Source organism: Vicugna pacos, chromosome 24, assembly GCF_048564905.1.
Source record: "Vicugna pacos chromosome 24, VicPac4, whole genome shotgun sequence".
Lineage (NCBI taxonomy): Eukaryota > Metazoa > Chordata > Mammalia > Artiodactyla > Camelidae > Vicugna > Vicugna pacos.
In genome coordinates, this window is record NC_133010.1 from 9061471 (window position 1) to 9205649 (window position 144179).

Sequence of the window (144179 nt, forward strand, 5' to 3'; positions counted from 1 at the left end):
CACCTGGTGAGCTGTTTCTTCTTTCTCAGACAAGAAAGGCTCTCTAAGCTTCAGAGAACTTAGAAATCAGGCCTGTCGTTTTCACTTCACACCTGCTCCAGGCCTGATCCAACCATTCTTCTTCAGGGACTCTTTTTGATTCCAAATGACATCATCGCTTATTTTTCCCAGCAATAAATTTCGTCAGCCCTGATTTACCTGTTCCCCACGTTCAGAGTTCAGATCACTATAAGCTCATTTAGCACTGGGCAAGTCGTTGGCGTTGAGAATCGGACAACAGTATTTAAATACGTGTGCAAATCCATTGCTTTATGCATTTTCAGGGGTTGCTTATGGAGAGACGGTCATAGAGATTCACCCTTACCCTTTCAAAGTGATTCGCGGCTCTGGGTCATTAGGTGATCACAAAACATGCTGTTTCAGCCACTTGGGCAGGAAGGCATGGGCCGTCAGCATCAGAGAGTGGCTAATGACACCGTCCAGGCGTTGGAGAGGCTCCGAATCAGGAAAGTGCTCCTCATTCAACTCCCATCATTATAGCAAACAAACAAACAAACAAACAAACTCATCCAATCATCCACAATTTAGGGACTTGTGATACATCACAGTACCAAAGAGAAGCAGAAAGCCCTTATTTAAGAAAAATAAAAGGGTATGTATGGGTATAAGTGTAACAGAAAAGAACAAATCTAACTCCGTATTAGATCTGTTCCTTTGGCTTTAACCCTGTGCTCTGTTTCCCAGGCTTCGTCTTGCTGGCTCTGCACCTTCTGTAAAACAATGTTGCCTGTAGCCTGAAATAGACAGGAGAGCCTGTTCTCAAGGATCTGACCTGTCAGGGTATTAACACTTTTGCATTCATATAAAGATAAAAAGTTGCAGAATAGAAAACATCATTTGTTTTGTTGGAAGTTTACAAGGACACCATGACCTGACCCACATGGACAGCTGCAAGAACAAAGGATTCCAACACCAAGAAGTTGGCAACAAGCACGCCCCCTCCCCTTTTTAGTATAAAATGAACCTGAATTCTAACTGAGGGGAAGATGGTTCTCCAGGACATTAGTCCGCCATCTTTTCAGTCTGCCACCTTTCGAATAAAGTCATTATTCCTTCCCCCAACAACTCATCTCCCAACTTATTGACCTGTCGAGGGGTGAGCAGAATGAGTTTGGGCTTGGAAACATATATCCACTTATTTATATGTGTATATGTATGATTTGTATATATTTCAAAATAGCCACCAATTTCTTCTAAGCATCATGGAATTTAGAAGAACCAAAATTTTGAAATAAGAAACACAAAGTGTATCAGCAAAGATGCCCTCTTATTGGAGCTGCACAGAGAACATTACAACAGTGGCAGCCTGGACCGAGTAGTATTAATGGTTTTCATGCTGCAGTGATTCCAAAACCTGTCCTTACATCAAATTCTAATTGAGCACTTTATTTTTCAGTTTAGTCAAATACCGTAATAGTGCTCCAAGCTCGTAGACCTTTTTACCTTCTGATCTGAATATATGCAGCAGCATGAACTGACTGACAACAAAATTCTTTCCATTTAGAAGTGAAGGTTTCCAATTTATTTTCTTCTGTAGTTGTAAGTAAACATTTTGAGAGGGTGTGAAGGAGTTTATATACTGTCTTGACTCAGAACGTGGCTTTCTATTATTCAGGGATTTCTTTAGGATGTGTATAATGTTATGTACAACTCTGGACAATTTTCATATCTTTATATTTCTGTTAATAATCTATTCTGTAGATTTTTTTTAAATGCTCGAAAGTCATCACTCTGTCCTAGCCAATATTTCCCTAGTTTCGACTTCACTATCTTGTACCATATTTTTATTTTCTGTCTTCTTTGTTAAAGCAGCAGCTTCAGTACTGGGTATTTTGCTTTTTAACTTTCCTGCAACTCTTTGAAAAGGGGTCGAACTTACTATCATGAGAAAATACACGTAGACTCTTTATTTTGTAATAGCACACAGATATTTATCTATTACTATCTAGAAGAGTTCCCCCATGCTTCTTTCACTGAGTTAGTCAATAAAACAAATGTCTTATCACTATCATTATTCAATAAAACACCAGCTAGTTTTGCAAAATACATCAGATGTTTGAACAAAATTTTATTAAAATGTTACGGAATGTTCGTTCTCCCCCGAGTCTGTTTTTCTGTCAAAACCTCCTGAGGTGTTTATCCCAGTTTACAATTTCTTTTCTCTGCACATTTGTCCATCCATCTTTAACGACTGTAGGACATAGCACTTCACTGAGTTTCTTTGCCCAGATCCCTTTATCGATTCATATTTTGTATCTGAAAGAGTATGACCTACAGAATGTCTGCTGGAAAATGATAAGAAAGCTTGCAGAGTTGTATAAGTATCTGTTTAGTGTATGTTTCAGTTATTGATAATGATGTCCTAAAACCTATGGTGCTCCAAGACTAGATGACTTTTCCTTTTCATCTTCAGGTAAGGTATTTTCCACATGTAAAAATAATGAGAGACCCTACAGCAGCCAGTTGGGTAATAATCTGAACACCAAAGAGTTTTGATTAGGTAGAATTTTGGACTGCTGCACATACAAAAGCAGCTCTAGAAAGAGGCTTTTGGATTTATGAACAGTAGAGTTAGTTACTTGGATACTTTCCACAGGAGTTTGCACATCCCTGAAAAAAAAACATAAAGTTGAATAGTATTGTTTAAATTATAAATACAGAGGGGCTCAAGACAGCATTCAAACAGTAGAGAACAGGAAATCCCCATTGACACTTTGATCATTTGAAGTGACGGGTGTTAGGAGTACCTTCTATGGTTTTTCGGGCACATTTATTCACTTCCGTTTTTCTAAAAGGAGTAGTTCATATTATTCATACTGTTAAGAAAATTGTCTTTTCAATTTTCAGAATCGTCAGAATATAATTGAAAATCCTTCACTGTCCCACATGGAGCTCTCTTCCTTTTGTTAAGTGGCCCTGAACAATTCCCCGCTCGTAATGGGCTATAAGGTAGCCTTCCTTTCCTGTGCTGATGGACAAATAGGTTGGTTCCAAATGTACTTTTTCAAAGAATGCAGAGTCAAACACTTTGGCTTATTTATTATATTTATATGATATAGACATCTGAAGTTAGACTATGATCAATTTTTAGATGCATTTAAGATTTTTATAAACACTACCAATGATTTTTGAAAAAGGCTTGACAATTTACTACCCTGCCAATAATGTAAAAGTTGTGTATTTGATAAAGTTAAATCTTATTGTTCCTTTACTTTTTAGCAGTCTAATAGATTTAAAGAATTATCTTATTTTTGCTTTGTGAGTATATTAGCCATATATTTAATGCACATTTGTATTTATATTTTTGAAATGCCAGCTTCGTATTATTTGTTGTCATTCTTTGAAATTTTTCTTTCTGTAATTTATCCATATTAGCTCTTTGCATATGAGGGATATTCATCATTTGCTTATTAAAATGATTGCATGCATTTTCTCCAAGTCTGTCGATTGTTGTTGAACTTTGTTTTTACTATTGCCATTCTGAAGTTTCTATCTGGGTTTGTCAAGCTTTTTCTTTATGACTTCTGCAAAAAAAAATTAGAAATAGAGGTTACCCTTGTAATTGTTTAAAATATACATTTTAATAGAATTACAAAAACTTTTTTTCTCTCTCACAATAACTTGAAGTCTTCAAGGATGTGTTTTTATTCAGTAAAAATTGAAAATATTTTGCAGTTGCAACTTCTCTTGACCCAGCAACAGCAACAACTCCTCAATTTTGTGGATGGGAGGTGGAGAGGAGGAGAGAAATATTATTTAGTGACTGGCTTGACTGTAAGCATTAGGCTACAAGATGAACCCATTTAGTGTCAGCGTCCCCTCAGGGTGAACTGTACACAACACTGCATCCCTGTGGGCAACTGAGTTTCTTAAATTAGTAGGAATTCAATTATAGTTTACAAAGTTTGTGAAAAAAAAATGTGAACGTAGCTCAAGTGTTTTCTATTCTTAAAAAAATTCAGATAAATGTAAATGTGACAGGGGGTTCAGGCTTATAGACACAATGAGCTTACAATCAAGAAGTGTGCATTTTGACATCAACTTGTGAATCTCCAATTCACATGAGGCTTTGCTCACAAAGGGCCATGAAGAGGTGGGACCCAATTTCTCTTCCAGTTCTAAATAGTTGAGACTTATCCTTATTCATTTGAGGCCTCAACTATTCAGTAAGTAGGTCAATGCTCCCCTTGTTTTTAATCTCTGTAAGAATAAGCTGTTTCTCCTGCCAGAGCCTTTCCAATCCCAATTCCTTAAGGCTGAGTCCGAAGGACAAGAATATATCAAAAGTCAAGAACAGAAAGCTCACTAGCAAAGGAAGTACTGAAACACTCGCTCATTTTTGTACCAAAAAAAAAAAAAAAGTGCTCCCTGAAGGCCAGAATGTACTTGATTTTGTATTAAAGAACTGTATGCAACTAAAATACTCTTAGCAAGCATTTTGGGGGAGCTACTGTTTTTGCTGTGTTAGATCCATGGAATTTAAGTAATTATAATGAGTTGATCTCTCAAGATAGTTACACTCATAATACAACAACTTTCAGTGAGTAAAGGCTAGGTAGTAAATGTGTAATATTTCCTGCATTACAAAATTTAAGAAAATGCAAAAAAAATAAAGTGCAAGAAATAAAAAAGATCTTATTTATTTATTTACTCATGGACATACTTATTGGTGGTTGGGAGTTCTCTGGCTGGGGGTAGGGGTGTCATGTCCTTGCAAAAAATTAAAAAGAAGTACATTGATTTTTTTTCCCCTCAATACAAACATTTCTAGTATGATCACAGGTAATGCTTGCTAACTAAATATCTTGCACTGTGCGTTAATTTTAACTCCTGTATTGTATCTATTTTGCCATATATTTGTTTTTTTATAGGTAAGGCTTCAGTTCTTCTTTGAAGCAAATGTAGAAAGCAAGGGAAGACACCCACAAGCTCTTCCTTTGAACTTTCCAGGTGTCAGAGGCAGGTGAACTGCAGGGTTATATGTATTTGTTGTAACTCTGGTCAGCCATCTTTATTTTAGGGCAAAGGAAATCCACTTAGAACCTTCTAGATGGAAACTTTGCCCTTTCGCTGCTGCCTTTCCGCTTAGAAAACAAGTTAAAAGGTACCATTGGCCAGGTTAATTGACTTACAAGCGTGTTTTTTTAATAAGTGTCATAAAGTACGTCAGGTGGCTGAAAGTTGCTTTCAGTGCGTTTTTCACAAAACTGTTGTCAACCAGATTAAAGTTTACTGTTCGCATGTGCATTCAGTTTCCAGGTGGTAATGAAAGACACTGAATGGACTTGCCATGCGTAAAGAGAAGGGTTGTGTTCTTTGCTCTTTCTCAAAGTGCCTTTCCTTCCGGCGTCTCCTCTGAACTGTGTTGCCACCAGACCTTGTCCAGCTTTGGACTTTTCCCTGTAGATCAGCTCTTGCAGGCTTCTCTGTGTCTACACTGAGACTTTCTGGAAGAAGGAGAGTGTACCGATCTGGAGAGTCCTATCTCACAGTGTCTAATAATGTTAAAGTTGAGTATTTTGAATAAAATGACTTCTAAATGAAGTCCCTTTCCCCTCCAAGGGCTTAGATCATTTCAGAATGAAAAAATTTCTTTCGGCTTCAGTTGGCAGCTCTTCAGCATTCATGTAAAGCCAACACCGACCCTTGTCACCAAGTCCTAACCTCACCTCTCTAGCTCCATCATCCCCTGCGTGACTGCTTCACAAAAGGACCCAGAACAAGATTTTGGTGAACAGATTCCAATCATTTGACTTGCCAAGCACCCTGCTATTTTCCAAATTTCAGGAACATGGGAAGGAGAGAAACATGTTGTAAAGAGAAATCCCTAAGTGGTGACGGACAGAACAACTTTGCCATTTACCTGATCAGGTAATGACTGGAATTCGCAATCTTCCAACATCATTAGTGTGATTCTACATACCCACTTCAGGCTGACGCTTTTGTGGTCCCCTCAGGGCTCACTTTGACATAAAATACTTCTACAAACAATAACCAGCAAAACTGTCTGAGGAGCAGGGTGTTGGGGAGGGACAGCCTTTGGGCGTTTGGGATTCTTGGATAAGTGGTGAGAGATGAGGGTGGATAAATTTCACATCCAAGTGTGTGCACATGTGTGTGTTTGCAAGTGCGTGCGAAGCAGGGGAGAATTTGGTGAGTGGTGTCAGTGGGACAGGTCCCTGAACAGCATTCCTTCCATAAACTCTTCAACTGGCAACAACTGGGAGAGCAAATTCATCATGGAAACAGCGCCAACCGTGGGACCAAAAGATCCAGTTGTTTTTCAGGGGGTCCCGTGGGAGACCTTGGTGTCCTTGGTGATGCTCCCTTCCTGAGATGCACCCTCCTGACCCATGCAATGAGCATTATAAAATAGCCATCTTGGCAGCAGGTGTAAATCTAGGGGGAGGGGGTTCAAAATGAAAATGATGTAGCATGTTTGTAAGCACACAATGAGCTAGAAAGGGCTTTCTGCAGATAAGTTTATTCTCATATTCAGAAGCATCAGCAGCAAACCACAGGGGAAGAGCCAACATGCACAGATGTGCGTGAACACACACGAGGACACGTCTCCAGAGAGGATGCAGTTCGAGCCCGCTGTCCCTTCCCCCTGAGCTGCGATGTTGGTCCAACAATTCCACTGACCACCATGAGGTCTCCTCTCTCATCTCCCTGGCCCCATGAGGTCCCCGGGGCGGTGCCCTTCAGGGTCCCCACATCTGGCTCGCCTCCCCCTCTAACCCCTCGCAACTCCATGGAAAACAAGGCACCCCACTTGTTGTTCTTTTCAGAACACAATCAACATCGCCAATTGGAAACTGCATGAATAATTTAACCTCCCGGCAGGGACTGGACAGGATCGGAAGATACAGCAGCTTCTCAAAATTAATAAAGGCTTTTATAGAGCCATAAAAAGCCATAATTCAATCATTTTAAAAAGGGCAGTGAACACAATGCTTATTAAAGGCTGGGGGCCACTGCGACGTACACAGGGAGGCCACGGACGCTCACTCAGCAGCCGTGGCCCCCGTGCACGCCCACCCCTCTGCTTGACAGGCAGGTAACCGGACCCAAGCATTTAATGGGCAATATTTACTGATGACTCTTCCCTGACTGACTCAGTCAAGGGAGAGGACTAATAAAGAGGATGATTGAAACAAGGCAGGGATGCTTTTTCTCCTAACAGGAAGCGATTTTGCCTGGAGTGGGAGGGTCACCAATTTCTAGACACAAATGATGCTGTTTCTTTAGCTAAGCGCTTTGGAGGTGAATTTTTCCGGCCACCCTGCTCCTCTCTCAGTAACTTAAACGGGGCGATTATCACACTTGCCTTCTCTAAGACTGTTCCTCGCTCAGCAGGGATGGCACTGGGTATTTGCTGGGGATGAAATGTCCCACAGTTTCAAGATACTAAGGTCTGGTAGGCACTGTGCCCAGCGGTGCAGCATGCCCAGGTGCTCACGGGGATGCACATCTATGGCTCAGGTTCCCAGGGGTAAGGCTGGGTTAGTCACACTGCACTCAGAGCGCAGAACTCAAGAACAAGGTTGCACATCCTGTGCAATGCACAGAGGTGGTACCTTCCTACGGATCCTCCACGTGGAGAAAGAGGGTTTTCTTCCTGAAGTTTGTACAGTAGCACCATGGGTGCTAGCAAGCGCCCTGGTCTGGTCATTTGCGAGCTCTACTTGACTCCTGTTCCTCAGGTCTTGGCATTCTCCTGGATTAAGTGTTTTTTGTCTCCAGCCCACGATGACAAGGCTGCCTTTTTGAGGGGCGGAGATCTAGGGCGGGGGGAAGGGGCACGTTAGAATATGTCTCTTCTGCCAAAGGGAATAAAAGTCGCAGATCTCAAGGATCTCAGGGGGTCTGGTCCAATCACGCTTCTCTCTGCCCCATTTCTGATTTAGCTATTTACTGGGACAAGTGTCCCAGGGCTGCCGAAGCGGATGCATTTTTAGCAAACAAAACATAAATAAATAAATAGCCTTGCAGCCAGGATGGGCTCTCAGTGGCTTGTCTGACCCACATAGCTTCTGTGTGCTCTGCTCCCCTACCCGCCTTCCCAGAGCAGGAGGGGTTGTGTCTCTGGGCACCACGGGTACTAAACGATCTTCCCGTTTGCCTAACCTCAAGTGACAAAGTGCTGGTCCTCATATATCACAGTCCTTCCCAGCAAGGATTAGGTCACACTGGGCTGAGGTTTTACTAATGAGATCATGCATAATCGATAAGGGTCGGGTGACATCTTGTCAACTCCATCATTGTCACCGGGGGGCTGAGGTAAGGCAACGAGGAGGGGAGACCCATCGGCTATCCGGGGTCTGAACAGATGGCAGCAATGGATGGAGCTGCTGCCCCTCAAAACAGGCCCAAGTCTGATCAGCAGAGGATATGGTCATTTGGTCATTTGCTCACTCGTCCCTTCCTTTGTCCATTCCGCAGATGGCAATTTGTGAGGTCCTGTTGGTACTGGCACAGAAATGGGCCCCATGTTTTAAAGTTTCCACTGAAGCATCGCCTTTCTACTAGGGATGGCAAGAGAGAGGAAAAGAGAGCAAGAAAGAGCAAGGAGGAGAGACCAAAACAGAGATAAGAAAGGGAAGGGAAGTCACATGGATAGCCTGACAATGTTAATTTACAGGCAAAGAATTAATCTAGGGCAGCAGGCAGTAGGAAGACTCGAAACTCAAGTTTGAGACGTCAGAAATGAACAGGGACGTCTCTGTCGTTTACTAGGCACGTGCTCTGTTCAGGGATCTTATCAGATCTAGTCCAAGATTTTTTGTGGTTCTGAACAAAGGGATAAAGTCCAGCTTGCTCACATTGATGACTTAGTTTATTTGTCACTTGATCCACAAAGCTTGTAATGGACAGTAAGACCATTTCTTAATACAAAATTTAAATCCAATTCTCAGTAACTACATAGAATTCCCAGACTATTTTATTGGGTCATGGAGATATTATATCCATGTGTGTGTGTGTATATATATATATATATGTGTGTGTATTATATATATATATAATGTATTTCCAATCAGTAATTTGGAATACAAAATAAAGTCACATTTTTAGTAAGCCTTAAATAATAACAACAAATCCCAATTTTCCTTATTAGAAAAACATCCATTTTTTTTTCCCTCCCCAAACCAGCTCCATTTGCATTCTTTTATTCAAGTGACTCATTCTACCCAAATTGCAAGGATCTTACGTGGAGGATTCCAACGCGGGAGAGACAAGACCAGTGATGTTCCTCTTCTCAATATTAGTATCTGACTTTTGTAGGCTTGCATTCCTAGTAGTACAACTCATTCAGCTTGTGGCAGGATTAAGTTACTTGGAGCTGCAGGACTGCGGTGCACATTTTCATGCTGGCCGTTGGTCAGGGCTCACTCTGAGCTCTCAGGCACATGGCTCTCTTACAGTGTGGCAGCTGCTTCTCCAAATTCAGCAGGAAAATCACTCTCCAGGCTGCCACAGCAGAGTCCCACAAAAGGAAACGTAAGCACAGAGGTAACTGCCCCAACACCGTTGTCAGGTAACTAAAGCCGATGAAGTGACTGCGAGGACTGACTAGTGTCTCAAGTATTCACAGATCCCTCCTGCAGTCAGAGGGGGAGAATTCTACACAGCATGTTGCAGCAGGGGTCTGGACTCTCAGAGGATATTGAAAAATTCTTCTTATCATATACACACCTTATTATGCATACATCATAAAGGGACAAATCAATAAATTTTTAAAAACTAAACATATATATATATATATATACACATACATACACACTCCTACTCAGATCAAAAAAAGAGAATATTAGCAGCACTCCAGAAGTGTATCTCTGTTCCCTTTTGCTCTCTACCTTTAGCACCACCCTGGAAAGGAATTGCCACTAACCTCTAAAAAATGAATCAGCTTTGCACTCCTCTTTGTCTGTCGACACATGTACATGTGTGCATAAATTGAATCATACAGTATGGATTTTTTTGTCTTTGGCTTCTTTTCTTCAAAATAAGCTCATCACTGTATAGTATTCCATTGTGTGACTATTTCCAGTCTGCTCTTGATAGACATTTGAGAGTCCAGCTTGGAGTCATTACAAATACTGTTGCTGTGAACATTTTAGAACATTTATGTTGGCAAAACTGTAAGTACAAGTTCCAAGTTGGATTTCCCTGGGGTCAATCTCAATTCCCCTCCTTGTGATCGGAGGCCAAGTTACTTATCTTCTAGGTCACCTTTTCTAAATTAAAAAAAAACAAAACAAGATATACCTCCTTGTCTTAATGTTGTGTGTGTGTGAGGGGGGAGGTGGGTCTAATCAACTCAGTGAATATGCACTCATATAGTAGTCAACACAGTCGATAAATGCATGTCATTATACAGCTGAGTTCTAGTAGCACAAAGAAGAGGGAGTGGAAAGAAGAAGATTAGAAAAAAGAATAAGCTGAAAATAGATATGGGATGTTGGGTAAGTGTTATGGAGAGAGATAAAGCAAGAAATAAGGGTCTGGAGTGTTGGGAGTAAGATGACATTAAATTAGTTTGTCAGGGATTGAGCAAATGCCTAAAAGAGAGAAGAAAGTTTGTAACGATCTGGGAGAAGAACGTTCCAGGCAGAGGTGCTGAGACATGTCTGGGGTGTTTGAGAAACACAGAGAAGATGAGCATAGGAGACAGGAGGAGATCAGAAAGATAAGGGAAGTGAAAAGTGTTCAATTTGGAGACTGAATTGAGTTGTGAGTCACTGGAAGAGTCTTCCTTTGAGTGAGAAGAGAAACCACTGGAGGGTTTGGATAAAAAGAATTATGTTTTAATAGCATCAGCAGAAACTCTCATAAGAATTCACAGCATGGGGCATGAAAAATGAATGGAAGGAGAAAGATGGGGATAAAAAACAAGGAATAGGCATATTCATTCATTAATATGTGTGGTTATGTTGTGTGTGTACGTGTGTGAGTGAACTGACCTTATGAACGTGAACCATAGCAGTTAATAATGGAAAGGCTTTTCAAAGGAGGTAGGGTTTTGAGTTTGTATCTTGAATTGTAATCTGGATACAGAGACAGACAAGGCAAGACAATGGATTCCTGTCAAACATGAAACCTTAATGTCCTCCTCTTTCTCTTCCATTTGAACTAAAGCACACTATAGCCAAGAGATTTAGTCATCCCATGTTCCCATGCTGCAGTTCCTCCAGAACTGACCAAGTTTCTACCAAAGTAGAAGACACTTAGTTAATAAGCAGAATCTACTTGTACTACCATTGAAACCAGAGAGAACGTCATTCACTTCATTGTCAACTTCATCATCACACTATTTTCAATGTGTGAAGACATCAAGAAGTGTGATCTATGAAAGAATTGTGCTTTTTATGTGATTTTGTTCCATTCATTTCTGCCAGCATTAGCTATCCTTGTTGTATTTCTAGCCACCCAGTTAACATGTCTTTTGAACTTTTCAAGTACTTGAGAGACCACGTTAGTATTTGCACTCCACCGCCTCCTCTAGTCTTTGTCTGATTTTGAATCTGGGATTCTTTGAGAATGACTACGATTAGCATTCAGTCCTCACATCTTCCAATTAAATACCATATTTTTTGGTTTTTCAAAGTGGTAGCTTTTTATGACTATTATTGACAACATTCTATGTGATTCAATTTATTGTGTATTTTACATTCTTAAAACTAGAGTTTTTAAGAAGTACATTAACTTCTTGAGTTGCTGTTTCCCCAAATACACGCTGAGGAAAATTTCTTATCTGAATATATTATGATCATTCAACCCTAGACATTTGCTGGTTCTTTTCGTATTTGTAAGACTTGGCTCCATCCCCATTTAGGTCCAGGATAACTCTGCCTTCCTTGGTTGCTAAGAGCCAGATACAAAGGAAGCTAGTCTCTCATAACACATGTGTACCATACCTCAGTGGTTCCAGATTTGGTGCCCTGTCGTTATAAAGGAAATTAGCATTTCTTTTTAAATTAATGTTCTCTCCTTTGATTAGTTCACCATGGCTGGAGAGAAAGTGAAAAAAAAGCTTTCATCTCGTCTACATCTTGGGCACATGACCTCATGCCAGTGGTGTGAGATCACTTATCATTTCCACATCTATCATTTATTTTAATCCAGGCCATCTTTTGGAGGGGATAGAACTGCATACATTGGCTTTTTTAGACATCGTGCCCTTTCTCGTCCATTTGATTTAATCAATCAGCATCCACGTGTGCGCTGTCTGTATCTTCCCTGTAGTTTCACAGCCTGTCAGTCACTTGTCATAAGCAAACTGGCCATCAGCCTCAAAAGGCCTGGCTGATGAGTGGCTCCTCTGACAGTGTCTGGGTTTCCTTAAGGGCCTTCACTCCTCGGAAGTCTTAAAATATCTGTCCTGACCCCTCCAGGCCTGTCCTGCAGCCTCGCATAGATCCTGCTTCCTAGAAGCGCACGAGTCACGGATGTGGCACGCTGCAGTGAGGAGCAGAGTGCGATGCTGTACGCGAGCTGGTATCTATGTAACAATTTACCCGACAAAGTCAGAGGTAAGACTTTTATAGCAAATAGACTACACCACACCTGAACGGCAATTAGATTACTAAAGAATCATAGTAGTAATTTTGTGGACTTAATACACAACGGATTCAAAAATGAATTAACGATTTACATTCATAATCTTAGTGATATTATTGTGGTGAACCATTCGTCTAAGTCAGTCAGCCGAAATCTGCTGGGTTCTAGAATGGCTATGTCACACACGGAGCATTCAGCATAAAGAGCCATGTTTTGAGAGGGACACGGGAAACCTAGGCTGACTCTTCCAACAAGAGGGCCTGAAAACCACATCATATGAAAAATGATTGAGGCAGAAGTGCTTGGATAGAGAATGAGAAGCCAAGGAAGCGTTCTTCAGAATCCATAAGACTGTCATTGGGAAGAGAGGAAAAATGTATTTTAATTTATTTCAAAGGAAGAACCCATTCATTCATTCACTCATTCATCTGAAATTCATGATCACTTAATATGTCCCAAGCAATCATCTAAGCACGTGGATTATATCGGGGGGAGAAAAAAGAAAGAAAGAAAAAGGAAAAAGGAAAAAGAAAAGAAGGAAGGAAATTTCTGCCCTGGTGGCACTCATGAGGAAAACATCTAATGACAATAAACATAATAAATACGTAAATTATGTAGAATTTAAGCAAATGGCAAGTGCAGAAAAAGATAAAAAGGAAGGGAAGGAGGACACAGGATTCTTGGAGGAATGGGGTGTGTGGCACAATTTTAAAGAGTCTTCCAGGTGGGTCTTATTGAGAAGATGAAGTGTGAAAAAGTCCACAGGAGGTAAGGAGTGAGACACGCGGACACCTGGTGGGCAGAAGTCCAGGCAGAGGGAATAGACAGTGCAATGTGATGAAGCAGGGCTGTGCCTGTTGTGTTTGGGAACAGAGGAGGAGTGGTGTGCCTGGAGCAGACTCAGCAAGGGGAAGAGCAGAAAGAGAGGCTGGGAATGGGGTCAATGACATTGGACCTTCTAAGCCAATGCACAGACTTCCATTCAAGGGACTGGAGGGTTCACCACAGGATTCTGAGAAGAAGGGCGCCAAAGTCTGACCTATTTCATTTGGATCATTTTTGATGTTGAGTTGAGACTCACTCTAGCGGAAAAGAGATACCAGTTTGGAAGCTTTGGCAGTGATTGGGAGAAGGATGGTGAAACTCACACCAGATGGTCCCTGTGGCCATAACGGATTGGATGTGGTGTGTAAGACTGAGGAGAGCAAAGACGACTATCAGTGGTAAGGGGACGACTGCAAGCAACAAGTTTAAGGACAAGTTTGGAGGAAAACTCAGAGGTCTCGTAGCCTACTACTAAAACAAGGGTTTTTTTTGGGGGGGGGCAAAATGCTATACCATATTCTAAGTATAAGAATAACAATAAAACATATATTGTTTCCTCAAGGAGACCCTATCTATCAGAACAGAAAAATGAATCAATAATTTTAACGCAATGTGACAGTGGAATGAAGAAACATGTTGCCTAGCACCAAAGGAGGTCATACTACTGTGTATTCATTCTAGGAGCTTGGGTGTATTCAATTTTCTCATTTGTAAAATAGAAAAAAAAATGTTATCTTATACACTTGCTGTGAGATCTAAATGATATGAAGGATGTACAGGATCCAGCACTCACCCTCCCCCTGCTGCCTGTCCTCAGATGCACTGTTTTCTCTGTGCCTCCCAACCCCTTCCCTCTCCCACACCTAAGCCTTATCCACCTGCTTACAGTGTCATCATGTAGACTCTCTTTCTACCTCCTTGCGACACGTGGAACCTGGTTACTTCTCATACACCACTTCTTTGAGTCGTTTCGAGTTGACACTGCTCTTTGCCTCATTTTCTCAAACAGTGGAGGTTCCATCAGCTTATATCCTCTGAAGTGAGATGAAATAGAAATCACAAAACTCAAGAACCTGCTTTGGGCTCGCTCCCATCCTCAGTGTTCTGTGCTGATGGCCAGTAACCTTCAGAAGACTTGCATCAGTATCTCCAACACATGACTCTACACCCCTAGGTGGAGTGGCCCTCGATGGGATCAAATGTACCTCCCTTCATTTTACTCCCATGGGGCTTTGCACTTAGCAGGTGGTCACTACACATTTGCTGAACACAACGATATTGACATTGAGACTTTGGGTTCACCTTGGGTGGTATGAGAATTGACATTAGGGACTCTTCTTGACTCCTTAGCTGCATTATTTGACTTCACTGGCTTTAAAGGGCACCATTTCCAGTCTCTTTCTACTTCACACATCAAATTTTACTGGTCCAGCATAAACATTCTGGAATTTAAAATTCTCTGAACGCATGTAACATCTGTCCTCAAGTTTAAAAAGAATTAAACAACATCAAACTAGGATGAGTGTTTCTGTCAGTCATGAACCTCCTGAGACTGCCTGGTTACATGATAGACCCCATCAGACAACAGTTCTGCTCTTAGGACTCCACGAAAGGGAAGGAGCAAGGGAGAGCTGTCTAGGGCCCAGGGTCCATCCGACTGGTTAGGAAAACTTGCTCCTGACTGTGAGTAGAATGAATTCACAGACTGTCACAACTCACAAAAGCAGCAGAATGGAAGCAATAAACAAGGGTGGTGTGCGATGCCAAGACTGAATTTTTCTGATATTAAGTATCCCCTTTCACAATGAAGCTTTCCTTACCCACTCTTCTCTCTGGACTCAAGCACCCTATTCCACTCTTTTTAAACTTCAGCATTTTGGGTACTGCTTTCCTACACGCCTCTCCCTGCGTGTGTTGTAAGACTCATCTGCTTTGAGTAAGGAGAGGGATTTGTGGAGGTGAGCAGTGTATTTACTGCTCGGACACCTCCTTGTCCTGACAGCCCGTTAGTCTCCTTTGGAATTACCGTTCTGCTTTTCCGTGGACGCTCAGCACGTCTGTCCATCCAAAGACTGCCTTTTTGCTATAAAAGCTGGATTCTTACTGGTCCCTTTAAGTTTTAAAATTTTTTAATTTAATTTTTTTTCTTTTTCTTAATTGAAATATAGTAGAGTCAGTTTACAATGTGTCAATTTCTGGTATACAGCATAATGTTTCAGTCATAAATATGCATACAGGGTTTTTATTGAAGTATAGCTGAATTCTGTGTTAGTTTCTGGTATACAGCATAGTGATTCAGTCATATATATATATGCATATTCTTTTTCATTATAGGTTATTACAAGGTAATGAACATAGTTCCCTGCCCTATACCACAGAAACTTGCCTTTTAAAATCTGTTTTATATATAGTATTTCGTACCTGCCAATCTCAGACTCTTAATTTATCCCTGCCCCTCCCCTCTTCCCCTCTGGTCGCCGTAAGTTTGTTTTCTATGTCTGTGAGTCTGTCTTCTGTTTTGTAAATAAGTTCATTTGTCTCATTTTTTTTTTAGATTTCACACATAAGTGATATCATATGATATTTATCTTTCTCTGCCTGACTTTCTTCCCATAGTATGACAATCTCATGAACTTAAATTGTAAATATCATGCCACAAAAATAGAGGTCATGCTTGTGATGTGTTCAATCCAACAGAAGAATCTGGATGCAAACGGAGAGTATTTCCTGCCACCAGGCTTCCAGATTCCCATCTGTTCTAAGGACATGTTACACTCTCTCTAAAGTCCTGAGTCTCATAGCCTTTCAGAGAATTCCAGCGCCTTCCTCGAGACTAACAGCAAGTTTTCCTTTTGTGTAAGTTGGCTGAGTTTCTTGCTTTCTTACTCTTCCTGTTTGCTTGCAACTGAAGGACTCTAGCTGATACAGAGCAGTAAGTTGCCTTTTTAATTATGACCTCCACGGGCATTGGGCCTAGGCGGGGCATCGTGTAAATGTTTATTTAATGAGTGAATGAATAAAAGTTATTTTAGTATCAGGGGAAAGATGAGACAACATAAATGAGCGTTCAGACTGAGCTGAAATGGACACTGCCCTGTCCTTGTTTCCTTTGAAAACATTTCTGTCCCCGTCACTCCTTTCCTGCCCTGGTTTCTGGTTTTCAGTTGCAATTTGCTTTAAAGATAATGCTGCCATGTTTCTTTGAACTATCCGGCAATTTATGGCCAGATTTAAGTTTGGCATAACAGGCTTAATGTTCAGCACTCCATCTGTATTCTGTGCTTGGCAAAAACCCAAGGAAACTTGGGATTTTATGCTCCTGAATTTTATAAACCAGTAAACACAAAGGTACTGAAATTGTATATTTTAGCATGAAACATTTTATCTTGTGCATAAGAAATATCAAATTGGACTGTGCTGTAGGCAGCGAAGGGATTTGGGCTGCTTCCTCCCTTTAGAAATGTTCTTAAGAACCAGTGTCTGTGGAAAGTGATGATAAAACAAAAACAGCCATTTACTTTGTTCAGTGGTCCCAGACTGTCAAGCTACTTTCACCTGGATCCTCTGGTGTTATCCTTCCAGTGGCCCTCGGTGGTCGGGGTTTGCATCGTAGAGAGGTACCAGAGAGCCCTACAGGAGCTAAAATGATTCTGAAGGTCAGACAGCTGGTTAATGCAAAACCATAACCAGAATTTAAGATTCCTTTGTGCTGACATAAGATGCTCTCATACATTATCTAATGGACTTTTGTTTTGTCGTGTACATTTTTTTTTACCTAAAAGTTGCCAGTTATGTTATAGTCTCTGGGAAACATACTATAAACAAAAATGATGGAGTCCCTGCTTAGTCTCAACGTGGGGACATCTAAGCATGGGATTGCGTGATTCCTAATGTGTGAGCATGTGTTCAGCCCTTTGTAATCCTCAACCAAGCTCGTCCTGGATCTGGATAACATGGCCTTGATTTTGACGCTGACGTTGACCCTGATCATGAAAATCACGCTAGAGGCCAGTCGCTCATTGTGTGCATTTCTTCATTGAACATTATCTTTAATCCTCTGAAAGAATATTCTCTCATCTCCAGGCCTCTAACCATGGGTGGACTCCCTGAAGCTTTGCTTCAGTGACGTTATTAATCATATCACCCCTTTCCATCAACACTCCTACCCACTCAAGCTCATACCACAGCATACCATCCTTCGATGGTCCCAGAGGCAGCCTTGCCTTTGCATCACCCTCTCTGACACCTGATTCTAACAGCCCAACGTGGGGTCAAGAGACAACCTCAAGTGGAGAAATATTGAATCAGTAGCAAGATGTGATAAATATGCAAATCTCTCCTTTCGGAAGCCTTATTCCAGGCCATCTAATAATGCCTCCATATTTCTTCACGTTATTATTCTCTCTGCCGCAGAGGGGAGAGGCTGCTTCCACAGCAGTGCTGTCTGCCTTTCCACTGTTTCCATTTACTATATGGCTGCCTAGGGAACCCTGCGGAAAGTAATGCTTGTGTGAGCCATTTAGTTGACTACATGTCAAAAAGTAATTTGAATCAAAGAGTCACTAACTTAATTGATGGTGATGGCTCCATCCAAAAACAACCAAAGAAATTGATGTTGTGCAAATTGCACATATATTGCTCTTGAATTTGTGAGCATATTCTTGTTTGCCTTGACAGGATTCAAATTATCTTTCGGACAGCTCGACACATTACTTAAGATGTGCCTGTATGTGAATTTTAGCTGCTAAAGGGGGCAATAACGACATTTCTGTGAAATTAATTCCCAGGACTTCAACTTCATCTTGCTCTTTCTTTTACTCATTCCCTGCACAGAGCCCTTCTATTTCTCTACCACTGTGTTTTAACCTCTAAGTCATTCCAGTCACCATGGAATATGGACCTATTGTCTTTGAAGATCCCAAAGAGACCAAAGGTCTTAAGGAGCAAATGATGATGCGTCAATGAAGGAATTTTAAATTCTCTGGACACATTCCTTTCAATGCCCCTGGGCTCTATTTTTGAAACGTCATTGGGTGTCTTCTGTGGGGTAGAGATCCTGAGAAATATAGAACAAGTTAATTTCTAAGTCAGCCTGAACCAGAGGGAGTCAGAATTTAGACCCTGGGCTGAGGAAGCCAGCCCAACATCTTAAGGAATGTGTCGAGCTGTCCCCAGGGTGGTGGTGGTGTGGGTCAGCATAAGAAACAGTCAGACTGTAACACGTGGAGTTGTCTGAAACACGAGGATGTAAGACTCGCAAAAATAACTCTCATCAGCGGTGTTGTCCTAGATGTTCCCAGTAGGTGATGCTTCCAGCAGACAGTACAGTAAAGTGAAGGGATCTCTGGCTGAAGGGGAGGAAACACTGCCATCATGTATAGTTCTGACACTAAGGAGATGTCTGACATGAGCCACAGACTCCTAATCTTCAAATAATGAGGTAGTTAGAGAAGATTAGTGCCTTTCTAGCATTAAAGGGTGGGATTATTCTAAGATCGGGCAGCACCCCACCTGCCTGGCCTCCGCCTCTGCTCATGGTGACCATCCCATGGAGCTCTAGATGTCCACGGACATAGTCTGAAAATCAAAAGACTATGTGGTGGTTGAAGATATCTGTGACGGTTAATTTTATGTGTCAACTTAGTTGGGCTATGGGATGCCCAGATATCTGATAAGAAATTGTTTCTGGATGTGTCTGTGGAGTGGTTCTAGAAAAGATTTGCATTTGATCCCATAGACTGAGTAAAGAGATCTGCCTTCATCAGTGTGGATGTGCACCATCCAATTTGTGGGGAGCCCGAAAGGAACAAAAGGGGAGGGGAAGGGCAAATTTTCTGCCTCTTCTTGAGCTGGGATGTCCATTTTTTTCTGACCCTGAGACACTGGAGCTCCTGACTTTTGCCCTTTAGACTCAGGATGAATTTTGCCAGTGGATTTCCTGGTTCTCCAGCTTGCAGATTGTGAGATTCCTAGGCTTCCATAACCCTGGGAGCCAGTTCCTATACTCTCTCTCTCTCTCACTTACTCTCTCTTTCCCTCCCTCCCTGGAATGTCCCAGCTGCCTTCCCACAGTTCTATAACCTCTTTCCCTCCTCAGTTCAGTTTTGACCTCATCAACCCCCACTGGCCCATCCCAGGAAGAGCTCTCAACCCTTTTCTACTCTTCTGTTTCCCCTACCTTTCCATTCTGTTTTGTTTGTTTCTGTGCATGTATGTGTGTGTGTATGTGTGTGTGTGTGTGTGTGTTCTGGTACACACCAAAGACTGGAGGCCTACCCCAGGGTTCACTATGTAAACTTTTTATGTAATAAATTCTACCTCAAAGTTCGAGTTCTTGGATTAAGCAATTTGGCCTCCACACTAATTTTCCTACCAGAGACTTTGCAGCATGGACTTTAGACTCAAATTTAATTAAGCTGGACAATATTATTTGTTGACCCAGATTACGCACCTTGCTTACTCTCATCCCATGAAGTGCAGCACACCTTTCATAGCCAAGAATTAGATAACTGTCTGACAATTTTGTTTTCATTTGATCACTTACTAGGGCCACAACTTTCCCAGCGAAGCTCCCATCATGTGTCTGGGTTTCAAAGATGTGGACAGTGAGTCCAAACTAGCTTCACCCACCCTAAACCTCATGTCAATTCTAAGAGCTCCTTGAATTATCAAGTCCTTAACAGTTGTACTTCCTTCAGTGTTGGGTCCCTCCATCCTAGCCTATGATCTGCTTGGTGCTCCTGGCCACCTGTCTACAATCCGTTTTTTGATACTGTGATTATGTATCATGATATTATGAATAGCCTTTCAAATAATTCCTCACCAAAGTCATCATACCCCAACACCCAGTGGGACTGCCTGTTCTTTACCTGATATCCAGGGTGGACGTGTACACAGCTCTCTGAGGTCAGGGACATAAGCCAGCTAGAATTGAGTCATGATAAAATCATCTTATTAAAAAGATAAAGTGACTTTATCATTTCAGCATTTCTTTGATTCATTTGGTCATTTAAACAAGGGCTTCTCAAGTTTTAATGTGTCTATGAATCATCTGGGATCTTGTTAAAATGCAGATTCCTATTCAGTGAGCCTGGGGTGAGGCCAGAGAGTCTAACAAGTTCCCAAATGATGTCAGTGCTGTTGGTCCACAAGTTTTATATGCTGCCATTTATTTCAATTTTCCTTGGCTGGGCCTCTTGAATTGTTTTATTCTCAGTTTATAAGTCCCTCTGATTACCCGGATATTATAATTGTGAAGTAATCCAAAATAAATGGCATTTTTCTTTTATATAAAATTGTTTAGATGTGTGTATTTTTTAATCAAGTTTTTGTTTGTTCCCATTCAATTCTGCCTATATAGGGATTATATACAAAATGAAACATTTGTCCATCTCATTGCATAATATGACACACTTCATGTAATATACTAAAGAACATATTTAAAAGCAGTTTCTTTAGCAAAGTTGTTTTCTTTTATATCAAATAGCATTTAAATGTATAAAAAACAATTAATGAATAAAGCTCCTTGTATACAGATGAAACACCCCATGGATGTGAACATTTGAATCAACTCTGCATCATTTAATTTTGTTCCACACACAGACCTGCCCCTGACTGCTTCAGTCACGCAGCCCTGCCTGTTCTCCGGTGTAAAGCAGTGAAGTCAGAGCCCCCAGGAGCCTTGTTCCCACCAGGGTGCTGGGGTGCTGCTGCTGGCTGACACCCAGCTGCCTGCTCTGACCAGAGGGGCGTGAGACCTCATCATTGCCTCAGTATTCAGATTCCCCCTTGTTTCTGCCCCATTCCCTGAAACCACATTCCTCATCCCACCCACCTACCCACTTCATTCAGCCCCTCACGCTGCTGCGCACCTTTTCAGAGTAGAATGAGAGCAGGTTAGAGTTAGAGGAAGACGATTAAAAAGCAAAGCGGCTTAAAGAGAAATGAGTAAGTGTCCAGTAGGTACCAAGCCACACGCTTTGGTGACTTCGCCCTGTGCAGCCTCACAGCTACACAGACAAACTGAGAGACTCTGCCTCTGAAAACGTGCCTTTCATTTCCAAGGAAATTTAGATGGAGAAAAAAAAAATGAAACCCATTGTGCTTTTTCTCTCTCAAGTGACATCTCCCAAGCATGATCTGCTGTTTTGCTGGTTTGGCTGGCAGTGAAAAATGCCAAGCGCAGATCTAGTCTGTGCACTTTTGAGGCATCAGACCTTTTGCTGGGCTGGAACAACACCACCACGAAGCAAAACTCGTCTTTTCTGCCTCTGTCAGCAGGCAAGGGCTGCGAAAACAGGAAAGGTTTGCATAAGAAAGCTCCCAAATGTTAATCCATTTTTATACCTATACTTGACCCCAAATTTTGTATAGCTTCTGAAATACTGAGATAACTCTTTGCTTACTTGCTCCACATTCCTTTACAAAATGAAAGTCGCGTAAGAGCAGGGAATTAGCTGAATTCATAGTGTAAGTGACACCACCCTTCCTTCCCCAGGCCACTTCCTCCAGGGCAGGAAGATGGTACAGAATGGGGGCCCAGGTGTCTGGAGGAAAGAGACCAGGTTATTGTGTCATGTGACCTGGCGGAGGCCTTTGGGGTCAAAGGCTTATCACTGGTGAACTTAACTCTAAGGCTCCTTCTATTGTGACAATTCATTTCTTCTAGGAATAAATTCTTGATATTGCCTTCTAGCTGAGGCCAGAATAAAAATACATAAACAAATACCAAAATAGACATTCCTCAGAAATCCTTCTCTAATTTTAATCAATCAAACCTGAGTCCTTGTTTATCACTGCTTACTGGAAATGAGGAAATATTTATTTCTCAGCCTCCTGAAAGTCTTTCTAAACTTCTGCACTAAAGGAAAAAGTCCACTTATAACAGAGCCTCTAATTCATAAATTGATCTTAGAATGGTTAAGGAGTGTAAATTACAAAATTTTAAACCGCTTCTTATTTTATGACAACAATAGATAGATAAAAATCGAAATCCAATCCCCCAAATATCTTAGTACTTGGTGGTTTTTCAGTAGCATTAATTCTTAACCAAGACCAGTGGAGTTTTAAGGGGAGGGCAGGCATGTTCTCATGGCAATATCAGAACCTTTGGTGTTAGGGATTGGGTACAAAAATCTTTCAAAATGCATCTCCTCTGAAACTGTGAAACATGCCCTCCACTCCAGCGTGATGATACAGAGAAACACAAGTAATGTTCCCGGGGAGAGTACAATAAGCATGCTTGAGGAGTAGAGGCTGGAAAAAAGAAGTATGAAAGAGGGGAAGACCTCAGAGTACACTTATTAAAAAACAAGAAAGTAGATCTATCTGACACAGTCACATGTCTTAAAGGTTGCAAATAACCACAAGAGCAAAAGAGAAAACTGTCAGAGATTTTCATTCTTCAAATTATCTTTGTCAGGGTTCTGTAGAGCGTGCTCTTTAATATCACAGATTATATTTGGTCATAGGTGAGGAAGTTGTCAAGACCTGAAGTGAATCGGACTCCAATTTCATTTAACCGAGGACACGAGGCGTAGAGAGATTGGGAGCTCTCCGTGGTCCTGAGTCAGGAGGCCGCGTCTCACCTCTGATGGCCTGGGGGAGCCTGTGCAGCACTGTGGCCGAGGGAACTTCTTTAGTCTGCACATGGGCAGATGTATGCACTGGATATGTTTGCTCCTGTAAGGTTATGTGCAGTGGCCTTTGGATGGAATGAAATAGAGACAGAGGGACAAGGAAAGAGAGAGACAGGGAGAGAGAGGGAATCAAAAGTGGAAAAGGAATAAAATCTAAAATTAAAACCTAAAATATCAGGAAATGGACAGAAGATTAAGCACAAGCTTGCTCAACAAATCTCCAATACTAGGTCTCAGAGGAACCTGTTGAAATCTGAGAAAGGTAGATTTTTGTTGTTGTTTTGTTTGTTTGTTTTGTTTTTGGTAAATCAAGGGAAGATCTACGTTAGAAACTCAGTGGACACTAAACTCCTACCCTGGGCAGATGGAGGCAAAGGGAAATACACTCAGTTTTTAGAAAGATTTAGACAAATTCAGTCACGTTGGCCACTCTCTGTGTTGATAACGGAAGATACTTCTTCAGAGTTTTTGGCCCTAATCAGTTTATGCTGATGTCTGGGAGGGCAGCATTGCAAAAGCCGACTGCAGCCATTAGCAAACAAGCTCTGGGCTAGACTGAACATGAGAATGACTCTGGAAGGCTTTGTCTTATATTGGTAAATATTCTATCAGAATTGACAAGCACCTCTTACATTTCCAAAACAAATTTATGAAACAGGCAAAACAGATCAGCATGAAACATGTGTCCCTGAACTCTACAGCATTCCCAAGCTCTTGAGGGTTAAAAATCCATTTTTAAATCCTCCGACCACCTTCACTCTGGACCTTGGGAATCACACCACATGTAAGATGTCCTTTTCAGGCAGATGTAAGGCTGGGCAGAGCTATTTATTCATCGGAGTTGAGTTGAGATCACTCACATAACGTAATGATTCAGAGGCAGGTGAGGAAATGGAAGCTTCGTGTTTTCTTCTGGGAGGCAAGCACGGGACCAGCTCTTCCCTTTAAATTCAATTATGCCTAGCTTACTGGGTTCAGTTCTTTCCATAGTATTTTGGAAGATAAACTGAAGGATTAAAGACCCTTCAAAATTGAATGGTAAAGACTGTGAAAGGAGTTGGAACTATATTAACCCAAGGATAAGAAAAAGTAAAAGCAAAGGAGCTAAAACCAAATATAAGTTGAACTTTACCAGGAACATTCTCGGCAACCTACACGGGCATATTACTGAGCACTATTTAGCTCATTCTTTCATTCTTCCACGAGATACACTTACGGAGAACCCTGAAATTTCAAGCCCTGGCTTAGATGCTTCCTGTAGAAACTTGTTATCTTGGGATTAGTAGGGAACAAACATGCAAGCAAATTGTATTTACACAATGCAAGGCAAACAGCATCTATACAATGAATAATTGGGGCTTGATCACCTCTCAGGTTTCATCTGATGGTAAAAGTTATGAGTCTAAAATATTGATAGTTTTCCCAAGCAAAGCAATCTTGATAAGAATTGGGAAAGGGGGAGTACAATTCGTGACCTATACTTTAAATTTAACTAGATACGGGTAAGCAATAAAATAATTCATAAACTCTTCTGCCAATATTATAATATATTCACTCAGGCACTGTGGTATCTGTTATGATATTCTGGGCTTCTATAATCCCCCATCTGGGCTAGGCTATACTAGAAAGAGATCACAATATGAACCATTTCGAGCATGAAGACAGTTGTGAGACTTCAACACCTGCTCCACATGTTCAAATTCCAGGTTTCTGAGCAAAACGACTCTCAGACTGTCTCCTTCCAGACATCTCAGCATATAGCTACATTTGTTTCTATGATTTATAGATGCCTCCTCCTCTGGCCAGGATTTCTTTGAACCCATACATTCTCTTGTTTGCATGTACAAGAGGCACATTTTTTTTCAATGGTACCAAGCATTTTTTTGTTCAAAAGGAAATTTAAAAATGTTTAATAATGATATGTGTCATGAATAGGTATGCATATTATAGTTCATCAGCTGATTGGTGTTGAATATGCAGAAGTCTTATGAGCCTAAATGAAAACTTGGAAGCCAAAATGGTGAACCCTGATTCAGTGATTAGTTGGGTCTCGAGATGTGTGGCACGTACTCCTTAGAGTGTAGAACTGGAGTGTGGGTGTTATGGCTGTTCTTATGATATTGTTACTTGGGGCCCAGAAATTCCTATATCCTGCTGTTTCCATCTTCAATCAGGTTTCCTAAGACAGCAGCTGAACATACAGGAATCAGTAGAAGAAAGGGAATAGCGATACCATGCTGGGCACTGGTCTCTGTGGATGAAGACTGGTTTGGAACTCAAGGTTTAGATTTAAGAACTAAAGTGAATCTTCTCCACACCTCCCCTCCCCAAAAAACTGTGGCTAAATTAATTTGAGATTAGTACACTCAAGCATACTAGCTAAAAAGACTCTGTTGTCTCTATGCACTAACTGCTAATTGTTTGCCAAACTTTGTCCCCCACTTCTCCCATAGTTATTCAGTTCCTATTTACCACCCAGATAAAGACCATAACTTGCACACTTGCAGCTATGGATAATCATGGACTAAGGAGATGAAAGCAGACTTGTTTGCTGCAGCTTCTAAGAACTTAGCTGAAGAAAGGGCTGGCCATACCCATTGCTCCTTCTGTGTTCTCTGCCTCTACACTACTGAATGAAATGAGGGCATGATCCTGGAAGATCAAGCTGCCATCTTGACCATGAGGCTTCACCATAGGGATGCCAAACAGCAAACTGACAGAACTTGAACTTGGATCCTTAAGGACGTAGTGGAACAGAGATACCATGAGAGTCTTGGACTGCATACATATTAAATTTTATATGAGAGAAAAAAAGTATATATTTTATTTATCTTGTTTTAACTCACTCTTACTTTAAGTCTTTGTTACTCACTTTAATCACTGACCTTGATCCTCACTGACAAATCCACCTAAACCCCTGTGATTAGGGGGAAAAAAAAGTAGCAAGACCTCAAGAAGGGCTCTGAATCAGCAGCCCAATTTCTCAGTTTTCCATTTGATATCAAAGAAGAGAGACACAGAGACAGAGAAAGAACCAAGTCCCTGCCTGTTAAGGCAGAATGACTCCCTCTTACAAGTAACTGTCACTTAATCTTATCAGAAACTCCCTTTCTTCTGGGACAGAGCAGAGCGTGGCATGGTGAGAACTTGCTTAAATATCTCTCCGATAGAGTATATCCTCACTATTTGCATTGGTTCAATAAGCTACTCTCCCTTTTTTTTTTTTTAAAGACTCTCTGTCTGTGTTATGGTGACTGAGCCCGGCATCTGCTTCCCTGTCTGTAGGGAACTCTGATGAGTGACAGATGGTGGTTTCTATATGTGATCTTTAATGTCAGACATATTAACTAAAGACTCTGGGGAGGGATCAGTGATGCTCTTCATGATATATGCTGATAAAGTTTCTCATTGGAGCATGGAGGCTGCCACGATGAGTCAAGTCAAGGTTAATACAGCCTAGAGTTCCACTTCCAATTTTCATCTATGTGTATTTGTGAAAGAAGGTATCAAGGTCTTCTCTAATATAACCCCATAGATAGACTAAGACAACCCTCTTAGGATGTTTTCAGGACATTTATAAAAGTGTGTGTGTTTGTGTTTTAAATATATGTTTTTGTTTCGGCAATACATATATATATTGCCAAAACAAATTCAGGAAACAGGCAAAACAAACCAGCTAGGAAACATGTGTCCCTGAACTCTATGGCATTCCCCAAGCTCTTGAGGGTTAAAAATATATATATATATATATAAAACCTATCCCATGTTTTCTGTTAAGTAGAATTTCCTTATTCGTGTTCCTAAATTTGACCTAATTCTCTTTTCTTCCCTAACTTTCATCATCGCTTTCTTTCCTTCTCTCCTTCCTTCCTTCTTTCCTTCTATCCTTCCTTCCTTTTTTATCTTTACCTTTCCTTGTCATGTTTCTCTACATTTTTCTTCCCTCCATTACTTCCTACTTTTTTCTTCCCTCTTTCCTCCCTCTTGTCTTTCCTTCTTTCTTCTTTATCCTTTTCATTTCTTTTTTCACCATTCTTTCCTTCCTCTTTTTGTTTCCTTCCGCCTTCCTCCTCATTTTAAATTATTTTCTTCCTTTGTTTCTTCTCTTCTTTCTTAACTATTCCTGTTTCTTCCTCCCACTCACCCTCTCTTTCTTCTTTTTCTTTTTTTCTTCCTTCCTAATATTTGTTTTACTACTCTTCCTTTTATTTCTTTTCATTCTCCTTTCTGTACATTATTTTCCTCTTTTTTCCTTCACATCTTTCTTCTTTTCATTATCTTCCTTTCTTCATTCCTAACTTCTTTACTTTTTATTTCCTGTTAGCCACTCTATTCCTCTTTCCTCCTACATAATTTTCTTCTCTATCATCTTTCTTTTTATATTTCTTTGATTTCTACAAGCATTTAATAAGCACATATTGACATCATTTAGGTAACAGAAAGCTGCATAAAACACAATTTCTGCTTTAAGAAGACTCTAGAATATAAACATTTAATTCAGAGCAGTAACATCTGTATTAAAAGTATGTGCAAAATGGTATAGAACAAAAAAAGAGGGAAATATGTTATTAGTTAGAATGATGTTAAGTTATACTTTAGCCTTCATATGTATGACAGTAGATATGAGTCATGAGTAGGTGTTTGTCAGATGGAATATGAAATAGAATCACAAAGGCAAACAGTTATACTAGAGGAATAGGTATTTGGAGAATTCTGAAAATTCTTTCCAAGATGTTAAGATATCAAATACGAATGAGAAGTTACAGATCAAAACATAAACTTTTACAAATATAAACTTTTACAGTTAAATGGCTCATAAATGTTTGTCTGGGTTTGGACACTGAGAAAAAATTTTTTTCTTTGGCTTTTTCAAAAAAAAATTCAGAGTTACAGGTATTTGTAAGGAGAGAACTAAAAAGTTTTTTTTTTCCTGAACCATTAAAAAAATGAGTTGCCAAACAGATGCTACCTCAGCCTTGGATGTGTTACTATTTATTTCCTACAGCAAGGAAATTCTCCCATATAGCCCAAACACAGCAATTAAAATCAGAGAATTAACATTAATGCAATGCCACTATCTCACACTCAGACCTCATTCAGCTTTCATCAATCGACATAATAATGCCCTTTATAAGAAAAAGATCCAGTTAAGAATCATACATTGCATTAGTTTTCATGTCTCTTCATCTTTTTGTATCTTGAACAGTCCCTACATCTAGATTTGGCATTCGTGAATTCAACAATCACGAAGACTATAGGGCAGGTATTTTGTAGAGCAGTCCTCAAAATATTCTTTGTCGTGATCAGATCAGGTCATCCATCATTGAGGGGACTATTACAGAGCAATGCTGTGTTCTCACCACAACCTACTAGATAGAGCACACCATTTCAGTTTGCACCATTATGGTGATATTCACACTGACTCCTTAAAGTGTCTGCCAAGCTTCTCCACTATTAATATATTAATCCCCCTTTGTAAAACAAAATGATTTTGAGGGGAGGTTATTTGAAACTGTGTTAAATCTTCATCCCAAAGCAAACTTTCTATTGATGAATTAATTAATTTATACTGCTGTAGATTCATATCTACCTGTGTAAGAGTTAATCTCTTATTATCACTTATTTTGAGACTCCAATAACCCCAGATTGCCCAATGGCAGCTTCTTGAATAAAGAGTTGGGCAGGGCAGCAGGGAGAGGTGAGCAACAGTGTGGTAGTTAGAGAAAATAGCATAAGAAAAGGCACAGAATGAGATTAGAGCCTGAGTGGCAGGTAATTCACTACACCTTGTGCTTTGACTTGTGTCCAGACGGACTGCTTTGCACCTTGGTCCTTCTAGATTTTGGGCCCTACCTTGCCTGATGGAGTAGACAGGTGCCATACCCACTGACCAGCCTTCTATCCTATTTGACTAAATATTGAGAGAAATCTGCCAGAATGTCCATTACGGTGCTCTGCTGACCTATTCGGACAGCCCATCCCCACTAACAGACCCGGCAGATGCTGACTACAGAATACCCTAGTTATTTAACCTCTGGACCACGTTTATTTCAGATCTTGGTCTTTTCCCTGTCTACCCCATAATGCTAGAGTTCACTCTCTGGCATGATCCAAATTCTGGCAGTCACATGGCATATTTCATAAAACCCAAAACGATGTTTCAGATTTCAGGTTCTGAAGAGGGCTCCTTATAAATGTTTACTTGTTGATTAGCATAATTCACATTGACTAGATAATCTTCGGAGCAAAGACCCAGGGTTTAAAAAAATGAAGGAGATTGAGAAAAATATAGCTGGAATTTAAGTAAATGCTAAGTGGTTTTAAAAAGGACGGTAGAGATATCTGATTAGAGTTAAAGAAGACGTTAAAATGTTTGTGTCCCTATGTTTTCGCCATTCTGGTCAAACCTAGATGGACTGCCTTATTTAATGTAATGAATTCTCTCTCTTTGGAAACTCTTTGAGGCCAAATGATGCTTGGTTTATCCTTAACACACAGCGCTAAACTGAGTCCAAATAAGGATATTTGTTGACTTTTTCTGGTACCTAAGATTCATCACCATAACCTTGGTTAAATGTATCACTTGAGGACAATTCTGTGATACACGTTACAACTTAAAATGTTCTTCCTCCTCTAGTTCACTACGGCAGTAACCCTTTGCAACTTCAGTAATTCTTCCTAAATCGTGCTGTTTCTCAGAAGCATTTCCTTACTAACACTTCTCAGCTTGGGCAACCCTTACATTAGGCCCCCAGTACTTATCTTAAGAGCCCCAAATAAGGCATCTTATTTCCATGTTGTATTTAATAACTTGTATTCTCCTATCAAATATGTATCAATCCTGTGTGTTTGTCAAAAAGGCTGATATCATGTCTGTTTTAAAACTGAGGAAACCGAGGCTCAGGGAAGGTCAGTGGTTTTCCCAAAGTCTCCCAGTAAGTTCTAATCAGAGCATGGTTTAGACTTTTGATTCTAGAACATAGATCTCTGCGCTCCCAATTCAGTTCTCTGGAAATTTGTCTCTTCCTTCCGTAGTTGTATTGACAGTTTTTTTTCCTTTAATAAGGACACATTTTCATCTAAATCTTTCTCCATTTTATTGTCTAACATATAGCTCTACAAATAAAGTACCTGGGATATATGTGAACTGAATACATCAGCATAATAATAAAAATTAGGTAATTCAAGTGAAAGTTTAAAACTATAATAACCAAAAGAAAAAAATTCAGTATTTTCAGTCATGTCCTTTCTCCACTCTTTTCTTATCTTCTGCTGCAGAATACAAATGATAATATTCTTTTCTGTCAGTATGGAGACCACCAAGACACTCCTACATTATTCAATCTAACTGCAGTGGCTTCCAAAGGGAAAATAAATACCTTAACTGAAGCTTCACTGGTCTGCATCGCATGCACAAGCATGAAGGATTTCTTTGCTGTCAAGCTTTCAGTTGGGAGCAAAATCCCCCTGCTGAGCCCTGTTGCTCACTGCAACACTTAAGACGCGATTTGGCACATGAGCTCTGAGGTGACTCTGAGCTGGTACCTCTTCTATGCACCGAAAGCCCCGGCAGGCACAGGAAATAAGATTCTTGACTATCACTTGGAAACAGACATGGCAGGTCGTGAGCTGGCCACCTGTCAGCAAATCCAAAGATAAAATCGTTTCCCTGCCCCCAGTGCACCATGTGTTTGCAGTGACGTTTCTGGGAACAGGTCTCACTGAATCATGAGATGTAGGAGCGTGGGGGTGGGGAGTGAAATGCAAACATTTTATTGCGACCCTGTTAAATGAACAAAATTATGCTGAGGGTTGAAGTTTAAAAAAAAAAAGTTATGAAGCAGTGTCCCCAAGGAAGGCGCTTACAATCTAGTTGGGGCACCATATTTCAGAATTTGAAAGATACATGGCAGGGGAAGATAAGGCTTGAAATGTGCCATCTCAGCAGAGCAAATATAAATCCCACAGGAGTTCTAAGGGAAAGGGATCACAAAGTGCTGGAAATTGGAAGCAGAGAAGATCTAATGGAGAAGACCGACGAGTTAGAGATGAAATTGAAAGTTTAGGATTTTAAGCAAGAATGGGAATGGCACATTTAAACACAATGAGCAGACTTGTAGTATCGCGCTAAAAGCGATGTGTGGGCAAATCACGTGGTTCATGTTGTAGTTTGGGTTAAATGTTTACAGGGCATATAAAAACTATCCTAAAAATGTTAGACTACATCCCGTAGGCAATAAGGAGTCCTTGATGTTTATGGGAAATGGTATGAGAAGTAAAAAAATTGGGGCTTTGTGAAGGTCAGCTTCAGAGCGAATAGTTTGAAAAGGGGAAGGAATTGAGTAAGGAAAAATTTTTTAGCAAATTATCAAGACACACAGATATGAATAATGAAGTGTTGGGCATAGTTTAGAGCACTGGAAAGGGATAAGGGAACACAGATGTCATTAAAAAAGAACCTACAGATACTGTTGGACATTACTTGCAGCTGAAAGCATTTATGATTTGATGCACTCTCGGTGTTGGCAAAATTTCAAAGTGAGGGAAGCTTCCTTCCAGAGCTTCCCACTTTGCTTCTGGTTCATTCACTCAACAAACATTTATCGTGTGTCCATACCCTATGCCAATCCCAGTATGGGGCGCCATTCTCATCATTTTTGGCAATGCAATGGCTCGCTTGACCAAGCTTCAAAATTATACCCATTTTTCTATCATGAAGTCCTTTATGATCAATGCCTCTTGCCTGCTAGATAAGAAATTAATGGAGACGTTTTAGTTTGGTACAAATTTCTCTTCTCAGGTAAAGCCTCTCCACTCTGGTTAAAAATACACTCCATAGGTCCATACCAAGAGTTAATAAGGAAAGAAGACTTGCTCCTTGTGGTTGGCTGGCAGGGTGAAGGGAGAAAGATGTTTCTATTTATCTTCTCTGTTTATTTGTGGCCATGTGCTAGAGGCAAAGACGTCTGGTCACCCCACTGTAAACTTTCCAGAATAGTTATAATACCAAACAGTGCAAAATGTCCACAGCTCCCACTGGACCCCTGCCTCCCAAGTCCTGTAGGGCCCCTTTGTGTGACTCTGTAACAATGCAGCGCCATAACACTGCACAGAATATACTATCACTCCCTTTTCATTACTTGCATGACTTAAAAACGAGAAGGTACAATGCATTGTCATTTCATTTTGTTTTCTTTTACAGATTGTTCATTTTGATTCAAGTTTATTACAAAAATTCTAGGCGAGCAATAGCTCAGAGAAAAGAAAGTTGCTCTCACAAAAGAAAGACCCAGATGAATTGATAGGAGAGATACCTGGGACACACAATACCCAGAACAGACTCAAGAGGGGCAGAGATGACTGATAAAGCAAGGTCTCATTCTTGATGGTGTTGACATGACATTTTGTGCCTTGCACTGCTGAGAGGACAAGAACACGCCAGCCACCTGCAACACGAACAGCAGCCGAAGATGCCTCTGCGTTCCAGAATCTGCCTTACAGTGTCGTCCAGTAAGCAAACCCGCTCCTTTTCTTACAGTAAAAGCCCTAAATAGTCTTTTTTTTTCTCCTGTAGGGCTTTCAAGTGCTAGCCACCTTTGCATATATATTCTTTGTAGAATTCCCAGACTGGAGGGACAGATTCGTGAACAGGAGGAGACCACTCTGCAAGCAAGCTAGAGGCAGTGAGTCCAGATGACTCATCTTCCAGAATGCTCGGGGTCAAACTGGAGCTCGGAAAGGGGTGTTTACAAACCACTGGAGGAAGAGAGAACTCTTGGAATATTATAGCAGGAATAAATAATTCATAAGGCATAAGCTGGAATAAAATGGAAATTATTACTTTTTAAACCAAGCTTTTGCTTTAATTTGAAGTCCTGCTGGCACATTGCATGTTGCTTTATAGGATTCGAGGAGAGGGTAAGAGCAAAAATGAGGGAGAGAGAGAGAAAGTGGGAAGGAAGACCTAGAGGTTTGTCCATCAACTATTTTATTGGAAGAAATGCCGCATTTGTATAAACATACATGCGTCTCTCTCTTCTCTGTGAGGGACTGTACTGGAAAGAACACTGATCAGGTGTACGGCCTGAATCACATACTCCAGCCTCAAAGCAGAGGTTGTGTCTAGGAGATTAAACAGCTCACCTAAACACATCCTATCTGGTTTGCTGTGCCCTGAACACGCCCACACTTTTACTCCTCAATGTACCGTGGTCTCCATGCCACAGGAACATTGCACACGCGATTTCTTCTGCCCCAGGGATGCCAGCTAAAATATAAAACACCAGGTCAAATTTGAATTTCACACAAACAGCATTCTTTTGCCCCATGCAATATTCAGATTCAATTGGGCATCGTATATTTTTTAATTAAATATTGTATTTTGAGATAATTTTAGATATATTGGAAAGTATACGAAATAAAACAGCAAGATCTCTTGTAAGCTCAGTTTCCTCCAATAATAACATCTTTCAAAATTATAATAACACAGCCGAGATATTGACAACACAGTCAGGATACAGAACATTTCTGTCACCACTAGGATCTGTTATGTTGCCCTTTTTTGTAGCCACACTCCCACTCCTCCCACCCAACCCCCTTCCTAACTCTAAGCAACCAATCATCCATTCTCTACTTCTATAATTTTGTGATTTCTTCGGCGCTATATAAATTGAATCATACAGCACGTAGTCTTTTGTAATCGGCTTTCTTCGCACAGCAAAATCCTCTGGAGATTTACCTAGGTTGTTGTGTGTATGTGTGCTGTGTGTTGTGTGGCATTTTGTCGCTGAATAGTATCCCATGATATGAACATATCGCCGTTTAATTGTTCATGCCTCGAAGGGCATCTGGGTTGCCCCCAGTTTGGGGCCGTTACAAACAGGGATACTACAAACATTTGGGTGTGAGTGTTTACACGTGCGTGTCTTCATTTCTCCGGGATAAACAACTGGGAACGTAATTATCATTGCTGAATCTCAGTAGAGGTGTTTATCAGCTTTTTAAGAAACTTCCAAATTGTTTTAAAGAGTGGCTGGACCATTTTATATCTGCCACTCTCTGTCATTTGGTGGTGTCACTATTTTTTTTTTTTTAATTTTTGCCACTCACACTGTGGTTTTAACTTTCCACGTCCCTAGTAGCTAATGTTGCGGAAATTGTCCTGCGCTTATGTGTCATCTTCATGTCCTCTTTGCTAAAACATCTGTTCCTTTGCCCATTTTCTGATTAGATTGTTTATTTACTGCTGAGTTTTGAGGCTTCTTTATATATTCTACATAGTAGTTCTTTGTCAGAGATTTAGTTTGCACCTATTTTTTTTTCCCCCCACTCAACAGCTTGTCTTTTCATCCTCTTAACAGGATCATTCACAGAACAAAGGGTTTAATTTGGATGCAGTCAAATGGATCAGCGTTTCTTTTTGTGGATCATGTTTTTAATGTCAAGTCTGGGAACTCTTTGTCTAGCTCTAGATACGGAAGACCTTTTCCTAATTTTTTTTTTCTAAAAGTTTTAAGGTTCTACGATTTACATTTACATCTGTGATCTGTTTTAGGATAATTTTTGTATAAAGTGTAAGACTAGGTCAAGGTTTAGCAATTTTGCCTTTGGGTGCCTAATTTCTCCAGCACCATTTACTAAAATGACTGTTTTTCCTTTATTTAATTGCTGTGAGATACACACACACACACACACAACAACGTAGATAAATATATGTATTGCACTTGACATGTATCTAGATCTTGAATTTGACATATATATTAGTTGGATATATATGTTTGTGTTTATTTCTGTGTTCCCTCCTCTGTTCCATTGATCTACGTGCTCAGCCTTTCACCAATACCACGCAATACTGATGGCTGTGTAACTGAGTACATTGATTTATCCTACTTCAATTCCTTTTTTCTCAAAAATTTTAGCTACTCTAGTTTCTTTGCCTTTCCAAAGAAATTTTAGAATAATGCTGTGTACATCAACAAAAATAAACCTTGCTATAATTTTATAAAAATTTTGTTAAACCTGTATATCAATTTAAAAAGAATTGCAATGTGTACTATGTTGGGGCATTCAATCCATAAATACAGTATATCTCTCTCTTTGCTTAAGTCTTTGACTCATTTCATTAACATTGTACCATTCTCAGCATACAAGTCCTGTATGTATTTTGTGAGACAGATGCTTGAAAAATGCATCTTTTGAGTAATTGTAATTAAAATCAAATATGGTGGCTGTGTGATTGTTGCCAGTATACACAAGTTTAATTGATTTCAGTGTGTTTATGTTATATTTTGTGACCTTGCTGAACCCACTTAGTAGATCAAGAATTATTTTCTTCTTTTTCTTTCATTTTCTGGGGTTTTTTTGTTGTATTATTGGCATTTTCTCCATAAATGATCGTGTTCTCTGCAAACATGGACAGCTTTATTTCTTCTTTCTTTTCTTTAATTTATGTATTTGTATATTTGCCTCATGGCATTGCCCAGAACTTCCAGAATTATGTTGAATAACAGTGGTGGGAAGACATATCCTTGGCTCTTGTTCCTGATCTTAGGGAGGAAATAGACTTTTACTGTAAGTATAACTTTAGCTACAGCTATTTTGTAGATATTCTTTATCACGTTATGAAAGTCCCCCTCTATTCCTACTTCATGTGAGTCTTTATCATAAACTGTATGTTGAATTCTTCCAAATGCTTTTCATGTATTAATTGATATGATCATAACTATTTCTTCATCAGTCCTGCCAGTATGGTGGATTAAACTTATTTAATTTGAACATTGAACCTGCCTTGTATTTAAGGAATAAACTTCACTTGGTCACGGTAGATAATTATTTTATATGCTGTTGGATTTAACTGGCTATTTTTTGAGGATTTCTGCACTGGTGTTCATGAGAGATATTGGTCTGTTTTTCTCTGGGTTGTGAGGTCTTATCCAGCCTCACTTCTTCTCTCTACATTTTAGTCTTCTTATATTTATTTTATATATAATAACCAGGGGTTTTGGTTGTCTATTTCATCTTTCCAGAAGCAGAAATATGTCCTGTATTCTTATTTGACAAATCTGACTACCCTACTCTTCCTGAAATATTTTCTACTTCTCTCCCACTCTCACCTGGATTTCATAAGTATCACATACTCTTCCTATTAGTCCCCGGTTTAATTACTTCCTCATGTAAAGCATACTGAGCATTGACGAAGTAGAACACTTTCATTGTATGATGCATTTTTGAAGCACTAAATTCACATATAGTATGTGTAATCTGTTAAGTTCTGTTTTTTGCACTTAACTGTAAGTCCTATGAAGGTAGGGAATACGATTGCTTTTTTCCCACCATTATACCTGTAAGATTGTTCCCGGTGCTTAGCATAGAGCCAGCAATGAGTGAAGACTGTTGAATGAACACTTAAATGTTCATAATATGAAATATTGCAGGAGAGATTCAAAATAGTAATGAGAGCACAGATGACTGGGAACTTCAGAAAGTGATACAGTTGGATTAAAAAATTTTCATAAAACATGGTAGAACAGAGAAAGTTCTTGCTCAGCAGTTGGTATAGCAATTCCTGCCAGGGAGCAATGTTAAATCGTATAAGGTCATTCCACTTTTAATATTTCAATATTTATTCCCTAAAATTTTCACATCTATGCCTGACACCTGGATTCATAAAATGTTATGAGTTCAGTGGGTGGAGAAATCCGTGGTTGAATTGATTCTTATCCTCTCAGTTTTCCAGTTAGCAAGAGAGAGAGAGAGACAAACATCGATATTTCCAGGTGAACAGCAGACGTATACTGAGACAGGAAAAGTAAGAAAAGGGGACGTTACCACCCTATTCAGAGGAAGGAAAGAGAAGTCATCGCAAACCACCGCATTTGCTTAAGAGCCACTGGCCGAGCAAGGCACTGCTTGGCTGCAGCTCTCTGTGGACTCAGCACAGCTACACCTCCTAACACAAGGTCAGATAAATTAACCAAAGTTAATTTCTTAAAATTACTTTGTCATCAAACTTTTATGTCTCCTCTCCTGTCATGGGTAAACCTTCAGAGTCATTCTACCCATCTCTCCATACGTAAGTTGAAGGAGAAGATGGGCATAATACTGCTTTCATTTTTGTAGATGACACCTTCGCTCTTCTTCAAAACACTGAGAGGAGATGGTAGAGGCAGGAAGTTAATATCACAGCACAAGCCCACACTTTAAAATAATAGAAATTGTTGGAATCAACAGCACTGATCATTTCATAAACAGAATAATTCAATTTTGCTTTACTTTTATTTTCTCTAGGAATTTTTTTTTAATTTCTACTTACACATCTATTTAACTCTTTCATTAGGTTTAAGTAATACAAATGCAGGTTGTTAAACACTGTTAATAGTTTTATTCTTGCTACAGTACGCCAACCACTTTCCCTGTTCAACCATTTATGTACTTTCTTTCTAAGATGAAACTAAAGTTCTAGAATATTTGAGGAATTTGAATTCCGCCCCCCAGAACACTCACGCCAACTTCTTCCTCAGTCCTGCTCCTGTCATGTTCCCCGCAACCTTAGCAGGATCGGGAGCTGTTAAGCATGAGAGCTGGGAAGGATGTGATTTGTCAAGCCCAAACTCTTCAACAATGTGACGGATTTGAAGTTTCAAAGCAAAACTAAGCCTTTCAGGTTTGGAGTTTGGTTAATAATACGAAGGATTTAAGTAAGATTTTTCTTCCAGGCAGTTCAAAGAGTTTCAGTCCTTAGCCTGCATTTTTCCTGAAGTAAATGAAAGGGGAAAGAAGGCACAGAAATTATCAGCCTCATTCACAAGGCAGAAAATGTGGTGCCATTTTCCCAAAGGCAGTGAGTTTGAGGAATGATGTCAACCACACTTAACCCATGGGCCGGTGTGGTTCAGGATTCATATCAAGATGATTCCAATTACTAAAAGCTGGGATGGAGAGTTCAGAGAGCTGAATGAGTCTGATTATTATTAATATATTAACAATCTCTTTCTTGTGTGCAGACTACAGTTAAGGAAGAGACAGAAAAGATTAAGGCTCAGGTACTTCTCTAAGCACGACCTATCTGTATAATTCAAAGTTCTGAGAAGAAGAGACTCAGGAATTCAGATAAGGATTTTCAGAGAAGGGATTTATAGTTGTCAGATAAAAATATTCAGTGGACTCTCTTTACAAGAAGAAGGGTTGAGTTGAGCTTAAAAAGAGAAAGGTAATTTAATGAATGTGAAGGATTGGAAATTGCATTTGAATGTCTGTTTGTTCTTTAGGTTTAAAGGATCTGAGTTAAAGGAATTCCAGATGCACATCACAGAGCATCTTTCTTTGGATAGGACTAGGTCAATTACGGTGAAAACAGAGGTTTGACCTTAGCTCTTCCACCCAGTCTTATTTGGGTGAATCTGTAGGGTATTTGTTGATGACTGTCACAGTTTGAGTCTGTCTATGACGGTGTTTTGGAAGCAAGATACAAATCAGGATGTATTCTGTAATGCAGAACATAGGCATATTATGTCCAACTTGAAGAAAACACACTTCATGGAGGAAGGGAAGTGGGAGCACGGGGGACAGAAAGGAAGTAGAAGATGATTGAGGGCTTACAGGCAAGTTGGCTCCCAGACCAGAAAAATGAAATGGCTCCAATGACATACTTGCCGTCTGCTTTCCAGATTTTTTTACTTTGATGGAAGACAGTTGTGCAGACTTGCTCTGTAACATTTACAGATCTTTTATCACCTGGCCCAAATTTACATGTTCAATAAATCTCCCCAAATATATCTCCTCTTTTATTATCTTATTTCATAATTCCTCCCTATTTTCTACATTGATCCATTTCTACATCTCCTTTAACATGTAGTTCAAATTTAGACTCCCAAGTAAATATTTCCATAGCCGACCCAAACCCATACAGTTCCTCTCCATTATTTATTTCTATGAACAACTAAACATGTATACTTTATCATCAATCCTAACATGTTTTCTAGGCAAATATATTCACAGACAACATCATTCACGTATCTGGTATTTGCCACCAAGACTTCTCTTACAATAAATCCTCATGCTTAAAAATCCTAGACTCAATTCACTGAGACTCCTTTCTAGAAAGACACATCTGAGATAGCTTATCCTTCGAATAGTCTTCTCGAGCTCATCACTAATCTTTGATACTTTCCCTCAAACTGAAATTCTTCCCTTCTTCATCACAGAATTAAATTCCCTTCCCTTTTTTGCCTGCACATAATTTAAACACGTAAGTAATGTAAGGTCTCTAATGTGTTCCCTGAAGATATATTTCTGCATCATAATGTTCTACTTAGATCATAAACTACTCAAGGTCAGTGCGAGTGCCTATTTAACTCTCTTCATTTTCTTCCTACAGCAGCATGTACAAGGAGATCCTGAATAATTGTCCTCGTGAAAAAGTAGCTGAAGGTGTTTTTCTCCTTAGCATTGGAAAGAAAATCAAGGTTAAGTCAAGAAGTTATTAAAAAACCATGTGAGTTTAGAGAAAACACTATACCGTACATAGGTGAGTGTATTTCTTTACATCTTGACTCAAGATGAGCTTTCTTAAAAAAAAAAGTTAATGAAGGCTACTAACTACTAAGGGGTCAGACTTATGACATAATGTTAAGAAAGAAGTAAATTTTAATTAAAAATTAGGATTTGAGGTATAGATGTGGTCCTTGGCTTGGAATTTTGTAGGACAGGAAAAACTCAGATGCTAAGTTCACAGGTAAGGTGACTGGGGACCAAGCATGGCAGCATTGACACCTCACCTTCACAATCAGATGTTTAGAGGCACAGAGTCCCCATAATGCATGTCCTTTTCAGAATAAGTGCACTGTTAGCCTTGACAGACCAAAGTCCAGCCGTCCTCGTGTATTCTCCTAGCAGTGGGCTACGTGTACCCCGAAAGCGAGAGTTCAGTTGGATTTTGACCCTGAGACTGACTCATCAGCTGTGCAGTGTCCCCCCCCCACCCCGACTCCAAGTCAGATTATTCCAAACTGTGTCACTGGAGACCCTCCTGAAATAATTCAACCAGTAGTTACCTTAGTTCCTTACTCCCCAGGCACAGATGGTACCCAAGATCAGATGCTGTGTTTCTCCATGTTGCTTTCCTTTGGAATATTCAAAGACATGCCCAAACACAGCAATCGCATATCCGTGATTTCAAACGAAAGATCTGAAACCAGATGAAACATGAGTATGCTTTCACTTGAGGAGCTTCTAGTCGAAGATTACATGGATTAGCCTGAGTTCTCGAGGTGAGTTTATTCTAGATTATCATTTTGTGTTTTCTGGGTCTCATTCACAGAAGTAACCTTCCTGGGACTTGAGGACTGAAGCAGAGAAGAGGAAACACACACACACACACACACACACAGATAAAATCTTGATATGGGTCTTGCTGACTTTCTCGGAGGATTTTTATTCTTTTTTTCATAAATCTGATCAAGTCGAATATGTTCAGGGATTCCCAATGAAAACTGGAATATGCAGAATATGGTCTTGAAGGCTACAATTCCTTCTTTAACCTAAATGACTGTCACTCTCTGCTCCAAAAACTCTTAGCCACAGGGTCTCTATTTCACTTCTGGAAGATGCCGCATTCATTTCCATCCCACAGCATTTACCCCTGATGATCTTCTGCCTAGAACACAGTCTGCTTGGCTCCTACTCAGTTCATGAGTCTCTGCACATAGGTCCCTTTTTCACCTATGCTTTGCTTTTGCTACCGTCTTAATCCTATATAGATACTCCCTCGTTATACATGCAAAAACTCCCCAGTTCATAGCAACAGACCAGAATAATTTGGGGAAACTCTAGGTTAATATTTATAGGAATACAGATGTGTGAACTTTTTTTGATCTATCATTTCTTTGCTTCTATGACACATATTTCTGCTTTTTTCTTTTTACATTGTGGCTTTGAAAAACAATCAGGGTGCTTCTTACAATTCATATCAACACAAACATTCCAGCTGGTGGATCAGGAGCAAGTTCAGATAATTCAGCATTGCCTAGGGATTTACCAGCTTAGCTTTGCTTATTTGTATCCACCCATCTATTGCAAGGCTGACCAAGTCACCGACACCAGTAGCTACTTATAGTTAAATGCCTAAATTTCTTTTGTCTTCAGAAGATGTATAGTGGATGTAGCTTTGAAATAAGAATTTATTATGTTAGTATGTAATAGAACAGAGCACAATGTCTCACATACCAGGCAAAACATTTCAGAGGGTAGAAACTGCCAAATCTTAGGAATATATCATATTTCCATTAGGCCAGAGGGGTTGGCATGCATGATCAATACTTCATGAAGGGCCTTCACTTAGACAGCAAATGACATGTATCATGACATTTTGGTTCAGATTTCAGATATTTCTTTTTTATTTCCATTGGTAGGTACTTCAATTATTAGGGAAAAAATAACTGTACACTTAAACAAAAAGGAAATGAAACCAAAGCACTGGTGTTCTCTGTGTCTCAAAATTATGTCCATCATAAAGCTGTCAAACATGAATCTTGTGGGTTATGAGAAGCTGCGTGTCCCTGTGATTCTGCCCATAAATGTCAACTTCTCAAGACACTTTAGTCTTTGGATGTCAAGAGGCTACAGCCAAGACTGAGACTGTCACATGGAACTCATATGCCATTTTATGCATAAACTTGTGCTAGAGCTTCTTCAAAAGAGTGGGAAAATATATTTAAAATTTAAATGTGTGTAACTTTTATGCAGCCCACCAAAAAATAATCAATTTGTAATGTTGATGAAATATAGTAAGATTGTGTGTGTGTGTGTTTGGTGTTTGTAGGACTCCCTGTTATGTTATATGCAACTGTCAGAAATTGTAGGCGTTCAGCCTTACAGCTGAGGTCTTAGCTGGTTATAGTCATGAAGCAGGTTGGAGATATCAGCAACGTAAGAAAGTAGCGTATGCATCAGGGCTAAGTCTGGATAATGTCAACAGAGTTCCAACTAAGTAGCAGAAGCCTTGAAGTTAAGACTTGGCACAAGAATTATAAGCAGTGTTTGTTTGTTTGGGTTTTCCTAAGTTTCCAGGATTTTCTGCACTGCATTATTCCCCCAGAGCTGAGCGAGAGTCTAAATATGTGCGTGTGTGTGCATGTGTGTGTATGTCTGTCTCAAGCAATAGAATATTACAAATCCTATTTGTTTAACTCTATTCTACTTGCTTGTTTAACTGGAGCGTGGTGGAGGGAGGTTGAAGCTGCATAGAAAAAGATGCAAGGTCAGACTGAGGCAGAAGGGGTCTGATCCAACCCCTCAATAACACTGAAACATGTTGAACTATGAATACGCAAAGGAGCCTGATGAGACATGTCTTCGTGGATGTGAAAGCCGAGATCCTGGGCCTAGGAGAATGCTTTCCTACCATCTCTCACCCAGGCTGAGAGGATAATTGCTGAGTTCTGTGCGAGAAGCTGCTTCTAACTGCAGCAGGACAGCCAGTTCTCTCAAACTACCAGATCCAGATAAGCAGGACTTTCTCTTGCTTCCATGAAACCCCTAAGGTGCTGCCTGAGATTAAGATTCCTGTTCGGTGAGTGTGCCTTGGAAATGCCATTAGCCGTCCTGACTGACAGATGTCCTGGAAGGTCTAATTGCATTCACAAAAGGCAGAAATCCTTAAAAAATAAATTTAATTTAAAATGAAAAAAAAACAGTGTTTCAGTCTCGGATCAAACTCATGGAGAGTCAAGACCAAGGAGGCATGGCATCCTATAAGCCATGGAAAATACAAGAAGTGGTTACAGATAAATGTATATTTTTCTCCACTCCATCTCACCTTCCACTTCAATGGCCTCTGTCATTCCTAAAGAAAAACAGGATGTTAGAGCATTTATCCTGTTGGATTACTATCTCTTACGGTCTATGTGAATATTCCTCCTCCATCACATCTTCACTTACGTTTCAAATGCACAATAATCTCCATGGGGGAAAAAAAGTTTTAGAGGCTAGCTTTAAAACAGTATGAGTTATTCCTCTCTCCGTTTATGAAAAGTGGTACCTATTTAGCTTAATTGAAGGAGATATATAGGACATAATATCCTTCAAAGGTAAGCAACTGATAAGGCTTGAGTCAAAAGAACTCCTTGCTTTGGGAAGCCTTGAGAAAGATGCTGAAAGCTAGAAAGTTTTCCATCAAGAGGAAAGGAGGAAAGAGTAAATTTCAGGGTAGTAACTGAAGCTTGAGCAATGATCCAAATATGATAATATTCCAAGCATCCTTAAGAGAACACAAACAGACAGGCCCAGTTTTGCAGGGCAATGTTTTAGAAAGAATAATCTGCAGTTCGTTGAATATCCATTCTTCATCTGAATCCTGCAATGGTATGTTCTGTTTTACTGGAGCTAAAGGTAGAAGCTCAAGGAGAAATGATCCCAAATGCAGAAGGACAGCTATCAAGACAAGCTTTTCCTTCCTTGTAATAACTGTAGGTCAACGAGAATGGCTTGTGGCAAAGTTCAAGTAAATCCATGGCCACATACAAGTAAAGCCAGTGCTCATAATCAGTCAGTACTTCTCTTTGTTGGTATTGGCAGACTCAAACTCAAACCCATTCAAGCAAAAAGGGGAAATGATTGGCCCATTTAACCAAGCCAGACACACACAGAGACACACCCACACAATGGGAGAGCCAGCAACAAGGGCAACCAAATAAGATTCACCAATTGTGTGTGTGTGTGTGTGTGTGTGCAAGAAGAGACAGACAGATACAGAGGAAGAGGGAGAGAGAGTGACATAGACTTTAGGCATTCATTTTTCCATATTCTGAATGCATGGTGGCCTCAATCTTTCAGGGCTCTGCACGTGGCAGGGAACATAGTCACTGATAGCTCTGAGGTCACAGTCTTACAACTTGCTACTGCAGGGAAAAATGCCTTCTTTCTTCCAGGAACCATACAAAAAAATCCCAGGAGATGTTTGATTGACCTGGCATCTATCCTTTGCCATCCCTGCATCAAACGTGTGGCCACTAAGATGGGTTATTCTGATTGACTTGCCTGGTTCTCATACTCATTCCTATGGCCAAGTAAGCAGGTCACTGTGATCGGAAGCCTTAGCCGTCTCTCTTGGGTCAAGAGGTCTCTTTCAAAGATGGTAAGTTTAGTTCATCACTAAAGGAAGGGAGACGTCTAAGTGACCGTGCCAGGCCAATGTGAGTGACCCTGATGAGTCCCGGTTTTTGGGTGTGGCTGTCTACGTGGATCCCTTTAACTCAAACTCAACTTGAATTCCCTCCTAATTCCCTTCTCTCTGGTCTCGTCTTGTGACCCCTGCTGTTACTCATCCTCCAGATGTTGAGTCATAATGTTCCCTCAGTCAGCCCAATGTCTTTGAAAAACAGATTTAGATATTTATACATTCATTACTGTTGGCCAATTATTTTATCTTCCAACAAGAACAGTTATTGGCATTTTCCTTTCTACCAGTTGACCTCCCTTGAATTTTAATATATGCTATAAAATAGTCTTTAAGAGTAAACTCTGCAAGCAGTAACTATGGTTGAACAGACACTGGGTTGGCAACATTTATTTTGAATTGTGTCCTGTGTCCACAGCATGTGGCTTTCATTATCAAGACTCAGGAGTTCCTCCACTACCAAAGAACAGAAGTTGTAAACGTGCAAGTAAAAATTCATGCTTTGTTTATTTTTGTGTCTCTAACCTAACGGACCTGGCATTATGATTATTCTAGCATTTGGTTAAGGGAAAACACATGTGATTGTATTTATACACACACACATAAATTCAGCCTGTTAAGAAACTGTTAAAGAGTTTCTGATACAGTGTTATATAAAATAGAGCTGTAAGATGGTTCCTATGGGGCCATTACAACACAGCCTTCTCTTTAGCAGAGGGTGTATCGAGGGTTCAGGTTCAATTGTAGCGAAACTTTCCATGGAACAGATCTTAGCCTGCCCAGTTTGGTTTGCAGATGTAGGACATGCTTAGATTGAGTTTACTAGCTGTTCTTTCTCACATTACATTAGTGATCCATCACTCTGGCTAAGTCCCCCACAACTGATGTGTTTTTTAATGCTCCCAGGTTTAGAAACCATTGAATGATAGATGGCAATTAGATCTTCCATATCTAATTAAATTGTCATTTCTAAACACTTAAAATGGTATGGGCTGTGAAACTTGCTACAGTACAAACACAGTGGGGAAAATTGTTGAAACTTTCCATTGGGGTCTGCTCATTGTTGATTTCTCTGGACTCAATGCATTTCTAACTATGCCAAAATAATTATTTATCTTTTGTTTTTCCAGTTCAAATGGCACCTCTTCTGTGCAGCCTTCTCCATATCGCATAGGTTTTGTGGCCAGATTTCACAAAAAGGTATAGAATACTTAGTTAAATTTCAATTTAATAGAAACAGTGATCTCTTTTGGTAGTAGAAGAATGTCCTAAATATTGTGTGGGGCATCCTTGTACTTAAAGAAACAAACAAAAACATTGTTTAATATTCAAATTTGGTTGGACAGTCTATATCTTACTTGGTAACTCTATTTTAGGTATTATATTAATGTGTTAAGTCTTCCGTAATGAAATACCACAAGTTGAGTGGCTTAAACAACAGAAATTTATTTTCCCATAGTTCTGGAGGCTAGAAGTCCAAGATCAAGGTGTCAGCAGGTTTGGATTCTCCTGAGAACCCAATTCAGTTCTACTGCCTTCATCCTTACCTACGTATATACTATGTCTTACCAAAACATAGCCTATATAGAAACAAGATTAAATATTAACTTCAACTATATGCCTTTGGAAACAGGTGCCAAGAGTATTTAATTTCCAAATTTACTGTATACCACACTCCTCCATCTTTCCCTCACTCTGCTAGATTCCTTTATCAATGCAGCAGGAGTTGTAAAATCATCTCAAAAACAAACCTCTGACCTCTGCATCATGTCATGGTAAAAGTACTTTATGTCCTTTTAACATCTGAAAATCCAGGTTCCTCCAGGAAGGAAAGGAAATGGGTAGCAAGCATTTCTGGAGCCAGATTGGCCATAAGGATGTAAGGATACTCCATCTCATGTTGCCAAAAAAATTTTTGTGAGTTTGTTTTTTTTTTAATGATAACACAATTAAGAATGAAAGGAATCATGAGGAAAACCTTTTGAGGGGGCTGGGACAAAGACTTGATTCCAAGAAGTGAAAATCAAGTTCTACAAAACAACGTTGCAAAGTGATGCCGAATGTGGTACACAGAGGCTGCCCTCCATGAATGGGCAGAAGGTCAGGGGCTTTGATAAAGTGGATTCCTTTGCGTTTTAGCTTTGTGTTTGGGGAGGTCCTCTTCATGTGTACGATCAGTGGGTGGTTATTAAACTTCTGAGGGATTTCGTTGCTGCTCTTCTGTTTTCTTCTTTCCTTTAGCAGCTTTCAGTCACCAGGAACTGCAAGTGAATTTAAAGTAAGAGATATTTCTCTTAAATGCTTGCAATTTTCTGGTTCCTCAGCCCCTAGCAAATGTCTCATTGTGCTCAACTAATATTTACAACATTTTGCAACATAGCTATTTTATATTATTTTCAAGGTTATATTCTCCTGCCTTGCTTTAGAAACTCTTAAATATAGAGATATATTATCTAGATGTATACAAATGAGACCTTTCTTAGGTTCAAAGACACTCATAAATAAAGAGAAATGGGGTATTTTCCTCTTGTACTAAAGTCCTCCAAATCTCATGAGCTTGAGATAAATCTGTGACCTTCCTACCACACAAAGGCCCATATTTAGAAGACAGAGGCCGTTCGCTCATTCACTCAGAGCAACATTATATTGTGAACTTCCATCCTTCAGCAGGAAGAGGATGGGGCAGTGATGCAAGATTTGTGAACTATGTACTAAATTACTATGATATGTCCCCAACTGGTGTTGCCACAGCAGCCTCACTTTTGTGAATATCTGAGTGTAATTAAGATCATAGACTTGAGTGAAACCAGCAGCGAAACCACTGAATGCAAAATTGAGCACACACAGGAAGGTATTCTGAAAAAAAGGCTTGTGCTTGTGGAGGTTGGACACTGGGGAATGGCGAGTTCAGAAGAAGCCAGGAAACTGTTTATTACTAATATGGCTTCCAGTCAATGTTTCTGCTTCTCAGGGAGACTTGAAGTATTTTACAAAGATGGCAATGATAGCCTCTGACATGAGAAACCTGCCATCACAATACATTGGGACAATCCTGAGATGCATCTCTAGATGATCTACAGTGTTCAAGAGGTAGACTCTTTTCAGATACATAAATGCAGGAGCAAAAATCTATAGTTTTCCTAAAAGTGCCTAGCTGAGTTTTTTTCTGTAGGTGGACTGTTTGCTGTAACGTACATCTAAGCCTGAAAGAAATAATGAATAATAGGGCATTACCTCTCCCCTTATGCCTTATGCTGAACAAAATCATAAACCATCACAGTTGGACAAGCTTGTGTGTCCTCCTACCTCAGGCCGGAGGAACAATAGATGTCCCTTTATAATAGATAATAAACAACAAAGTATGGACAACTTCCTTAGGGTCTTCAAAACCCCATAGAAACGAACAACAGCAACAGCAGGAAGAATCATTGATGTTAGTAAAATACATTTGATATAATTAATCACTCAATATCGATATATTATCATTATCTAAAGTCCATTGTTCTTTTTAGAGTTTCTTAATTTTTTTTCCTAGTATCTTTTCCCTTTCCAGGATCCCACTGTTATTATATGACAAGTTAATGTCATTTACTTATGTTGCCTTAGGCTCCCCTTGGCTGTGGACAATTTCTCAGACTTTCCAGGTTTTCAAGACTATGATAGTTTTGAAAAGTATTGGCCAGGTATTTTCTAGGATGCCATTCATTTGGCATATTTCTGATATTTTTCTCATGATTTCACTGAAATTATGCGGGGTTTTTTTCCCTTCTTCAAGAAAGGACATAGAAGTCAAGTGCCATTTTCGACACATCACACCAAAATACATGCTCTCAATGTTCATTGTCACTGTCAATATTGGTCTCCATCATATGACTGGTGTGGTTTTTTGTCAGGTTTCTCCACTCTATTTTTTTTTTAACCTTTCCATACTTTATTCTTTGGAAGGAAGTTACTTTGCGGAGCCCACACTTAAGGAATGAGGATTTCTGTTCCCTTTATTAAGTGCATAGTATCCACATAAATTATTTGGAATTCTTCTGCAAGTGAATTTTATATCTTCTCCAATATAAACACTTTATTCAGTCATCATTTATATAGATAATTATAGGTTGTGGGTATTTATTTTATATGTTGAGTTATAATCCAATACTACCTTTTAAATTTTGTTTCTCAAGTTTTTCCAGCTGTGGCCTTTGAGAGCTCTTTCCCTTTGGTCCTGCATCACTTAGACATGAGGCTCCCTCTTTTTTAATAGCAATTCCTTATTCTCTGATACTACAAGATGTTCCAGGCTCATATTATATATTTATCGCCCCATTCCTAGAATAAGTCACTTCTATTAGGAGCCCTGCTTCCTTTTACTGGAAAATAATATTAGAAACCAAGATCTGGATACTAGGTGTGCTCATTGCTACCAGAGTGTCATTGCATTCTCTCATGTGACAGAACAAGAAAATATATATGTGTATGCAAACCCACGTTTATAAGAATTTCTGTAAGTTTATGTATACATAACCATCTGTACAAACACAAATTCATACTGATGTTTCCTAGTTTAATCCATTAGCAAAGGCTCTTTTTGTAATAATCTATATGATCATACAATTTTTTTGCTGTAGCCTGTTGACATGGTAGATTATATTAATTTATATTCAAATAGTGCCAATGCCTAGAATAAATACAATCTAATTATGTTATCTAATTTTAACATTAATTATCAAATGCAATTTACAGTATTTTTGAGGATTTTTGCATTTAGATTCTTGAGAGATAATGGTCTACGATTTCCTTGTCTTTTAATGTTTCTATGTGGTTTTAGTGTTAAGGTAATGCTGACTTCATAAAATGAGTTAAGAAGCATTCCTTCTGCTTCTATTTTCTGGAAAACAGGATTAATAATTGGTATTATTTCTTCTTTAAATGTTTGTTAGAATTCGTGTGTGAAATAATCCAGGCATGGTACTTTCTATTTTGGATGGTTACAAACTATTGATTCAAATGCTTTTAATATTGGAATGGGACTGCTCAAATTATCCATCCTTGTTTGAGTTTCAGTGGCTTTACCTTACAAAGAATGGGTCTATTTCATATATGTTATCAATTTATTGGCCTAGAATTGTTCCAATTATTGTTTTATCATCTTTTTTGTCCATGGCTTCAACAGTGACAATACCGCTTCTATTACAGACCTGTGGTTTCTCTTTTTAATTTTATTAGTCTAGATAGAGATTTACGAAATAGTTTATCTTTCCAAAGAATCAGCTTTCGGTTTTAGTAATTTCCTATATTGTTTTCTTCATTTCAATGTCATTGCTTTCTTCTCTAATTTGTATTATTTCTTTTTCTCTGCTGGCTGTATGCTTAAATTGTTCATTGTTCTCCAGATTCCTAAGGTGAAAGAAGCTTAGATTGTTGAATCTAAATCTTTCTTCTTTTCTAATATGTGTATTTAATGTTATAAAGTTCCCTCGAAGCACTGCTTTCTCTGAATCCCATACATTTTGATAAACTGCAATTTCATTTTCTTTTAATTCAAAATGTCTTCCCGTTTTTATAAAGAATCCTTTAGCCATGTATGCTGTTTAAAATAGTGTTGGTCAATCTTCAAATATTTGGGGATTTCCCATCTATCTTTCTGTTATTGAATTCTAGAAAATGTCCCTCATGGTACAAGGACATACTCTGTATGATCCATTCTTTTTAAAGTTAAGATGTATTTTACAGGACAGGAAATGCTCTCTATTGGCGAATGTTCCATGTGAGTTTGAGAAGAATGTGCTGCAGTTGTTGAATGGAGTATTCCATAATGTTAATTAGATAAGTTGATTAATAGTGCTATTTAGGTAAACCATATCCTTACCGATTTTCTTCCTGTTTGATTTATCCATTACTGGAAGAGAAGTATAGAAATATCCATCTGAAATGATGGGTTCATTTATTTCTCCTTACAGTAATATCAATTTTTGCCTCAGATATTCTGAAGCTATGTTGTTGTGTGCATACACAGTAAGGATTGTTATGTCCTCTTAGGCACCTGACTTCTTTATCAATTTATAGTGTCCATCATGATCTCTAATAATTTCCCTTATTCTGAAGTCTACTTTGTCTGATTCTCTTCTTTTCTCTCTCTCTCTTTTTTTTTTAATTAGATACTAATCAGTGTCTTTATAGTCAAAGTGAGTTTCTTATAGACTGCATGTAATTGGGTCTTTTTTGTTTAGTTCGCCCTGACAGTCTCCAACTAGTTTTTTAATTGGTGGATTTAGATCACTCACAATGAAAGTGGTCATTGATATAGTTGACTTAAATCTACCATATTTTTAACTGTTTCTCTTAATTGCACTTCTTCTTTTCTTTTTCCTATTTTTCTGGTTTTAATTGAGAAGTTTGTATATTTTTAAAAAAATTTCTCTCCCTTATAGCATATTAGTTGTATGTATGTTATACAACTTTTTTCTGGTGGCTTCCCTGGAGTTTGAAATATGCATTTGCAACGTATCTAATTCTACTCCGAAATAACACTATACTGTTCATGGGTAGTGATGATACCTTAGACTAGAGAATTCTTACCCCTTATCAAATCAATGTCATTTATTTCACTTATTCCCATGTTATAATAACAAAATACATTAATATTATCGCTAAACAAGTACTTTTTTGTAGACAATTAGAACTTAAATGTTCTCAAATACACACAAAAATATAAATACATAAGGTGACAGTTGTGTTAATCAATAAGCTAGCATTTTTTCCTATTAGATCACTTAAGAATAGGAAAATGAAAAAATATTTTACCTTTATTGATCTATTTTCCAATGCTTTGCTTTTATTTTTTATGTAAATACAAGTGTTTCATCTACAAAATTTCCCTTCTCTCCGAAGATCTTTTTAATAATTCTCCCAGAGCAGATCTTCTGTCAATTAATCCCCTCAGCTTTTGTTTGAGAAAATATTACCTCTTCACTTTTGAAGGATACTTTCCTGGATATAGATTTCTAGATTGATATTTTTAACATTTTGAATATTTCTCTCCCCTTTCTTCTTGTTTGCATGATTTCTGAGAACAGTTATCCATAAAATTTATCCATTTCCTCTGTAGATTAGGTAATTTTTCCTCTGGCCTCTTTCAATATTTTCTTTTTGTCTTTGGACTGCAGTTTGGGTATTATTATGCCTAGGTGTATGTTTTTTGTTATTTACTTTGCTCCATGTTCTGTGACTATCCTGAATCTATGGTTAGGTTTTTGTTCTTAACTTTAGAAAGCTTTAAGCAATTAATGTCTTAAATATTCTTCCTGTTTTGTTTTTTTCTTTATTCTCCTTCCAGCATAACAAATACAGTATCTTATTTTTTTAAATCATTTCATAGTTCTTATGTGTTTTATTCTGTCATTTTTTTTCTTTTAAAAAAATTTCATTTCAACTTAGGAAGTTTCTACTGACATTTCTTTACATTCTTAGAGTCTTTGCTTAGCCATACCAAGACTATTGGTAAGCCTGTCAAAGGTGTACTTTATTTCTGTTTCAGTGATTTTGATTTTCAACATTTTTTTCTTTTTTAAAATTTTCACCTTTCTGCTTATAGTACCCCTTTTCCCCATGCTATTTACTTTTTCAGACTCCTTAACATGTCAATCAGAGACATTTTAAATTATCTGTCTGATGATTCCATCTCTGTCATGTCTGACATTGGTTCTCATCTTCACCCCTTCAGATCGTATTTCTTTACTACCTGTAACATGCCTGCTACATTTTTGTTGAAAGACACACATGACATATTGGATAATAGGAACTGAGTTAAATAAGCCTCTAGTGTAAAGTTTTATGTTAATCTCACTAGAAATTGAGCTGTTTTAAAGTTAACTATAGTTACGGGTGTCAGGGATCTTAAATCCCTTTGGTAGTCTTGCTTTTGTCTCCCTTGCCTCTAGATATTCGTAAGAACTCCATCTTAGTTGGGTCTGAGCCTTGCAGCCATATTAGCTGTAATTCACTCTTACTGAAATTAGGTTAGCATGATAATAAGAAATGGGGGAGGGAGGCATTCTATAATCTTATGATTAATTTTTAGTGAACCTGCGTCCTTTGTATGCATTTTCCACAAGAGTTTCTTTATTCCTCCTTTGGAAAGTTATGTGGGCCTGTAGTTGGGTAACTGGACTTCTCATCTATGTGAGATGAGTAACTGGTAAAGTATTTTTCACCAGAAATTATATGTGTGTGTATTTTTATAATGGAGAATATATGAAGTGCATTTCAAAATGACTGCTTATTCTCTTCCCTTGCCAAAAAAAAAAAAAAGATGATTTTTTTCATGACTCTTCACCATGATAAACTTTTGGCATACTTGGAGGTAAAACCCACAAAAGTGTGGAACTCTTCTGTATCTGCAACCCCCAGGAGTTTTTCACCCTTAAGCTAGTATACACTCAAGCTCTAACAGTTCTTAAAAATTACCTTTTTTTATTTAACCATTTTTATTGAAGTATAGTTATTATGTTATGTTAGTTTCAGGTGTACAGCAAAATGATTCAGTTACTTATATTTTATATATATATATATAGTATATATAATATATATTCTTTTTCAGATTCTTTTCCATTATAGATTATTCATTATCTTGTAATAACCACTTTACACAACCACAATACAAAATTACCTTTCAAGTAATTCTACCAATGGTTTCTGCATTCAGGTAAGCTGATTTAAACAATTTCTCTATATTTACCTGTCTCTTCAGGTTTTGGTGTGGCAGTTTGCCTTGCAACCTCAGTTTTCTGATGGATCCAAGAAAAGTCATTGATTTTTGGTTTATTCCGTTTTTTTTTTTCTTATTGTAAGGATTACTTCCAAGCTCTTTTTATGTTAGAACTAAAATGATACATTTAGTTTCAATCTTGCTTCTTAGCAGAATATGATTATAGGTCAAAAGGATTGCTTCACAAATAATGTGGTCTAAACAAATACCTCAAATTAACCATGACTCTTAAGAAGACAAAAACAAACATAGACATAAAACTAGTTGCTTTATGTCATTAGTAATTTTTATCATATTAGAATTTAGTATGGTTAGCAATTTTATGTAACTATTTTTCTACAAGCCTCAACCAAATTTAGATTAAGGATAATCTTTAAATTGAAGATACTTGAATTTATAATAAGGAAAACCATTTTGCAGTTAAGTCTTTTCTAAATCTGGTATAAAACTTCAGGGAAAAAGAAAAGAATCACAAGTATTGGACAAAATACATAAGGGAAATGTGTCTATAATTTAACATTACCCACAATGCATTGATTTCTTTCTAGTTTATAAATTGACTTTAGTGGAATGCATAAGTTCTAAAAATGTCTTGAATGATCTAGAATCATTGGAATAAACATTAAATTCTCAGAAAGACTAACCTGCTTATTTGAGTAGAGAGGTTTCTTTGATACATAAAGCTTCCTACATTCATGGGATGCAAAACAAAATCACTTGAGAAAAGCTTGATTTACTCTTTGGCACCTTACAATTAATCTCAAGTGGCTCTTGTAATTATTAATTTTACAATTTTAAATTATTTTTATTCTTTAAGCCTAAGAAATACTGTTTAAAACAACAGTTACTTGGGTGCCATTCTTTTTTATTTCTACTAATAATTGAAATAAGCCTGAATTTAATAATTGCTTGCTGTCATCAACAATCTCAATTATTCAACTAATACATTGATGCAAATAAACTATTCCTACCCTAAAAGACACACTATCTGTGTTTTGTCTTCCATCAAAATCAGAAGTTACAGCACTTCATCATATCCTCTCTTTGCATGCTATCTTCCCAAAGTCTGTGCAAAGTCCAGTCTTGTAACCCATCTCTTTGGGTGTATTTTGTAGAGGATGATATTCATTTTTGTTGATCTTTGTTGAAAATCAAGTTTGGCATGCTGAAATAAGAACAAAATGAGTTAATTTTTCCCAAAATATTCTCTTAGCAATGCCAAATTGTTCCAAACTAGCTATAACAAAACTCAAAACAATCAAACACAGTTGTACAGAGAATTGTCAAGGGAAAGCCACATAATCCAATTTCCTTTCTCCATCACATGGAAAATTTGATCTTTTGTTTCTATTTTGGAGTATATGACCTTGGTTTTATTAATAGAGGTTAAATATATTTCTATAGGTATAGATGGAAGATAGCATTAAACTAAGTATTTAAAATTACATAATTATGCTCAAAATTCAACCAGGAAAGTTAAAACGCAGTATACAGACGTTATCCTGTAGGACATGTCCCTACTCTACTCTTCATTGGATACCTCTCTCAGTCCTGTAAATGTCTTAATGTGTCACCTGGAACAATCACCTAATGAAGATGGAGTGATTTGGGCACCTAAATTTTATATAAAAATATGACAAGTAAAGGACAAAGGCAGATAAGTATAATAGTAATCAACTCCCCACTGTCTGAAAGACCATTTAGGGATCCTAAAAGCACACAGGAGTGAAGGAGCACAAAGAGGCAGGAAGAATGGAGCACAAAGAGGCAGGAAGAATAGAGCCCTGCGGACAGAATTAACTTTAAAGTGCCCCCTCACTTCACCTATTTTTACCCTCATAACTATAAGTGATGTAGCTGCTACCAGAATTATTCTTGTTTAAAAAATGAGACATGTTAGGCACAGAAATAATGCTATTGGTTATACTTAAGAAACAATTAGATTTTATTTTTCAAGAAAATTTTTACATAAGAAATACATCAATAAATGTTTTATAAAAATTCGCAGGATGTAGAGGCATGGAATCCCTCATCATCTTCTACTTTCTCTTCCTGAAATTCTCACTTCCCTTCCTCAGAGATGAAAATTGTTAACCCTTGATAAATTTACGTTTATATATAAGTAAATATACACATCCATAAATTCAAAAACTTATATAGGAAAATATTCCAAGTTTTATCCTATGATTTGTCTTTTTTCCCCTCTCTTTTAACAGTTAATATCTATTAGAATTGGGTAGGTTATATTACAGTAACTAATGGAGGCTAAAATTCTATTAGCTTCACCCAACCTATTTCTCATTCATATTTCAGGGATTGGTGGAGGGGGATATCTTTGCACCAGAGTTACTCAGGGACCTACCCTCTTACTGTACCATCCTTAGAGTCATAGCAGTGTAACTGGAGAGCCAGACGTGAGCTTCATACTGTGTCAGCCCAGAATGACATGTGTCACTTTCCCTCTAACTAAGCCCTCTGCCCAGAACTGATCATGTGGACTCACCTAACTGCCAGAGGTATTAGAAACAGGAGTAAATGTAATATTTGGTGAGTATTACTATCTCTGACAATATCTTATGGCTATTTCAGTATCAGCACATCATATATATGTAACATAACTGCACAACCATCTATAGTGTGTTTCATAATTCAGTCAACCATTCTCATGCATGGACGTTAGAGTCATTCTTAACAACGTTTCAATAAACAACTTTACCAGGTTCACTGATCAGCTCAGTTTCTGGTGGCATCATTCAGATTTTGTATTTATAGTACTGTGCCATTTGCAAATAGTGATGATTTTACTTTTTCCTTTCCAATGTGGATTCCTTTCATTTCTTTTTCTTGTCTGATTTCTGTGGCAAGGGCTTTCAATAATATGTTGGGTAAAAGTGATGAGAATGAGAATCTTTGTCTTACTCCTTAGACGAAATGCTTTCAGCTTTTCACCGTTGAGTATGATGTTAGCTGTAGGCTTATTATATATGGCCCTTATTATTTTGAGGTATGTTCCCATTATACCCACTTTCTGGAGTGTTTTTATCATAAATCAATGTTGAAAAGATGATTCTGCATCTACTGAGATGATCATACGGTTTCTAGTCTTCAATTTGTTAATGTGGTGCATTATATTGATTGATTTTAAGATATTGAAAAAAATCCTTGTATTTCTCAGATAAATTCCAATTTATCATAATGTATGATCCTTTTAATATATTGTTGGAGGTGGTTTTCTAATATTTTTGAAGGATTTTTGCATCTGTGTTCATCAGTGATATTGGCCTGTAATTTTCTAGTTTTGGTGATACTTTTGTCTGGCTTTGGTGTCAGGGTGATGCTGACTTCATAATGAGTTAGGAAGTATTCCTTCTGCAGTATTTTTGAAATAGTTTGAGAAGGGTAGGTGTTAACTCTTCTCTACATGTTTGGTAGAATTCATGTCTGAAGCTATCTTGTCCTGAATGTTCCATGGTGTCAGTTATAACTTGTTCACTTCTGATTTTATTGATTTAGGTCCTGTGTTTTTTTTTTTCCCCCTTGATGATTCTGGCTAAAATTGTATCAACTTTATTTACCTTTTCAAAGAGTCAGTGCTTAGTTTCATTGATCTCTTCTTCCATTGTTTTATTAGTCTCTATTTAATTTATTTTTCTTATGATTTATTTTCTTCTACTATGGGTTTTGTTTGCTCTTCTTTTCCTAGTTCTTTTAGGTGTAAGGTTACATTGTTTATATGAGATTTTTCTTGTTTCCTGAGGTAAGCTTGTATAGTGATAAATTTCCCTCTTAAAAATGCTTCACTGCAGTCCCTAGAATTTGGATTTTGATGTTTTCATTTTCATTTGTCTCCAAGTATTTTTGGATTTCCTCTTTAACTTCTTCAGTGATCCTTTGGTCATTTAGTAGCATATTGTTTGGCTTTGACATGTTCGTGGTTTTTTTTTTTTCCTTGTACATTTCTAGTCTCATAGGGTTGTGGCTAGAAAAGATGCTTAATATAATTTCAATTTTCTAAAATTTCCTGAGGCTTGTTTTGTGGGCTAGCATGTGATCTGTCCTGGAGAATGTTCTAAGTGCAGTTGAAAGTAATGTATATTCTGCTGCTTTGGGATGAGCTGATAGCCTTATAAGAGTTGCCTTGCGTGTAACTTGTTGCTTTTTCCTTGCTGCTTTTAATATTCTTTCTTTATCTTTAATTTTTGTCATTTTAATCATAATATGTCTTTGTATGTTCCTCTTTGGATTAATGCTGTTTGAAACTCTTTGTGCCTCCTGGACTTGGATGCCAGTTTCTTTTCCCAGGTTAAGGACATTTTCAGCTATTATGTCTTCAAATACATTCTCAGACCCTCTTTGTCTCTTTTATCTTTCTGGGACAAATATAATGCTAACATTAATGTACTCGGTGTTGTCCCAGAGGTCTCTTAAACTGTTTTCATTCAGTTTTGTTTTTTTCTTTTCAGCATTAGTGACTTCCATTACTCTATTCTCCAGCTCACTATCTGCTCCTCTGTATCATTTATTCTCCTGTTTATTCCTTCTAGTGGATTTTTCATTTCCATATTGTATTCTTCATCTCTGGTTGGTTTTTCTTTATATTTTCTAACTCTTTGTTAAAAATTTCTTACTTCTCACTCTGTGCATCCATTCTTCTCCTGAGTTCTTTGGTCATCTTTATGATCATTATCCTGAACCCTTTCTCAGATATATTGCCTAGCTCCACTTCAAGTAGTTCTTCTTCTGCAGTTTTTATCTTATTCCTTCATTTGGAATATGTTACTCTGCCACCTCATTTTACCTAACTGATTGTTTTTATTTCTATGTACCTGGTAGGTTGGTTACATTTCCGGGCTTGGAAAATGTCCTTTTGTAGGAGATGTGCTATGCATCCTAGAAGCACACGCCTCTCTTGTCACCAGAGCTGTATGCTCAAGGGTTGTCCCTGTGTAGGCTACGTGTGTCTTACTATTGTGGTGGCTGACTACTGTGGGCATGCTGGTAGGCTTGTTGGTCCCTGGTCCAGTTGGTTGCCAGTCCCTGCCTTGTGCAGAGACTTCCAGCCTCTGGTTGAAGAGGCCAGGTCATGAGACAGCTGGCTGCAGTACCCTGCAGTCCCTGGGGTTAGTGTTGGCTCATTGCTGGGTGGAGTTGGAGACTAAGAGACTCCTGGCCTGATATCCACTCACTGGTGGGTGAAGCCAGGTCCTGGGGCTAGTGCCAGACAACTAGTGGGCAGAGATGGGTCTTGGGCTCTGGCTGAAGGACCCAAGGGTCCCAGAGCTGGTGTCAGGCCACCGGTGGTTGACAGTTCCTGACACAGCTGGCTGCAGTGTCTGTGATGTCCTGAAGCTTTTGCTGGCCGGCTACTGGGCAGGGCCAAGTTCAATCAGTCCCAGAGCAAGTGCTGGCCTACCAGTGGGTGGGTGTGGTCCACTGGCTACAGAACTGTGGTTGTCCTGCTGCTGGTGTCCACTGGCTGGTGAGTGAGGCTGGTCCTGAGGCTAGATCAGATTCATTGATGGGCAGGGTCAAGAATACTGGGGCTGGTTCCTGCCCACTGTTGGATGGAGCTGGATCCTGTGGTCTCTGGCTGTAGGGCCCTGGAGTTCTGCGTCTAGTGCCTGTGCACTGGTGTGTGGGACCAGGTTCTGTGCCCTCTTGTGGGCAAGGCCATGTCCAGGAGAAGCTGGAGGCTCAAGGAGTTCTTGCAGCAGTCTATCTGCTGGTGAGTGGGTCTGTGTCCCTTCCAAGTTGTCTGGCCTTAGACATCCCAGTACTGGTGCCAACAGGTTACTGGGAGGGGGCAGGGCTGGGTCCTGAGGTTAATAAACTAGAAGGAGCATTCCAAAATAGCTCTTGCCAGCAGCAGTGTCCATGTGGCAGAACACACTTCCAAAAGTGTCTGCTGCCAGTTCCTGTATCCCTTAAGTAAGCTGCAGGTGCCTCCAACCTCTCCAGAAGACTCTCCAGATCAGCAGGTAGGTCCAGCTGAGGCTCCTTTCAACCTGCTGCCTCTGCTCTGGCTCCCAGAGCATGTGAGATTTTGATTGCACCTTTTAGGAGTGGAGTCTCTATTTCCCCCAGCCCTCTGGAACTACTGAAAGTAAGTTCCGCTGGCCCTCAAAATCACACATTCTGGCAATTTGTATTCTTGATGCAGGACTCCCAGGCTGGGGAGCCTGACGTGGGTCTCTGAGCCCTCACTCCTTTGACAGAACTTCTGCAATTGTAATTATTCTCTTGTTTTGGGGTACCTCCACATGAGGGGTGTGGGACTTGACTATGTAGGGACTCCTTTCATGCTACCAATAGTCTTTAATATTGAAAAGAAAAAAATCTATGTATCAGTAAAACTAAGTGGTTCAAACTCATGTTGTTCAAGAGTCAACTCTATTTCCTTTCTCTTAAGAGAGATACATGGGGAGTAAGTTTTTCTCTCTCTTATAATATGTGCTGTTGGTGGCAACCTTGAAAGCACGAGAGAAGGCTAAATGAATACAAAGAATGAGGCATTGCTGAGACAAATCCACAGAGAAACAGAATTAGAGTCCTGACTGCTGGAGGTCTGAAGATTTTCCACTTCTGGATGTGTTATGTAAGAATACACATTTCCTCATAACTTAAGCCCATTTTAAGTAGGTTTCTACAACTTGTATTTAAAAATCTTTCTGGAGGTTCAGAGAAATGATGCTGGTTGATAAAATGTGTATTAGATCAGAAATTATTTTTAGTACAAGTTAAAGGAACCTGATATAGCAATGGAGTATTTTGTTTCTAAGACTTTATGTCCAATTTTACAAAGCACAGAGGGATGTTTGAGTAAATGCTAACACATTTTATCAACCAACATAATTTCCCTGAACTTTCAGTTTTTTACCTACTTTTTATAACTTACTGTTTCCTTCCCACCAAATCATATCCCTGCCCCTTGATACTTAAAAATCTTTATTTATGGGGGAAATTTCCACACCAACCTATTAATCCCACTCTGGATATTCTAAAAAGACCAAAACGTACTCATATGCCAAAAGGCTGTGCTTTCAGAATTCCATGTCCCAGTCACCAGCTCTGTACTTATTTATTAGTGTTTTCAACCTGTGTTGGTGTTTCCTCTTCCACTACCTTGTGAAAAGCTAGGCCTGAGGTTCCCTTTTCATTTCCCATGGCGCCTAACACTTGAGTCTAGGGGAGAAAGGGCTTTTAATCAATTTCTACTGCTAATAGATGATATAAAACACTCCTGTAGTTACCTAGGGGAAGCAATTATGAAGTTCTTTGGTTTTCTGCTTCATAGATTCCATTCACTTGTTATCATAAAATCTGAATGGAGTGGACCCAAAAGAAACATTGGCTCACTATCCCCGAAATGTGAATGGGACGGGAAGCAAAGACTAACAGGGGTAGCTGTTTGTCACAAACTGATGTCTCTCTTTAATTTTACATCACATGCGTTTTTCCTGATACAACTCTCTTTCCTGCTCAGGCTGGTCCAGCTCCAATTCTGTGTCCTTGGCTCTGATGTCCCTCCTGACAGACAGCTCACCTTTGCTATCCAATTTGAGACCATAGTGCTGTCCTGTGAAGGCTCACCTTGCTCCCTCCGGGGCCACGTCCTGTTAATCATCACCAGCCTAGTAACAGGGATGTTAATGCTGCACCCATAATACTCCCATCTCCCTCCCCAGGCCTTCTGGGCTGCTCAGATGGCTAATGTCTTGTTAAAACTTTTTTCACTTATTAATTTTATCTGTGACAGAGCCTGATTAGCCTCTGAATTACTCCGTGTCTATTTTTAGTCTGCCATGCTTCTATCCTTCACAGACAGTTTAATCCCGAAGTATTAATTCGTCTCTATATAACGTTGACTTGTCTTTCTACAGGTATCCTAAATCTTCCTGTTTTCACTCAAGGTCCATCCTCACTGCTTTAACTCGTGTTCCTTGCCCATTGCTTTCAGCGATTCCCCTCTCTCAGTGGGGAGACAATTCCTTGTTTGGAAGCCATGAGGAAGCTTGAGGCCTCTCATTAAACTATTATCAACACATGTGAGAAACGATACACGATTGTAAATATCTGCAATAAACAAGGCTGTTGTGAGCATCTAGCCTTACTGTTCTGTAAGACATTGTTGAGATGCTTTTTTTCTGTACTTCAGGTTCTAATAAATCCTGCTGCAGAAGAAAACTAATATACCTGAATCCAATTGAAACCAAAGCAAGATGGTTTGAAACAGCCTTTGGAATAAAGTGACAATAGCAAAGAGACAAATTATGGAGTCCAAATACTCAGTGCTATGTGCAGGAAGAAAGAAAATAGAGAAAAATGGTGGTTAGAGAGCTTGTAGGAGGCAGTGCTGTGATTTATATCCGTATCTTCACAGCTACAGCTGTCTGTCTTTAAAAAAAATTGAAACTAAAAATTGATATACAAACAAAATGAATTTTAAGTCATGAACCGTGGATTATTTTTCTCAGATAATTAACGATTTTTTTCAAGTCCATGTTTCAGGAAGTTGTTACGTTTGTACCTGGTTTGACATAACTGTAGATTTTTCACCTGCTTTATCCTGAAGTCTGGACCATAGGAAAAAAAAAAAAAACACAAACATCTTATCAAAGTGACAAGACAATGATCCACCATGTATCTTGGCTGCAAAAATATGTTATTAGATTCAATTTATCATGAAAAATTGCTAGATTGTGAGAAGGCTGAAATGGCAGCATGGCAAGAGTGCAGCTCTTTGGTACTAATTATCTTAAGCGGTGACCTTCCAGGTCACGCCAAACCCTGTATTAATTCAGGAGGAGAGCTTAGATGGCCAACTCAGAGACATCAGAAAATTCCAACAGAAAAGTGTGCAGCTTAACTCTTACAAGACTGCGTGAGCAGACACACATTACCATGCTATCTAAAGTCCCCACAATCTTATCGCAAGCTATCTTTCCAAACTTGCTTGTCACTCCTCTCTGCATAAATTTCCTTTGGTCAAAATAATATTTATTCACTTTCATTGGAAGAAAGCATCCTTTCTCTCAGCCCTTTGCCCTCACTGATGCTATTCCAGACCACTGGATAGCCCCTGTCCACCCCAGCCACTTGCTAGTAATCATTCTTCTAAGTCAAACTCACCTTAGGATACCTTAAGATATCCTTAAAGCTGAATCTATCCATCTTATCCATCTAATCAACTACTTAATAACGTGATAAATACCCTCTCTGCCTAGGGTAGCAATTTTTACATAGAAAGAGGTATAAGTGAAGTAATTGTTGATTCTTTTACTGAATGTGTCCCAGAAGCCTTCTTCCCTTATCTTCTTTGCTACTTACAGGCCACATTCCTTCCAGCTGAAGTCACAGGATAAGCCTGTTAACCAGAGTAAGTTTTAAGTAGCTAATGAATAGAATTTTCATAATATAAATTTTACTGCCCTGTGGACATCTACGTAGCACGTAAATATTTAAACATGTGCGTGCATGTGTGTGTGTGTGTGTGTGTGTTTCCAGCTATTGCAAAAATTTAAATTACCGAAAATTTCCAACACTTGAAATCACAAGGGACCAAATTGCTGGCATGAATCATTTCTTCCCTCCCTTTCTCCACTCTATGGTTTCTACTGCTCTTTGGAATCACTATTTATCTGGCAAGAATTTTTTTTTTCTGGATTTCTAGCTTGAGTTCTTCCCTTAGGAGCACTGCTGACCCTCTCAGTCAGACATAGGGTGGCAGTTACTGTGCTGTGTAACTTCATCAGTGTGATCCTCTCCCTCTCTCTCTTTCTCTCTCTCTCTCTCGTTAGAATTGAAAGCACCAACAGCAACACATCTAAAATCTGTGCCCTTTGAGACATAAATAGAAGAGAATCTCCATTTCAGATTATGCTAAAATGAGTCATGTAGATGAAGTGGCCCTGCTCTTCTTTTGCTAAAAACAAAATACCATTGAATCCTGCATCATAGCGTTATTTGTGATGACGTATTTTGTGTATTACAGGTGTAATATAAAAATATTATTATCCTTAAACTCCAGGTCCTTGTTGTGGAAGAGTAACTTTCATATATCGATTATCACTGAAATGTCTAGGGGCTAGAAAATATTGCAGTAAGCCCTGTCTTGTTTGTTGTTGCCCATAGGCTTCATACTACGGTTCACCTCTCACTCTTTGTATGTGCTTTTTTTTCCCTCCTGGAGGAATATTCATCTCCAACATCTTCATGCGGGCTACTCAGTCATTACCTCCATGGGTTCAAAGTATTTCCTCATCCCCAGTGGTGTGATGCAGTCAATCCATACTGGCTCATTATAGTCAATTGTTAACATCTTTAGAAATTGGTGAGTCTATTAAGCCATAGTTAAACACAGTTATTGTTAAAAAAAAAACTTGAAATTAAATAAAGTGTATTTGAAACCATGGTATTAAATAAATAAACTCATAATTTTCTAAACATTTCTAATTATACTCTTAAGGTTGAATGGGGAGATATGGTTAGAGATTGGTTATGGGGGTTCCAAGAAAAGCACAGTAAACAAGGGTAAGGTTGTTATGCAGATTTAAACCTTTGACTTCTCCATTGATAAGAGAGTCTTTTGTTTTAGCACCCTTCTATTCCTAGTACAGAGAGAAAGACACTCTTACAAAGGAAGATTTTCCTTATAAATATAAATGTCCCTCACAAAAGGGAATTTCTTCTTCGTGGTTTTCAGAGCCTCTCCCATGTCTGCATTTTCTTTCATTTTTTTAACTTGAAGTATAGATGATTTACAATTTTATTTTCAGAGGTACAGCAGAGTGATTCAGCATTTCTAATAATTTATAATCCATTAAAAGTTCTTACAAAATAATGACTTTAATTCCCTGTGTTATACAATCTATCCTTGTGGCTTATCTATTTTATACATAGTAGTTTGTATCTCTTAATCCTATACCCTTAACGCGCCCTTTGCCTTTTCCCTCTACCCACTGGTAACCACTAGTTTGTTTTCTTTATCTGTGAGTCTGTTTCTGTTTTGCTATACACATTCATTTGTATTATTTTTTTAGATTCCACCTATAAATGATATCATACAATACTTGTCTTTAATTTATTTCGCTAAACATATATTATTTTTCCTTTACTTCTATCTATGAACGTGGGATATGTTTCCATTTTTTAATATTATCTTATTTTTGTATTTCTCCCTTCACACAAGGCTCTTTTTTTTCTTTGGTCATAACCTTTGTTTTAAAGCCTGTTTTGTAAGACCTGAGTATTGCTACCCTCATTTTCTTGTCATTTCTGACATTAAATATCTTTCTCTACCACCTCACTTTCAGTCTGTGTGTGTCTAGCTCTGATATGATTCTTTTATAGGCACCATTGTTTTTTAACCCAATCAGCCACACTATGTCTTTTGATTTGAGTATTTAATCTGTTGGCATTCAAAATAATTACTGATAGGTATATAAGGGTTGCCATTCTATCACTTGTTTTCCAGTTGTTTTTGTAGTTCTCCTCTTTCCGTTTCTTCTTTTTTTTTTTTACATTTTTTATTGATTCATAATCATTTTACAGTGTTGTGTCAAATTCCAGTGTTCAGCACAATTTTTCAGTCATTCATGGACATATACACACTCATTGTCACATTTTTTTCTCTGTGATTAACATAACATTTTGTGTATATTTCCCTGTGCTATACAGTGTAATCTTGTTTATCTATTCTCCGTTTCTTCTTTTTATTTCTTTTCTTGTGGTTTGATACTTTTCTTCAGTAATGCATTTATGTTCCTTTCTTTTCAGCTTTTGTGCAACTATTTTAGGTTTTTAATTTGTGGTTACCATGGAGTCTGTGTGTGTTGACCTATATCCACTTGTTTTATACTGACACTCTTTTTAAGTTCAGATACATTCTGAAATATCTACAGTTTTTACTCATTTCCCCCATATTTTGTGTCTTTGATGTCCTATTTTACATCTTCATGCTTATCCCTTAACTGTTTACTGAAGTTATATTTGATTTTATACATTTTGTCTTTTAATCTTCATAATGTTGTATTTAATTGGTTGATCCTTAGTCCTTACTATATATTGGCCTTTCCTAGCGGGAGTTTCCCTTTCCTATAGATTCTGACTTCTTTTCCACTCAGAAAAGACTCTATAACATTTATTTTAAAGTTGGTTTAGTATTAGTGAACTCTTAGTTTTTGCTTGTCTGAGAAGTTCTTTGTGTCTCCTTCTGTTTTACATGATAATTATTCTAGGTAGAGTATCCTAGATTGCAGGTTTTTTCCTTTTGGGACTTTGCATATATCCTGCCACTCTTTTCTGGCCTGCAACATGATCAGCCGATAATTTATGGAGATTCCCTTTTATATAAGCCTTTATTTTTTCTCTTGTTGCCTTTAGAATTCTCACTGTATCTTTAACCTTTGTTGATTTAATTATGACCCGTCTTGGTGTGTGTTTGTTTGGGTTGAACTGGCAGCCACTAGAGCAGATGTGTCTCCATCCTCCCTTAAGAGAAAGCCTGTGCACAAGTCCCTCATGAGTGGAATTCAGGCTTCCTGCAGCCATTCAAGTAGTCCAAGTGGTCCTTCAACCAGCCAAGGTTTCTCATCTCCCCTCAAAGGACCCCAGGACTTGAACATTTTATCTGTGGTACTGATTACTCCTCAGTACATGTCTGCCCATATAACCTCCCCTTTTCTCTGGATTCCCTCCAACAGGCAAATGTCCCTACTCTATTACTTCTCTTACTTTCCCACCTTAGAATCTTGTTTGTACAGGGTTCCTTATGCCAGTTTTCCATTAGTTTTCTTTGAGAATATTTCCACATGTAGATATATCTTCTTGATGTCTTCACGGGGGAAGTGAGTTCCACATTATTTTACTCTGCCATCTTGATCGAAACCTACAATATACTTATAGCCATCTCAAGGTAATCTTTATGCCAAAGAGGCACATTTTGGGGTGGCAGATTCTACTCTCCTTAGAATCAATGGAATCTATGGAATCTTTTGTTAAACATTACATATTTTATCATTTTGTTAATGTTTTGCTGTTCATCCTTTATATCAGGAAGATTCATAATAAACATGTTTACTTTAAATATATCCACTGTTTGCCCACATGGCTGATTATTAAACATCTATTGGCATAGCATTGTCTCAATTGCTCCTACTTCAGTTCAGAGAACTCTGGGCTTCTGTAGAACCCAGTACCAGTTTACCATGTCATATTTGGGTAAGTGTTATTTATTTGTGATTTCTACCAAATTGTAAGCTCCTAGAAAGAAGAAGTTATGTTTCCCATTTTTGTATTCTCACATCTAACGCAGAGCCTCAAATAAATGTCATGAATAAATAAATCCCTACTGCCAGTTGGAGAAATTAAAGATCAGAAATTCAGGATATTTACCTACTATCATCATATAGTTAGTAAATTACAGAGCTAAGATTTGAACTAGAGTGTGAGTGTAAGTTGCTCAGACCTGGACAAAGGGACAAAAGTTCCAGTACCAAAGTCCCGTTTTTCTATGACAGTTGTGAAGGCAAAGGCACTGTCTCCCACTACTGAAATTTCTACTAATGACCAGCAAATTGTGGAATAGAGATGAGAATTTTGATTGTGTTTGAGCACTTTTCTGATGCCTGTGCAATTGAGCCAAGAAGACAGATGCATAAAACCAGAGTCAAGTGGTTGAAAAGAGAAAAGTAGGTACATCTGCTCAATAAATGACAGACATCAGGAGCCTTCTATTTTGTTGTTACGGAGTGTGACGGGAGATTAGTGCAGTTTGGTAATTTTGAAGACACAAGACCAGTAACTTGACCTTATGGCTAATTTTTGGAGTAATTTGAATCAGAATAAAGGGAAAATCTTATGAGGCTGAGGTTGATTTTTTTTTTTTCCTTTGTCCTCATCTCCCCTACACCTTTTCCTAAGAAGAGAGTAATCAACAGCCCTATTCAGACACCAGGACACATTTTGCTGAACAATAGATTCAAGGGGGAAACTTTAGGTAACACAAAGGCAGACGAGCTACGCATTTTTCTTCTTTGATAATCAAATCATTATCTTTGTCATCGTAAGGACTATCTTCTTACAGTTGAATTCAACATAGAGTTACTTTTCTTATCTGATCTTTCCTTTCACTCCGCTAGATTCCATTTCCTGTCCTATTTGAAATTCCCTTATAATTCATATGGCAGCAGCCTAGTTTCAAAGGCTGATGATATTGACAACTTAGAAGGAGAAGAGGTTTTGGTTTCCTAAAATGTCCTCTCACTCCTCCCTACTCGCCTCCCCCCCCCCCCCCAGCAATTTCAGTCTAGATCTCAAGTAGGCACTTTCATTCTGCATCTTAATTCTGAAGGAGCTGGTTCTTCACATGTGCATCGCCCGATCAGCAAACTCTCTTTTGCCCTCCTTTAATTAATTACTGTTTGTAAAGAGCTCAGAAGATGAATGGTGCTATATAAGTGATAAGTATCATGATTTCATTGTCCTATTCCAGTTCTTCTCGGAGTGAAGTATCATTATAATAATCAGCTTGTTGCATTTATAACTCAGGAGGGGGAGAGCCATAGTAGTAATACCTTTGCTAGCTCCATTTCTGAATTTCTGGAGAAGCTACTGAACCTTGCAGTGTCCCCTGGGGATTATTCTCAGGCTTCATACATTGATTGTCCCTTAGAAAACCAACTCCTTGAGCATAAATCAGGTACGATATAAGGGGTTTCACTGGTAGATTAAAACGTATATGGAATTTTTATTCAAATGGCTTAGGTTTCAGCTTTAATTCAATGATTGTGTGAATTGGAATAATCATGTAACTCTCTCAAGTCAATGTTTTCATATATAAATGAGAATAAAGATGACACCCAATCCACAGGAACATTATGAAGATCAGGTTAAGTAATGTCCCTAAAAGCATTTTGTAGGCTAAAAAAAAAAAAACCCTCTTTATTTTATTTCTTCATATCATACTTTTATGTAGATTCAGTTTTTAGAAAAATAATGTATAGTGAGGAACTTTAAAAATTGTAAAGCATGTTACCTGGGATTTATTTTTCTAAAGATAAGATGATAAAAAGGACCTTGGCTTGTAATTGTTGACTTGAAGAGCAGAAGTCACTTCTGATTGCCATTAGGAGAAAGAATTGCTAAGTCATTGAAACAAATAAAAAAGATAGTGGAGAAGAGAAATAAATATATGATTACTCAAAAGCCAAACTAAGGGAAATGGAGAAGAAAATGACACAGACAAAAATGGTGAAGGTGGGAGAAGTGTTAATTCTGGAGGAAAGAGCACAAGTTCAGTGCTAAAGTCTTACAGTCGGTGACGATGGTGTTCATCCTTCTTTCCTTCATCAGGAAGTTCCATATGTGGTTGACTTTGGCTGAAATAAAGGCATAATGGCACTGTGGTTGAAAGCACAGCTCAGACTTCCTCTATTCAAATCCTTGCACTTATCAGTTGTGTGAGTTCTGTTCCCCCCAGTACCTCATTCTCCTGTTATCTTGCTCCTTTGGTAGTGATAAAAAGTCATCTGCCACTCTTGCTTCTTTGAAAGTAATCATATTCTCAGTCTTTCTCAGTCTTGCGCTCACTCTCGCTCTCTTGTCTTCTTTGTGTTCTGTAGTTTTACCAGGTGGTGTCTGAGAGATTTCTTGTTAGATATGGTGCTTGATCTCTTTTGGTTTCTTGAATTTGTGGATTGTTATCTTTCATCATTCCTAAGAATCCCGTGCCTGTCAACTCATACATGCATTAAGGATATAGATAGGGAGGTCACTAGATACATGTAAAGATGGATGGATAGATAGACAGACAGACAGATAGTATATAGATAGATATGTAGATCAATTCCAAAATTGTCAATTGTTTTGTCTAGCTGCCTCATTATTATAAACTTTGAAGCTGTCTTATTCTATGTCCAAGCTGAATATTATCACCACTGCCATTTCGTGTTATAACCAGGATTGTGTAGTAGACGGTTGGCTGTGATGACAATGACGACCTTTGTGACTCTGTTTATTTTTTCCCCTTTTCCTCATACCTCTCTGACAGGCCCCAGTTCAGAAGACTTTGGGGAAATCAAAAATAGTTTTCATCCAAGGGAAAAACTGAACTAACCCAACTGCTCAAGAAATTAGGGAAAGTTTTACCACCTAAAGATGGAAAGAGATCCTTCAACCGTGTTGGGCAGACTTCCACCAACATTCTATGTGACCTTGAATACATAATTTATCCTCCCGGAATATTTTGCTCCCTATCCATACTAAAGTGGGAAAGGGCCAAAGATCATTAAGGCTTCTCCACACTTTTCAATTCTGCGAGTCCTAATTATTAAGATGAAGTCTTTATAGAAATATCACACATTCAACCCCACCTTGGAGATCCTCTTCTGAAAAGGCCGTGCGAGGAAACTTCAGTTTAGAGGAAACCTTCAGAGCAGTCAATGTGAAAGGCTAATATCATTGTTCACTCACTCGCTACTAGTCTAAGTTTGGGATCCCCAGACAAGTGTTCCAGGCTCTGCCTCAGGGTCAGTGTTGCATCCAGGTATTTCTAAATCTAGTAGAAACAAGTTATGGAACAGAAGACATTTGAAGCACGATGTGCCAAATGTTCAGATGAAAGGACTCACCCCACATATATTCACAGTGGGTGTTCGTTCAGATGGAATTCTAGACTCTAAATTTTATTTGGGAGTATATATTCTGCAGCAAGGTTTTTCCTGTCTCAGCCATATACTCAAACAGATGTCAGTAAGCAACAAGTTCAAATGATTTATAATATAGGGTTAAAACCATCTCAGAAATGGTTATGAGGGGCTAATAGAGTGATAGTTGGTATTAAATGGACTCCATATGGATCATAAATAAGTTCACAACCCAGATACTTACCTCTCCTATTAATGAAAATGTAAACCATCAGGAACTTGCTTGCAGACATTCAAGCCTACTTCTTCCTTTCTGCGTTTTTTTTTTTTGTTTTTATCAGCATTTTTTTCTGGACTACTTTGACTATTATGTCAAATTTTGTTAGTGTATGATGGCCTCTACAGTGAGTCACCATTTGGAATCCCATTGTTGCATTTTGTGAAGTAGCATCTAAAACCCATAATGTGCCATGTGACAGACACCGCCCTACAGCCCCAGAGCAAGTGCGAGAAGCTGGGGAGATACCTTTGGAGGGTCTTCTAAGAAAACAGACACTGCTGTATAATTACGAGGCCACTCGCAACTTGTCAGTTCAGAGTTCGCCTAGGGAGCTGAGTAGAATGTCTTCGCATTTTAGAATTCCAGGCACTAGCAAATGACACTTGCCTATCTGACTATCAGACTCATAATACAGTGAGGAAGCAAGAGATGGGAGTGGGTGCCTGTCTCCTGTAGCCTCAAGTTTTGGTCAGAAACCAAATTTCTTGGACTTCATGTGACCACACGTTTGCATTCATCCAGAGTTCAATATGGTCTCTACAGATCAGCTTTCTCTAACTCACCAAATCTCATTTTTTCATTAAAAAAAAAAGGATAAAATAACACTTATCTCATTGGTCAGTTAAGTGGTACATACATATAAGAATTAAACGTAATGCATATTCTCACACATTCTCACGAATTTATCATCAGATGTTCTCTGGAGCCACTTACTTAAGACCAAAGTCTCAGTTTTATCATTTAAAAAAATTATTTTAGCTATTGTGAGTTTTAAAATACACAGAGACACACAAATATGTGTATACAAGCTAAAGTTCCTGGCTTATTGTGGGTTTTTAATACATAGTAACATTAATCACCATCATTATGTGGTAAAGATATTGATAATACAGGGAAAATGCAAACAGAGGAAAACCAAATAATTGAAATAGGAGAGAAAAGTGGAGAGGGCTAAAAATATATATATATGAAAAGATGACAATGTGGAAAAAGAAAGAAAACAGGCTTTATATGTGTTCTTTAAAAGAGGAAGAGGAAGGGAAGCTCACTGTACATGAACATCTCTGGCAGGAGAGGCATCAGTTAGTGGGAAGATTTGTGGGACACAGTGACTTCAGAGATGAGAGCAGAGGCCTGACAAGAGAGCACATGGGGGGACCCTGATTATTAATTCTGTTGGATATTCCAGGGGACGTATTTGCTGTAATTCAAAACCCAGGATGCAAGAAATTTGATATGAGCATTAGATGAGAAGATAAATTGAGTTTATTATAGAGACACTGTTAGAAGTAAAAAGGACCAATACTGTTCAGAGAAGTTCGTGATGATTCCACTGAACAGGATGAGGCTAAAGACCTTGTTCACTCACTTGAAGATGAAGCAGTGCCTTTGGGCACTTTTCGTTTAAGAACTGAGATGAATTATAGCCGCACAGAGGACATCTAAAGATCAGCTGCTGATGAAGCTCAGGATATCATTTAAGTAAAAGGTGCAATCAGGTAAAAGGTTTTAGGTCCAGAGAATAAGTACCATTTGTAAAGGTAACTCTGGATCACTTCTGGGGACAAAAAGGACACATCTATGCAGACTGCACAAGAAAATGAAATAATGAAATAGAATCAAGGACGACAGACAGACACTAAGACTCTTGATGGGAGAGAAAAGGATCCATGGAGTTGGTAGCCTCTGCTCAAACGAATGCAGGAGAATGTCTTGAAGTCTCATTAACACAGTCACTCTTTTGTTTCTCCCTTTCATGGGCATCGTTGAGATCCTAGCAGATGTTGGGTTCTGTGATGGTTTCAAGAGATGCAAACTCTACCCCCTAAATAACAAATACGTAAGTAAATAAGATAGTCCATGCGCTAGGAGGGAGAAAAGGCAGAGTAATCAGCAACAAACCAGAGATGGTAGCAGAGAGAGCGCCCCCTACATCTTTCCTCCCAAAGAGATCGTTGGTCTGAACTTGAAGAATGACGATGTAAGGGAAATATTCATATAAATTAACATAGATCAGGGACAAAGAAAGTAAGAACAGCTGTACAAAAGCAGATGGAATCAGCTACCAGAACGAGGAACAGTAGAGAAATGGGCGAGGAACAGACAGTACACCTAACAGAAAGAGGTAGGAATACAGAATTTAACATGGCTTACTTATACAAGCTACATTAGGGGATATGACTCTCAATAAACAAATTAATCAAGGGGCATGGGATAGGACAATTGATGTCTGCAGTAGACAAGAGCCATTGTGTTGAGGAGTTTCCACTTAGAAGAATGTTGGGTGACAGCCCAGACACAATTATCTCATGTATCACAAAGTCTGGGGCAGACAACCTCTGGGGGATGAGAAAGTGTTACTTAATGGTAAGCATATAAACAATGGAGCCAGCCTGTCGGTGCTCCAACTCTCGCCATGCCACTGACCACCCTCGCTACTTATCCCCTTTGCTCTTTACTTTCCTCAAAGGTAAATTGTGGAAAATTGTTCTTAAAAACACTTTGGGTTAGGTAGCAAATGAGAAGATATGTGTAAAAGTCTAAAATGCTTGGCGTTTAGTAAACCATCCAAAAAGTGTGAGTCATTGTTACTAACCTCATAAGTACCATCATAATTTATTGGTTTTGAGGTATAACTACATCATTTAGAACCAAGTTTCTTCACACCACTTTATCCTGCTTGGTCTGAAGTACAAAATCTCCCTCTGGCCAAAGGAGCATTGGTCTCAAGTATCATTTCTTCACAAGAAATTGCCCAAGATGAGTAGAAGAGTGACCGTGAGAAGGAGTTCCTCAAAATAACTCTCCTGTTGTTGGAAAAGTTGGTCTTTTCCAGAGTCTTCTCAGATGACGCCCTCACATCCATCTTTGGCTAGAAACATAGATGAGGAAAAAACGAATCAGGGAAATTTATGTCGATAAGGTAAATATTTCAAAAAGAAAGGAAAGAAAAGAAAAGGAAAAGAAAGAGCAAAGCCACTGTCTGTGAAAATCTCAGAGAATGCGATCATCATAGAATAAATGATTGTTGGTTTTGAGATGAGAAATCCCTAGGTTAAAATATTGCAGGAAGGATTCATTTATAGGAGAAGAAAAAAATCTTTATGGAAAAGGATAAAATTATAGATTCGTACTAGAAAACCTATCTGAGAAAATTTAAAAATCACCACTAAAAATCAAAGATTATGTTGTCAGTGAAGGGAAAGCATTGCCAATTTGATAGTATTTTTAAATTTTTTGAAATAACACAGAAAAGTTTTGAATGCCTTTTTTTTTTTTTTGCAGCTACACATGGGAAAAAATTAAATGACCAGGGCATTAAAATAAATAAACAGTTGCATTTTACAGTGAAGAAAGTGTTAGAAATTGGAGACAACAAATATTAATAATTCTGGAAATGCTGAGAAGGCCCAGGGGTAAGTCAAAAAGAGGTGGAAAGTTTCTGTTAGTCCTAAGATAAATCATAGAAGACAATAAAAGAGAGATATAATATGGGTACTTATTCAAAAAAAAAAGAGAAGCTTTTATTTGGGTAGATAATTTTCTCATTAAAACCTTGTAAATATATGGTGTGTCAGGTCAGCTGGTGTAATATGTCCCATGCCGTGATCAGTAGTTGGCTGAGAAAAGAGACTAAGTCATAAGAGGAATGAGTCAGAGATGATCGCGGTATGTTACTTAAAAACATATTTATTTAGATTTATTATTGTAAAGTCCTACTCAGCTAGAGGATGAGAAGATAAATGGGATTTAGAGCTCAGAGCAGTCTTACAGGCAAGGAGACAGACAGGCTTATCCCCCCAAAATGCCAGCATGTGAGTCCTCATACTCAGGAGCAAGGGGAATGTATGCATCAGAGGCTAAGAATTTATTTTCTAAACTCTTCGTTTTACTTTGGCACATTTATTTTATAGTGTGACAGGCCTCTTTTATACGTCACACCAACAACCAGCGGCCTGTTCACCATTGGAAATCGGTACCTGGATAGGTTCAGGGTAGCAAATATGATATGTAAAAATAAAACCTTTATGCCATCCTGAATGTTTTATGGGAATTTTACGTTACATGTTGTCTGTAGAAATGCTCATCAAATAGATGTTCCATTTGAGAAAACTAAAGGGAAAATGTTTAAAAAGGACCAGTGTGACATTAGTTAGAACCAGCTGTGGTTTGTGGATAGGGCATTAGAACTATGATAAGAGTAAAGCTGGATTTCTTAATCTTGGCATCACTGACATTTTCAACTGGATAATTCTTTGTTGTGGGGGTTCCCTTGTCGCTACACATTAGATTCCAGTACCACCCCTCTTCCCATTTGTGACAGCCCAAAATATCACTTAACATCACCAAATATCATTTGGGGGCAAAAATATTCCCAGCTGAGAATCACTGGAGTAGAGAAAAAGAAAATACTATGAAGCAATGATAAAGCGATGAAGAAAGTAAAGAGGGAGAGGAAGAAAGAAAGAACACCATAATAGAAAAAAATAACAGAAAAGAGAAGAAAGAAGAGGAATATGAAGAAAAAAGAGAAGGAAAGAGAGGAGACAATAGGATATATAGGTAGGACTTCAGGCAAAATATACTATGTATGGTAAATGAGAACTTCTGGGATATATTTTCAAATAAATATTTGTAAAGAAAAATTGAGAAATGAAGCTTAAAGAATAAAGCATAAAAATAAAATCATATAGGGATATTATATAATATGATTGTGTGTGGTAAGAATGGAATTTGGCTTTTATTTTTAGAATGCATATTATGACTCCAGTTTTAGTGCAGGTCATCAAGGGGACATTGAATATGTATGGCTTTATGGAACCCTGGGATACATTTAGAAATATCATATGATCACCTATAAGAGAAAAAGGACAAAGCATAAGATTCAGAGCTCTTTAATATTTAATATTGTGTGTTTTAAATGAAGATGGGACAGAATAACACCCAGAGTCCCCTCTTTCCCTGATAGAAGGGTCACGTTCTCCCCAGGAGAAAAGCTATTGAAAAACATAAAGTCCTTTAAGACTGAAGGGAACAGAAGAAATTAAACACAGCAGAGAGGCCATATCTAGCCAAACGAAGTTCCTTGTCAGGAAAGAGTGTGCCTGTTCATTAGAACATATATCCATACTTAGTCTCCACATAGTACCTTCTTTAAGCTTAAAATAAACTAACAAAAATTATTTTTAAAAAAATTAGGAAGCACTCAAGTTACTAGTAGGAAGAAAAGTTTCATAGTTCCCACTAAAAGAGAAAAGGGGACAAGAACACCATCTTGGTGACAGATTATCTGAGAATCGCTGATGCATATACATGAGTAAAAGGCAGAGGAAGGATCTGGAATGGTGAACTATTCTTGCAAAGTGGTAGGTGAGATAGGTGAGGGGGAGCAATGATTCTGACAGTACTAGGTTATGAGAAATTGATATGCAATGCCTGTGGAAGTTTTGTTGGTTTCGTTTGATGAGAGAAGAACTGTAAATATGAATAATATGTAAATATACTTTATGACAAAAATAAACTTATGAGAATCAAATGGGAGAAAGGATGAGGAAGGATGCTGAATAAGTCAAATGCACGATTTGAAAAGGGGATGTACTGTGATCTGAAACCTTAAAATCTCTCCTGTAAACTACTGAAAAACTCTTCCACACCTGTGAGACATAAGGATACCTACGTGTGTTCCAAGATGCAAGTAGGGACAAGGAAAAATGAGGCCGAGAGATGTCTGTTGATCTTCTCTCCACAAGGCCACCCAAGGAGGCATAAAAGAAGTGAAATATGTGAAAATGTCTCCTTATTCTTAAATCCTTGCCCACATATAAAGGAGCACTCTGATTATTAATGATGGAATTAACAAGTAGTATTAATTTCATGATCCTTCACATGGAATGCTTTCTGGAGATCACAGTTTACTGACTCTGCTTTCCTGACCTGGGTGTCTAAGGGCAGCTTTCTCAGCAAACACTAATAGAAAAATATTCTTTAAAGGCACCTTAATTGTAACCACTCAGTGAATAGAAATCATACTTTTTACTTCAGCATCCCTGTTACAGCTCACCACAACACTAAGCATTCAGTGGTGCTGAATAAAAAGATTGAACTGAAATCAATGGAGTTAAACAGATGAGAAACAAATAATGAAAGTAGAAACTGCATGTTGAGCTACAAGAATTATAAGTTTGCACTGGCCACATGTTAAAATAATTAAACATAAACTCTCGATATTCTCAGCAATGCAGAGGGAAATAAACAGAAAGGACAGTAAAATGGCACTGTTAGAGAGGTGTGGCCAAGGCAGCCGAACAGGAAAACGCTGACTCACCTCCTCCCACCGGCACAGCAAAATTACAACTATTTACAAAACATCCGTCTATGAGGTTGACCTGAAAACTGGCAGAAAAGATTATCCAAAATGAAAGAAAGAAAGAAGGAACCACAAGGAGATGGGTTGGATGGACAAGCACAAAATCTCACACACTTCAAGTCCCAACACAAAGCAGCAATTTGAAAGGAGTCTGGGTCAGACCCCAATTGCTGATCTTAGAGAGCTTCCTGAAGAAGCAAAAAGTCACTAGGACTTCCCTGGGGACATAAACACTGATGGAAGCCATTTTTAGAAGCTCATTCTATCAGGAGGACACTGGAGTACTCCTGACAAGAACCATCCTGGAATGCTCCTTCTAGCCAACAAGTGTTGAGGGCTTACCCGCCCATCAGTGGGCCAGCATCAGCCCGAGGGTCCCTGAGCCTTGTAGCCAGCTGCACTGGACCCAGCCCTGCCTGCCAGTGGGCCCACAGCCACCTTATGAGGCATGAGTCAGAGTCCATGAGGTCAGGGGACAGATCCACCTGTTGCCCACCCAAAGTAGTCAGCCCACCACAGCATAAGGTCCCATACAGACAACATAGGAAGCACTTCTAGAGCATCCAGCCTTGAAGACCAGAGGGGAGTGAGCTTCTGGGCACCACAGCACATTTCCTATATAATGCTACTTCTGCAAGATCGGGAAATGGAATGAACCCCACCCAATACATAAGAAATACATAGAGAATCAGGCAAAATGAGGAGACAAAGGAATATATTCCTGCTGAAAGAACGAGACAAAACCACCCCAAAAGAACTAAACAAAGTGGAGACTAGCAATCTACCCAAAAAAGATTTCAAGGTAATGATCATAAAGATGCTTGATGAACTTGGGAGAATGGGTGAGCGCAGTGAGAAGTTTAACAAAGGGTCAGAAAATATAAGGAAGAATCCAACAAGGCTTAAAAATATAATAACTAAATTAAAAAAAAAACTTCAAGGAATTAACAGTAGAGTAGATGATATAAAGGAATGGATAGGTAAATTAGAAGACAAGACAGAGTAGTGAAAATCATCTATGCTGAATAGAAAAAGAAAGATTTTTTTTTTTAAATGAGGATAGTTTAAGAGACCACTGGGGAAACATCAAACATTCTAACTCACATTATAAGGGTTTCAGAAGAGACAAGAGAGAAAGGGCCAGAAAAATCATTTGAAGAAATAATAGTTAAAATTATTTGAAGAAATAATAGTTAAATAGTTAAAGACTAACCAGTGGAGGGATGCAGACATTCTGGTCCAAGAAGCACAGAGAGTCCCAAGCAAGTCCCAAAGAGGTCCACACCAAGACACAGTATAATTAAAATGGCAAGAATTAAAGAGCAAGAGAGCATATTAAAATCAGCACGAAGAAAGCACCTAGTTACATACAAGGGACCTGCCATGGGATCATCCGCAGGCTTTTTATCAAAAACCACAGGCCAGAAGGGATATTCAATATCCCTTATATATTCAAAGTGATGAAAGGAATATATTCCTTTTAATATATATTCAAAATGATGAAAGGGGGAAAAAAAACTATCACTAAGAATGCTCTACCTGGTAAAGCTTTCATTCAGACTTGAAGTTGAGATCAACAGATATAGATAGATAAACAGAGGCTAAAAATTAGTTCAGCACCACTCAACCAGCTTTATAAGAAATGTTAAAGGGACTTCACTAAGTGGAAAAGAAAAGATCACAACTAGAAGTATAAAAATTACAAAAAGAGACTCTCATTGGTAAAGACGAATATACAGTAAAGATATCAGGGCAAGCACTTGTCAAACTAGTAAGAAGGTTAAAAGACAAAAGGAGGCAAATCACCTCTATTCACAATAAGTAGTCAAGGGATGCACAAAACCAAAAGATGTTAAATATGGTGTCAAAACATTGAATGTGGGAAGAGGGAAGTAAACATGCAGCGTTGATAGGATGCGTTTAAAATAAGAGATCTTCAGCTTAAAATAATCGTAAAAGAAATATGTATGAACCTCCTGGGAACCATAGCCCAAAAAACTGTAACAGATACACACAAACAAAAAAGAGAAAGGAATCCAAACATAACATTAACAACAGTCACCAAATCAGAAAGAAAGAGAGCAAAAGAAGAAACGAACAACAACAACAAAAAACTATGCAATGTACCTGAAACCAACATCATACTGTACATCAACTAGACTGCAGTGAAGGGTACTGCTCACCTCTTCTTCCTGTCACTCAATGCTCCCTCCATGGAGGTTTCAAATTTTCCTTTCAATATGGTCTATTTCACATCCTTTGTAGCCCCCTTCAAACAAAATCTCCTCTGTTCCCAGACGCACTTTATGTGAAATTTTAATCGCACAGGCTCCTTTCTAATATCTCTCTGAGCAAATCTAGTTGTCTTTTTATGGCAGTCACTGACGTGGTTATCTTCCTCCAGTTTTTTGTTTTTTAACTTCCTATATTTTTCAGATCTCTGTGGCATCCATAGGCACCTATTCATCAAGTATCGTTTTCCTCTTGTATTTGCTGTTTCAGTGTAACTCTCCTTGTATGATTGTAAGGTTTTCAGGATAAATATAGTTTTTCCAATAGCCTAAGAGTACCAGCTGCTTAATACACATGTATTGGTCGACTGATTACTAGGTCCAAATAATAATTTTAAAGAAGTACAATTAATTGCAGCACTTTATTCTTCAGATTAAATCTACCTTCAGTTAGCCAAGTAGTTTGATCTTAGTATGTGTATTTGTGGAAATGTTGACGCATATATTTTGGTCATAAATATTTGGGAAGATTCTAGTTTCTTAACATGAGAAAAATAGAAGGAATCATGGGGACTGGAATGGTGCTTTTGGTTCTACCCACAGTTAGTCACATGGAAAGAGCTGACTGGCCATACTCAATAACGTGGAGTCTGAGTATGATGTGAATGTCGACTTTGTCGGCTTCAGCCCACCCAAAGGGGTCTTGTGTTAAAGCAGAGAATGAGTATTAAAAAAGATACAAACAACAACAACAAAAAACCCAGACTGAAAACAAACAAACAAACAAAAATTCCATAAGCTAGTAGAGTTGGATTTGAATCCACTATTGTTGGTGCACATGCCTTAGGCACCCTAGTTGATAACAAAACCAATTCTTTCTCTCTCTCTCTCTCTCTCTCTCTATCCCATCTCTCTTATTTTAGAAGTAGTATGTTAAAGTAATGGAACAAAGACAACTCAAATTTGAATGTCAAAATATAACTCCAGCCCTGCCAAGAACTTGGCATATAAGTGGACCCAACTGCATTATATAAATGGGAAAAGTCAAAAACAGAAGTGTCAGTTTAGTCCTGTTTTCTTGCCTCTTTTTCCAAGTTTCTTTTACATTTACTCTGGATCTGTTATAAAGCCCAATTTTAGCCTTACTATCCCTTGCCCTTTCTTCCTGGGGAAAGCTAAGAAGAAATGTGCATCTGGACCAGAAATATGGCACCTTGTCATATCGTCACTTTGGCCTTGGTCTAGATTCTACAGAGAATCTGCTCATGCTCCAGACTTCAGAGAAAGAACTTTCCAACCCACTGCTCTCTGCGTGCAGGGGATGGTGAATATCATTCGTGTCCAGATTGAAGTTTTATTTGCTGCATTATTTGTAGTTTTGAAGTATGCTTTGTACAGAGCAGAGCATCCCTGACTGTCTTCAACACACCACCAAGTAATCGCACCATTGCTCAGTAGGCTAAATTATTTTAAACCTTTTGAAAAAAATAACATTTTTCCTTTCTGCAGGTTTTCCTAGGAACAATCTCCATGAAAATGACTCCTAATTTAAGGGAAGCTAAGGCATTCCTCACCACTGACAAGGAAAATGGCTCTTTTTGGCCAAATCATAGAAATGAGCTTCCTAAAGTACATTGCACCTTTAAAAGCTGACATTACTGCCAAGAAGGCTGAATGGTACCTTGTCAGCATGGAATAACCAGACTGGGCCAAGTTGTCATTTCTGACAGGTCGGTGTAATGAGCAAAAGAACGCTGAGTTTGTCTAAAAGTTTTCACTGGAATCAGCAGGGTAGAGCTGTTTGGGGCGATAACAGCTCTATGTATGTGACTCATTAAATGTGTCACGTTATCAAACGTTGTGGCCCACACTATCACAGCCACCACATTCCTGCTTTGTTTCCTTCTCCAAGAACCAACCCCCCTCCCCAAAAGTCTTTATATTTCTAATTTGAACAGAGGACAGATTACAGAGCTGTGAGGCATTGAATCTTAGCGATGTGTGATTAGATGAATGCCAAACGTCTCAGTTACTCCTTTCAGAACTCTACCCAGAGAGAAATTCTAATCTAAATCCATGTGAACTTGTCTCTGGGCCTCTTCTTCCCCATTTCCTGGGGTTCCTCTGGTAATATTGTTGCCGTCATGGAAACAGAGATGTAGAATAAATAAGGGAGACAAACGAGAACTGAGGAAAATTGACATCAGATGGCGCTTCTGAATTCCTAGATGACATCAATGTCCAGAGTCCTCTCTTCCCTGTGATGAGGAACCTGCACATGGATTTGCCATCTAAATGTGAAATACAAACGTCATGACATGAGATCACTTGGATCCAGATTTCTTAGTAAACAGATAGCAAAGCTAGAAGGTTCTGCCCCTTCCGGCTTTACCAGCCATCTGTGGTGCCCTCTCTTTACTCAGAGGCACCAAACAACAGAAAACATTTTCCCTCGCTTCAGAAAAATTCACTTAATGTTCGTGACTAATTAAATTCTCACTCTAGCCATGATTAATGTAACAAATAATTACAGCTTAGATCTAATATAGATACAACTAATTGTTCTGCCCACAGTGCATCATGACTAACAATTAAACAGAGCTTTTAAAGCAAATGTAAGATCTGAGGGGTGACCTTCACCTGGCTCTGCTCTTGACCCTGTAGGAAAAGCCAAAGCTTGTTTTCCTCTTCTTTGATGGTGACAAAGGTTTTAGTTGTTTATTTACATTTCTCTTTCATTAGGTGTTAGGTAAGCCCAGTTCCTTTACGCTCCTTGTTTTTTTGTTTATTTGTTTTGTTTTTTCCGATTTGCAGAATGTCAAAGATCATGAGCAGAGCACTAGAGAGAAATAGAGGGAGGTTGTACCAAGTGAACTTTCTCCAAGGATCAAGTGTGGAAGCAGCCTCCCTGTTGTCAAAGTGGAAGATGTTGGGGGACTGGCAATGCTTCTGGTCCAACTGCAAGGTGGTGGGCCTGGTCCATGTGTCTGTCTGCTCTGGTACCTATAAACCTCAAACCCAGGAGATAATCTTTGATTCTGCAGCCCTTCAGCAAAAAGGACTGCTGCTGAATTGAGGGAGCCATGCAGGAGTGGCCTCTGGAAGGACATCCCCAATGGTGCCAACATTCACAGAAACTTCTTGGGGATTCTCACAGCTGTGAATGGGTTGTTCCCGGTTGTGTTACATGATGAGACAGAGCATTGATAACTTACCCTTACGCCTCATCTGCCCTGGCAAGTAGGAGACACACTGAACCCTCTACTGAAGAAGAATTGTGTCCACAATTAGTATATAGAATCATGTCTCTATCAGCCACTTTACCTTCTCCCACAATAACAAAATATTCTATTTCTATCAGAGTGGAATTAAGCATGAGTTATCTACACAAACTAAAACTCAAACAATTCAAATGCCCAAAGAATGAGACTTCTGGTTAGTTTAACATTCAAAAGTAACTATGCCTCAAACCAGAAAATTTTTCTTGGCTCTTTCAAGTATTTCTAGAATATTCAAGGCCATTTTTCTGACTTAGTGGAATCTAGTAGACAAACAGAATATTATTTTAGTGTTCAAGGAGTTCACAACATTTTGACTAGATTTGGGAGCCAGGACTGGAACATTTTGTTTGCACAGCCGACATAATTAATCAGATACAATTCTTCTAAATACATCCACAACTATGTGATGATAATTTATATTTATTGAACATCTACCACGTGACCAGATTTGGGCTAGTGGTAGTGAGTCCACCCTTTTTACTTTTTCTACCTTCACTGGATAAAGTACATGCTATTCTAGAGAACATTTAGTTAAGCTAAATTCCAGCTCAGGCCATGCAGGGTAAAACTGCTCAACCACACGGCACAAAGTACAAAGCCAACACTGCAGACCTCTCCTCTGTCACACTCCCCTGGTGTTCTGTCTACCAGATCCAACTTTGCATGGCATACTTTTTGTTTAGTCAGTAATTTTAGGTTTAGTTCTATCCAGTTTCTAGAAGAATGCTGCCCCTAGTAATAAACTATTTTAGAACAATAGACCAAAATTCAAAATGTAAGCCCTGTCAGAGATACTACTAGTCAGAGACAGATACGATGTGTGAGGCTCTAGGATCTGGAAATCCTTGGTTGGAAATCAGTCATGTGCTCCTTTCAAGCCGGTTTTCTGGAAGAGTTTAATTTATAGCTCCTACTATTTTGTTTTTCTTTTTAGATCTCAAAATGAATGTCATGCCAATGAAAAGTGCCAGACAGGAAACTAAAGTCCTGTGTTTATTCCAAGTCCCTAAATCACCATGGGACGGGAGGGACGTCGTCCACAGGCACCTGGCTCTGTCAAAAACATTGGAAGAAAATAGAAATCAGAGGTTCCAATGGCAGAATAGTTGCTCCACAAGAATTTCATAGCACTGGCTTTTGCAGAGAATGGTGTTATGGCTGTAATTTTAAAACGCTGTTTGAAAAGTACCACCCCAATCTACCTTTCAAAGTCTGTCTTTCTTCCCTGAGGTATTGCTCTCTTTGGGTCAAAACCACTTGTTTTATCCTTCAAATGAATCTTCTATGTTGCCAGATCTGTTCCTTTGTTCAAAAGGCTTCATCCAGACTCCCTCTTCTTTTTCTTCTTCTTCTTTTTTCCTTCTGTCCCTGCAAACTAGACATGGAAGCTTAACTGGTATTTCTGGGTTCTGGGATGCCTTCCTCAACCATGTCTATTTCTACGCCTGAGAGTGGCATGGCCTCTGCTAGAAGTCTTCACCCAAGACATGAGAATCAACTGAGGAATGTGTAGAGAATAATGATGCTTAGGCTCAACCCAGATCAATTATATTGGCCTGGAATATCAGTTTTGATGTGTTTTGAATGTGTCAATGGTAAGCAAAGTGGCTGAGGTTGGAACTCATTGTTCCATACTAAATTTTTGCATCCACATATAAGTTGAAATAATTGCAATAATGTATACATATATGTAAGGTGCACCCACATATACACACTCATAAACATATTTCATTTTTGTCCTTGGCAAGGATAAAAAAGCAGATCTCTGCACAGATGCCGTACATAACCCAGGGCAAGGGAGATTTCATTGAGGCGAAAGGGTATAAAAGACCCAGAGTCTCACTGTCTTTGCTGTTTTCTTTTCTTCTGCCTCTTTTCTTTTTCTCCAAAAGCCACTGACACACCACATCCCTTTAATCTTCCTCAGAGATACCACAGAATAAAATTTAATCTCATAGTCTATAAAACACTTCTTGACTTTGAAAGCCTGTGATTTACTCACTTATCTATATGTGATTACCAGATCCTAAAAGCTCACCAAACAATAAAAAGACAAAATGGTTGATGGGACCCTCTTCCCACCAAGGCCAGGTTCTCTGGTACATCTCAGTCCTTCACAGTTATCACTCTGGGTCCACTTTCCAGTCACACCTAGGAGACTGTAAATCCTCGATGGCAATAAGATTCGATTCCCCATGTTAATCCCAAAAGCTAGCACATGCTTGGAGTAGGCACTCAGTAACTCAGATTCAAATGTTTACAAAAATCTAGAGACACAAGTGAAAAGTCCTTGATGATTATGGTTAACTGATGAATTGTGCTATTGTCTGTTTAATGTCTGGTTCTCAGTCTAGGCTAGTGGTTCCAAATCTTGGCTGTACCTTGGAAGCACATAGAGCATCATAAAATATACTCTCTTACCTGAGACTTTACTTGAAGTGCAGAATCTCAGGTCCTGTCCTACAACAACTGAATTTCAATTCCCACTTAAAAAAAAAATCTCCAGGTGATTGCTAGATACATCAAAGGCCAAGACAAGATAGGCTAGTAGATCTCAAACTTGACATTGCATCCGAATCTTGTGGAGGTCTTGTAAAACCACCAATTTGCTTGGCTCCTCCTGAAGAGATTCTGAGCCAGAGTTTCTGGGATGGGGCCTGAGACACTGAAGTTCTGGCAGGTTCTCAGGTGATGCTGATGTAACACATTAAGGAGTTTCACCCTGTTCCTCCCTCCCCCCAGCCCCTGGTCACCATTCATCTGTATTCTGTCTCTATAGAGTGTATATTCTGGATATTTCACATAAATGGAGCCATGCGATATGCGACCTGTTGCGTCTGGCTTCTTTCACATGTTGCATCTTTTTCTGGAGGATCATCCACATTGTAGCACATTGGTACTTCATTCTCATTGGCTGTTAAATTATACACACATAATTTTGCTATTAAAATATTAAGCATTATCATACTGAATTTTAAAATATATTTATTACACAATGGATACATTATTATAAATAAATATCACCATATTATTAATAAATTATTATTAAATTATCTTATTGTTAAATATATATATTACAATTTGTTTACCCATTCATCCTTTCATGGATGTGTTAGCTGTTTGCACCTTTTGGGTATTGTGAATAGTTCTGCTGTAAACATGCATATACAGAAACTGGTTTGAATGTCGGTTTTTAATTCTGGAATTATGGGGTCATTCAGTAAATTTATACTCTGCTTTCTGAGGAACAGCCAAATTGTTTTCCACAGCACCTAAACCATCTTACATTCTATTCAGCAACGTAAAACAGTTCCAATTTCTCCACTTCCCCTCCAATATTTGTGACTTAAAACAATATATTATTACAACTATGTAAGTGGGTGTGAAGTGGTACTTCATTGCAGTTTTGTTTTTCATTACCCAAATGACCAACGATGCTGGCATTTTTTCATGTGCTTATTGGTCCTTTGTATATTGTTTTTAGATAAAGACATCCTTTGGGCTCTCAAGTTCTTTACCCATTTTTAATTGGGTTGTTTATCATTTTGTTATTGAGTTGTTAAGCAATTGGCCAGAGACGAATAGATTTATTTCTGGACTCTCTACTGTATTCCATTGGTCTGGTCTCTACATCCATCCTTATGCCAGTAACTTACATACTGTTGATTACCGTAGTTCTGTGATTTGAAATCAGGAATCGTGATTTTGTTCTTTTTTTTTTTTTTGACCATTTAGGACAACTTGAAATTCTACATGAATCTGATGATTAGGATTTCCAATTCTGAAATAAAAAAAGGTTACCGTAATTTTGATAGAAATCGTTTTGAAACTGCAGATCGCTCTGGGTGGTTTTGATTTCTTAAGTCTTCCAACCCAGGAACACAGGATATGTTCCCAATGATTTAGATCTTTAATTACTGCCAGCAATTTGTCTTTTACTATCCATTTCATGCTTTCCATTGTGCAGGTCTTTTACATCCTTGGTTAAATGTATTCCTAGATACTTTACTCTTTTGAATGCTATTATAAATGAAATTGTTTTCTCAAATTCCTTTTTGGATTGTCCCTTACTTGTGTATGGAAACACAACTAGTTTTAGGGTGTTGATCTTGGACCCTGAAACTTTGCTGAATTTGTGCATTAATGCTGGTAGATTTCGATGTTTGTATTCTTGGGGATTGTCTGCTATTTGATCATGGCACGGAAGAACAGAGCTAGTTTTCCTTCATTTCCACTTTGGATGCCTTTCATTTCTTTATGTGGCCTCATGGCTCTGACTAGAATTTCAGTGCAACGTTGGCTGGCAGTGATGAAATGGGCATCACTGTCTTTCTCCTGATCTTGGTGGGAAATCTTTCCCTCTCTCACCATTGAGAATGATGTTAACAGTGGGGCTTTTTTTCATAAATGAACTTTATCATGTTGAGAAAGTGCTCTTGTGTTTTTCATTCTGAAATGTTTGAATAAACCAAAAGGAAAATTATATTCTGCGAAACATGCAGATTATGTGAAACTAAAATTCAATGTTCGTCATCACCTTTTCCTTGGAACCCAGCCACACTCACTCGTTGCAACATCGTCTCAGGCTGTTTTTTCACAAGAGGAATGTTGACTATTTGTGATGGACACCATATGGCCCACAAACTAAAAAGATTTGTTATGTAGATTTTTACAGAAAACGTTTGGTAGCTTCTAGTCCAGCCCTTCCAGGCCATAAGCTCTATGAGGACAGGTGTTTTTTCTCTTATATCATCCTTGAATTTTTAGCACTTTCCCTGATTAGCTGCCTAGTGAAAAATAGATTGTTCATTACTGTTATATGGAAACATAACTGGTTTTAGGATGTTGATCTTTGACCCTGAAACTTGGCTGAATTAGTGTATTAACTCTAGTAGATTCTGATGTATGTATTCTTTGAAGAATTTTTTGATCAAGTAACCCTGAAATCAACCAGTCCAGGAACTTTTTCATCCTTTGTTTAACTACTAAGCCCAATGGTTATCTAAGAAGACAACAAACAAATACAAACATCTCTCTAGTTATCTCTCTATATTGAGTCAGTTCAAAAGTTTAAGATGTAAAGATGAGTATATTAGAAGAAAGCATATGTGTACATGGGTGTCTGCGTATGAAGAGAGAGACTCACACATTCAATGCCCCACACATAGTAGGGATTTTATTTAATCAGTGTCTTTTCCTTCTTGGAGTTAGAAGAATTGCATCAGATCCTGGCACACGTGGTACCTCATCTCAAATAGACTTACCTTCTTCACTTCTTGGTTTCTTTGTGTGTAAGATGGTCATAATTATATCTCTTTCGGGACTTTCGCAGTGATTACTTAAACATTGATTTATAGCACCTAGCACCAAACCTGGACAAAGTAGCTGATCATGGTTCATAAGACTATTATAAGTGAAGTAATGCAATGGCATCTCAAGCATCAGAACATAAACTATCTATAAATTAGCATGAGGATATGAGATAATCTAGGGTGGTAGACAAGATATATTCACAAACAACCACAAAATCTATCACCATGATCTCTCCTGGGGTTGGCCTTGCATGTTTTTAAGTATATCTGCCCTATGAGGTCCCCCAGGAGACAAGAACTAAAATTTACCACTGTAGTCAGACTGAGTGGTGGACCTTCGTCCTAGGGCCATACTTGCCAGAATTGTTGCCCGGCTAGTGTATAAACAGCCTCTAGGATGGGGGGGGGGAGGGAGGGATGGAGGGAGGAAGAGAAGGAGAAAGAGAATGCCAGCAAGCTCCTTAGCTCTTGAATAAAAAGGACAGTGGAACAGTGCTCCTGGCACTGCATGTTCAGTGGAAAAATAATATACATTTTGTCTCCATTTACACTGTACTTCCAGGTAGAGGTTGTGCTCAATGAGAATCAAGTTGAAAATGTTTCTCTGGTCCCAGTTAAAAGGTTATACATAATGAGATTTCTGCCATGGTGGGAAAGTTAAGAATTCTGGGTGACTTGCCAAATCTTTGTGGCAAAGAGTGTGTTTAATACACATTGCAAAGCATTTGTCTTTGCAAGGTGTAAAATGCCAGAGCTCAGCTTCCTTTTCCTGGGTCTGTTACTCTCCATAGCATAATTTATCTTAAATCCCTCAGCAGTATTAACTCTTTACCCTCGGGAGCATGGGAGCTGGGTACTCCCCGGGAGTCTGGGGCAGTGTTGTCACTTCTGCAGTGCATTTACCCATCCTTGAGATTCTACAATCCTGACAAACACCAAAACAATCTACCTTTTTGATTCATCAGTGCATATATATTGGGCACTATATATGTGCTTGGGTCCTTTCTAAGGAATATGGTACATGATGGTCTCCAGAGATGTGATAAAGTCTGATAGTCTTAGAATTTCTCTGGGAGGGCGTGCAAGAAACTGGCCGTAGTAGATGCCTCTGAAGAAGTAAAGAGAAAGAAGGGAAGGATTATCCTTCACAGTTTACCTTTGGATACCATTTTGACTTGTAAAATGTGCTTGATTCGTCAACTAAAAATAAAACTAAAAGTTACAACTTAAAGATGGTTTGAGGGTGCAGTTTCATAGGCAAGAAAAAAGGAAAGAGGTCTCAGACAGTGTGCCAAACACCGTCAGTGGTATAGTTTCTAGGCACTAGTCAAGAGAAGGAAGCATGAGGACTGGAATTACTGGGGACAGTCCACCCAGTCCTCTTGCCTTGTCTGTGGATAACTAATCAGGTCATGGATGCATGGCACAGTGCAGTCAAAATGTTCCCCAGTCATTTGGGGGAGTCCGTGGTGGTGACAAACGCATTTACAAACTTCTCTCTCAAACATCTGCCTTTAGCCTCCTGTGCGGGCATCGGCTTGCCTGCGGTTGGGGGAGGAGTCTCACCGGTGTTGCCTCTGCCCACCCTGCTCCTGCTCAGGGTGCATCTCTGCCCCCAGTACTGCAAGACAGTTCAGCTAAGCTAACGCTACCGCAATCCACTCATCCTGAAGGCATCATACCGTGATATGGGGGGGCAGAGTAGCCTCCTAGAATCCTAGTTCTATGTTACACTTTGTTACCTGGAATCTCCCTGGCTTCAGAAAGCCCATCATAAAATCAATACTTTTACCTGCTACTTAGGAACAGTAATCAGTATAGCTGGTCTGGTCCCTACCTAATGGATACGAAGCTCCCTTCACCACTCTTCACACCTTTCTGACCCTCCCCTCAGAGCTTTACAGATAACTTAGTGCCTTGTATATGCACACAGATATCAGAGTAGACAAATCTACCATATGTGTATAGCACATTATATTCACATATTGTACACATACACAATACTTAGAGAAGATAAGCGTATATTTTCTTTCCCATAGGAAGTATATTGCCAGATGCAATGTCAGATGCTTATTAAATTTCCAATGGTTACATTTGATTTTTCAAGTTTTATAATAAAGACAGCCCTGGAGGATCTGACCCTGGAACAACGGCATGTCCCATGAAGTTTATCAAATGGATTTAATTTTCTCCAACTCATAAGGACATAAAAATTAATTTCCTCAAGGAGATTGGATAACAGGTTTTAGTACACATACTCCAATTGTGGTCACATCCTTTGCTTTGAATCATCTGAGTGAAAAGGTCTGATGCCTTGAGTCTGGCCTCTCATATCTGGATAATGGAAGGAATATTTATTTTTCTAGCTTTGCAGAAATTCCTAAGTGCATCAGAGTCCTAAACAGCTTTGTGAATTATAGAGTAAATGCTCTGTCCTGAAGTCCATGCAAGGACTGAGTCAGGAAGTGTTGAGTATGAATGGGCAGAGGTTGCCATGAGAGATGTAAGCGGAAGATTTACAGAGAGAATGAAAATTTACATCCTTAGCGGGTGTTTTGTTGATGGCTTGTAATAGCCTCCTAGGAGGTTTACCTTGCGTGTCTGGTATCTTCAGAACAAATAGCCTCAGCTTGCACTGACCTTGATATCATTATGAATTATTTTAACAGGGAGAAACTTGGGAAAACACCTCTAATGTATTAGATACCACCCTGCTAACTGCAGCATCTGGAATAAAGGTCTTCTGTATCCGTCTGTTTACTGTGTGCTGGAGACACGCCAAGCTATCAAAGCCGGCATGAATATGTAGATCGTTTTGCCTTCGAACAAGTTGGTACCCAAGTTTGGAATTCTTTTCCATTAATATTTGCAATAACCTGTAAATTTTAGAAGGCTAAGAAGCAGCAAGATATTCAAATATTTGAAGTAACGTTATATACGGAATCATTAAAGCCAACTTCTTAAAGAAAACATACTTCGAAAGAAATTGACATCAAGTAATTGTTCTGGACCCAGCATTCTGGTCGCTGGCTTTCATCCTGATTGGTTATTTGATTAGCAGGTGACCTTGAAATAAATCACTTAATATGTGTGTTCTTTCAGTTTACGAAAGGAAGACACTGAACTAAAATTATCTATAGACTCCTTCCAGCTTTAAAATCCCACGAGTCAATGAATGCAAATGGAAGTAAGCCTCATGAAATAATAAAGGGATAAAAATTAGAACTTGGGATTCATTTTTTTTAAAAATAATAAATTAGGAATATATGAGTAGCCGTTTGCACCAAGCAATGCAGAGTGGACAACTGTGGTACCCAGTCGAGGGCAGGGTAGTGACGAATCAACAGGGCAAAAGAGATTTATAATTGTATAAATCACTTTTTAATGACTTACAGAAAAGTAAGAAGCGTGTTTCCTCTGTACACATAGACTATGCCACTGCATGAGAAAATCGCGTCTCTGCTGTCTGACCTAGATTAGGTCTGAGCTGTAGTTCCCCTTCTAGACTGTTCGTAACCAGGCAGATCCCACGGACTGCTGGATGAGGTGAGGCTTGAGGGCAAAGAGAATTAATTCCTCACCCAACGTGTTTCTCTCCAAAGACCACCCTTATGTGAATACACTGAAGACTCCAATGTATTGCGTGTGTCCCTGCACTAATAATCAGCATTATTTACAAGGATACACTTATTCTATTAGCCAGCTAGGGATGCAGAAGGGCTGGGACACAGGCAAGGGACAAAATGAAGAGGGAAAAGGGGAGAAAAATTCCCGACTCTGAGATACTTACCGGCAGATGCCCATTTAACTGCCAAACAGTAAGCTCACGAGGGCTGCCAAGACTGTCAGGTAGAGCAGAAACACGAGGGCAGTCAGGGCTGGGCTGATGTGGAACAGAGGGTGTCAAAAACAAAAAGGAGGCGGAGGGTGGAGTTCAAGTGGTAGAGGAAGCATGCAGTCCTGAGTTCAATTCCCATTGCCTCTTCTAAGAATAAACAAATAAACCTAATTACCTTCCCCTACCAAGAAAGAAAGAAAGAAAGAAAGAAAGAAAGAAAGAAAGAAAGAAAGAAAGAAAGAAAGAAAGAAAGAAAGAAAGAAAGGAAGGAAGGAAGGAAGGAAAGGAAGGAAGGAAGGAAAGGAAGGAAGGAAGGAAGGAAGGAAGGAAGGAAGGAAGGAAGGAAGGAAGGAAGGAAGGAAGGAAGGAAGGGAGAAAGAAAATGCAGGCAAGTAAATACCACGTGACACAAAATTCATAAACCAAGTGCACCCACTACCCTCGGGCAAGAGGTCCACAAATCTTTAAGTTTTAAAATCCTTATTGACTCTTACTTTGCTCATTAAGAAAAGCTTGATTATCTTGTCTCCATCCAGACTCAGTGAAAGGATGATGCCAGTGAAAGGCAAAAGAACAACTTCAAGAAGTGGCTCCGAGCAGAGTTATGGAAAGAAAAAAGACAACAGACTGCTAAAACCAGATGCAAAAACTTGGAAAGTCAGGTGGTCTGGACTGTTTGTGGGGCTGCAGTGAGATGAGCTACCTTAAGGATGTGCCAGGAAAAAGTTTTCCCATTTCGATAATGCTCTTCCAACCAGGACTGTGAACATTTAACTTCCCTGTTTCACCTTTGCTTCCGAGCCTGCAGTAAAGGACCAAAGCTTTCCCTCTGCTCGCTGCCTGCTTGGGATTAGAGCAAAGTGAAGCCATCTGAAAGGAAGGCATGTCTTACCTTCTGATGGAGAGGACTCTGATGAGAGCTAACTCTAGGTTTACAATTCCTGCTTACCTGTGAGAACCCAAATGTATTATGAGAACATAATAAACATTAACCAATTAAAAAAGGTCCTGGTGTGACCACATCTTTACAGCACCTAGAGTCATGGCAGTAGACAAGACCTATGACATCGCGTAAGCAACACATTTGCTTACTTCACTAACGGAAATTAATCTACCATCTTGGTTCTATGAAGACAGACAAGAGGTATTTATTGAGTGCCTATTGCATCACATAAAAGTGCTTGGGGAATGCAAAATATTCTAGCATCTTCTATACTAGTGTCCTTATGAAGAGAGTGTAGACTGGCTAGATCACAGTGCACTTAAATGTCACGTGAGGAATGCATAAACAAACGTGATTGGATTTTTAAGGCGGGAGAAGTCACTCCAGGTGAGGCAAAGAAGAGATGTTTCCTGGATATGCAGACATTTGAACTTGGCTTTGAAAGACTGGTAGTGTGGGAATGAGAATATATGATATTTTTCAGTTGTAATGTACAAATTACTTGGTTTTGACATTTAACTTTATCCAAATCCACATGTGCATGACTATAGAATGTGTACATTTAACTCAGTAAATGTATTTGTATCTCCCATTAGCCTCAGAAAGCTGTATTTAAATTGATTCAGCATTTAAGTCAATAATGTTTTAGAATTGAGTAGTGTAGCAGGGACATTCTGGAGTAAAGACAGGTGTAGTAAAAATGTAAACGTGTAAATGGAGATTTGCTGAAGAGATGGATGGATGGATGACATACAGATAATTTTCTTTGCTGTGTGACTTAAGTTCAGTCACCAAACCTCTCTGTGCCTTGGGTTAATCACTCATGAGACTATACTGGAAAAAAGGGAAAAGATGACATGATAATAAACAGTTTGATATAAAAATCTATATAAATGAGTTACTAGACTAAGGAGACATGTTTAATTAGGTATTAACTTATGGTGCTTTTATCTGATCTTTCAAAAGCTGTGTATTTCTACTTGCAGTTGACCCCAAATTGCCTTGTGAACATACACGTAGTTGAATCAGTAAATACAAGTAAGAGGTCTTATCAAGAAGGTGAAGCATGGATTAGCTGGGAAGCCAAGGTAAAAGGCATCAAGGCTCGGCCAGGTGACAATGTAAAGAACGACACATCCAACTTTCTTTGAAAGAGAGATGGTTCCACACTGAGCACAATGGCTATTTCACCCTGGGGCGAGCGAGGCGGGAGTTGGCAGGGCCACGTGGTGACAACATGTCTGCGGATACGCCCTTGATAACGAGTCCATCCTGGGCCTTATGAGAGAGAAGAAGGGAAAGTGCCGGCTGGGATGAATGGGCACTCCGTTGCCTTCAGCGGTGGACAGCCAAGGGTGTGCCCGTGAGTCACCAGAAGGAAATAACACACCGGGGTCTGGAAAGGTGTGAAACAAGGTGGGCTGTCCTCCAAGGTCCCTTCTCATACAGAAGACAGCCTGCTCCCTTAACTATTACATTTCCTGCTCTTCCCTCATTTTTTTGCTCTTCCTCCTGCCAATCTCAATTTACAAGTTCATTTCTTCTCTCAACTCAACCCACCCAGACATCCCTGTAGACGATACAATATCCACAGTGCCCTGTCTTATCCTGCACTATTCTCTTTATTACCTCAGTCGAATAGTAAATATTTTCTACACACTTAGCTTGCCCTGGATTATCTGGTGGCACTCTTATGTTGTTTTCTTGTATTGTTATTTAAATCCTTAACACATCAGGAGCTTAATAATCATAGGGGAGGTAAAAGACCCCTAGAGGGAACAGCATATATCATATTCATTTTTCTACTCTCCACTGGGCATAAGGGAAAAGGGAGGTTTTATAAATATTTCTTCGAAGAGTGAAAGAACGAAGGCATGACTGCATTTTGTCCTTCACCACGTAGCAGCGCTGTAAACATCTGCGTGCGGTCAGCTCCTGGGAGGGCTTGTGTGGAAACCACGAGGGGGCTTCACTCCCAGCTCTGGTCAGAGCCCGTGATTCTGGACCCCGGCTGAGAACGTCATATGGTAGCTCCTTTAATTATTTCTCCATAAAGAAGTTAGAAATATTTAAACAGCATCCATATCAACTCCTAATTGAATTCCGCCTGTGAGATTGGTGATTGGCAATTCAGTGCTCAAAATGAGCCCCCAAACAAAAGAGGTCCGCTTTGGCTTTTATTGACTCTGTGATTGTTTCTATTTTTTTCATGTTGTTTTAAAGCAGTTTTTATTGTGTAAGTTTTGTTTTTTCTAGTCTGAAAGATTACATACACACACACACACACACACACACACACACACACATGCAGATGTACACATAGGCAATGTTATGTTTTATCTGAGCCCTGTGATCCTGGAAAATAGAGGTTAAGAAACACCCCCCATCCTTTTGTGTTTCAGAGAAATGACTTCCTGCAATGTACCACCCTTCCTCACGTGAGTTGGTGAGACTAATGGACGCCCCTTTGTTCACCTCTGACAAGGCCACCAAAGACCCTCCACATTGCCATTCTTTGCTTCGTAAAAGATTGGCTGAATGGCCTGTCCTCACTAATCAGTCTGAACACATGCTGTTACCCAAACTCTGGTTAACATTTGCTCCTTCCCCCAGTCCCTGAACTTAACCCACCTTCAACAGGAGCGGCAAATACAGCCCCTGCTGAGAATGGACCAGCCTCAGGGCAAACCATTCTCTGATCTACTGTCCAATCACATCACCCTTTCATTCTACTTCCCCACATCTAGGTCTTTCTACTCTTGTTTACACATGTTGAAAAAAGGAAACTCTTTGGGGATAGCCCTGGGAACATTTTCTGAGCTCATGGTCTCCATCCTCTATCACAACAGCCCTCCTCCCATCATCCTTTTGAATAAAGTCTCTCTTCACTAAGTTTAGGTTTGATGTTTTTAAATTTATTTTTTATTGAAGTATAGTCAGTTACAATGTGTCGATTTCTGGTGTACAGCACAATGTCCCAGTTGACAACATCCACACACCCACACACACACCATGCATGGATTTACATATATATGTATGCACATACCATAGTCATCAAATAAAAAAGAGAAATTAAAAGAAATATCAGTAAATGTCCGAAAAAATTACTAAATATGTGAAGGGAGGAATAAAAGAGGGGAGAGGAGAGAGACAGAGAGAAAGACACAGAAATAAAATAGTGGAGAGAGTGGTCTCATTAATCTGGGACCTTATACATGCATAACATTTTAAAAATGAAAAATATTCAATCTCTTTTAACATGAATTTAGCAGAAGCAAAAATGGATAGTTGAAATGGCAGCCATGGCTGGCTTAGAAAAACCAATTTTGATGAAAGAGGTACTATTCTTCTAAAAGATGCTCTTAAGGTTAAGAAAAAGAGAAATTCTAAAATTCTACATTTTAATTTATGGTAGTATGGAAGTGCTCCATGCCAAGAAAGAAAAGGGTGGTAACATTCTCACTTATCACTCCTCCCCTCTCCAACTTCTACATAATAATGTGATATTTTAATTTTGATTAGTATATATTTATTGAGATTTAGAGTAATTACTTTGCTTAGATTTTTTGAATTCAAATAATATTTCTAGTATTATGTCTATATTTATATTACTTCCTTGAAACTAAGATACTTTTTAAAAATTATGCCTTCTATGATTATTGACATCTTTTTTGATTGATCTTTCAACACGCCGGAAGTAATAGTTAGGACATTTTCTTATTGTTGCCATCTTTGTTTTAGTTTTCAAGAACGGATCATGCATATTTAACGCCCTGAATTCTTTCATGTCTGTTAAGCTGCCGGTTGCTTTCCCCTGAACTAAATCTTGGTGTATGGTATTTCCTCCTTTCCTTCAACATTTGGCAGTATTTTTCCATTGGCTTCTCATCTCAAACGTTTGGCTGTCAAGCTGTGTGAGGCCAGTGCAATCATGCCCTTTTATTTTTTTGCCTGGAATCTGCTTCTCCTTTCCGGACAGCTAAAAATATTTCTACCTTTATCTTTGAATTTCAAGATTTACCATTCAAGGTAGTCCACCTTGTTGAATATTCTGTTTCAATGATTTCTAAAACTCTGCGTATTTTTATTTAAAGATTCATTGATTTCTTGCACTAAGAAACTGACTTTCTATTATTTTTGAGTGCCCTTTGTTATGTCTAAGGCACCTGCGTCAGGGCCACACAGTGTCCTCACCTCTCTCACCTGTGTATCAGGGACCCGTCTGCTTTAACCCTGCAGATCTTTTTTCTTATTTGTCATCATTGGGAGTTTCTCAAGCTTTCTGTCTGTAATTTGAATGTTTAAAATGTATGTTTAGCTCCTTACTGCTTTTATATTATTTTTCCCACAATCTCCCTTTTCTTCTCCCTCTGTTTTTTTTTGTTTTGTTTTGTTTTTTTGGTAACTTCTTACTTGGGCAGCTTGTCAACACTTTCTGTTTTCTCTCATATGGTGCGTGTTTATGTTTGTGTGTGTGTGTGTGTGTGTGTGTGTGTAAGAGAGAGAGAATTGCTACTTCCCAAAAGATCTGCGACCCTGGCTGCTTTTTCCTCTGAGCCAAAACTTGAGATTTGGGCACTTATTTTCTTTCTAGAGGGCATATCTAGGGATGGGCAGGAGTTCAGATAAAATGATGTTCAGTACGCTCTTAAAGGGACCAAGACCTGGTTCCTATAGGCGGAAAAAAACCAGTGTTTGTAAATACCAGCAGGAGTGAGCTAGCTACAAAACCTGGTAGAGTTTTTATTCCAACCCTGGCTGTACTCCAGTCTGCTGGACCTGGTAGGTTTACCAGCACTCCCTCATCCAACGCCTCCCTCAGCCTTTGAGATGCCATAGGTTCCATGTGTAGATTCACGTCACCTAATTGGTGGGTACTCACCCTTTCTGTAGATTGAGTTGTTCTTTCACTAAATGTTTGGAACCAGAGCATTCATTTTTTATCAGAGACACAACTTTCTATTGCTTACAACGTATCAGTTAAAAAAGGGGAAACATTAGTAGATAGTCAGTTTGCTCCACATCAGAGGACATTCGTGAGAATTCTCAAAATGACTGCTTCTCCCTTATTCCAGAAAATTCTCTCTCTTTCTTGGCCTCATCTTGGGAATCGCATGGCATTTGGCTGTGCCCCTTATTTGGGGTTACTGTGAGGGAATTTCTTTGCTGATTTTGACAATGATTTTGGTCAATGTTTTTTACCACCACTACCTGCAAGAGTGTCCTTAAGCATCTCTGGATTCCCAGCTGTGCCATGCATGTCCACACGGAAAGCTCTTTCCCAGTTTCATCATTCCAGCCTCAGGTGCTGCCTGTTTCTTGAAGACCTCACCACACTAATGCCTTATTGCTGCCACTGCTACCAGCCTTCCCCTGTCAACACAGCTCCCCCTTTCCTGGGAGCTGCCTTTCTCCCAGTTCCCTCAACATTTCTAAAACCTCAGGTTGCATAAAAGCATCACTGTGCTACATCCAGTCCTCACATCTGCTCTAAAAGTGTATTGAACTTCATCTCTAGGGATGCAAAGCAGTGTAGTTTATAGTCAGGGTCTCACAAAACCCTTCTTCAATTCAATGTCTTGACATTTCTTTACAGCCTCCTCTCTCCCAGCACTCAGGTCTGGTCCTCTAACTCTCTCCCTCCATGTGCTTAAAAGCCTGCAAGGATGAAGAGGACCAGGAACAGATGTCACTTCACCAATTTCCTGGGAAGAGACCTAAATCTCACATTAGGCTTCTCTGAAACACTCTGATAAGTACATATGAATGGTTGGTAAGTTAGAGTGGGCTTGCGTATGACTGTGTTAAAATTAACACTTATGGTTAAACCTTTGCATAAGCCCACAATTATTTACATAAAATGAATTTCTTGAAATAGTTAATAGGAATGCAAAATTCTAAAATTCTTTTCCCCCTAAAATATCCTAAAGCATCATCTTGACAGAAAGAGAGCTTGCGTCATCACAGTCTTGCTGTGGTTACATGTCTTTATTTAACATTAGCCAATTCGATGGATCAAAAATTAGCATATTTTACTTAGTATTTCCTTGCTTACTAGTGAGGTTGCATATAGTTACTTATGGTTATTGGATAGTTGTATGTTTGAACCTGTCCTTTGTCAATTAATTTCATTGGTATGATTTTCTTACTGATTTATTTTTTATCTATCTATCATCATCATTTTTATTTTTATCTATCTATTTCATCATATTTATTTTTATCTATTTCATCATATTTATTTTTTATGTATTTTTTATTATATTTATTTATTTTTATCTGTCCATCATCATCATTTTTGTCATTCTCTCTCTACCTGTATCTATCAGTCATTTGTTCATGATATTCTTTAAGTAAAATGAAAGTTCATTTTTGGGTAACTTTTTTCACGCAGACTATCCCTTAAGTTGCTCTTTTTCATCATGCCTAATCCCAATGGCCTTGGCCTTCTGTTTTTTGGTTTTTTTTTTTTTTTTTTTGGTCTTGATCTCCTTAAATCTGTGACTCATCAGTATGAAACCTTGCTTTGTCTCTTTCCTGATACATTTCTGAACACTTACTCTTGTTTCTGTGTTCTGGTCAGAAGTCTTCATATCTATCTTAATATTTCTGTGCTGAATGATGGTTTTGTTTTTCTCTCTGTTGTTTTTCGGGAAGATGACAACTCTGTTCATGTCCTCTTCCACCTATGTAATTTCACCCAATATTAAACCCCGTCCCACAGTCCATTTCCTCTCTCCATTCTCCTATTTTCTGGAGAGTATCTGACATATGTATAAACAAAGTGAGTTCGTTTTTTGCATTGTGTTCCCTTCTTATATGTATGAAGTTTACAAAAACAGTAAGATTGCACTCTTTAAGCAATTGCAGGAATTATAGAACTGATAAATCTACATGAATGGTTCGTAAGTTAGTGTGGGTTTGTGTGTGACTGTTAAAATTAACACATATGGTTAAACCTTTGCATAAACCCATAGTTATGTACATAGAATGAATTTCCTGAAATAGTTTGTGAGACAATGCCTATAGACCTACAATACAGAGATTTTGGAAAAGTAAATTAAAAGTTTTCTAAGGTAAATTGGCATTTTCTTCTGCTGTGGCCACTTCTGGCAATTTGAGCATGCTGGGAAGCCAAGAGTCACCTCTTAAAAAAATACAAGTCATAGGAGATACACAGTCTTCTATTGTGTGTAATTACAATGAATTATTCCTTATAATAACATTGGAAAACAATAAAAATGTTGTATGGCCTTGTCTCTGGTGCACTGCCCCTCTGCACCTCCACATGGCCTTATAATAAAATGGCAAATGGCTTATTTGCTTTTTGGTTTGTGTAGGTACTGGCTGAGTTGACACACTCTTGAATTTCATCTATTTTCAATCAAATGCTCTACATAAACTTGGCTTCTCTCAGCTGACTGAGCCCATTACTAAGTTATATATTCCCTTTTCATTGCTCCATCACAGTGCTATAGATCTGAATGACACAAGTTATCTGTGGTTTCACTTATGAAAGACTCTATAGCAACGTTAGATATTGTTTTCAGATTGCACTGCATTGTGCAACTCACACCCTAGTTCTGCCTTGGACTCCCAACAGGGCTCCGTAGGCAGATAATAATATATTTGAATAGGAAACATCCAATCCAAAATATTTGCACATACAGTAATTGAATGACTGCAAGTAGAAGATAATTTTCTTATTATTAATCCTGAGCAGTTTAGCTCTGCAGAATACCTGTACATTTCCAATATGTGTTTTTGAATGTGTTTTTTTTTTCCGCCCTGACATCTGGTTGTTTAATCTTCTGTCAACATTGTGTCTCTGAAACATATTTTTTTTTCCAGCTATGCCCACTCAGCTTTCAGACTATTGATGTTTTCATAGAGGACGGTGCATGTGTGTCAAATTATAGCTATTGATCTATGTTTGTTTGTTAATGCATACAGTGGTTTAGATAGTGTTATGGCTTGTCTGATTGTGGGTATATAAATAAAAGGAGGAAAAAAGAAAAAAATGCACTTTTTTACATGAATTTCGTTGTTGAGAGATGACTGTTTATTTGAATTGAAAATGCATAGGAATCAATGTTTCTTTAGATATGAGTTATCTTTTTCCATTTTTCAGCATCAAATGGAAGGAATGGGATGCAGAGCTATAATATAGAGAGAATTCTATTTTTCAACAAAAACAAATCTTGTTACGCTATAGGGTGTCAAATTTCCTTTGTCTTTAAAATATGACTTTTCTATGGACTCTGACATATTCATCTGTATTAAATGAATCCTGTCACAACAAGATTTAATTTTTTCAGTGCCCACCTATTAAAGATTCTTTGTTAAAAGTTTTCAAATAAAATATCTCGCTTGACTAATTTTGTGTCTTGTCATTTTCTAATATCGATTGTCTCTCCTGACTCCATGCAATGTTTAAGATGGAGATATAATTTAAATGGCTTTAAAAATATTAATAGCAGCCTTTCTTTATTTTCATCCAAACTGTCAAGAAGTAGTAACATGTGAACATAACATTATCTTTGTGCAACTGAAGTGTGTGGCAGGCTAGAAGGTGGATGTAGAGGGAGGTAGAGTACGAATCATTTGGGAGAATGTAAGTAGGAGGGTCTGTATTTAAGAAAATCCATTTTCAAGCATCCAAACCTAGATCAGGTTGCAATTAAAACCCACTGTCTTACAACATTGTAAAATGATTATAAATCAATAAAAATGTTATATGGTTACAAAATAAAATAAAATAACAACAACAACAAAAAAAAAAAACCCACTGTCTTATATTGTGTGCTGTGGACACTTCTCAGCGCTTTCATGTTTGTTATATCAAGGAGCATGCCTCTGACAAGGCATGGGTGTGTCCGTACTGGAGAACTGTGGTCGTCAGATCCGGAGGGAGCCCAAGAAAAGGGAAACAAAACGTCCTGCTGGAGATGATAGAGCTGGCTGTTGTCAGATCAGAAATAAGCCCGAGGTATCTCACCCCCAGACTCTTTGGGAAAGGCTCATTGCAGCATCCAGTGTGACCCAATGAATCTATAGGGTGCAGAAAAATCGATAGGTCCCAATGGCCTGGATTTGAATCTGACTCTATCATTTATAAAAAGTTTCATAGTATGCAAATCACTTATTCTCTCTGAGCTTCAAGCTCTTTATGTGTTACAGAACCCCCCTTCTTAAGATTGTTTTGAAGACTAAGAAATTGTTAGGAGCTTAAGTATTATGCTAATAACTAAGAATTTATCAAGTAATAAAATATGGTTCTTATCTTTCAGAAGATCTCATTCTTTTGTAAGAAGAAGAAAAATAAACAATCATCAAGTCAGGGCATTCATCTATAAAAGAATCACATGGGTTACGAGAGCAAGGGAGCGGCACCTGGGCACCTGCCAGGGTGACGGCCAGGTGAGGCTGAGGGCGAAAGCGGGCTTCCTGGAGAGGTGATGTTTGTCTCCAACCTGACAGATACAGAGATGCCACTCAGGAAGGGGGAAGTAGTTCCCAGCCGAGGGACCAGCACGTGCAAGGACAGAAGCAGAGAAACCATCATGATTTTTGGGAATCACAGGTAATTCCATACAAAGGATAGTCTCTGGGTGGCAAACTGGAAGGAGAGAGATGAACCACAAACTTTTTTTTTTAATTGAAGTCTGGTCAGTCTACAATGTTGTGTCAATTTCTGGTGCGCAGCGTCATGTTTCAGTCATATGTATACATACATGTATTTACTTTCATATTTTTTATAAGCTTTTATAATCATATATTGTTCCTTTTAAAAATCATGTTGATGAGTTTGGATTTAGCTCCTAACAGGGTACCAATAAGGATTTTGAGTAGGGGATTTTTTTTGAAAGATTACAGTATTAAAACCATGGTTTGACCTGAGCCATGTCTTATAGGATAAATGCATCCCCTTTTTAAAATAATTTTAATTGTTCTTAAAATTATTAATTGCCTATTTTTAACAGTCCTCAGATCTTCTTCTATCTGTTTGTATGCCTTTATTTTGAATGAGCACATACTTCACTTGCCTCTTGGAAAAGGGAGCTGGAAAGCAAATTACTTGAGATCCTTCACATTTGAATCTTCTTTCAACCCTCAGTTTTGATTGATTGCTTGGCCAGGAGAAAATTCCAATTATACATAGTTTTCCCTCAGACTTTGGAAAACACGTCTCTTTGTCTTCCTAATTCTGATATTGCAAATGTGAAATCTCATTCTTCAAATCCCTGATCCTTTGTATGGGACAAACTGTTACTTGCTCATAGTTTATAGCATCTCACCCTTCATCCCCAGTATTCACTAAGCTGTGCCCTGGCTTGGCTTTAATGGCTCCTTCCAGTCTAGAAACCTATGTCCCTCCATTCTGGGACATTTTAACTTATTATCACTTTGATAACTCCTCTTTCCCACCCATTCTTCATTGTCTCTTTTCTCTCTTTCTGAATTCCCATTGAATCCTGGGCCTTCTGGTTTGAGTATTGAATTTTCTTAAATTTGCTTCTTTATTTTCTATCTCTTGATAATTTCAAGTGTCTGAGAATGTTTCTTAACTTCAGTTCCAACTCTTGTATTCATTTTGGTTGCATGGTGACTTAGACATTTTCAAAAATGTTTAACTATTCTCTAAATATTCTGGTTTATAATACCCTATTCAAGTTTTTATGGGTGAAATATAGTCTCTCATCCAGCAAATACAAGGTCTAAAAAGCAAGAACTATTCATCCACATTCCCCAGGTACTGGGAACAGTGACCAGCTTAAATGCATTATGTCCGAGCTTAATGAATATTTGTTGAATGACTAAATAAAGGATGCTTCCTGAAGGGCTCAATTATTATAGTTTTATTGACATTTTCTGCTGATTCCTACTTTATTTCTGTGTCATTTAGTTTGCCATATTTTTCTCTTTTTGGTCTTTGTCTTTCAGGGAAGATATTTTATTTAAAATAAAAATAAAACAAGAAAACGGTGAACCATGGATATTATCTACAGTCAAGAGTGAGGTACAAACAAGCTGATCAGAACTGTCCGTGGCACGAGCAGGGCTGGCTGGATGGTGAACATCATCATACTGTGCTGTGAGGGGGAACAAGCTGTCTCATTCTCTTCGTCTTTGTCAGTATCTGTAAGTCTTCTCCTTGGCTGGAGAGTCTATTTATAATAACATTCCTTTAGAATAACATTCTTTTTTAAAAAATAATATTCCAGTCTTTTGCCTATGGTCTAGAAGCCTGGCTTTTATAATTTGGGATGCTGGTTAAGGGACGAGAGCTATAGAAGTGGGAAATATCAATGCATCTCTGAGATTTTTTTTTCAAGCTAGCATGGTACCGAAGGATAGGGTCAAGTGTACTGTTGTGTATCTTCCATCGAGAGTAAATTTTCTTTATTCTGGATGGAGGAAGGGAGTTCTCATGACAGTGTGGACTATGAAATGAAAACTTGGTTTCTAATTGTTCTAATTTTATGAATTCCAAAAAAAAAAATCCAATTTTCAAATCCAGCCTAAAACCTTCAACCTCAAAAGTGTCTGGTACCCTCCATTCCTAACTGAGCTTTGCAGAGTGAATCAAATTTATTTCTGTGGTTTTTTTTTCCTATACAAGTAATTAGGCTGAATAATTCTCTATCCATTAAATCAGCTATTATCCATCAATCTGTTTCTTCAAAAATGTCATTGACAGTTCTACTTCGATGTTTTCTCCTGTCTAATTTTCTTTGCTTTCATGGGGTTCTTCTTTATTCCTGAATTGTCATTTTAATGGGGTTTCAGCAAAGAGAAGAAATAAATGTCTGTGTTGTAGCTACTAACTTCACACAGAAATTCCTGTAAACAGAAAGAAATAGAGAGGAGGAAGGGGAGGGAAGAGAGAAAGAATCTGAAACATCACAATTGCTTAGAACAATGCCATTGCAAGCAATGAGTATATCTGTGAATTACTGTTCTGTAGCAGAATCATTTACTATTGAAGTCTATTTCAGGTTACCTCTTCAGTCCTACAAATGGGACTCCAAGGAGTAGGAAGAGTGATCGCAGCGTCCTCTTTGTAAACCCTTACATGCATTGTGTCCACTTGAAACTTTCCGCTTCTTCTGTGTCATTATGTTAACTTGAGGGGATCTCTATATACCTTAAATACATTAAATATCATTATATTACAAAAACGCACCATTTCGAGAATTGTTCAGGCAGTGCAGAAGCCTAAATCTCGCTTCTGCAAAAGTCTTTTCAAATCACCCAAATCATTCTCTCTACTTCAATTCATTTTCTAAACGCTAAACCACTGATTCCCCTACTCCTGTTTCTTTGTACATTTCAGGAATTATTTAACTCTACTTGTTACATATGTTGAACTTACTCATCAAGTTTGAGTGATGAAAAGGGACTGAAATCAGTCAGATCTGGATTTGAGTTCAGCGCCCTCTACGAGCCATATGATCTTGAGCTAGTTACCTAATCTCCCTGAGCTGCAGTTCTGTCATCCGTAAAAATGGGAATAAAATCACATCCACCTCATTAAGCAACCACGAGCCATTAAGTTTGACAAACTGAAATGGTAGTCTGTTTTCTAGGCATTAATTTGCAAGAATAAAATAGATAAAATGATAAACAGACAGACAGATAGATAGACAGACAGATAGATAACAGACAGATAAACTTTCAAAAGTTAGAGAATATATTTATCTTTTATTGAAACTCAGGGTTCAGCCTTTTTTTTTTAATCTATATAACTGATAAAGCTGAGAAATCCCTAAGGAAAAAGACAAGATAATCAGCAGAGAAACATAATGGAAAGTAAATCTGAACTTCTTAGACCTGGCTGGGAAAGAATCATTTAATGAGCATCTCTACTGATGCCTGCCTTTGTTTTACTATTATTATTTTTATTTTTATTTTTTCCCTGGTTCAGGCCAAACATCTCCTAACCTGAATCTGGTTGCTTTTCCTAATCGTATCCAGCCCCCACGCAATAAAAATTTATCAATAACAGTTTTGTCAGTTTCTATCCAGTGCCTTAAATATGCCAGGAACCGTTAGAAGCATAGGGGGAAAACACAAATACAGTTATTAAGACATAAGGCCATGTGGCTTCTGGTGCTTACCTGTTTAGATCTAGGGCAATGTTCGAGGGGTTCAGAGGAGGAAGGGAAGCACAGACTACACGGGATGCTGAGACCACAGGCAGGCAGTGACCTTAAGTCAGGCCTAGAAAGATGTCCAGGTTTTGACAGACTGAGGGGCCATGGAAAGCATTCGAGAAGGGAATGGTTTGAGTGGAGACCCAGAAAGAGGCATGGACATGGAAATGCGGGACACTGACTACTTGTTGGATGTTCACAAAAACCGCTAGCTGTGGTGAATACATGGAGTGGCCCTAAGAAGGCCCAAATGATTGGAAGCTAAAATAGAAGTTCAGAGAAAAAAGAGAAGCAGGCGCACAGATATAGAGAAGAAACTAGTGGTTACAGGGGAGCTGGGGGAGGAGCAATATAGGGGTGGGGAGGGAGGGTACAAACTACTGGGTGTAACATGGGCTACAAAGACGTATTGTGCAACACCAGGAATATAGTCAACATTCTGTAATAACTGTAAATGGAACCCTTCTAGCCTTTAAAAATTGTATAAATATTTTAAAAATTAATAAAAAAGAAGCTTGGAGAATGAAGTGACTTGTTCAAGATCAGAGAGCCAATTAGTAGCAAAGTCATAACCCATCCTTCAATCCAGGCTTCTTTCTAATAATTCTTTATGCTCCTGATGATGTCATGGTCCCGGCAGGGCTCTGGTCACCATTCCAACTATCAGTGCAAAGACAGAGAAGGCCCCAGATTTAATCAATAGGAAGAGGAAATTCAGACACTCAGGCATGGTCAACACCGGTGGCTGTGCCCCTGCCCTGATACAACAGCCAGGGTCACTTCTGCAGCCTGAAGATGAGTCGGGTTCAGATCTGAGGTTTTTCGTACACACAGCTTATGTGCCCGCCCCCCCCCCCCCGAAATGGGCACAGAAGTTTCATGTGGAAGGTTGCACACTGCTTCCCACGCTCTGTCCTCAGGCCCCGCTCCTTCTAGCCTGACAGTGCCCATCTCTTAGGCACACAGACTCTCCAGGACGTTTTTCTCCTGCCTGTGGTCTACCTGCCCTGTGCCTTTTCACTCATGATAAGGTGAAGGGCCCCAGTACAGCTGTCTTCTATTTATTCCTCCTTCTGGATTCCACTTCTTGGCTGTAATCCATGTCAAGGTAAAGACTGGACAAGGGGACATCCCCAAAGAGTGGGCAGAGGCTTCACAACAGGTCAATACTCCACACCCAGTTGTCCACAAATCACTGACACCGTCTCTACAGTCTTCCTAAAATGAGTGACTGTCTTCTCACCCACCATGTAAGCTCCTTGTGCACAGGGTCTGGGGTTGATGTCTGATTCCCCACTCCAGGGAAACAGAGATTGTCCAGACCAGAATTTGGGACCCCCGGAGGGTCTAGTAAGTGTTAATGGATGGATGGATCCATTGAAGGCAAAATGGATATTACTGGTCACCTAATTATGCTGATGGATGAAGGGGAAGAAAATAAAACTCATCGATACCAGCGTTACCCCAGCCTTCTCGGCAGCAATTTCCCGCTGTCGCGCACCCCCATTTCCTCTGCACTGCCCTGCCTGGTGATCCAAGAGAAACTTCACATCCTCCACCCCCTCCACGTGGACTCCGGCCCCTCTCCCCTCCCCTGGCACCTCCCATGTTTTCTGGGAGTTTGAATTCTTCAAAGAGATCATGTAAGCATCCTCCTGCAGCCTGCTGCCTGCCAGCGCCGAGGGCCTCGTCAGCCACGCGCCCGCAGCGGCAGCGCGGTGCTGGGCTGTGTTTTTGCAAGTACAAGACAAAAAATCCATGTAATTACCTCTGAAGCCCAGGAAGCTGAGCCGCCTGACAGAACGGCATATGTAGGAAGCACTTTGTCAGGCCTCCGCTGACTAATTCCCCGCTCCACCTGGGGTTGTGAGTGTGAGCGTGTGTGTGTGTGTGTGTGTAGGCGTGAGCGAGTGTGGACACACCTGTGTCTGTAAATCCCACCAGCAGGCTCACCAGTGTTGAGCTCCAAGACTCCAACCCCTCTCTGATTTTCTAGCCATCCCCATTTCGCTCCAGCCCAATTCAGACGAAAGTGGGCTTTGGAAGGTCTTCAGGGTGGCCTTACAACGTGGCAGGACACAGCCCTTCCTTCCCAGGAGGAAACCCAGTGCCCCTGCTCAGAAGCGGAGGGAAATACACTCCCTGCAAAAAATCAACCACAAAGAAGTTCAAGGCTGGAGCATCCTTTGAGTTGGGGAACCAGACCCTCCCCATGCCCAGTCCTTGCATCAGCCCAAGAAACCTCAGGACCTGGACCATCTCACCACATGCCTTTTGACCTTGCAGCCCCCATCACTCACGGCGTTGCAGGATAGGCTGATTATCCAGCACCATCTTCCAGAGGAAACCCAGACTGAAGGGAAAGATCTAGAGAGTAAATGAGCTTCCTTCCCTAACCTTGCCGACTGGTAACCTTACGAGTGAACATGGGGTTCAGAACTGGGTTCAAAGCATATCTCGGCCGCTGACTGTCGTTGGTGGCTTTCCCCATGACACTGCAAGCTCATTTTGAGAATTTTTTTTTTCACCAGTTTATCTCCATTACATATGCCTGGCGCAGAATAGGGACACAATAAATATTTGTCAAATGAGTGAATGCATGGATCAAGATCGTTAAACTTTCTGAGTCTCTGCCTCTTCTGATGGAGTTCAGGATGCCCTCCCTCAAAGTCTGACTCCTGGCTGAAGGGGTCTGAGAAAACAGCAGAAGCAGGAAGATCACTCCGATTTCCCCCTGCCCCTCACTCCCCCACCGTGTTGTGGTTCTTCCTTGAAACAGGTCACAGACGTCTCCTGTGAGAGCTGGCCTCTCTATGCCCCGAGGAAAGGGCACCCTTATCTCTGAAAACAAAGGGTACCAAGGAGAATTCTAAGAAACAAACCTTGCTAAGTTTCCCCCCATTTACGACAATTGCCTCATACTCCTTGACCTAGCACAGTCCTCCACGACTCTCCACGCTTTTATCAAACCCAGCGTAGAATACTCAGGTCTAACTCTTTTGGCCTTCCTTTCCCCATGAAGTCCGCCATGTCCTGCAAAACTTCCATTAAATACCAAGTGAATTTCTTTTTATCAGTTTCACTTTCAGACTCCGTTAGGGACCCTAAGAGGGCGGAGAAAGACTTCAAACATAAAAAGAATTCAATAATATTCACTTTACAAGATTGTGGTGTTGTTGGATGGAATAAAACAGACAGGAAGCTCTATAAATAGGCACCATCTTCTTTCCATGTCTTTGAAAACAAAAGGCCTCAGGAACACTTTTTTTTCCCCATTTAATGGTACCCTGGAAATAGTCCTTCCTAGAGTTTTGGCATGTACTGATGGTAGAGAAAGAAATAACCGTAAGGTTAAGCTTACACTACCGGGTAGAAACTTGCTTCTCTCTGGAGCCTGACAGATCAGTTAGAAAATCTATGAGAATCCCAGTGGGATTCCTGGAGACAGGAGCACAGAGCAGTAGGTGGCCAGCATTGCACTTGCTGCCAGGCCAGCTCCTCTGGGTCTCGTGGCTGCCAACTTCTCTCCTCCCAAGCTATGCTCTTAATCCATTCTTCCAGCTGATTTGGAGAAAACAATCTGATAGTCTTCTAATAACGGACCAGAGGCTGGGATGTAACTTCTTACTCAGATATTTGCATTTTTCGGAGGTTAGGGCTAATTCAACCAATGGGTCGGTATCAGTGACACAGGATATCAAAGGAAGAGATGATTGTACACCATAATCTCTGTCTCCTTGGTAAGTCATAAGAATAAAGAAATGGTCTACCATGTTAGTATATATTAGCCAGCCATCACTGGCTGGGGCACTGTGGACGAATAGTTAACACAGCTTGTCTTCAATCTGTTTCTTTGATACACTTCCCTGTTTTGGAATCTTTGTGGTTTAAAATTGCAGACAAAGTTGTGCATACACAAAACCACTGGGAGTAGGATTGGAGGCAGCCACAATCAGCCCAGCCGGGCCCCGACAACTCCCCATGCTAATGTTTTGTCAATTGAGTTTTATATGACTTAAGCAAAAAGACAGAGCCCCATGAGCAGTGTGGCTGGAATTATGAGAGCTAATAATGATAACAATGAATAATTCATAAATGATAAATCCGTGTTTATCGCAGAGCTTTCTCTACAGGAATTCAGCTAAGAGGCTGGAGCAGCGAAGCACAGCTCCTAAGTGTGCAAGGGTTAACGAAGCCAGAGTGACTGACAGGGCAGGCACCCCCGCTGGCCCAGGATTTGATGCTGCGAGGGAGGGGCTTTGTTCCCTCCTCGTAACCCTGACCCCCAGTTGATCACCTCAATCAGTGAACCTGATCATTTTGACTTGTTGGTGTTACTCTACCTGCTACCAGCTACCCACTTTGAAAACGTAACCTAACAAAAGCTTCCATTTCTTCACAGTAAATATTTTGGAACAAGTTCCCAAATTACTAACAAAAATGAAAATTCTTTCATGAGAGAACCAAAACTATCCAAAACTGTGTGGACACAAATTTCCAGTTTTTTATTTGTTTGTTTTTTACTTATAGTAACTTCTACAAACTTAATTTCTGTTATCCTTATTTTGGTTAGAAGAATTAATTGATGTATTCATTCCTTTCTTATCCTTTTTTCTAGCAGGTATCAGTTTTAGCCTTATGCCAGGAAATTATTTTATCTTGCTCTTATTTTTGTTGAGTTTACTTTCCGTTTGTAATTTTGTAAAGGGAGTCTGAGATAAAAAAAGTAAGCTTCCAACTGAAAATAATCATTATTTTGTGTAAAGAGTACGTAGCAGCTTGGGAACTTATGGAGAGAGAATTAGCCAAGGAAAAGCTTAAGATTATAGACAGTGTTCATGGAGCTATCTGCATGGACAAATCAGTGTCCAAACCAACAAAAATTATTCGCTGAGATACTAAAAGAACAAGACTGCATTGCATCCCATCCACATATTTTGCAAGGAAGCAAACCAACATGGCGACTATCTCTATTTTCAAGGAATATGAAACTAAGTTGATGATGTAGGGCATTAAAAAGCAGAACAAACAAAAGAGGTTACATAACCATAAAAGTGGCAAGATGAGAGGTGTCAGGGGAAATAGACAATTAATTGTTAAATGAAAAGCAATGACAAGAGCTATAAGTTTAGAGACCCAGGGAGATCAAACCAGATACCATCTCTTCCCAAACGCTAGACATTGGGTCTGGTGCAAATATCATGAAAACGTGCAGCAGCAAAAACAGACACATCCTGTTCAAGTTAGGTAGCACATGCTATTGAGAAGTCATTTTCTGTGCCTTGCTAGCTTCCCACACACTGTACAGCAGGATGGATGTCAGAAAGGACCAGTGATGCCAACTGACTGGACTCGTCTTCCTAAGGGCACCTCGGTCGCAAACTGGACTGGAAACTTAACGCAGACTACTGGAGGTGAGGATGTGAGCAGCTTTTTCTGCCTGTTATTTGCAGGCTGTGTGGTCAAATAATACCATTCTGATTTTTGCTTCCTTTTCTGAAAAGCCAAAATAATAGTAACTATTCGAAACAAATATCTGTATGTATATGCATGACTGAAACATGATGCTGTACACCAGAAATTGACACAACATTGTAAAAGGAACAATACTTCAATTAAAAAAAAAAAAAGAAAGAAAAAAGTCCATGGAATGATTAGATGAGGTGGTGTTTATGAGGCACTTTTGAACAATTAAGTAAAATGCAGCATTAAGGTATTATTTTAATATTTATTGAATTATAATGGACATAAAATCAACTGCATATATTTAAGAGGCACAATTTGGTACCTTTTGACATATACACCCATGAATCCATCAACGCCATCAAGGTACTGAACATATTTACCACATCCAAAGGTGTCCTGGTGCCCCTTGGTAATTCCACATTCTTGTCTTTCCCTCCCTACATCCAACTCCCCAGGCAACTCCTAATCTGCTTTCTGTCCCTATAGATTAGTTTGTATTTTCTAGAGTTTTATATAAATGGGATCTCACAGCATGTCCTCTTGTTTCCTGTCTGGCTTATTTCACTCAGGGTCATCATTTTAAGATTCTCCCCTGTTCCTGGGTACTCATTCACTTTTAGTTCATTCATTTTTATTGCTAAGTAGTATTCTATGTACTCAACACATTGTTTATTCATTCATCTGTTGAGAGTCATATGGGTTATTTCCAAGTTTTAGGTATTATAAAGAAGACAATTGTGAATGCGCGTATACAGATGTTTGTGTACAAAGTTGGGGCATGAGCTTTATTTTCTCCTAGGTAAATACTTAGGAAAGGAATGGCAGGGTCAAGTAATAGATACATATTTAACTTTTGAAGAAACTGCTAACCTGTTTTCTATAAAGGTTATGCCATTTATATTCACACCAGTCAATTATTTTTTAAAGAGATCTGAATCAAAGGAAAATGGTGATTAATATGTAGTCATTATTTCTGGTGCTCCTTATTCCTTGCACGGATCTATAGTTCCTTAGAGGATTATCTTCTAGCTTCTTGAAGGACATTTTTTAACATGTTTTGTAATATGGGTTTGGTGTTGATGAACAAAGCATTTGTGTATCTTAAAAAGTCTTTATTTCACCTTCAGTTTTTGAAAGATATTTTTTCACTTGGTGTAGAATTTAAGGCTAGTATTTTTTTTTCAATTTAATTATTTAGTGATTTTTCTCCAAGACCTCTTCCATGGTATCGTTTGGATGAGACACCTGTGTCACACTTATGTTCTTTATTCTGGATGTAACATGTGTTCTTCCTCCGGCTAAAGATGTATCCATTCCTGAGTTTGAACAATTTGATTATGATGAGCTTTGGTGTTGCTTTCTTCATGGTTCTTTTGCTTAAGATTTTTTGATCTTTTCAGATCTGTGGGTTTAGACTTTTTTTCAGCTCTGGAAATTTTTTACTATTATTTTTTCAAACCTTTGTTTTCCCTGTTCCCTTTATTTTCCCTCTTCTCTGAGGACTTCTATTAGAACTATAATACACTTTAATAAATTTTTTTTATTTCATTTTGGATATTTTCCATTTGCTGTCCTCAGGTTCACATTTTTCCCCCTCTGTAACGTGTAATAAGCCATAAGACTCATCCAGTGCAGTTTCCATCTCCGATACTGAAGTTTTCACATATAAAAGTTTGATTTGGGACATTTTGTAATATTGTCCGTGCCATTAACTTTTGAACATAACTCTCTTAATATCCTTGTCTGCTAATTATTACATTTGTGGCAGTTCTGGGTTGATTTGAGTTGACTGATTGCTCTCACTGTGTGTTCTGTGTCCACGTTCCTTTGTGTGCCTGGATATTTTTGGTTGACTGCTAGACATTGTGGATTTTATCTTAAGTGATGGACATTATGTATTTCTATAAATATACCTGAACGTTGTTCTGAGGTTCAATTCTGTTACTGAAGAACAGTTGGATCATTTCAGTTCTTGCTTCTGTGTTTTTTTAGATGGTTCTAGATTAATGCTCTATAAAGACCTAATTACTCCTTACTACAGAGGCAAGACCTTTATGAGAATTTTTCTTAAAATCCAATAAATTAAGAGTTTCTCTAATGTTAACCATTATATATAAAAATAGATAAAAAACAAATTTATGTATAGCACAAGGAACTATATTTAATATCTTATAATAACCTTTAATGAAAAGCAATATGAAAACAAATATATGTGTATATATATGCATGACTGGGACATGATGCTGTACACCAGAAATTGACTCATTGCAACTGACTATACTTCAATTTAAAAAATGGTTTTCAATTAAATTGGTGTGAACAGACTATTCTATGTGAGTACTAGGCTCTCTGATTCTTCTGATTATTTCCCTTGTCTCAAGTACTTTTCCCACATGGGTTTGCTTGTGAGTACTCAGCTGACTGTTGGAGACCAGTCCATCACAGATCTCCAGGATTCTCTCTGCATATCTGTGTCCTTTCCAGCACTCTCTCCCACGAATTTTAGCTACATTGGCCTTCCCAGACTCTCACTTCATCTTGCATAAGTCAGAATTTTTTCTGGGATCCGCCTCATTTCTCTTTCCCTAGTGTCATGGCCTGAAAACTCAAGTCAGTAAGTGAAGCTAATGAGTGGGCTCAACCCTCTGTTTCCAATGTCTCAGGGATCACTTTTCTTTGTTGCCAAAGAGCCAGTGACTTGAAAACTGTTGTTACTTATATTTTGTCTATCATGTCCTTCTTTTTTTTTTTTTAAGTTGTTCCATGTATTAGGCTAAATCCAGTCCCTGTTGCTAGATCTGCTCAGGAGACGTTCTCAAGGTTAAGCATTATTATTAGAAAATTGTTATTGTGTAAAAATATAGAGACTTTTTAAAAAACTTGATAATAGAAAGGTGAGTGGATAGACAGAAAGATAGATGGACATATATATAAATGGGTGTACATCTATTATTTTTTAAATATGTGAATGCATTGAGAGCAACCATGAGACAGGAAAAGGCGAATGAGTGCAGAAGGATCTTCTGTTTTAATATACCTCTAGCCTAAACCCTGTTATGTTTTCCATGATGTCTTATTCCCTGGAACTCATCGAATAATTATTTTGAATCAGTTTGAAAACAACTGGGTTTTTTTGGTGTGATATTCACTGACTTTAATGATCTGTTTCTACCTGATTTTGCAGGTTTGAGCAGGTCACAGAGGTCAGCCATCCTGACCATTTGCAGTGGTCCCCATACATTTTTTTTTTCTGTTTCAGGCTTCTTTGCTTCTGTTCAGGATACATCCTTATGTGAGATTTATTTTGTATCCCTTTGCTCCTACCTTCTTCCTTTCTGTTGAAAGCCTACTCATTTGACTACCCTCAAGTTTCCGTGACCTGCAGTGTCATCAGCCTCCTGTAAGCTGTAATAGAATGCATCACTTTGTTCTTTATGTGCTCTCTGTAGCCTCAAACCCACGACTTTCACAGATCTTAAAAAATACATGGCAGTCCAGCCACCTTGTTACCCAGCGACTCTGCCAGATTTATTTTTATATTCCAAATATATCTGGAACATTATCTGCTACACAGTAAATATTCAATAAAATTTTCTTGAATGAATGATAGCACATATGCATGAGTAAATAGTAGCAAGTGTGTGAGAGCTTGTATGCACTACACTCTGTCCGACGCAGAACCACGTTCCATCTTCTTTCCAATATGAGTTCTGTTTCCACCTGTAACTATGATCAAAACGTTAACAAACAATAGTAAGGAGAATCTTAATGTCACAGTCTACTCCACGGCTTCTGTTCTTTTATGTGTCTGTTTATTGTTTGTTTGTTTTCATGATTTGTTGGTTTAGTCTTAGCTCAGGGCTTCCATGGTACACTGACTGATTTCCTGCCCTTCGCGTTTTTATTTTCTCCTTCTCTGTTAATGCACAATTCAAGGAAGCATTGATTGATTTTGACAAGAGATATAGAATTGGGTGGGTGGGTCAAGGAGAAAGATTATGCCCTGAGATGGGGGAATGGATGCAATGCCCTCCTTCTAATGTTCCGGCACATTTTTTGCCTGAGGGCTTTTTAAATCTCAGACTACCAGGCAGTTGTAAGTGGTCTCAATTAATCGAGATTTCTGAAGCTAAAAATCAATTTCATTTTTTCTTAAATTCACATTAAGGATCAAGATTATTTTATTATTACATAGAATGAATTCAGCAAATAGAAACCTGTTCACTCACCCAGCACAAGGAGGACTTGAAGTAAGAACAAGGAGAAAGAAATGGAGATACGATTTAACCATGGCAGTGCCATCAGTCAGAAGAAGGTGGTGCAGATTCGCTCGTGCTTTCTTGCCCACTTGCCTTGCCTCTCCTTTCTTCTTTGTGTCACTAAGTCCCGCCCATCATTCGTGGGCCCTCTCCTCCAGGAAGGCGTCCTTCTCTTCTTCCTTTGAACCCTTCCAAACTTAGCACTTTCAATCTGAAACACTCAGCCTGGTTCTAAATGACAATACCTTACATCATTTTATAGCCTCCTGTCGTATGCTGTGAAAACTCCTCTTGGATATTATTGGATGTTAGATGGAATTTGGTACTTTCCTTTAATCGTTTACACAGTGGAAGGCAAAGAATGGAACAAACGGTGGGTGTTGGCGAAGACGCATTAATTAACGCTTTGTAGCCTGGTGGACTGAACCTGGGCATTAGCAGCCTTATCTGTTTTAGCAACTCTCCTACTCAGGCCCCCAGGAGGCACACAAGTAGAAACTAAAGAAGGAGACTTTGAAAGCGTATTTTCCTTAATTTTGAGGAATGCACCAATAATCACATAAGGAGAGTACAGATGTGTACCCTCACCCTCTTCCCAGTAACAGATTCCGCGCTGAGCCGCTGAGCTTGCCCTCAGCCAGTCTCTCAAAACAGCAAGCAATCAAGCTACTACAGAAGCTTTTATCTTAATGTGAACCACTAGGCAATCAAATACAGTTTGAGAAAATATCACACTTAATAACCTCTGGTGCCCTTTTTATGTTCCTGAATTTTATTGAGCAATTTATAAGAGAAAGACAAAAAAATCTATCAGAACTACTGAAGAGCAGTCCTCTCCACAAGCAAGCTATTTATCCAGAATATTGAAGTAACGACAAAGATATGGAGGAAGCAATAGGTCAACTAATTGGGGGGAAAGAAATGAGCAAGCAGCTCATCCCAGGAAATAATTACAGCCCAACATCGTGTTGTAACCGGAAATCATCGTCATTAATAACAGAAATCTAGTTCCCAGGGAAAGGTGCTCACGGAAAATAGAAATGTTGTAGCTAACAGTTCGTCTCCCCCAGTCACCCTGCTGAGGATTTGGGCGCGGACAGGGCTCCAAAGGCAGAGTCAGAAAAATTCATAGGAGGGATTCCTTTATAGGGAAAGTTCTTCCTCTTACAGAAATTTTATTTTCTGTCTCAGGGAGCGGAAGTCAATTTTTCTATAGCTGTATCTGTGTTCACCCCTTAGGCAAATGGGCCATGGGAGCAAAATCTTGTTTTGTGGTCAGCCTACTCTGATAACTGGTTAGCATTTCAAGTCCGACTTTTCTGCCCAGGTTACAGACCTCTGACCTAAGCCTGGGTTCCACACTAATGGCTCGCTTAGCACTGACAGTCACATGCTGATCCCTGCAGTCTTGTTGCCACTGCCCCCAGCACCACAAATTCTGCATTAACACACCAGCAAGGGAAACGTGGTGCATGGCCACAGAGGGATATGAGGAGGGGGCACCATTACAGGTTCACACACAGAGGCTCCTGGCACCACGCTCTTTAGATCTAAAGATGCTGAAGTAGCCATTCCATCATGGGATGAGATGTTTGAGGGTTTCTTCCATGTTTTGATGAAGGGTGTGTACTCATCCATCCACATTGTCATGCTCCCTAGCCTTTGGGAGGGAATTATCTGGTTCTTCTCACCAAGAACCAGAATTAGGAAATAAGGTGTGGACCTCAGATTGACACTCTTTACAGAGCGCTATTTTGGGGTGTCTCTTCCTCATGCTGGGGTGGGGGGCAATGATACCTATGCTCTTACTCTATTAACTGAAAGGCGGTCTGAGTCCCGTTTGGAACTTTACCCCATCCCAGTAGTTGCTGCCACATTCGGCTCCTATAAAGTAAGCAGTGAGGTCTGATGCTGTCAACTCACCATTCTAAGAGGGAAGACAGTGACCAAATCACCCCTGGTAGATCTGCCAATAAACCAGGCTGCAGTTTGATAAGGAGTGATCAAGGGGAATGTCCTCTGTTCCTTATGCACGGTGTGCGGCTGGATTCAGAAGTCGGTGGCTGGGGACTGGATGTCTCACTCACGTCTCAGTGCGCTGGCTCTGGGCAAGGAGCCTCTCACCTCTACCTCATCAGACGCTGCTTCTCCCCAGTCCCTTGGGGTAGGCAGCCACCAGCCCAGAAACGAAGTAATAAGGAGACCTCCTCCGTGTCCAGGTGTTGGAGAAAATCTAAGGAACGAGGCTGTCAAACTTAAATTCCAATGGTATTTTCCTTTTATTAAGGAACCCTTCTTGCTCAACTTTTTTTTCCTTTGAATCACATTTGATTTCTTGTGTTGTTCTCCTGTTTTCTAATGTCCAGTTAGTGTGACATGAAGGCATAGGATGTGATTTCATGGCACCAGACGACTTCTCTCCCAATCCTCTGTCCAATCCAGAAACTTGTTTTCCCCCTTCAAAATTCAATAGAAATTCATTTCATTTGGAAAGAAGTGTCCTAACCAGCCTTGAAGAGCCCAACACTGGACATGCTACAAGACTTTTAATGCACATTCCTTGTAGATGTGTTGGTGAGTGGGTGATTATGGCTGCAGAAGTACTGGTTTCTGATTGTGAGAGGGTACCTGTACATGCACAGAGGGTCAGCACCGTGTCTGCTTCCTCCTCTGGACCTCTGTTCTCTTTAATGACTTCTTTGTGAAAGATGGTTTAAAAATGACCTTCTTTCAATAATAATAGTATGGTGTTAAACCACATTGTTACTGGCCACACGGATAGTCACTGTATTATTTTTTTATATTATGTAAAATCTTTTGTATAAATGACATTCTGTAAACACACACACGCACACTCACACACTCATACACACAGATTCTACATTATCGAAAGCAGAAATGAGTTGGCATATGAAGCTCAGCCTAGGTCCAGTTTGTGCTGACTGGGGACAAGGATGCTGTTATGAATAAGTTGACCAAGACTGTCCTTTCGTCAAAATTGGCCTTTTGTTTGAACTTATTGGTGTCACTGCTGTGGGGTGGATACAAAAACAATGGGGCCCCTAATTGAATACTTTGCTGCAAGGATTTTTCTGCTCATCCTTTCATGATGACCTATTGGAAGTTCCTGTTCAAAGACAAATGTCCGCCCTAAGTAGAGTCCTCCAATCTCATACCTATTATAATTTTGCTCCAGCAATGCCGAACACCCGTCCCCTGCATCATGATACTCTCCCTCTTGCAGCATGTCCTCCTTTGGGGACCCTTTTCTCAGCTTGTTCACCTATCAGAACTCAGCTCTTCCAGGAGCTGGTCCAAGAGTCACTTCTGGGAATCCTCCCTTGACTTCCCCGGTAGATTCAGATCCGCTCCCTCCTGGCGGCCACTGCACCTGGTTCTGTCACACAGTCTGACGCCGTGTGACACCTACGTCTCCACCGCACATGCATCTCCTCGAGGATGAAGCTCAGGACCTTCTCATTTTGCTGCCGCAGGGATCGGTCCCATATACCACCTTGCTCAGAGTAGGTGGTCAATTTACGATTGCAGAAGAGAGAAAACAAATAAAGGCAAAGGAAGGAAAGAAAGAAAATATTTTAAAAAGGAAAAAAATAGAGGTGAAAGAAGGAAAAAAGGGAAGGAAGGAGGGTGGAATCTTGCACAGAAAAAAAACCACTGAGCTACTGCCTCTGGGCTATGCATGAGTCATGAGAATGAACATTTCCAAATGTGCCAGAGGGCGGTGGGGCTGCTTCTAATGTTCAGAAAGGTAAAGAGAGGTCCTAAATATAGCACCTTGTCTGCAAGGATGATCCTGAATAACTAGGGACGACTGGGAGTGGTTGTGTGATGGGTTTATAAATCTCAGACACGGGAGGGCAGGGCACTGGGAAGGGAGGCTTCCAGGTAGTGGATAATCGTCCTCCTCCACGGTGTGTTCGGGACCTCCCAAAGGTGCATGATCCTCTCTCCCTGGATCCCTCAGTTTCTCTCTGAATTCCACATCTAACCTAAAGTGGAACGAGAATCATCACATTCGGCAGCAGCCTGGGGAGTGGGAGAGAGAGAAATACCTAGTTGGTAGAAGATCCATTGTTCTGATAAACCCAATAGCAAACATCACTGATTTTAAGAACAGGACTCCACGTTGAATTTTACTTTTTTGTTTTCCTTTTCAGATTTGGCATGTCAGGTAGGCGTAGCTGCAGGCAACCTGGGCTGTTTGTATTACCACACGAACATCGGAGGCAGCTTCTGAGCATTTAGGCATGAACTACAGTCAGGAGCCCAAAGAGAAGGACCCCTCCCAAAGCACGGAAAGATACGTCCATACAAGTGCCTCTACCAGCTTTCTTATTCCTAGAATTGCTGTGGAATGAAAGTAATTTTTTGTTTCTTTCTTGTTACACTGAGAGAACCCAGTGGGAAGGAACATGGTGCCCAAGATTCATCTCAGGTGGAATGACTGACTGTCGCATACTTTCCTGAGTCTGGAAGTTGATGTTGGAGCCCTGTAGTCCACATGGAAAAAGACAGGTGCCCGAAGAAAGGGTGCCTTGAGAAACCAGAGGCTCAGACTGTCAAACCTGAGCATCCCAAACTCAAGAACGCTGCTGACTCTTCCCCATTTGTCAGCCTGAAGAACTAGGGTGAGACCACAATTGCAGCACAGCTAAAAGCTGGAAAGGGTCCCAGACTCAAAGCCCTTCCTTGCACAGTTAGGGAATTTGAAGCCAAGGGAAGAAATGGGGAATGGCTCGCCCTGGCCAACCTCGATTGGTGACCCCTAAAACTAGATTTCTTATCTTTGACGTCTAGTCCATTTCTCTCTGCTTTAATCATGACCGCTTCCTTAAGTGACTCTTGGTCTACCATTGAACCCTGGGTGATGAAATTAAAAGGTCTGACAATTCTAACTTTTATTATCATTTTCTGCATTTAAAAATAAAGGAAAAAACAAAACTATACTTCATGGAATTACAGATTATTTTTTTAAAGCTACTTTTGCCTCATGGCTCATAGGAAGGGGAAAAATGTAACAGAAAAATCCTACAGGATCAACCAAGAACAAAAGAGAACTTTCCACTTAGCTTTGTGGTTTTTTTTTTTTTTTCCCTCCTTGTTTCTGGGTCAGGTTTCCTGGTTTGGAAGTCCCCCTGCCTTCCCAGCACAGGAACTGGCTCTTTATGTACGTTAATCTTTTTAAAAAATCTTTTTTTTTTCCTTAGGAAGAATGAATGGAGGAGTAGGGAGCTTAGAAGCATGAGCTGTTCCTAGACGACCTACAGAGGATATCAGATCCTGTTCATTCAACAAATTACACAGGACTGGAAGACATACATTTGCATATGGTAGAACCAACTACAAAAACTAATCAGAAATCAATTCTACAAACAAGAGGAGGCATTTCTTTCCGTCTGACTCAATTACTTAGGAGGGAAAAGACAAAGTGTGAAAGTGGAGCGGGGATAATACATCCGTGCAGATTAAAAGATTAATACCAACATCCCATTTGGGCCATATGAGTTCTCTCTTCTTGAGCCCGCAGATATAGGAAAAAATGAAGTATACAATTGAAAAAGTTCTTATAAAAAAATCTAAACCAGGCCTTTCTTTAACAGCGGAATCAGAAGTCTTGTCAAGAGCACCAACCAATCTTGTAAACATCTCACATCCAGTTAATATATAGAAACAGTGTAATCTCAATGAGCCAATCTGGACTCAAATCCCTGCAAAGGGGCTGCTTTAGGCCACTCTGTGGATCTGCTATAGAGCAAATGAAGTTTGATCTCCATGTTATAATACAAAGGCAAGCTGTTTGCAAATGTCTCCAGCTCTGTTGAAGTCTGCTGTTTGTGACTTAGCCCATAAAATCTAGGTTCCCAACTTCTTGTGTTAATCACGCCATTCTAATCATGTTATTTCTTTTGTGACAATGATCATGGTTCTGCAGCAGCCATGTTTCCCAGGTCGGAAGGGCCCAAGAGTCAGAGGCAATATCTCCAAACAGAACCAGCATGTGTTATAGTTAAATATCTAGTCTGCCAATAGTCAATGGGAGGGAGATGTTGACAGTGAAAATAAATGCTGGAGGAGATGGGAAAATCTTGGCCATAAAGAAAAGAACAGTCATTGGCTCAAGCTAGCTGATGCTTTAAGGGTTTCATATGAGGCGGTAAATGGGGTCTATCTGAAACATCAGTGGTTCTTCCAATAACCATGGTATTCTCTTGCCCTTACTTTGGTTTCTAAATGGAACACAAAAGAGAAGATATTCTCTGGTTTCTGCCAAACTAAATCACAGGGGAAAGGCTGTGCAAGTGCATTGTAAATGCTAAATTTTTAATCAAACATTTATTATTACTTCATATTTCATAAGAAAGGAAAATCAGTGTATCCCATAGAGATTTGGACTTGACATTAAAGGATACCGGAGGCATAGAATCTCACATCTTCCCAGCACTGTAGTCTCGGGAAGGCCAACGGAGATTACACGACTTCACTGGGCGATTCATCCGAACGGAGGAGTATTGTCGAATGTCTAATGTCATTGATCGTGTAAAAATTACTACAGTATTTACAGTGTATTAATTGGTTTGTAGAACATAAATACATGGATTGTTAATGTAAAAAATGCACAATATGGGAATGTATCTTCCGTTCCCATATAACCATTATAATTACCTCTCCCTAAAATTGACATCTAACCCGGATATTTAATGAGAATACGGCCCCTCATGAGCTCTAGCAGAGTTTAACAAGCCCTATGGAAGCAAACACGCAAAACCACACATTGAAAGATCATTATATCTCAGCATCATTGAAGGTGGTTGTGGGGGAGAAGAACTGAAGAAGTTCAGACTCTCTGCTCCAAGGAGCGTATAGTCTGAACCATAAAGCAGCTTATGATAAAGTGAAATAATACAAACACCAAGTCCAATAGGATTCAGAATTGATATGGCGAGAAGTTACCCTGGAGATAGGACACCTGCAGTATGGGGTATAAACTGGTCCTTGAAATATGGAAACGCAGTTCACAGTCCTCCCATGAGTGAAAGGAACAGTCAAATAACGAGGCTTTAAGCAAAGAGAATATTGTGAGGAAAGCAAGGAGGACAGGAGGAGGAGCCAAAGGCGTTTGGAAGAGAGTGAGTTAAGAAATATGCTGGAACGGAGGATAAATCTAATGGGGCTGGTCCACAAACCCCTGTGCCCACCAGATGATTTTGCCTGTTCCATCCTCTACGCTAGCTCCTCCAGGAAAGAGACTCTGAGATGGAAACTCGTGTGCAATGTATGTAGTTCTCTCAAGAACACCTGTGAGTGAACAAAGGGTCCTGGACCAGTGAGACCTGAGTACTGATGTCTTCTTTGTTACCAACCATTCAGACTTTAAGTGCGCTTATCATCACCCGGGATTCAATATTTGCTTTTAATAACCTCCTCAAATGAATCGATGTTACAGCACACGCACACAGCAATACCTAAATACAAATAAATAAGGTACAAAGTTGGATCCGGAGAAAAATTTCTGTTCCCTTACATGAGGCAGGAAAAAAATATTTTGTCCCTGGTAAAAATACCTCAAATTTTAGTTTTCTTTAAATGTTCATGCAGGGACAAGAACAAAAAATAATGCATTTTCAAAGAGCCCAACTGAAAAAAAAAAATTAAAACCAGTCTTCGCTGCACCGAGTCATAACGAGGCATACCCAGCGAACGCTGCACAGTTAATGTTGCTCATGGACCCCCGTGGAGCGGAAGGATTTTACCAGAACTGTATGAAGTGCCTTGAAATTAATTTTCCTATAATAGAAACTACTTAAAAGAATTATCTTGCTGTGCAGCAAATCAGTTCATGTGGCAGATTTATGCTTTCATCTGGAATTTTCTTAAAGGGGGCAAAGGCAACAAAGAGATGGTTTGGATGAACTTAAAATCAGAGTCTGCCCAAGCCCTGAGCTTTGTTCTTGGGTTAAAAAGACTTCAGAAAATGTTAAGACCCGAATAAATGCAAGACCCTTTTGGATAACCATCAGGCAGTCTTCCAAAGAAATTTCAAGCTAAAGAAACTTCTAACCCCACCCTTATCTTAGAGATGAAGATTCTGAGCTGGTGGGAAGGGGTCAAAGAGTCAGTCAGTGGTGCTTAAGCACACGCATGTGCGTGTGTAGGCACACGTCTATTCATCTGTGCATGGACAGCATCTCACGTTTCAGAAATAATTCCCATTTTCTAACCATACAGTGTAAGACCTGCATTCGTGAGGCCGGGCTAGGCTTTGCTATGAAAACAAACCAACACAGTCTTAATACGGTGAAAGCTCATTTCTCGCTCACTTCGCAGGTAAGTGTAGGTTTGGTGGCCCTCCTGGGTGGATTTTCCCCAGATACAGACTCTGAGAAGCAGCAGAAGGGTCTTCTGTCTGAGCCCCGCGCATCTAGTATACTAACGCAGGAGAGAGACTGCTAAAATTGGCCCTTCTATGTTTGCTTTTTTTTTTTTTTTGACAAATATTTTCAGAATCCGACTTTGCCTAATGAGTGGAGAAGGAATTAGACTACAAACAGCAAGTTCTGGGAAACTTCTAGACCAGTGCGCTCAGGTCTCCTGAGTGCCAGGCATTGTCACCTCCTTCTTTAGAGCCAAGATGAGTTCCAGGAAGACGAACTTCACCAAAAGTAATGGAGCGGTAGCTGCCCTGAGCCAGGCTCTCTATTTCCTGCTGGATTAAAGTAGTAACACTCTCAGAGACTTTGGGAAGGGTCTTAAAACAGTCATGGGGGCTAAATCCAAGAAATGATTATCTCCAATCATGGAATATGACAGTTGAGAAAAGAGAAAAATCAAGAGAATGTATAGGAATAAATAAATTAATATTGGCAGAGCCATATAGGGAGGGAAAGGCAACAGATTTAGGAAGAAATACCTCTGAGGTAAGGAGTGAAAAGAATAGAAGACCATGTCTTTCAACCTTTCAGGCTATGGTTTATGAGAATGTATGAATAATAATGCCGAGCGCTTATAAGCAAAAAGCCTAGGGATCTCTGGAGTGTCGGGGGAGAGTCACGGATGAACAGAGATTGTTCCTTCTTTGTCCTGAAATATCAACAAAGACACTATTTACTCAAGGCCACTGGCTCCAATCAAGTCACAAAGGAAACAAGGTTTCTGTGTCAGTTATGAGGAGTGATCTGCTTGGGGCTGACAAACCATCATATGTGAGAATCAAGTAGACAAACAGCTTATTTCTCTTTTTTTTTTAATTGAGTTTTTTTTTGGGGGGGGGTGGAGGATTCTTAAATCAAAATCTAAGGCACATTTCCCTGGTCAAAGTACAAAGTTGAACTGAAATTTCATAAGAAGAGGTAAAATCTATTCCACTTTAGTTTAACAGATCCAGGAGAACAAATGACCAACAGCCAAAAAATCATAAGAGAAACATTCCTCAGAGTTAAGCTCAATGCACATCAACGACCCCTGTTTATCATCCATCATTATCCCCTCAACTTTTTCTTGGTTGAGACGGTGTGTTTTGTTCCCTAGGTTACTCCTTCCTCTGTAATGCATCAGTACAAGGAAAGTTAAAAAAAATTCAGGCATCAAAATATGCAATGATGTTTCTGCTTTCTTTGCTTTAATTTCAACTCTCACAACGTGAGAATACTCAATATTCGGTCATTACGTTTTAAGACTGTGACCATTAACGCTAAGCATTGTCTATACCACATCTCACCTTTGCTGAAAAACCCTCATCTTATTCAGCCTTATGCCAAGCAGACCCTCTCCCTCGGGTTTTATAAGTAGGGTATTTTATCTCATTCTGGAATCTAACTCTGGAAAATTCATCTCACTCCCCTGATCAAGAGTAAAATATCTCTTGCTAGTTCTGGTAGCCAATTTCTTCTTGACTCTGTAGAAAGATATGCTCCAAGGGCCTGAGTAACAAGCTTTTAACTCCTATGTGCCTGGATTTCTAGCTAGAACTCCTTTGCAGTGCCTCTGTTCCTAAAAATATGCTCTAGACCCTCCCTGTTTCATACAGACACATTCTATTTGCAGTTTCATTTTTGTCAAAAACATTTTAACATGGGTCCTTCACACCCAACATAAATGGATGATACATTTAGAGCAATTATTATGACATGTTAAGAAGGTTAAGAGAAGGTAGGCATGACATTTCATGAAATTATGCCCCACCCCCCAAATGTAGGTGATAGGCATACTCTACAGTTAGCAAGCTAAGGCTGGGTCCTAATAAATTCTAGTGAAGAACAACTATAAAGTCTATTACTTAGTTTCTGTTCAAACCTCTATTCTCTAAGCTTATTGTATTTCTAGTCCACTAAAACCTTCTGCCTGATTTGAGGAGTTAGCGTGTGAAAATATTTGCTGAACCTGATTCCCTGATGGGAAATACAATCCACTAGAATCAAATGTATTTGTGAAACACAAACACATTTTCATTATCTGTAGCTTATAATCAAAGCAAAGTTTCTCGCTTTGACAAACATGCTATTCACTTTGGAAATAGAAGCGAAGCACAATTTTTGCATTTATTAATTGTGTATCCCAGCTGTAAACATTAGCGAACCATTTGCCGTTGAATCTTAAGCAAATCTCTACACTAAAAGGCACTGCTGGGCTTCCAAACTCTTCGGCTCCACATTCTGAGTGGGCTGTAATCTTGGCAAGATGCGTTTTTCCCATCAACATCCATAACATCTCCCCAGGGAGGAATTTGTCAAAGGAGGAATTTGTAAAGTCACCATCTTCACAGAGGCCCTGGAGAATGAATTTAGCTGATGTGTGTAAGGACCTCCAAAGGTGAAAAATGGGGCAGGATGGTCTCTAGTGCCAGAGGGACTTGCTAGGCAGTGTTGGGGAATCTTCCATGAATTAAACAGGAACATTTCTTACTTAACCAAGAGAGGAGGAGGAGGCTTTCTGGGAGAATTCCTTGGCATCATATGCGCAGTCAAGCAGTTGTTCAGATGAGCTACCTCTGCAATGGCCCATATGGACTCATTTAAAATTTCAAAATGTTTCAAAGCTAGAAGAAAATCAGAAACCTTGAAATGAACAACCTACAATAATTAAATGGACCATTGGAAGATGCTGTGAGCCTTTGAAAAGACGTATGTGTTGATCCTCCATTCTGGGGAGAGGAAAGAAATGTTAGAAGTCCTAAGCTAGGTGACCTCATCTACAGGACGCATTTTCAGACATGGAAACCTTGCTCTGTTACATGGATTAATTTGTAAAATTGGAAAGTTTGAAAAAAATATATATATATACTTATATAAGTGTGTATATATATATATATACACACACACACTGGGAATTGTCACTGATTAAGCTTAGTCATTAGTCAACAGGAAAACTGAGATTTGGTGTGGAAATATCCATATTTTGATCTCCTACATTGACACCATGGTCTATTCCAATTGCAAAGTCATGTCAATAAACCAGTGATTAATAAAGAATTAAATGGCTAAACATTGTCAAATTATTTTCCTTTGAGTATCAATCTGGGACTTCCGGTGCTTTGACCTTTCACAATTTCTTGAGTCCCCAAGCCCAGCGGGTTCCTTCTGGGCAACGCAGTTTCTTTTAGCATCGCCGCAAACACACCTCAGGCCCTCACCATCCCATTCAGCGCTCCAGCATTGGTCCCCCATCTCCTTTCCTCCAGTCTCTTCCGTATCAATTTAGTTGCAGCAAGGGAAGTCTTTTGAATATAACACTTTCATTCTGGTTGCTAAACTCTCAGTTTGTTTTCATTTCCTAGAGGATAAAGTCTTACATTCTTAGCACGTTATTCAGACCTTCTACAATCCAACCAATCCATCTTCCCTTTTGCTCTCTCTGTGTGCTTTGCAGCTTGCAAGCCAATCTGGATTTGGTGCCCCAACGATCACTGCATTACGTTCCTGCCCTTCCTTTCTTCACGCTTACCTCTCTTGCCCAAATGCATTTGCTCTCATTTCAAACAATCCCTAAGGCCCAGACAAAGAACTCCCTTTTCTAAACAGCTCCCTGAATTCACTCTTAACTGTGTTCACTTCCGTCTTGAAACTATATGGACCATGGTCCCTACCAACAGAACATATGCATACCTCATATACAGGTATCTTCTGTTATTAAATTATGTTTATGGCTTCTCTCTCCAATGGGATGGCAATTAACTTACAAGTGAGAATTATTACTTCTCCTTTTCCTACTTTCTCTCCTCTTTCTTCATTCACAACTACAGATAAAGAACTTTGTATGGAATCGACACTCATGAAACATCTGGCAATTGATTAAGAAGTGTTACGGGCTCAAGTTCCCACCATGGTTTCATTTGGGCCATTTCCATATGAATTCTAAGGAGAATCACACTTTTGAGTCGTCCCAATCTGACCATTTGTTTGTGGCTCTGGTTCTTTTTGTTTATGCGGACATTTTAACCTCAACCTTTGAAAGTGATAGCTCTCCCCACTACCGATGATCAGGATGTGATTTTTGAGTAAAGCGAATTATGTAGGGTCATTTGAGCTCCCAAAGAGATGGTATCATGTATATATCATCTCATTGCTTATGAAGTCTAGTTTGGTGGATTCGACCATTAGGGTTGTAAACTTGCTTCTTTGCTAGAACAATTAATTTACACACCCTGCCGCAATTTAACAGATCTCACCAGATGACAGTTTCTCCAGATATTTTAGTTACATTTGATTTGGCTTAATTGTATTCAGTCAAACCTCTCCACCCTATTTTTCTTTCTTGGTGTCCAGCCCCTTCAATTGCCAACAGTAAAAGTTTGCAGGATCATGGTCCTTCAGTATCTCATGTGAAACTGGTAACTTGACACCGAATCTGTGGGGCATCTTTTTATTCTCAATAGAGGAACCGATGTAGTTGCATTTTGTTAGGTTCTCAGCTTATTTGGTGCAATGCCAGTGAAATAAAAACCCTGAGGGAGATACATTGTTGCTCCAACTGAGTTCCTTCCAAACCTTAATTTTACAGGTTGAAGACACATAATTACTAGACAGGCAGCACCCCTCCACATAGACCTAGTAGCGAACAAGTGTAATGCAGCACACGAATGTTTGATATTCAGTCCCAAATGAGAAAATACGTATTCTATAATGAATACTTAATTAGGACCACAAACTGAATATAAGGAATGGAGCCCCTACCGCTTCTGAGACAAAGCAGAGTAAAATGAATTACCATCATGCAGGGAATGATATTAATAGTGTCCAGCTTTATAAATGAATCCAATTTTAAGCCATTTTGGTTGCTATCATACTGAGAAAGAGTGCAACGTGTCTAACGTGTCATTTCTTTTCTGGCAAATGACAAGACTTCAGCAGAAAACAATTTTAACTTGCTGATGTTTGCCTGCCTTAAATATTTCTAATTATTGAGCACTCACAGTCAAACATCATTTGGAAAACAAACGTCAGTGCTCTTTTCTGCATCAGCAAGTTGAGAGGAGCCATCTTTTTTTTTTTTTCTTCTTCTCTCTCTCTCTCTCTCACACAAAAGGAATAAAGTAGTTAAAGGATTGTTTGGGTGACTTTATAGCATCGGAAATTGTTGGTTCACTCCCTTGAGACCATCCTGCAGAGGACAGTTGGTGTTTCACTATACGTGGTAGCTTAGGTTTATGTGCTGTGTTTGTTATTCAGAATGTTTGCAGGTGCAGAAGTCACCAGGCAGTGACTGATGCAGGGATCACAAAGAAAGGCGCTGGCAGATCCTGCCACAAAGCACCCTTCCCACGGGCTAGGAGGGCAGGCTGTCGTGGTGATCATTTCGGCAACGAGAATCGTAATTAAACCATATAAATTAGACCTAGGATGATGAATCAGTAGGCTCTTCTGATTTTTTAGAACTTCTGGCTTCGACATTCAATCTATTGATTGCCATTGAGCAAATCTCTATTGTACACTCAGTCTGTGCATGCCACTGGATTAAGCACAAAACTGGAAAGAGATGGTCTTCCAGCTCCGGGATTTACGTTCCTGCTAGGCAGAGAAGACCACCATATCTGAAGAGTATCGTTCAATTAAGAGTGCTATAGCAATTGTAAATACTGTGATTTAGAACATTTAGAAGGAAAGGAGGACCAGGACCACCTAAGATGCATCTGTTCCACTGCTGAGACAGGGTGATACCCCATGTTTACAAAGCGTCCCACCATGGCAAACCAGAGAGGAGAGGGGACTCACGGGCTTTGCTCACTTTGCAGACCCCTCAAGAAGTCTTAGAGGATTGTTCCCAGGCAGTGGCCATATCGTCAAAGACTTTGTTTGACAAGGGGACAGAGAAGAGGAGAGAGGGCCAGACTTTCTGGGATCTGCACAGGAACCTAAGTGTATGGTAGTTCTCAAGATCCTCTTTCTGAAACCTGGCACAGCTGGAGAAGAGATACCTTCCTGTCCTGAATTCCCCACTCCACCCCTTCAATAACGTCATAATTATAGTCTTCCTGGGTAAAACCAAGACCCATACATCCAAGCATCTTGCAGCATAATACATACCTTCACGTGTGTGTGCATGTATCTATGTACATACGTGTGTGTATAATACAGCAAAGGTCAGAGGAAACACAAGTTTAGGCCAGATGCCATCTCAGCACTCAGGCTGCCCAATGACAGGTTCCGCCTCTAAGAACAAGGCAGCCTCACCTTTTCTCTTAAGCCTTGACCATGAGGAAGAAGCAGACCTATTTTTAGGGGAACAAAACAGGAAGTCCTAAAGCCCATTCAATTTGACCACCAAACTCCAAGGCAATAAGTTAGTTGGTAGATGGACGGATATGGATGGATGGATGGATGGATGGGAAAAAGGACTGACTGGATTAACTTCTTCCTAGACTGAACTTCACTCTTCTCTTCAGCTAATATGGAAAGGTGACTCCTGAGTTACTTCTTGCTTAAGAAGCTCTTTGGTTATTAAAAGAACGATTCTTCAACTTTATGCATTTACTGAAGATATTTTAGGCCAAGTCCTAGGTAAGAAAAGATGGTTATGACAACTACTACTGTGTCCTGATGACAATGCAATTCCATGCTCTAGACTAGGGTTTCATTCGAACTGATTCATTCATCCTTCACAATAATTGCATGAAGTAAGTAGCATTTTCACATGGTCCCCATTTTTGCAGTAAGGAAACTAAAGCAAAGAAGTGTTCAGTAACTCGCCTGAGTCATACACCCAAGAAAAGTTTGATCAGGAATTTGACCCCAGGAAAGGATGACTTTTGAGGACTTGCTCTTAATCGCTACATTGTTTTGCACATGACAATTTGGCCGTCCGGGATGCTAACAAGAAACTGAAAGCAATCCACACAGGAGAACCTCATATATTCTTCACTCTCCATGCCTTTCATTGTTTCTCAAAGCATGCCCCCTAAAACTCCTCTCTGCAAAATGCTGACTGACTCTGCCCCTCACTGCGGATGAGCTCTGGAGGAGGCAGGCCAGCCTGGATAAGATTATAATCGCACAGATATGTCTTGTTTGGGGAAAAGGCACAGTGTCAGGAGAGGAGAATGGATGCTCTCCGTCCATGGGCGACACCCCTTCCACTCCATGATATACGAACACCAAAGACACCGTACATCATGGTGACATGCACTTAAACTTAAAGCTGGTCCAAGCGCTTCTGTGTTCCCTGGGGGAGCTGCCATAAGCTGTGATCTATGGAGAGGGCCCAGGGCTGCTCTCTGCTTGGATATGTTCTGTTTAGAGTCATCCTCCAAATATGATTATTGCCTTCACTGCAAAGAGGCATTTCTTGGGAAAAAAAAAAAGTAAGTGATATGCATCAGAAGGGCATGAGATAGGAAGAAGGAAAAAAAAAGGAATCTGGTCTTTCTAGAAATGATTATCTAAAATAAAGCAGTCTATTTTAATAGAAGGGAGTTAGATTGGGAATTAAAGTACATGGCTTCCAGCACTGGCTTTTTCCAAAACAGCCTCTGTTGTGACCCTAAGCCAGTCATTTCACACTCTAGGTCTCTGCTCTTTCACATGTAAAGTGAGGTGGTAAAATTCGACATGTTTTTTAAAATCCCTTAAAGCTGTTTAGGAATAGAAGTTCACTGTTCCCAAAATTGAGAGTCCATAACTTCTGCATCGTGGTGTCTTTTCTGTCTGGTAGAAGACAGGCAGAGAGGTACCCAAGATATTTTTTGTTGAATTAAGGGACAAGGAAGTTACATAGAAAATTGGAGCCTCAGTCTGAGATGTACATTTGATGTATCTGCCTCAATTTTTCATTGGGCTTCCTGGAGTTATTCCTATGAAAAGCCAACAAACAAACAAAATCCCCTATATTGTGTTTAAACATAGTTATAAAAATGAGGTCCTCGCCTTTCCCCAGCGATGGCTTGGAGCCATTGTTATGTTCATCGGGGAACGATCGTGATTGCTCTGCCCGAGATATTCCTGCAAAAAGCAAAAACATCATTTTTCACTAGTCAGACCAATAAAAATGCTTAGAGCTATGGCTTTTAAAACACATATATTCTGAAGTCCTGGATTTCACTGGTGCAGAATGCAATTAAAATAGCTGTTCATCTTACCAGTTCTAGTTTATAAAGTAAAAATAATGATGCAATTTAAAATTTAATTTTAACGTCTATGATTTAAAAAAAAATATTTCAATTGTCTTAGGCAGGCGCACTTTTTTTTTCTTACACAATTTAAAATTTCACCCCATATGTAAAAGTGTCCCACATCATAGGATGTCTCATGACAAAGCAGCATTTTGAAATGGCTCTTTGATAGGTTTACACAGTTTCTCTTTATGACTAAACTACCCTTTTTCTGCAACACCCCTTCCTCCCCAGCTCTGTCTGCAGTGTTTGGAAAGCAGCTGGTGATTTGAGGTCACATCCCTGACATTTGTAGCTCACATGTAGTAAGGCCCACTTATTACATAAGGGTGTTTGGACTGTTGGAGCTTTGAAGGTCATGGTTGGGATGTTTTAGATCAGTTCTGCTCAGTAGTAGCATAAAGTCAGCCATATGTGTGATTTCAAATCTTCTCATAGCCACATTCCAGAAGTAAAAAAAAAAAAAAAGATAAAATTAATTTTAATATGTTTTAGTCTAGTATATCTAAAATATTTTAATATCAACACATAATTAATTTTTAAAAACCAATGGGAGATATTACATTCCTTTTTTATGCAAAATCTTCAAAACCCTGCGTGCTTTTACACTTACACCTACAGCAAGGTCAGTGGGGACCCTCCTCATTTGTGTGGTCCACAGCCTCGCGGGCTCATAGCTACTCTATCGGACAACACAGTTTCAGAAGATAGCTAGTGGAAGAAATAATGGAGTCCTATTTGTTTGCCTATTTGATAAGTTTTTTTTGAAAATTCATTTAGCATGACCTACTTGTCGCATATTAGACCAATTCCGAGATTTCTTCAGCCCATCACAGGTAGCGGTCATTTTTCCGTTAGTGTGAACCGCTCTGTAACTGTCCCTCCTATGTTCTTTCCCATCTCCAGTTTAACCAAGGATCCTGAATAATAGAGGATACCAAATGTTTCCAAAATAGAAGCAAAGCAAGAAACAAAGCATCTTCTACTACATTGAGCAATAAACCTCCCTCCCTCTGTCACTCACTCACATGCACACACACACACCACACTACTCTCCAATTCTCCCGTGAACGGCAGAGAGGTCTAAAAGTCCCACAACATCCATAGAGCTCTCTCAGTTCATGAAGGAATCAACCAACGTTTTTTTTTTTGAATGTTGCTACATACACGGCCTCGTGCCGATAAGATGCAACAGGAAGAAGGGGAGCGACTCAGTTGCTCTTAGACAAAAGTTTTTGCTGGATCCTTGATGAAAAAACGGATAGTAACATTGTGCTTATGGATCTGAAAACAGGAGCTGTACATTCACTGGGGATTGGGGGATTTCAGGCTCTCAAAGGGCTGATCAAATACTTTGCAATCATACATACTTTCATCTTTGTGTGATGCTGCCAATTAAATGAGCAGCTGGATCCCACTAACATCTCTTTTATATAAGCTTGGTGGGACCTACTCTGCCTATTGACAAATGAGGAAACTAGATTTCAAAGAAGCTTAGCTACTTACTCACGAGAGTTAAGTGGGACTAGCAGGTCCCTGGGGAACATTGTTTCCAGCCTTTCGGAAACTGCATTCTTTAAACTGAATTTTTCTAACCATATTTGAAATATTTGTGGATGGCGGAAGGACTTAGAAATTTAATAGGATTTAATTAGTCAGCAGATTTCAGAGAACACAATTTGTTCCATCTGCCATGTCTGTTAAGTGAATCTTAACTTGCTCATTAAAAGTGCCCCCTTTCCATTAACCCTTTCCCCATTAAAAGGCTCTAGTAATATTTTTATGGGACATCTGCGCATGTAGACTCCCCACATGGCCAGTGGCCTACCCTCTCCTCCGCTGGTTCGAGAGTATGTGCTGAGAACAAGCCTCTTTCTCTCCATCAGTGTCCACGGTGCTGCTCACGCAGGAAAGCTCAGTCGCAGGGGGAGGTTTGAGTGACACTGGCTAGGAGTCTGGGGAAATGAGACTTCCCTCTCCAGTGACCTTCCAACAGACTCAGCATGAACCCCCTTGTTCACTGCCAGTTGAGTCACTGGCCCAACGTACTTGTATTCAGTTCCTAGAAGGATGTTTCATAGAACTTTCTGCTTCTCTTGTTCTCGGTGCTACAACACATGTACATCACGCTGGATTTCAGCTTCAACCCACACACACCTCTCCACCTTCCCTGCCATTTTGCCTTTCCCATGATAACCCCACTCCAGCCCCCAAACACTATTCTACGAGATGGTTTTGGACATACGTACTGAGCTGGCATGTCAAAAGGAGGCTGCCCTAAGCAGACAGTACCTCAGTTTCAACTCAGTACTTGGCTCGACTTCCTGGATTATTTTGTATAAATGTGAACTGGCCTGTAGCCAGCAAGATGACCACACACAAGGGCAGCTAATCAACAGATCAGCATTAACCTGAAGACAGCTCTCTGGTGACCCAACAGTGAGTTCTGCCCTTGGCCTTGACCTGCTCAACACCCTCATCACTGTATAATCTGCAGACTGAATTGTTATTTGAAATGTGTTTCGAAAAGAGTCGGAGCCCAGAGTGCCAGCATGGCTTGGAGTTCTACTGTCACAGTTAGGACTAGCAGTGATGCTAGACGTGCATTTTCTGAATCAGGAAATGGACATTTCAGCAATTACTAACTGAATGAGACGGTCCCTGCTGAGTGCATCAGCTCAGACATGAGAAATAAAAACAGACCGCCCAGCAGGCAGACGTGCCTGAATATTCTTCCGACGGACGATACCGAACCCTTTCTTATCTGTGCCCGGAAGCTGGCTTCCTCCTCAGCCCCCATACCGCAGTCACCGCGTTAGCTCTCATACGGTTACCCCATCGGACACCTGACTGCCACTCGCATTTCTCTCTGACTTCCCGTTTACCTACATTCCACTGACCACCTGTCCTGGTGATCAGACCCTCCCAATGCCTTATGAATCAATTTTCTACTACAAGCAAGGGGAAATGACAGAATTGGGGCAAGAAATATTGTTTGAAGAAGACCTACACATGTTTCCAATAACTCACCCACCCTCTCGGCTGGGTTCCGCAGCACAGCATCGTGCAACATTGTCTGCACAAGGACCATCCCTGTTTGGGCGAGACTAAACACACGAGGGTTCTGTGATAATGCAAGTGAGAACAGGGGCTCGAAGATCAATTAGAAATCTACCGCGTTATTTCTGTCGCCTCTGAGATTCGTAAAAATGTTTGTAAACAGGAAATTATATAAGGGATTTTGAACCCTCAACCCAATTAAAGGTTAGTGTGAGCCCCGTGCATCTCAGAGGGGATGGAGATTGGGAGTTGGTATCACAGTAAGAAACACCAAGTGGAGCTTTTTTTCTCTCTCTCTGGTTATTATATGCTTGCTGAGTTCCACTGTAGCACTGGGGGCTGAGGAGAATGCAAAACAACACAGGTAGCCTGTGAGGCCAAGAAGAGTTGAACCGCATGGATTGCAACAACTCAGACATCCAAAGACTGGCCTAAAGAGATGATGTTAGAACACCTGAGCTCAGGGCTGAGGGATTCCCACATAGACAAGGAAGAGGCTCGGATGCTATGTTTGCAAACACTCACCCCTGGCTCATGCCCCACCTTGGACCTGCTCATCTGACCCCTGAAAGATGGAAGAACCTGACACACAGCCAGTTCCCTCCAAAAATATTAGCTACACAATGAGATCAGGGCCCACAGTCCGCAGAAGGGTCTACTGCCCAAAGGAAGTAGAGATCTCAGTTCCCTGAAGTTAGGGAAGTCAAGCAATGACAAGACTCCATGTGACTTTTGAGAAGTGCCCATTAGCGATTGGAATTGCAGCTGATTCCTGCATGCACTGCATAACACAGCTCATGGTCCTGCCCACCAAGGTATTTCCAACCCTGGGATTCACCAGATTCACTGGGGAAGAAGCCAAGGTCTCCCGCACCCTGCATTCCAAGACCTTATCCATCCTCCGGACTAGGAAGGTCCATATGGCATCTCCACATTTCACCCTCCGGCCGTCTGTGATCTCTTCTCAAAACAATGGTTCAAAATGCCTGAAATAAATGCATAGAATCACCAAGGGACTCTGTTATTTCTGAAATTGAGTTTTATCCATGAACACCTTGGGTGCTCCAGAACTATTAGGGGGTTCATGGCAAAAAAAGAGTTGCCTTGGCTGAGGTCCCCAGCCCGGGACGTGGGAAACCTATGTATGTGGCTGGAGTCATGGCTTTGGACTCATCATCTCTACCTAAGGTGACCAGAGAGGACCCTGTCAGGTGTGAGGGAGGGGAGGAGTCTATTCAGCTACCTATACTTTCTGCTGCTGTAAGACCACCAAGAGTTGAGGCAGGAAGATAATTTTATCTGTATGTGGCCAGTCAAGTCCTTTTATGGGTAGAATTTCAAGCTGTAAGAGGTCAAGCTAACCATGGGGCGGGGGGGACCACTTGGCTGACTAGCGGGAGGGAAGAGGTGGAGGGACAACCAGATCTTACCCTTAAGTTAGAACCCGACTGCATCTGCACCACAAATGTCAGACGGGAGCTTGGGCAGCTTTGGGAAAACAAGATTCCATAGTTCACCCTGGGTGCCAAGCGACTGTTTATTCAGAGCAAGTCATGAGCCAGGAGGTCCAGCTCGCCAGCTCGCCCTGTGTGCGTGGATGCTGGTGGTGGGCGGGCCCACGTGCAGGAGCCAGTAACCAATAGCAACGCCCATCCTGAGCTTTGCACAGAGGACCCCACGAAATCCTTGGTATGAGCTATCACCTTGCTCATTCTGAAACTGCATGAGGGTCCCAGGTTTCCAATTTCTTGAGAGTTTGATCTTATGACTGTTTGTAAAAATCATAAATTCCTCTTCAAAAAAAAAAAAAAAACCCTAGCTAACTAACTAACTAAATAAAAGCCTTGCTGATCCTGTGTTGTTTTGTTTGTTTGTTTAATTTCCTGATGTGGTTTTAAAATCAAAGCAAGTCGGAATAGTAAAAACTTCCTTTATCTTCGGAGAAATAACTTCATTTCCCTAAAATAAAAGTCAGTCCCTTTACTGTAAAGCGCAGCACACACATATTCCCCCATTTGGGCTCTGCTGTGTGTCGGAATGCTTTCAGGGAGCAGTCATTTCCAAAGCCGTAAACAAAGTCGCTGAACATCAGGATAAGCTTTCTGTTATTCTCCTATTTTTTTTTCTTTTTATCCTGTGGGTTTGGCTATTGAATTGCAATGACCACCATTTCTTTTTTAATGCACTTTATGCTGCTCCCCATCACTGCTGGGTTTTATCGTCTCTTTTCATTGATGGAAGCTTCTAAAAGTCACCTCTTCGGCCCTTCCCTCTATTCTGTCTCCCACGGTGAAGCGTGGTGATTTCTCACAGCACCTGGTCAGAGACTCAGAATAAGAAGCTATTATAGCTTCAATTGGGAACTGTGGAAAAATCAGAAGAATTCATTCTCAGATAGTTAACAGCATTTGGTCTGAGATTAAGCTGCATGAAATGGGGGCGTTTGGGTCATTGGCTAGTGATGGCAAATAGCAAAATATCATCAACAGAACCCCGTCTTCACTTCCAAGACTCTCCAAACAAAAGAAGTGCTTTGCATGGCTGCTCAGACACCCAGATAGGCGTTTTATTTCTAAATATCCTGATCAATCTTTCAAGAGCCCAGGACTTGGGGATGCCCCCAAAACATCGCTGCCCGGCGAACTTCTGTAAACTCTCATCTATGTTAGGGGCAACATGATCTATCTGTTGCAGATTCATTTACCCCTAACCCATACAATCGTTGTTTTGGGGGAGCTGTTTAGGACCCTTGAAGCTCCGAGCTATTTTAATGAGCCATTTCAAACTTCTGTTTCTCTGTGCTAACTAAAGACTGTATTTGATGCAGGATGTGTGCTTAATTGCCAGCGAAGCTGTGTCCTGTTTCAGATGCAGACGGCATACAAGTCAAGCTATAGGCATCCTCTTGTTTGTTTTCCTACATCACTCCATCCCTGAAAAGAAGCAATGACACCACTCCGATATACTCTATCAAGAAACACAGATGACACAAGCTTGGCGTTCATGACCCAGCTGCGATCATATCTACATTCTGGAATAGCCCCTCCATGTGGGAGTTTGAGTGCCCAGGACCCTCTGGTACTCGGCTTCTGCACCCTACCCCATCCCTGTGAGGTCAGAGGCATCCTTTAGTACAATGCCTCCCCCTGCTCTCTCTCTCTGTCTCGCTAACATCCATCAGCCAGGAAGGACTCTTTCTGCTCCATCAGGAAATCCCTTAGCGTGACTTCCAAGTCCTCATACCTCCTTCTGTAAACTCGGCAAGCACACAGAAAACCCAGGAATTCCTCCCCGCCTCAACCACCAAAATAATGGGCATTTACTGCAATCCTGGAGGCCACGTTCTGGTGTGCCTGGCCATGAGCTGTGTCCTCTCAGGGAATGCCAGCTGTGCGGCGGCACTGGGACCAGGGACGGGTCCGGGGGTCTGGCTGAGGTCCCGGCTGGGAGGAAACACCAGCCCCTGCCCTGCAGAACCCTCACCTCCACCTCATTCCACGATGAAGGGGAAAATATGCCACATTAGCTCTTTTACCCACAGAGACAAGGAGAGAAAATGCTATGAAAACGAACTTTATTAACTGTTTTTTTCTAAACTTGTTTTTTAGCTATTTTTCTGAAACTCCCAAGGGCAAATCAGCTACACCCACTTGGCTGCATCCCAGTCTCCCTGTGGCTCTCGAGTATCTCTTCTAGTTTGACACATAGTAAGTGCATCTTTTTTCGTTTAAAAGAAGAGTTGCCTCCACATTCTAGAATGCTCTCTGAGCTGGAAAGGCTCTGAGGTGATCACCATGACCAAAATTGAAAAGACGAAATAAGGGAAGGGAAAAGAACAGGCTCCCACCAAAGAACACCTGTGTCTCCTTGGGGCAGAGCCAAGAGCTGCAGAGAGAATGCTGAGTGTTTAAGGAGAGGAAGGGTCATATGTGTAAGGACCGCTACAGATGAGCTGCACCTTTTGGAAATTCTGCTGGTCAGGCTGTGTTGGAATAACCCAGACTGCAGAAGCCATGCGTGGTATCCCCCCTCTCTTCCATTTCTAACCTGGAGCTGCCCAGCCTTCCATCCGGGCTCCACTTCCTGGCTATGCCCTTTCTCTAGTCCTTGCTTCCACAACTGGCCCACGTTGAGCAGGATGAGAGTGTCTACCTCACAGTGCCCACTGTGTGACCTCCCGGTTACACCAACACAGTCACCTAAAGTGAGTGAAATGTCAGAATGGAGTCCTCGCTCCATCACACCCCAGCTCTGACCCTGGGCAATTACTTAATCACGAGGAGAACCTTTCCATTTCCTTATCTTTAAAATAGGATGGTAGTGATTCCTACCTTGTTGGGCTATTGTAAGGATTAAAGGAGATAATACGAATGCTCCGTAGAGCTTCTTGCCCACCATAAGCCCTCAATAAATGTCAGCAATCATCATTATTTCTATTAAATGATTCTGGTGTAAAATGGGGCATCACTCAAGGGAATTTTAAAGGATTTCAATTCTTGAACCCCAAAGAACTGAATTTTAATGGTGGGATTCCAAATTAAAACCAAACCAACTAACAAAGACTATGGGGAAGGAGATTGAGGACTCTATTTCTGCTTCTATTTTTATTTTTGTGGTCACCAAATTGTAACCTGTTCATATTTAAGCTTACTAATGGATCCAGTACCTAAGGTTTATTTTTAAAACCATACTTGAAAAACAGTTTTAAGTTTTCCACGTGATTTGAGAATGTGGGGGTTCATGCAGGAAGCATAGCCACATCCCAGCTTTGAGCAGCGTTGGACTATAAAAAATAAAAAGCACATTACAGAAGGCAGGCTCCATATCTCAGGAAGGGGGATGAGCTCATTCTTATGCAAGGAAATCTTTTTTTTTTTCCTATTATTAATGAATATTTTTAATCCTGAGAATATCGCTCAGACTTAGTCACACATGACTGCACCCATTTTGTTTCAAAATTTAAAGAAATCATTTTGACTGAGGTTAATCCTTCCTTTTTAATTCCCGCCCCCCCAAGAATGAAGAAAGTCTAGTGTTCTTAACAGAGACAACTATTCAACTTTGTACCGTATACCTTTAAAATCATCACAGATAAATGTCAGTGCCCTAGGTTTAGCCCATATGCCTAAGCTATTCCCCTGCTATGCTTTTATTCATGCACTCATTCATTCCTTTATGAATTCACTCATTCTCAGTCCTGTTTGTTCTAGGAAGGTCCACTAAAATCAGCAAACACTACAAGCTTCACAGAAATACTGAATAACTTAAATCATCCCACATTTAAAAAGAAAGGAAGTCATTTTAAAAGTAATACACAAAAAGGAATTTGACACAACATTGTAAAATGACTATAACTCAATAAAAAATGTTAAAAAAAACGTAATAGGCAAATAGATTAAAACTCTTTTTGTCACAGAAAGAAAACCCAGAAATGATAAGGAAGAAGAAAAATACATCGGACCATATAAAACCTCAAATTTTGTCTGATCAAAGATACCAAAAATGACAGCCAAACACAAAGAACAGATTAGAAAAAATGCAAATGGAAAACAAGTTAATATTTTAAATACTCACGGAGTTCTTGTAAACCTGTGAGAAAGAAGAAAACAAATCTCTATTCAACAGGCTGTCCTAGGATTGTTTTCAAAATATTTTCATCCACGTAATATGATGGTTCTGTTATTTCCAGCCACTGTCCAGAGTGCTTGCAATGACAAAGTTAGTGTCCAGAATGAGATGGGGGCTGGGAGAGGGAGGGAACAGTTTATCTAAGGGCTCAGGAACCCATGCCTGCTTTGTTTTCAGAATGGCTGATTTCTCCATTTTAAGAAAAATATTTCTTGTTTCTTTAACCTCTACCAAATTAGGAATTTCATCCATTGGAACTATTCAGTTTTTCATGCTAACATCATAACACTGTTCCACCCAGCACCAAGGCAGGCTTCCCATGGTGGGAAACAGGTACCTGCCTTCACGATGTGAAATACACGCCTGCGTGGGAAAAGTTCTCTCTTCCTAAAAGTATAGGGAAGAGACACATTTTACCCCTTCTGCCTGCCGAAAATGTGAATTAGTGATGTATTTACTTTGCTAGACTCACGTTTACATCATTAACCCTTGTATGCTGATGTAGGGCGTCCATTAGTCACTCTAATCTCACGGGGAATTCAGCTGATCACCTGTTCTTTTAACTCCAGGGTGGAAATCAGTGCCTTGCTGGTAGAATTGGGAAAGAGACTTTACTTTGAAGAATGTGACGCTTCGGGATGCCACCCAGGCACGCCAGGATGAAGTCCATGGGGGGAGACTTCCTGCAGGCCGGCAGAGCTTAGCATCAGGGAACTGAAGGGTCAGGGGAGAAAAACGTTGGCTTATGAGAGGAGTATGCAAAACGAGGTAAAGATGAGGCCAAGGAAAATTGTGCAACTTTAATCTGCGCTGTAAGACTTGACCTTCTCCAAATCTGACTCCTCTTACCCCCATCCAAAAGTTCTAATAGCTTTCTGAGGACTGGTGACTTATAGCCAAGGAGAAACTGACTGTCAATGCCGTCTGGGTTTTAGAAAACATAAAAGTTCTCTTCTTATTTGCGTAGTCATCATTTTCCAATTTCCTCCAATCCAGGTTATTTATGTGCATTTTAGTGTGGCCGTCACGGGGCTGAACGCAGCCCCTAGGAAAATGTGGGGATAGACCTTGATGCCTGCTGGTTAACAATACACGGGACTCTTATAAACACACAGACACTGCCTCTGGTCACTCACAGCGCCGTTATCCAGCCCTTACCCTGAGGATGCTGTTCTCAGATTACAGACTTTACTGTCCTTTCTTTGACAGCGCAGGAAATAGAAGAAAAAGGCAGAAGGAAATGAAAAGTAGGAGACCGATCATTAGCCTGACACGGTTTGTGACAGGCCAGGGATGAATCCCGTTCATGAGGACTGGAAAGCAGGGCCAGGAAGGGGGAGGAGCCAGGGGCAAAGGAGGCGAGAATGAAGCCAGATGGGCAGCTCCAGGGATGCAACCGATGAGAACGAAACAGGACTTGGGGAGACACGGAGGGCAAAGCCATCACAGCAAAAATGACGACCTGTGAATCACCTCTACCTGCCATGCTATTCTCTAAAATATATTTGAATCGTAGGTTTTTCTTTTTTCTCATTTTACACTCATATCCATTTTGAAGAGAGTCCATTTTAAGATAAACTAATGGAAAACTAATTTTCTTCAAGATTGTGGAGACTAAACTTTGATCACTTATAGGAAGTGACAGTACCAGGTCTGGCCTCACTTACACACATGGGAGTCGTGTACATGGAGCTGGGGTTCAAGAACACTGGCCTCGGCCCTGCACAGCCTGGAGCTACTGAGCATAGTGAAGCCCCATGTTGGGTTATAATTTTCACAAATATTGCCTAAGTGGAGCTTCTCTTAGGAAGGAGTGAATAATGTTTGGGGAAGGAAGAAGTACCAGAAGGTCTTAATTAAGGTCTCACTACATTCTGGACATATCGTCTTAGACACTGAAATGAATCACCATGAACCACAAGCAGACACGGACTTGCCCTCGTGTGACCTGTGTGCCAGGCAGGGAGACCGTTGATGAAAGCTGACGACACGTGCTACCAAGAAATCACAGCAGATGAGGACTGTTGAGGGTGGTCAGGGAAGTCTTCTCGGAGGAGGTGACATTTGAGCAGAGAGGTGAGCCAAACGGAGGCACAAACTTCTGGAATTCAAGACAGCCCAGCAAACAGGACTTCTTTTCCCATCCAAGTTCAGGATCGATTAAGAGATGTGGAGTTACATGAGTCCTTATCCTGGCAGGATGAACGTGGCACCCTTCAAAGGGGACTGAAAGCTGGTTTAAGGAAGGGAGTATTAACAGATGCACAGAATGGATTAAGGATCACCTGGAAGGCACTGACTGCCACAGGACAGCAATCACAGAAGTCATATCACCCTTAGTTCTGCAGGGTCTGAGAAGGGGAGGGACTGCTACAACTGGAGAAGAAGGAGAATGGGTGGGTAGAAGCCGTGGCCTTTGGCACATGGATGGAAATATTGCCAACTGGCAGTGCAGTGGGAAGGGATCAGGGAAGCACATATACACCCCATCCTCTTCTTTTTCCTATGCTCTGATCTTATACTGGTGCCTCCCACTGGTCTAACCCAACTAGAAACCAGGAGGCAAGGAAGCCCCGGACAGAGAAAGGTGAAAGATAGAGAATGGATAAAAAGGATCAATGAAAAGTGTCCAGCACAAACAAGGAGTCAAGCGTGCAGCATTCAGAATACCACTCCTGACACTTACAATGCAGATATCACCCCGAGCGTAGCGGGAGGGATGCAGACTCTGATGCAGGGGAGAAAAGACAGCCTTAAATTCTCCAGGAAGAAGGGAGCTGGTGCTGAGAGGCAGCACTGAGGAGTACGGAGAGAATGAAAAGAGGCACCAAAAGCAAATATCATTTTCTCTGCTCCCAGTGTTTTCTGGAGCGGGCTGTCTGAGGCGAGGGAAAGGCGGATAGAGACCACGGCACTATACGCTGTGTTATTTCCAGCTGCCTCTGAAGCCTTGGGCTTTATCTCTGATCGGCAGCTTGCTGTCATGTTCCACGATTGTAATAATAGCAGCCCAGATAAGCACTTTTGAAAGAGATTGCCGTGGAGATGAATAGATCGGCCGGTTTCAGAGCTCCTTTCCCAGTTACAACTTTCATGTCAACGGCATTTTTTTCTAATGCAAAATTTACTTTATTTGAAACCCATTGAGGTATTAAAAATAAGAGGAAATCGTTCTTACCTGGACTTTGATGAACGTAATGAGTGCATTTAATCTCTTTCCACCGGCTAAAACACAACTGCATTTTAAAAAAGGAACTTAGTTACCCCAAATTCAATGACTGTCCAATTGAAGCCTGTGGGCACTGTTCAAGCCAGCCACGTAACAATGACCTCAAACAGAACTCTTAATCCTTTCTCCTGTTGATTCACGGGAAAAATGTTGTCAGCTAAGTGGTAATATAACTGAGGTAACATGCCTAGGTACGTGAGTGGACCCACCTAGGAAGCACACGTGGTTTACTGAATCAAGACTGGTCCCCATGAGTCAGACCGGCCCCAGACTCTCACTCTGCCAGCTGAGATGTTAACTCAGCCATCGGCATTGATCAGATACTTGCTGTGTGTCAGAAGAAAGTACAGCTCAAGGTGTTTAACCTGAACTGACACAGCGAGGAGCAACCAGGAACGAGAACGTGGGAGACTGTGTCGGATGCTCAGTGCTGGACCACCTTCAGATTTCAGAATTCTCCTCCATGCCTCAAGGGATTGATGGAGCTCAAGCCTCAGCCCACAGGGCCAGCCAAGTGATGTCATGTGTTTCTCAAAGGAGAGAAGGCAGGGGATGGAGGGACCCGTGGCAAACCAAAGAGTGGGAGCCTCCCATTTTAATACACACATTCCATTCGAAACAGACACCAGATCAGAGTGACAGCTTATCGGCGGAAGCATGTCTGCGGGCAGGATTCAGCTTGGCGTCTGACCCTTTGTGCCCCCTGGGACTCAGGCCTCTTGACAAATAGTTCTTTTTTCCCTAAAGTCGGGCATGATCCTGATTGAAAGCATCTTCTCTTTCCTTCCTCTCTTCTCATATTCTCCCTCTCCCTCATTTGAAAGGACTTCATGTTTCTTATCAGGAAAATTCTTTG

The 144179-nt window shown here is 39.8% G+C and overlaps 4 long non-coding RNA genes across 6 annotated transcripts; 3 read left to right on the forward strand and 1 right to left on the reverse strand.

The window, feature by feature from the left end:
* Positions 1–37593: 37593 nt before the first annotated feature.
* On the forward strand, positions 37594–52890 carry LOC140688874 (uncharacterized). Of its 2 annotated transcripts, XR_012063717.1 has the most exons (6): positions 37594–37746; positions 39460–39609; positions 44009–44214; positions 44675–44743; positions 45387–45456; positions 52847–52890. It is a non-coding gene; the product is annotated as an uncharacterized lncRNA (long non-coding RNA). The 2 variants fall into 2 exon arrangements; XR_012063718.1 differs by lacking the exon at positions 44675–44743.
* A 12-nt stretch (positions 52891–52902) lies between these two features.
* On the forward strand, positions 52903–69248 carry LOC140688875 (uncharacterized). 2 transcript variants are annotated; one of them, XR_012063719.1, is made up of 6 exons: positions 52903–52951; positions 55486–55561; positions 59490–59609; positions 62344–62390; positions 63204–63344; positions 69063–69248. It is a non-coding gene; the product is annotated as an uncharacterized lncRNA (long non-coding RNA). The 2 variants fall into 2 exon arrangements; XR_012063720.1 differs by lacking the exon at positions 62344–62390.
* Positions 69249–90566: 21318 nt separating this feature from the next.
* LOC140688986 (uncharacterized) lies at positions 90567–91609 on the reverse strand. Its single transcript, XR_012063824.1, has 3 exons — positions 91461–91609; positions 90919–91113; positions 90567–90680 (listed from the first exon to the last, which is right to left on the reverse strand). It is a non-coding gene; the product is annotated as an uncharacterized lncRNA (long non-coding RNA).
* Positions 91610–92015: 406 nt separating this feature from the next.
* Positions 92016–94801, forward strand: LOC140688985 (uncharacterized). The gene is made up of 3 exons (XR_012063823.1): positions 92016–92110; positions 92896–93325; positions 94312–94801. It is a non-coding gene; the product is annotated as an uncharacterized lncRNA (long non-coding RNA).
* Positions 94802–144179: the final 49378 nt, after the last annotated feature.